Source organism: Capricornis sumatraensis, chromosome 14 (genome assembly GCF_032405125.1).
Source record: "Capricornis sumatraensis isolate serow.1 chromosome 14, serow.2, whole genome shotgun sequence".
Classification (NCBI taxonomy): domain Eukaryota; kingdom Metazoa; phylum Chordata; class Mammalia; order Artiodactyla; family Bovidae; genus Capricornis; species Capricornis sumatraensis.
The window spans coordinates 57,735,377-57,860,262 of record NC_091082.1 but is presented as its reverse complement, the minus strand read 5'-3'; the positions used below and the strand labels follow the sequence as shown (position 1 = coordinate 57,860,262).

General features: G+C 57.8%; 2 protein-coding genes across 2 annotated transcripts; one reads left to right on the top strand and one right to left on the bottom strand.

Annotated features, from left to right (window-relative positions):
• Window positions 1–9,139: 9,139 nt before the first annotated feature.
• On the bottom strand, window positions 9,140–10,501 carry LOC138090248 (basic proline-rich protein-like). Its single transcript, XM_068985752.1, has one exon. It carries the CDS (start codon window positions 10,499–10,501, stop codon window positions 9,140–9,142), a length of 1,362 nt encoding a protein of 453 aa, XP_068841853.1.
• Window positions 10,500–64,745, top strand: SKI (SKI proto-oncogene). Its single transcript, XM_068985872.1, has 7 exons — window positions 10,500–11,474; window positions 59,181–59,300; window positions 59,379–59,494; window positions 59,887–60,149; window positions 60,258–60,559; window positions 61,111–61,341; window positions 61,758–64,745. The coding sequence occupies exons 1-7, from the start codon at window positions 10,500–10,502 to the stop codon at window positions 61,944–61,946; spliced, it is 2,196 nt and encodes a 731-aa protein (XP_068841973.1). The 3' UTR covers window positions 61,947–64,745.
• Window positions 64,746–124,886: the final 60,141 nt, after the last annotated feature.

The window sequence follows — 124,886 nt, the reverse complement described above, 5'->3', positions numbered from 1 at the left end:
AGGGGACCCTGATTGCTGCTCCTTCTAAGAACAGAGTCCTGGCTGAAATGCTGGGCTCAGGGCCCACAGATGAACCAAGTGTTCTCAGAGGGGCCAAGAGCACCAGGCAGGGGTGCTGAAAGCACAGCAGTGGGCCACTCCCAGGCCCAGAGGGAAGGCAGTCCATCCCATTCGCCCTGCCCTGGGGAAGTACCTTCCTTCTCCCCCTCCCACCTAGGCTGGTGGTGGGGCTGCATCTCTGCCCACAGCCTCTCAACAAATCTGAAAGAACCTGTAGTCTCTTCTCTTCCACCCTTGTTCTGCAGGGTTGGGGGAGCCCTCTCCCTACATGGGAGGGGACCCTGGGAGTGCAGGGGTCTTGTCTCTGGTGCCCAGATGCCCTTGGCTGGTGGCGGTTGATGGCTGCAGAAATGAGGGGGGAATGGAGCCCCGTGCAGGGGGAGCTCGTTCCCCCAAGAAATAGCTCAGATGCCTTATGTAAGGGTGAGCTCACTGCAGAGTCTGCCAGGAATGACGGCAGGAGGGCGGGGGGGCTGCTTAGGCCGGAGTGTGGCTCCGATTTATGAGGAGAGAGGGGCCCAGGGCCTGCCGGCAGGAGGGGCCTGCTGGCTGGCCTGGGGTGCAGAGCCGGGGCACAGGTCCTCCTGGGGCTGGAGGGGCCAGGGAGGGACCAGGTCCAGGTGCTGTTGATGGGCCTGGGGTTCTTAGATCGAGATCCACCCTGCTCCACTCCCCCAACTGGGCACCAGTAGGAGTGTGGTCAGAGCAGGGGCCCCTAAGTGCCCAAGATTCTCTGGGAGCAGCCTGGGGGGCCTTGGATGGGGGTGGGCACTAGCTGCCTTCTGTCTTTCAGCCCCTTCCCAGGATGCTTAGCCAGGGGGACGTGGCCTCCCTGTTCTTTCTTCCCTGCTGGAGGCTGGTCCACCACCCCTTGGTGTCCCCTCCCCTCTGGGGTGTGCAGCATCCCTCACCCACTGTGGGACAGGCCCAAACCTCAGAGCCAGCCCAGCAGCCCTCTCTCCTGGAGAGGCAACCTCAGGCCCAGACGGGAGGGGCTCAGAGCAGCCGCAGAGGGCATGCCCAGGGCCCCGGAGCAATCCACCCCCTCCTCCCCAGTAAGAACCAGCTCCCAAAGCACCCAGCCTGTGGACCTCTGACCCCCTGGTTGCCTGGACTGGAGGAAGGTCCCTTGTCCCATGAGACCGCCATCAGATGTCCACTAGCAGGTACCCAGAGTGCTTGCTCCTCATTGGAAAGGGCTAGGTCACAAGCTAGAAGAGACGACCCCAGGGCCTGGGGGTGGCGGTGATACACAGAGGACACAGGAGAGGGCTGGGAGCTCGGGGTGGGCAGACCCTGCTCCCAGGAAGTGTGGCTAGGAAGGACAGTGAGAAGGAGGCAGCTGGAGGGGCCATGGGCCCAGGAGACAGGAGGTATGGCCTATTCTAGTGCTGGGGGGCATGGGGGTGAAGGTGGGAGAGGCCAGGGGTCCCTCTGGATCTCAGGCTTTACCTGGCTGCTGGGAGGTCAACGGGGTATGTCCTAAAGGTAGGGGCTCCTTGTTGCTCCATGCTTCACTAGGGTCACTGGGGTCTCTGAGTGGCCCTCAGAGAAGCCCCCTGCCTGGACTGCTCATCAGAGCCCCCATCCAACACCTGCTGCAGATGGCTGGGCCTCACCTGGGTGCCCATGTCCTCACTACACAGTGCCCTGGGCAGGTCCCAGGCCTCCAGAGCCTCAGTGTGCCCTGCCATGACCCAGGAAGTGACATCATGCCCTCAGAGCTGCGTGTGTAGGTGTGTGTATCACAGTGGCCCTTGCGACTGGTCTGGAGAAGCCATCCTGACCACCGGGCTCTTCTATCGATATCAGTGTCAGGCAGCTCAGTCCCGGAGTCTTTGGAGTGTCTGGTGGGAAACTTCCTGCAGGCAAGGAGCTGCCTTTCCACCCATCATGTCCCTGGTGCCCACCTGGCACCACTGAGCAGTGTCTTCTTGGTGAAGGGGACATAAGGGGGTCCTTGAAGGGCTTGGCTCCCCGCTCCTTGCAGTTCAGCACCCTGGCCCCTCATCCTGGGGCCCAGGGCTGCAGGCCATAGGCGGCCACCCTGTGATTGGTGGGGCATGGCCAGCAAGGGGCACGTTCCGCTTGGAGCAGTGCAGGATGCTTCAGGGGACAGGGTCCTGTTGGGCGGGAGTTAGGTCGCAGGGCAGGTGCCCACAGAGCACCCTGCAGCCTGAGGCCATGTGCCCAGAGGCTGGGGCCAGGCCTGCTAGAGTGAGGGGGGTGGATAGGGCCTGAGGGCCATGGGGTGGGCATTTGGGTGACTGTGTCTGACATGGGAAAGGGGCCCACTCGTCCCTCCCCACTCCAGGAAGACGGTGACAGCTCCTGGGTGGGGGAAGGGTTTGGGGCTGCTGCCTGCAGTGGGGGTGGGCAGGACCTGGGGCTCCAGGGGAGGCAGCCCCCACCCTCTGCCAATCTCTGAGGTGGTGTGCCGGGCTCACCCTCATGGCCATTGGTGTTTCCCATGCCCTGTGGCCAGGTGCTCAGCTCAGCTTCCCAAGCACCACTCCAGCTGAGCACCATGAAGCAGGTCTGGACTGAGTACTGGGTGCCAGACCCATGTGGGACCCCAGCCCAGGCCTTGGCCCCCGAGTACCCAGGGGAGGCACACACACCCTCAGCCCCTGGGTGAGTAGTTCTTACACAGGCCAGGAGGCTGACCCTACAGAAGGTTTCATGGGGGAGGGGAGAATCCTTCCCAGACAGAATGATTTAAAAGAAACAAGAGGGAAGGTCAACAAGACTGAAGCAGCTTATTTGGAAAACCAGAAAACGCAGGTCATCACGAAGAAGAAATTTAAAATATCTGTGGTTCCCTCACTTGGGAAAAACTACTTTCTTGTTTCCGACATAGAAACTGAGGACCATAAACGTCTGAGCACTACGTCAGCTGCGCCCATGATTGAAAGTGTTCCATTGACTTTCAGTTGAAAACTTGTGATTTCCACTTTGATTCCTTCTTTAATTGATGACTTATTCAAAGTGTATTCTTTAATGTCCCAAACTGCGTCATTTTGAGGGAGGGAATGTGAGGATGAGATGGTTGGATGGCATGACTGACTCAATGGACATGAATCTGAGCAAACTCCAAGAGATGGTGAAGGACAGGGAAGCCTGTTGTGCTGCAGTCCATGTGGTTGCAAAGAGTCGAACACGACCGAGCATATGAACAGCAATAATAACACGTGACTACGTCTTTTTGTTGTTGCTTATTTTTAGTTTAGAGTTCCACTCTGTTTGCTTGGTTCTTACCAAAGAAAGACGCGCAGATGAAAGGAACAAAAGGAACCAAGAGGTTAGGACACTGTGGACAAGTCTGTAGTGGTCACTGAGCCACCTCCCCCTGACCCTGGGTCCAGTGGCCTGGGCTCAGCCTCTCTCAATTCTTTCAGCTGTTGCTTCTCTGATTTTTCTGTTTTTCTGAATTATGTGCTTCTGCTATTCCTTTCTTCAAGTTTTGGACTCTGTGACACGTCACTGCAGCAGCTCTGATCCAACACCCCCTGCCCGTGCCTGACTTTCTCTTCCTTTCTCCCCGCAAATGCGCTAAATTGTTGTTTACACTGTTATAACTATGCCAATACATTCACTGCTTAAGCCAAGTGGTGAACTCTACTTAGATTTTCCCTTTGTTTTTCCTGGAGTTAATATTTGCCTTGCTTTCTTTTTCAACTGCTGAGCTAGTGCCTAGAGATAATATCTTCCACCTCACCCAGGAGGCCCTCCATACAGTTGCTTGCTTGCTTGCTGGGTCACTTTAGTCATGTCCAACTCTTTGTGCGACCCCCATGGATGGTAGTCCACCAGGCTCCTCTGTCCATGAGATTCTCCAGGTAAGAGTACTGAAGTGGGTTGCCACGTCCTTCTCTAGGGCATCTTCCCGACCTGTGTCTCTTACACCTCCTGCATTGGCAGGCAGGTTCTTTACCACTAGTGCCACCTGGAAAGCCCTCCATACAGTTTGGAGCTAGTCAAATGCATCCTATAGTCCATCACATCCTGGCACCCTCTGTTCTCTTGTCCTGCTCTGGGCTGGTTGCTCTCTGGGCTCCTCCTCTAGGGTGCTGGGAAGAATCTCTACATCCCATTCAGGGACCAGACAGCCTCTTCTGAGCCTGTGTGGTCATGCTGGAAGCCTGGTTCCAGCTCCCATTTGAGAAGTGGCTTGTGGCCTCAACTGCATCCCATAGTGTGCTTAAGCCCCTGTCCTTGGGGGCGTGAGGCCAGCTCCAAGCCCAAGGTAGGCTGCTCAGTCTCCACCTTGCTCCACCATGGGGCTTCCCTTCTGTCCTTGTCTCCAGGCCTGCAAAGCACCTTCTTTCTGCCTTTTCACAGAACATTTAAAGAGCAGACCTATGTTCCCTGGCACATGTTCATGCTGGGCCAGGAAGGGGTCCAGCTCGTCTGCCATCTCAGGTGGAGTTGCAGGAGACACTCGTGGAGTCTCACCTGCCTTGCCTGACTGGAGGGCTTTCAGTGGCCCTAGGCTGGTGCTCCCTCCACTGGGCAGCTCAGGCTCACAAGACCCAACAGAGAACCCATGCCTTCTCCCTGTAACATTCTTAGAAATAAACTGGGTGTTTTCTAACAATCTCAGGTTAACAGAGAAGTTAGCAGTTGCAAGAATAGTACAGGAACACATCCTCCCCACACCCCATGTGCCATGTGAGAGTGAACTGCTGGCACGGGACTCCATCACACCCTGCAGCGCCACGTCCTGGGCAGGGCTGCTGCCCTCTGCTCCCCAGACATATTTTAGGCTGCTCTGATAAGATCATTGGCAGTAACCATGTCCAGCCAGGGACCACACATTGCTCTGAGCCTTTATATCTTTCGTCTGCATCAGTCCAGAATATTCTTCGGCCTTTCTCTGTCAGGCCCTGATGCCTTTGAAGGTTCCAGGCCCGCCTTTCTGTACAAAGTCCTTCTGTGTGGGTGCTAGAGGTTCGGCATGGTCAGATGCAGGCTATGCCTCTTTGGCAGGAAGAGGGAAGTGACTCTCCGCTCCCCCCTCGCCCCGCAGTCAGGTGGTGCAGGGTCACGATTAATATGATGATCGCTGGCGTCCACTTGGATGACTGGGTTTGGGTGGTGCCTGCCAGTGTCCCCCGCCTCCGGGAACTCACTCATCTTCCCTTAGCAGTTGATGGGAGCCTTGTGGGGAAGAACTGTAAAACGAGGCAAATAGACCATTTCTCACCAAACTTTCAAGTTACAAATATTATTATTTTAATACATATTTAAATACACTGGCTATGCACAGCCCTCTGGTTTTCTGTTTTGTTTTGTGGTTATGATCCCCTACCATTGTGAGCATCTCTGACTTGCCAGTGGGTGCCCATCCTCTTGAAGCGGCTACACCGTCTCTCTTGACCAGTCCCTGTTATCCTCTGGACTTCCCTACTTCCCGACACGGTAAGATGTTTCAGACTCTTTCTACCCTCTCTCTGCCCAAGCCCTATGACCAACTGTTTTTCCAAAGGACCCTGCTTCCTTTTAGTGGAGGATGGCACTTAGAAGCCAAGACACAGCTTCTCAGGGTGCTTGCTGCTGTTGGGGGTGTCTTTCCTCTTAAGGCCTTTCCCTGGGGAGAGCTCGGGGTTATATGGACGCCTGTACAAACATGCATCCACGTTTACAGTCTCATGCGTACACATGGATAAGTCCAATCCAATGCCTTGCACTTATTTATTCCTTTCCATTTTAAAATTCCCATCTGACTTGTCACCAATAATTCATTTCCTTATTGGCTCAATCCCATAAGTAATCAAGCTGCCTGGCCAGCAGATGTCTTTTTCCTCCTCAGGCTCTGACATCAATCAGGACAGCCCCATGGCATCGCTCTGGGCCCCACAGTCCAGTTCCAGAAGCCTGAAGTGGCAGGCTGGTGACACACATGCCTTCCCTCTGCCCACCTTCCTCCCACCTGGAAACATCTCCCAGACACGCTGTTTGGACCCAAATCTTTGTCTCAGGATCTGCTTCAGTGGAACCCAAACTAAGGTAAAAGGTTTAAGTTTTTATCAAACTTGTGTTACTTAAGTGATTTTTTTTTTTCAAATTTAAAGTTTTGAAATAGTATCTTAGGGACTTCCCCAGTGGCGTAGTGGATAAGAATCTGCCTGCCAAAGCAGGGGACATAGGTTCAGTCCCTGGCCCAGGAAGAGTCCACATGCCACAGAGCAGCAAAGCCTGTGTGCCACGAACCACTGGGCCACGCTCTAGAGCCTTCAGCAAAAGAAGCCACTGCAAGGAGAAGCCAAGCAGTGAAGGGCAGCCCCTGCTTGCGGCTAAGCAACGAAGACTCAGCACAGCCAAAAATCAAACAAACCACTAAACAAAATAAAGATAAACAGGATCTTAGCCCTTTCCTGACAATGGCAGTCTGTGCTTGTTTGAGGCCAAGTGTTTTCTTCCCAGGGAGCAGGGATAAGGGAGCAGGTGGGACCAAGGAGGGCAAGGCTGGTCCTCCAGGAAAGCTGTCTGTGGGCGTCTCTGTAAGGACTTGCTGACTTGAGTCTCCTGGTCCATTCCCCCAGCTGGGCGTCTGAGCTGTTCCCCGTGGCAATGGATACCACATCACTGCCAGCATGCTCATCTCCTGGGTCCTGGGGCACTGCCAGTTCCAAAGCCAGCACCCAGCTGCTGGAGGCCTCTGAGGGGCCTGAATGACCTTGCTCCCTTACAAGCAGGTTTGTCCATCCTTGGCCTCCTTGGCTGCAGGAGACGGATGCCACACAGGGCAGGATTTGGTCTCCTTCCCCACTGGTCCCAGAACTTGGCTCATGCCCATGGGGGTATGCATTCCATAAGTGCATGCTTATCTCTTGAGCAAACGTGCACGACCAGCTGCCCATACCCATCAGCGCAGCAAGGGCTGGGGAGTGAGCTGGGTGGCCTGGTGCACTGGGTTCCTCCTCTGCCCCAAGACATAGCTGTGCCTGTGGCCTGGCCCCTCCACCCGCTAGTGAGGTGAGTGGCCTGTAGCAGGGGTCAGTGGGCGGAGTAGGCCACTTGCCAGGACAGCTGCGGTGATGAGTTGATGGGAGGAAGGTCAACAGGTGGGGCCCCAGCTGGGCTTGTGGAGAAGACAGGACCGGACTGACTCTCTAGGCACAGCAGCCCTGGCCCATGGTGGTTGCGGTGGGCTCAGCTGCTCTAGAAACTCCAACATTTTGGGGGGAAGGAAACCTCAAAGTCCACTGAAGCAGTGAAGTTTTACAAACCAGTCCAAGCCGTTTCCTGAATCTCAGGGCCCTTCACCCCTCACCTATACACAGTCACTTTGGCTTCAACCTGGGTTCTCTAGCTCTGGGAGTGTTGTCTCCTCCACTTGGTCCCCTCTTAAGACCCCTTCCTGAAGCCCGGCAAAGCCAGAAGGCAGAAGGGAGTGGGCCCCCTGGAGTCAGGCACTGCCCATCCAGGGGCCCTCAGGCTCTTGGCCCTCCTGAGAATGATGGCTTGGCTGAAGGAGCGGGAGGAATCGAGCGTTTGGCTGAAAACCCTCCCTGTCCAGCCTTCCAACCACCTTCTTTCAATTACAAGTCACCTGATTGTATGGGAGTCAAAGCCATGTAGAAGGAACAGACTCAGGTACAACAGAAAGTTTTTGGTCCAGATGTTGTTGTTTACTTGCAAAGTCATGTCTGACTCTGCGACCCCATGGACAGCAGCATGCCAGGCTTCCCTGTCCTCCTTCACCATCTCCCAGAGTTTGCTCAAACTCATGTCCATTGAATCGGTGCTGACATCCAACTGTCTCATCCTCTGTTGCTCCCTTCTCTTCCTGCTGTCAATCTTTCCCAGCATCAGGGTCTTTCCCAGTGAGTCAGTTCTTCACAACAGGTGGCCGAAGTATTGGATCTTCAGCTTCAGGTTCAGTCCTTCCAATGAATATTCAGAGTTGATTTCCTTTAGGACTGACTGGTTTGATTTCCTTGCAGTCCAAGGGACACTCAAGAATCTTCTCCAGCACCATGGAGTCTGCAAAAGCAAAGACATCTCTTTTCTTGTTTTGTATGGACCCCTTTCCTAGTTTTCCTGTGTTGGCAGCCATAGGAAAACCTGGTGTTCAGTGGACATGTGGGTAGGAGAGGGTTCACGCTCATGGTAGGGAGCTGTCAGTTCTTCAGATGTGGAGCAATGCACCCTGAACCACAAGATCCCCCCATGAGATTCTGCAGCCATACAGGTGTGGGGTCTCTGCCCATTCTTGCTGCCTCTCTGGACACTTGTCCATGCCTGCAGAGACACCCATTCAGCTCCCTGGGGCAGGAATGCTGGTTTGGGGCCAGTTTCCGTCTCCAATGGGGAGTCAGGAGCAGTAAGGTCCAAGCTGAAGGCCACACAGGCTGAAGTGGGTGGGCCCCCCATGTGTCCTCCAGTGTCTGGGCCAGCTTGGGTGCCCTGGTCCTTTGGAAGAAAAGACGCCACTGCCTAGCTGGGCTGGACTGTCCCTCTGCCCTTGAGTTAAGCACAACCAGAACTGTCTTCTAGATCTCAAGTCCCCAGCTCCCAGGACTCTGCTAGACACTGTTTCCTCTGGGGGCCACCCGGTCAGCCTGTCCAACCTCAGGCCCTTGTCTTGTCCCACCCAGCGCTTTCTGGTCTGTCTGTCCTTCGTGATAGAGCCAGGGTGCAGAAGGATGGACAGTGTGACCTCACACTGGCCCTGCCCTGGGTGCCCTGCAGATGTAAAATGGCTCTTTGAGCCTGGGGGCTGTCGGGTAAGGGTAGGGCCAGCATGCTCGGGGCACGCAGGCAGGAGCCAGGTTCCTGAGAAGCCCGGGGCTCACGGTAACCTGGACGCAAGCCCTGCCCTGGAACTGGCGGTGGGCGCACAAAGTGGCTGTGTGGGTGACCATCGAGCAGGGTCGTGGGGTGGTCGGCCCTGCGGCCAGTCATCCTTTGGGGGTTGCTGTGTCGCGCCTGCATTGCTCGGGGGGACCCCCAGAACAGTCTGCACGGTGCCTGTCTCCCGTGTGGGGTCTCTGGGGTGTTGCCATCCTGTAGTAACCCACGTCGTCTGGCTCGGTGTCCTCGTACTGCGTGGGACTTGGGTCATATTGCCCCGTCACGTGCGTGGGGACCCCGGGGGCTGGGCCAGGAGGCGTGCGGTAGAAGGTGCGCCGGCCCCATCCGTCCGCCCCTCAGCTGGTTTGCGGTTGTGGTGGGGGGCCCTGTGTGGGTTTCTGGGCTCTGGCGGCGACACGGCGGCTGGACGGGCGCCTTCGCAGCCGCGCAGGAAACAGCCTCCACCGGATGGGGGGCCCGGGGCGCAGCCACCGCCCCCGCCGAGCGGCCTTCCGGCGGGAGGGCCCGAACGGAGCCGAACGGAGCTGAGTCCCGGACGGGCGGGGCCGAGAGCAGCCGAGCGAAGCCGAGTCGCGGGCGGGCAGGCCCGAGACCAGCCGAGCGGATCCGAGTCCCGGGCCGGAGGGCGGGCCCGAATGCGGCCGAGTGAGGCGGAGCGCCGAGCGCGGGCGGGGGGAGCGCGCGTTCCTGGAAGAGCCTGGCCGGGGGGGCGGCGGGCGCATTCCTGGCTGGCGCTCGGCTGAGGCCGACGCGCGGCCCCAGACGACGCTCGGGGCGGGGCGGTGGCGCGGGGCGGGGCGGGACGCGGGGCGGGGCGGCGGCGTGAGCTCAGCGCCGGGCGCTCAGTCCGAGCTGGAGCGAGCCGCCGGGAGGATGTGCGCCGAGCCCCGCGCCGCCGCCGCCGCCGCGGTCTGAGGCCGCCCCACAGGCGCTCCGCCGCCCCGGAAGCCGCGTGCGCGGGCGGGCGGGCGGGTGGGCAGGCCGCGGAGCCGGGCGCGGGCGGCGGGGTGGGTGCGGGCCGGGCCGGGAGGCCGGCGGCGGGCGCAACGCGGCCGGCCAGCGCCGCCGGGACGAGCCGGGCGGGCGCCGCGCGGTGGGAGGAGCGGGGCGGCGGCGGCGCGCCGCGCGAGGACGGCCCGGCGGGCCCCGCGCCCGCGCCCCCGCTCCTCCCGGGCCCCTCGGCCTCGGCCGCCGCGGCGATTCGCGCCTCGCGGCGCCGGCACCTGCCCGCGCGCCCCCCGCGAGCCCCGGGCCCGCGAGCGTTGGCGTTGGCGTTGGCGGCGCGCGCTGGGGCATGCCCCGCGCCTAGGGCCCGGGGGGCGCGCGGGGGGCGCGCGGGGGGCCCGGGCGGCGGCGGGCGCGGCGCGGGGCGCGTGGATGTGGCGCCGGGCCCGGGCGGCGGCGGCGGGCTCCAGCGGCGGGACCCCTTCGCCCCGCCCGCCTTCCCCTTCGGGCCCCCGGGCGAGGCCGAGGCCGCGGCCGTGATCGGCCGGGAGCCGGCGGCGGGGGGCGGCCGGGGCCGGGGCCGGGGGCGCCGCCGGGGCGCGCGGGGCGGCGGCGGGGGCCGCGGGGGCCTGGGCACGCGGGAGCGGGAGCGGCCTGGGGAGCCGGAGCGCACCATGGAGGCGGCGGCGGGCGGCCGCGGCGGCTTCCAACCGCACCCGGGGCTGCAGAAGACGCTGGAGCAGTTCCACCTCAGCTCCATGAGCTCGCTGGGCGGCCCGGCCGCCTTCTCGGCGCGCTGGGCGCAGGAGGCCTACAAGAAGGAGAGCGCCAAGGAGGCGGGCGCGGCCGCGGTGCCGGCGCCGGTGCCCGCGGCCGCCGAACCCCCGCCGGTGCTGCACCTGCCCGCCATCCAGCCGCCGCCGCCCGTGCTACCCGGGCCCTTCTTTATGCCGTCCGACCGCTCCACGGAGCGCTGCGAGACCGTGCTGGAGGGCGAGACCATCTCGTGCTTCGTGGTGGGCGGCGAGAAGCGGCTGTGTCTGCCGCAGATCCTCAACTCCGTGCTGCGCGACTTCTCGCTGCAACAGATCAACTCGGTGTGCGACGAGCTTCACATCTACTGCTCGCGCTGCACGGCCGACCAGCTGGAGATCCTCAAAGTCATGGGCATCCTGCCCTTCTCGGCGCCCTCGTGCGGGCTCATCACCAAGACGGACGCCGAGCGCCTGTGCAACGCGCTGCTGTACGGCGGCGCCTACCCGCCGCCCTGCAAGAAGGAGCTGGCGGCCAGCCTGGCGCTGGGCCTGGAGCTCAGCGAGCGCAGTGTGCGTGTGTACCACGAGTGCTTCGGCAAGTGCAAGGGGCTGCTTGTGCCCGAGCTCTACAGCAGCCCGAGCGCCGCCTGCATCCAGTGCCTCGACTGCCGCCTCATGTACCCGCCGCACAAGTTCGTGGTGCACTCGCACAAGGCCCTGGAAAACCGGACCTGCCACTGGGGCTTCGACTCGGCCAACTGGCGGGCCTACATCCTGCTCAGTCAGGACTACACGGGCAAGGAGGAGCAGGCGCGTCTCGGCCGCTGTCTGGACGACGTCAAGGAGAAGTTTGACTATGGCAACAAGTACAAGCGGCGGGTGCCCCGGGTGAGTGTCCCGTGGCAGCCGTGCCTGGGGAGTGGGAGTGGGGCCTGGAGAGGGCGGGGTGCCCTTCTGGGTCGGGGGGCTCAGCCTCCCCCACACGTTTCAGGGCTAGGTTTTGTTTTGTGGAAACTTGGGGGTGTTGTTGGTGTCCCCATAGACTGCTCCGTATCGGGAGGAAGGTCCTTTGGTCTGACTCCTAGGACTAGCTCCTTGCCTGGTTGGGAACCTGGGAGGCAGGCCTGTTGGGGGGGTGAAGCCCTCCTGAGGCCCACAGCTGTTGCCCAGCTGGGTCGGGAGGGGCAGGCCTCTTTTGCCCTTAGTCCCAGGAAGTTTGATCCTGGCCGGTTCCAGTCTGGAGCCTCCAGCCCAGGCCTTCCTGGGGACCAGGGGGGTGTCCAGGCTAAGTGGGGGGCAGGGAACCGCCCTGGCCTTCCCACTCCTGGGCTGGCACACAGAGGGGCGCCTGCCCATGTCCCCAGCAGGCGGAACTTGGCTGGGCAGGGCCTGTTTGTGCCTTGAAGTCTTGGGAGACAGACTCCAAAGCGAAGCCAGGTGTCTGGGCTGTGGTGGCCGGGGGCCGAGACTCGGCGACTCCAGCTTTGTGTGTGTGCCCGGCCTGCCAGAGAGTGAGTCTCAGAGTCCCCCGTGTGGGGGCGAGGGCCACTTGGCACCGGGCTCGGGGACTGGTCAGCGGGCGCCTGAGGCTCTGAGCGTCAGGGGAGCCACTGGCCTGCGGTTTGTTTTGGATGTGCACGTTTTCTTCTGTCCTTTCCTCTGAGATGCAAAGGGCAAGGTGGGGAGGGCTGCTGGCCTGGGGTCTGTTGTTTGTTCGCTAGACGGTGGATCCGTGTGATCCAGCCTGGCAGCTCCTGGCCACTCACTGGGGTCCACACCAGCTTTGCATGGCACCTCCCCCCTCCCCAAGTATTTGTAACTTTTCTTTTGAGTATCCAGGCTTATTAAATTGCACACACAGAATGCTGCACTGGCTCTGCTATTCTTGGGAGGCCTAATTAATTCAGCTATTGCATCAAACTTTTTTTTCCAAATCTGTGAATAGATGTTCCCGCCCGGTTTTCTCTGGGCGCCCCTCCAGCGGAGTGTCAGAGTCTCCGGGAGCGGAGGAGGGGAGGGGAAGCTAGGCCTGTCGCCTGCGCTCGGGAGGCCCGTGTGCGCTCGTGGATGTGCTGGTGTACCTGCCCTCGGCTCGGCTGGCGCCCAGGTGGCAGCTGTCTGCAGACCAGGGCTGGGATTGGGTGGGAGGAACGGTCGGTCTGAGTGGGCATTGTGGGTGGGGGAGGGTGCCGGCGGCAGGTCCCAGCAGGCTGATCGGGCCCCTCGTTTCAGACTGGGAGCTGGCCGTGCGTGGCATGAGGGGTGTTCCCAGTGAACTGGGGGCCTCTCTGTTTGGGGTGCCTGCTCCCTCGATAGCCATCATGGCCCGAGGGCATCCCGTGTGCAGGATTGTGGTGGGTTCTGGCCGCCTGGATAAGCCTGTGGTTGAAAGGCTGTGGCAGGTCACTTAATGCAGCGTGGACAGGAGACGGTCTTGTCTGCAGGGTGTGTCTGTGTTTGTGTCCGAATCTGGGTCATGTGTGTTTGTGGTTGTCTTCCTGGGGTTGGCTGTGGCAGCTGCAGGCCCAGGCCTTGGCTCCCTTGTAGAAGGCCCTGCTGTTCTGAACATGAGTGTCCGTAGGCTCAGGGAAGGCCTGGCCTCAGCTTGTGGGCCCAGACACTGCCAGGTGAGTGGGCAAGACGGCCCCCTGAGCTGCGGCCTCAGAGAGGGGGCCAGAGCGAGCTTTGGTGTCTGGTGATTCCCCAGATGGTCAGCGCCACCCTTTCCTTTTGTGCCCCCCCAGCGCTGCTTAGAGCTCTCATTGGTTCAGAAAGCTCCCCCGGGGATGCTGATGGTGATGTGATCATCCTGAGAGGTTGGGGTCTCCAGGCTGTGTGTCAGTACCACGTGCCGTCACAGTGGAGTCTGGGCCGGTGGTCCCGTGTGCCCCCGTCCAGGCCTCGGCTGTGCCACGATCCATGCTGGCTCCTGTGCTCTCCTGTCGCCCCAGCTCAGTTATCCTGTTCTCTGGCCTCTGCCCATGGCTTTGGCTCTGTGACCGTGCACTTGGGAGTCCTGGGCTGTGTGGTCCTTTTCAGGTCTCCCCAGCACAGCCTGTCGGTGCGCCAGGGACACCCGACCCCAAGAGTGGGAAGGGGATTTCGGCCTCACGGTGGGGGGCTCATGGGGAGTTGGGGGGAAAAGCTGCAGGGAAGACCCCCTCTCCAGGCTGCGGGCCTCTGTTTGCTCCACCCGCTCCTGACAGAGTATTCACAGGATACATTTTGATATCTCCACTTCTTTCTGTAGTTCATTTTAATATTGTTGATCTCCTGAGGCCCAGGACAAAAAGCAACAGAGAACGTGCTGGATCTGCTCTTTGTGGGGGCCTCAGATTCTGGTGAGATGAAGTGAGCTGATGTTTGTCCCAGGCACTGAGGGCTGCGGGGGTCACCTGGCTCTCTTGCCGCCAGCACTGGGGGGGCTGCAAGGGGGCCTCCTGGGGTCCTGGGCACAGTCACCTTCCCCTGCCCTGCGGTGCCTACAGCCTGAGCACAGCAGGGTGGCGGTTCCTGTGGTCGCTCCAACATGGGGACAGGGCTCCAGCCTGAGCCTGGAAACCCTTGAAGGTGGTGTGTCTGCGCATGCTGGCCCGGGAGCTGCTCCTCAGTGATGCCCCTCACACCATGGGCTCCCTCAAGATGTGCCTCTGGTCATCCAGCCACTGTCAGGGCTGGCGGGTCTGGCCATGAGCTCCTCGGGGCTGCTCCTGTGTCCTGGCTCTGTCCCTCCTTGCTGCCTGACTGAGCAAACATGCACCTCAGTTTCTGCGTGTTGAGACGGGGACAGTATGCATAGCAGTTGTTGGCGGTGTGTTGGGGGTGTGTTTGGGTGATGAATGTTGGAGGTTGGCAAGGATACGTCTTCTCGCTGCTGGACCGTGTAGCCGTGAGGTGGGAGTCTCAGCCTCTGCACGCCCCCTTCCCTTGTCTTCTGCCTGGTCGACTCCATCCCTCATCTGATGGCCCCTGGACTAAGCTGGATCTGTCAGTCATGAAAGGGACATTGGTATGTGTCCCTCATTTTGAGGGATGGCTGCTCGTGGGCCAGGTGGGCGGCGGGGGTGTGCTGCCCCCCTGGGGCTGGAACTGGGCCAGCCCCTGCATGGTTGAGAAACAGGCTGTTGGGAACTGCTTCGCCTTCCGAAGGTCCTGCTTCCCAGGCTGGAGACCGGGGATGCTGTTTGCTCGTGGGGCCTCTTCCTTCAGTGCTGAGTCCCTGCAGGAGTGTTTCCACAGAATTGCCTGCCTGGCAGGGGCTCGTGGACTGAGGGTCCTCGTGCTGTGTGAGTGTCCAGAGTGGAGTCTGTGTGAACTGCCAGCAGTAGAGCGGTTTCCCCCATCACCTGGGGATGGCCAGGCCATCAGTGTGGAGGAGCGTGGACTCTCAAAGTCCCTGGTGGGCAGTGACTGAGGCTTTGGTGAGGGAGATAGGCCATAGGGATTCCACTAAGTGGGCACGTGTCGTATGGTCAAGCTCAAGTGGCCGTGGGAGAGATGGTGTCAAGAACGTCCATCGGGCTGGAAGGGACTCTGGCCAGCCTGCCTCTCTCAGCACCTCCTCTTTATTGTGGGGCTAGGTTCACAAATGCTCTCATTCTGGGCACAGGTGTAGAGGCTTGGCTGTCCCTTCGTCCACTGGCTTTGCTCGAGGTTTTTGTGGGCCCCATTGTGATTTCCTGGCTCCTGACGCTTTGCTGAGGAGGTGGGGTGCTGTTGGGTGATGCTCTGTAGCCAGGCTCCTGGATGGGCCCAGCCCCGCGTGCAGGAGGATGGAATCAGCATGTTGGGCTGGTCCTTGGTGAAGTCCCCAAAGCGAAGGCCTGGGACTCATCAAACGGGAAACAGCAGCCTCTGGTCAGCCGAGTGTGAGTGAGGGAGGTTGTGGGGGGCCAGCCGAGTGCCCTCGTCTGCGTGTGGTGAGCAGGGCTGCATTGAGGTGGTCCTCCAGGTCGGGGCCGTCTGCCCATCAGCCCGTCTTCAGCCATCCTGCTGGTTTCTAGCACTTCTCTTTGAAATTGGGCGGGGCCGTTGGCTTGCTGGGGGCAGCAAGGTCCCTGAGTGGCCCTTGCCTCTGTCCCTGCTGCCTGTCTGGGGACCCTCAACCAATGCAGGGCTTTGAGAGTAGAGCTGTTGGCTCCCAACCTTGCTCACAGACCGTCCGAGTACTGTCTGAGATGCCAAGCGAGGCCCACGAGGAAGTCTGGGGAGGTGACCGCCGGGCGCCGGGAGGGCCTGGGGGAGGCGGTGCTTCCGGGCCCTGCACCCTGGCCGTCTGGCGGGAGATGTCGGTGGCCGGCGGCCGGACTCTCTGTGGCCCAGAGACTGTTACACAAGCAGCAATAATGTGTCTCTTTCTAAGGATTGCGAAAGTTGGGGAGGATTTCTCCACTGGAAGAATTATGCAAGTTTCAACTGAAATGTTTTTAAAAAGTTTCTTTGTTTTGAGTCAAAATACAGAGGCTGAATTATTTCCTTAAGATCTGTGAGAGCTGCGGGAGAGGGAAAAGCCTCCATTCTTCCCAGGGCCCTGCTTGCTTCCTTCTTTCCTTCCCTCTGGCTGCCCATCACAGGGGGTGGGGCGTGTTTGGGGGAGGTTGGGCCCCGAGGTCACGGGTGGGAGCTCCTGGCCACACGCGTCCGTGGATTAACAGGGGCCTGTCAGAGCCCCAAGAAGGGATGGGAAGTCATTTCTGGGAATGTGAAGCTGTCGTACTGGGGTCTGAGGTGGGTTCCTGTTAGAGCTGTGACTGGTCTCTGTGTGTCCGCGTGAGTGGAGTGGGGCGGGTGGGGACCCAGGCTTTGTGTCCACAGTTGGCTGGCATGGCTCGGGCTCTGCGGGGTCCCAGGACGGGCGGAGGAGCCCGCACTGTGGCCAAGCTCTGTGTGCACAGGGCCGGCTTCTCTGGTGGCCTGGGAGCAGCCGGGGTGCTATAGGGTTTACAGAGTTTGTCTCCTCTGATTTTACGTTTTTCACTTAGAAAGACTCAAAGAATGCTGCGACTTCTTGATTTTGCAGCTACAGATAATAATTCAGGAAGTCTCGGCGTGGCTCTGTGGCCGCGCAGCCCGCAGCGGTCGGGCCTGCCCCGCGGTCTGGGCTCTCCGGGGAGACCTTTTTGCGGCCGACCTGGGGGTTGTGTGTTTGTGGTTGTGTTGTTGGCTTCGTGTGGGCCCCCAGTTCCGGGCCCGGAATAAATACTTGTCAAATGACTCATGGAGACATGAAATCACTAACGTCAAGGTTTATTGGCAGCTTGGCGCTCGCTGGCTAGAAAAGGAAGGAGCGGGTGCTTTCCCTGGAGTGCATGGAGCCGTCCTGTGGGGCCCCGGCTCCGGGCTGCTGGGGGTTCAGAGAGGGCTCCACCTGGACAGGCCCTGACGTGGCTTCCGCTTGGATGTTGGTTGGTTACTCTGAAAGGAATGTCCCTTGTTGAAAACAGGCTTCTCAGGGGCTACCATGCTGCCTGTCACAGAAAACGCGGTGACGGGTGGTGAGGGGGCTTTGTGGTTGTGGGGGAAGGAAGCTGGAAGCCACTGGGCCTGAGGGTTGGCAGGACCGTGGGTGGTTGGAGCAGAGGGGGTCTGAGGGCCCCGGGCAGCCATGAGACCTCACTCAACCCCTGAGCCCCTGTGAGGGGTGTGGCCGAGTGGAGGTGACCATCATGTGATGGGGAGGGTCTGAACCCCTGGGACAGGGCTGGCAGTGAGGAACAGGGCTGGGCTTTGGGACTGCAGGTGGGGGTCACCTGCATTTTGGGGGTCACCCATGGGGCCCCGTGTGCCTGCGCCCGCCTCGCTCTGCCTCGGGAGCTGTTGGCCACGTCCTCACAGCAGCCCGGCGGTGTGATTGGTGTCTGAGGACCTGGCTGGAGCCTGGGCCTTCTGTGCACCCCACTCTCACCTTGTGGATCTCCTGGGCCACAGAGCGTTCCGGGAGGGCTGAGGGTCCAGGTTCGTGTGCAGTACACAACCCCCAACAGCAGAGCTCCTCCATCCTTGGCGCTTGCCAGCGACAGCCAAGAGGGCCCTGAGCCCTGGGGAGCCTGGTGGCCCTGCCGGCCTGGAGGGTGGGGGGCTGTGACTGGGCCTGTGTGAGGCCGGCTTTCTCTCTGCACGCCTGTCGCCTTGGCTCTCTCGTGACCCCGTGGCACTGGTTTGCAGTTCAGGCCTGGTGGGTGGCTGCGGCATCCACGCGCCGTGCTGCGGTCCTCCGGTCCGCATGAGCTGCCTTCAGAGCCTGACCTGCTCGTGGACTGGGGTCACTGGTCTCCAGTGGTGCCGGCGGTCCTCCCATGGCTGCCATGGTTCCGCCCGCCAGCCCTCGTGGATGCGTTCCGTTGGCCTGACGGTCTCCTCTTGCTGCCCTTCAGCTGTTGGAACAAGAGGGGCCCTCGGTCCTGGGGACGCCCTCGCCCTGTGTGGGGCTGGGGCTTCTCTTGCAGGGACCCACAGGTCCGGCCGTGGACAGAGAGCTGCAGAGTCTTCACAGAGAGCTGTGGGGCCTGGCTGGCCTCCCCGGCGCCTCCCAGCCCAGCTGCTCTGGTTGTCTGGGTCTGACTGTTGCCCCCAGTGGGGCGAGCATGTCTCAGGTGTTCTCTGAGTCCCTGGAGGAGGTGGGGCGTGGGGCGGGGGCTGTGGTGCCGCCCTGGGGGGAGGGCAGGTGCATGTGTCCATGGGTGGTTCTGGAAGCTCCTGCCCAGCCCCTTCTCCAGGTCAAGGCAGGGGGGAGCCTCTGCTGGCCTGGCTTCTACCTCCACCTGGGATGGGGACCCCGGGCCTGGCATAGTCCCTGGGGTGCAGTCTTTGCACATCCAGGGGAGGCAAGCTGGCCGTGCAGAGGCTGCTGGCTCCCCCCACCTGCCGCCTCCCACTTTCTGGTGTTAGAACCACGTTGCCCAAACCATTAAAAAAATTATACTCCCATGTTGAATGATATGCAAATGTAGTCAATTAAGCGAGGGGATTTTAATTAGCAGTTTAAGTTCATGTGTGAAGTGCCTAGCCTTAATTACTTGACAGTTTTGTTGTAAATTTGCTAAGTTTTTTTTTGCAGAACTATCAAAACTGTGATTTTTTTTTAACATCCTTGTATGTAATAAGTGTCGCCCAGCTTGCCTGACCCTAGTGGGTCTTGTCTGCATTTACAAAGCTCCTTAAACTGTGAAAACAAGGTAGGCCCTGGGCTGGCTCCTCATGGCTCCGATAGTTAAACTGTGTTCTGAGTGGCCCGGGTGTGGGTGGCCGAGGGGTTCTGGGCTCCTGGGTGGTGGACCCGGGGACCCTCCTCCCAGCTGGGGTGGCTGCCTGCAATGGAGCTGGGGCCCGGCAGTGTACCGACAGGCGGGACCAGAGGACTGAGGCTGCAGCCTCTGCCCAGCAGACCCGGAATTCCCAAATTCCCAATCTTGCTGCTTCCCCACCTCCAGGAAGGAGGCCCGCCTCCTGCTGCTGTGCACACCCGGCCCCCCCCCCCCCCCCGACTCAGTTCTTCTGACGATGTGGCCCACCCAGCCTGGTGTCCAGTTTCTACTGCAGGAGGGGAGACATGTGCTCTGTTTGTTGGATTCGGATTCGTGTTGGACTCGCCTTCCGTCTGGGGAGGATCTGCTTTAATTTTCCTGTTGCTGTCGTTGAGGTGGTCTCAAGTCATCCGAGGTCTTCTGTGGTTTTTAGTGTCCCTCCCAGTTTTATTATCTGAGCTCCAGGTGTTTCACATGCGCAGTTAGAATTGAAATGTTCTCTTGAACTACCTTGCGATTTCTCTCAGGAGTCCATGTGACTGAGGCTCTGGCCGGGACCCTGCAGAGCAGGCGGCTGTGACTGAGGGAGGGATGGCGTGCAAGCCTTTGAAGGGGCTTGAGGGAGAGCCACCTGGGCCTCTGCCTTTGCTTGCTTAAGTTTTGAGGGGTGAGCAGAGTGAGCCCAAAGGGTGATCCCAGGGCAGGTTCCTGCCCAGCGGTGAGCACCCACCGCCCAAAGGGCCAGCATGTGTGTGGACTTACAGTGGGTGGTAGTGTGGGGGCAGATTCAGGTGCCCGCGAGTGGGAAAGTGGTTCATGCAGACACATTCCTGGTTCCACACTGCTTTCATCTCACTCATTTCCCCTAATGCCTTCTCGCTAAAGCAGACCCCAGGCATCATTTCACACGTGAGTGTTTCAGTATCCGTCTAACAGATAAGGAATCGTGGAAAATCATTACCTTGGGACTGTTAGCATCCCTGGCAAAGTTGGCAAAAAACAGTGTCTGAATGCCTGCGGGTCCCCAGCCTGTGTTCAGATCCCACGTCTCAGACATGGCTCTGCAGGCCTCCCTCATCCGTGCCCCTGTGTACACGTGTGTTTTGTGCACGGCTGTGCCTGTGGGCAGCCACGGAGCACTTTGGTGAGCAGTCTGTGGTGTTGAGGGTCCTGGAATGTCCTTCACGTCCAGGGCCAGGCTGTGTTTTTGTTATTATGCGAGAAGCTTCAGAGAGCGTCTTAACGTGGACTCCTCCCAGGAGCCTCAGTGCAGCAGTGTGGAAGGCCATGTACACCTGCTGCCAGCTTCCAGCCCCGCCACTCCACCATCCTGAGCATCCCTGTGTTGGCCTGTGTCCAGTGTGACTGGCTCTCACCTCTGCCTCGTAGCTGGGGCTGGTCCCTCTTCTTGTGTGATGGGCATCGGGCCTCCAGTGCGGGCACCCACGGATGGGACTGTGGTGCATCCTTGCTGCAGGCGTGTGCATGTGTGTCTGGGTCTGAGGTCATGCTCAATTGTTTTGTTCAGGGAGGGTGGGGCCTGTGTCCCGAGGAGCCTCAGGTCAGTGGTCACCGCAGGCACATCGCCTCTGATGCCCCAGACTTGAGCTGAGGCTCTCATAGGAGACTTGGCGGCTCAGAGCGAGCTCCCAGCCTTGTCGGTTGCGCTTCCGTTTGTCCCATTTGGTTGCTCACACACAGGGTGCCTGTACTTCTCTGGGTATTCCCTTGGGAGACTCTGACCCAGAGAGGCAGGTCGTCTTCATGGATTCTTGATTTTGTTGCCAAGAGTCTCCCTCTTAACAGCATCAGGTACCTGCCTACGTTCCTCCATCCTTACAGCCTTAGTCACTGTCATTCAGAATAGCCTTGTTGAAGGGGAGTATCTTATTGGTTCATTTTTTCCTAAAGGAGTTGGCTATTTTATTATTTTTAGTATTTTTTTTCCCTATAATTTTCCTTGTGTGTGTTGTTCTTTATTGTGGTAAAATGACAGTTACCATAAAAACCACCTTCCTCCTTTTTTTAAGTGCACAGCTCAGTGGCACTGGGCACATTATCGTTGTTGCGCAGCCATCCCCACCATCATCGCCAGGACTTTCTCCTCTTCCCAAACTGAAGCTCCGCCCCCACCCCCTCCCCCAGCCCCCACCCTCCTACTTTGTGTCTCTGTGACTCTAACTCCTCCAGGGGCCCCAGAGAAGTGGGATCACATAGGATGGCTCCTCTTACGTCTGGTTTGTTTCACTCCGCGTCGTGTCCTAAGGGTGTCGGTGTCGGGACTGCCTCCCTGTTTAAGGCTGGATCCTGTTCTGTTGTGTGGACGGGCCACATTCTGTTTGTCCGTCATCTGACGCCAGGCACCTGGGTTGCTTCTGTGTTTCGGTTGCTGTGCGTGGGGCACGTCCCTGCTCTCGGTTCTGCTGGGCACGTCCTCTGGCGGAATTGCTGGGTCACACGGTGGGTCTGTGTCTGCTCCTTGAGCAGCCTCTGTACTGGCTTCCTCGGCAGAGGCGCGCCGCGTCCCAGGTTCCCCATATCCTCACCAGCACTGGTTTCTGGGTTTTGACAGTATTTGTCCTGAGGGGTGTGAGGCTGTCTCGCTGTGCTGTTGATTTGTGTCCCCTGATGATCAGTGATGTTGAGCATCTTGTCATGGGCTTGTTGGTTGTGTGAGTACGTTGGCCTCTGAGGTTTAGCCGGTGAGCTTGACGTGAGTCTGTCCTCTCTAGAGTCTTATGTCCTGCCCCTGTTTCTTGAGAAAGTTTTTCAGAGAGGAAGTGGTGGTCTTCTCATGCTTTTCCCCACACAAAGACCAGAGTCTCTGCCTTTTAAGCTTGTCACCACACGGGGGTTGCGTGTTGGGCCCAGAGCAGGGGGACACCCACCTGTGTTCTGGATAGCTTGAGGGCAGCTCTGGGCAGGAGAGCCTGCCGCTGGATGTGGACTTTCCCTCTGGCTCCGGGACAGCCAGGAGCCCACGCCCAGGACCACCGGCCACTTGGCGTTCTCCCTCCGCCTTGGACATAGTTTCCTGAATGACTGGTGCCTGCGCCCCTCTCATGGGCTTTGGGTCCAGCCCAGCTTCCAACCATGATTTCTACTAGTTTGTCTCCGTTGGTTTCAGGAGGCCACGGGGACAGGTGGTCCAGGAGACACTGGTTGTCTAGGCAGACCAGGCTGCTCCAGGCCCTGACTGATGGCCCTGGCCAGGGTGGGCTGTGCCCCCACTGCTCACATCCCAGCCCTGGGGCTGCATAGCCAGAGCAGTTGAGTGGCCTCTGAACCAACCCAGATGTTTGGTTTCCAGACACCCCCATCTTGGCCTCTTGCAGGAGCAGGAGTGGGCGTGGACCCGAAGGCCAGGGACCGGGAGAAGTGACCCTCTGCTTCTTTGTCCACTTTGTCTTAGCTGTTGAATATTGATGAGAGGCTGGGGTGTGAGGGCACCCTGCTGCGTAGCTCTTGAAAGGAGGGTCCTTGATTTTTGTTTTGCAAATACTGCCAGGTTTGCCTGCTGGGTAAGGGTGAAGCCACTGGTTGGATTCAAAAAGAAGGCCTGGTGGTGGGAACCTGGGCAGGGCCTGCAGGGGCCTCAGTGAGGGTGGCTCTTTGTGCTCTAGTTGAAGAAAGAAAGAGGAGTTGGAAACCGCTTGGGGTGGGAGGGCCCCCCTCTGCCCCACCTGCTGCCCACAGTGAGTAGAAAGCACTGTCTTTGGATCTAATTTTAACCTCTTTCTTACCCCATTTTCTTTGTGCAGATGTTAGCAAGTATAATTTTTTGGTATTTCTGGTGAAGTACAAGTTTCTAGAAGTCTAGAGAGGCAGCATTGCTTGATGGTTAGGGGCAGGGATCCTTAAACTTGATTGCTGGGAATTCCCTGGTGGTCCAGTGGATAGGATGTAGCCTTTTCACTGCTGAGGGCATGGGTTTGATCCCTGGTCAGGTGAACTAAGATGCTTCAAGACACGTAGTGTGGCAAAAACAAAAAGAAAAGAGAAAAACATTGGCCTTTTTTTTTTTGATTAAAAAGACAGATATAGCCCACTTGATTCCTGGGGCCAGATCCTGGCTCGGCCAACTTCTCACTTGTATTAGAGCCTTTGTCAGTTCCCTAGGCCCTGGTGTCCCTGTCTGTAAAGTGGGTGGGGGAGTGGGGTGCCCCCTCTCACCCATCATTACGAAGGCCCAGCACTGCGCCCGGCCCTCTCTCTCTCTTCCTAAGCCGGGGCATTTGACAGGAGGCAGTGGGCCGGACAGGCCATCCCAGGAGCCCGGCCGGGCCCATGTGTGGGCATACGCAGGCTGGCACAGTGGCCTTCTTGCAGCCAAGCGGGCCAGCGGATGGGCGCCAGCAGGTGCTCTGAGCGGAGCACACAGTGTGCCGGGTGGCCAGGCTCCCTGTGCCAACAGTAGCCCTGCGTAGCCTGGGGCCTGTGCAGTGTGTGGTCAGTGTGCCCCATGCTGGCTGCCCTGATGGACTTGTAGAGTCTCAGCTGACTTCCACGCTGGGTCCCAGATGAGGCTGGTGCTGGTGCGTTTGACCCCTGTGTGGGGTCCTTTTGTAATGCTGGGAGCCATCTGTCCTGGGTCCCCTGGGCTCTGTATGCAGCCAGGCGTGTGTTTGCGGACCCAGGTGTCCACTGCAGCATGGCGCTTGGTGACAGGCTGGGGAAGTCCCTTCTCTGTCAGGTGCAGCCTCCAGGTGGCCCTTGGACAGAGGGAGGACCCGCATCCTGTTTGAGCAGGGCAGGTGGTTTGGGTTTTCAGATGGGAAGATGGGAAGACTGGGGGTAACTCTTCACATGGGGACTTGGGTAAACGGCCAGCAGTGGTCAGTGCCTCATCCACAGCCTTGGTCTCAGTGGAGCAGCACTGATCCCAGAGCTGTTCTTACCCATAAAGATGAGGTTTTCTGGAAAGCAGAAACAAGGCAGTGTGTCAAGAACCCTCTTAGGGAGGCTTGCTCTTTCCTCTCTTGGGGCAGAGCCTTGGGAGGGAGGAGCCCAGGGGCAGCAGCCAGGGTCCGGGGTCTTGGCTGGGGGTTGGCGAGGGGGGTCCCATCCACCTGCTCTTGTCGCTACAGGTCTTCACATGCTGGATTGTGCATCACCCTTGCAGAGAGTTGAACAGAGTCGGAGATCTGTTTTTCAAACTAGGGTTTGTTACTGTTTAGGAAATTTGGAATTTTGAGAGGTTTTTCATGCTATTGTTCCATTTCTGATGCTTTTGGGTCTGATTTAGAGAAACCACCCAGTGTCATTTGCAAGATGTTGCAAGATGTCATTGCCCTGCTCAAGCTGGGCATTCCCAGAGCGCTGCTGTCCCTTCTTGGCACGTGTTCTTGTGTCCTTACGCCAGGGGGTGGCTTCCACGCCCCTGTGGACAGAGGAGCAGCCAGCCACCCGTTGGTGAATCTGCCGCCTCTCCTTGGTTCAGGGCTTTTTATTTTTTATTTGTTGTGTACTTGGCTGTGCCAGGTCTTTGTTGTGGCACACAAGATCTTTTAGCTGTGGTGTGTGGGATCTATCCTTGATGAGGGATCGAACCCAGGTCCCCTGCGCTGGGAGCACAGAGTCTTACGCACTGGATCACCAGGGAAGTCCCTGGGGCTTTTTTATTATAAGAAATTTTCAAACCTGCAGTGAAGCTTTGAGGCAGGTTCCCCAGGGTTCACTGCCATTGTCCTGCTGCACTGGAGGGAGAGTGTCCGACGCTGTGGTCCTTGGTGGGTGATCGTGGGGGCCCGGCTGCAGTACTGTCATGCTTCTCGTCCACTCAGCCCTCCCGCAGCAGTTTGCTTCTGCCCAGGACCCACTAGGATGGGCCCTGCGATCTGGCGTCTCTGTCTGAGCCTGTCCGCTGGGATCCCCCAACCTGTGGTCCTGCCTGACGCGGTGTCTGAAGGGCGCGGGGCTGTCCTGTGGGCACGTGCCTTGTGTGTCTCCTGGCTGGTGTCGGTGGCAGGCTCGGAGCCCCCCTCCCCTCGGGGATGGCAGCTTCGCTCACACTCGTGGTGAGTCTGCTTCTTCCCTCTGTGGTTAATAAATAATCTGTGGGCAGACTTTAGACCCTGGCGGTGTCCAGTCCCCGTGAACTTGCTCCTGGTGGGTTGGCTGTCCCTGCAGGGTGCTGCCTGACCTGCTGCCTGCTGCTCCTCTCTCTCCTCCCGCCCCCCTTCCCCCTTCCCCCTCCCCTCCCCTCCCTCCTCCTCCGGCCGGTTGGTGTCACCAGATTAGCCCCAGACAGTGTTGCGGTCATTCCTGCCATTATTTGATGCCTCAGTCATCCTCTTTGGGCCACCTGCTAGGGACTCAGTCTCTCCCAATGGCTTTTCTCTGACCCCTGACCCCTGCCCGACACCCCCACACCTCCCTGCAGTGTGTGGCCCATCCCCTCCTGACTGTAAGGCAGCTGGTCACTGGGGGTTTAGACACAGATGCAGCCCCTTGATGTGGTCACACCTGCCCCCCAGCTGGAGCCCCCGGGGGTGGGTGGGTTCCAGTCTCAGGGTTGTGTCACGGCGGAGCAGCAGTGGGTGGCTGCTGACAGTAGAGGGTCTCACTGCCCTTGAAAGTTGGGCTATTTTCCGCGTCTTGTTGTAGGTCATGGATGAGACCCGAGCCACTTCCCCGATTTCTGTCCTGGGCCTCCCACAGGGCTGCACCTGTCACCGGTTCACTCTGAGCCCAGAGGCTGTGTCTGTGCCTGTGTTCCCTCCGCCCTGGATGTGCCCCGCCCTGGGGTCACTCACGCTTTTCCTGCCTGGCATGCTCCCAGGTTCCCGTGTGACACATGGGGTCAGGAGGGGAGGGCGCCTGGCGGGCTGCACGCCCTCCAGATGCCTGTTACTTCAGTTTGAGGTGGAATGGAGAGGATTGAAAACCGTCCCTTTTCCCCCATTTAAAAAACCCCATCTTTATTCTACCTCAAATCTCTGAAAGCTCTGTAAAGTTAAAAAAAAAATAATAATAAGGGTTGATTCATTTTAGCTGCTCTAATAAGAAAGATGTTGTTCAGTCACTAAGTTGTGTCCGACTCTTTGTGACTCCGAGGACTGCAGCACGCCAGGCTTCCTTGCCTTTCACCATCTCCCGGAGTTTGCTTAGACTCGTGTCCATTGAGTCACTGATGCCATCTAACCATCTCATCCTGTCACCCCTTCTCCTCCTGCCTTCAGTCTTTCCCAACATCAGGGTCTTTTTCAATGAGTCAGCTCTTCACATCAAGTGACCGAAGTATTGGAGCTTCAACATGAGTCCTTCCAATGAATATTCAGGGTTGATTGCCTTTAGGATTGACTGGTTTGATCTCCTTGCTGCCTGGATTGAGACTCTCAATCTTCCCCAGCGCCACAGTTTGAAAGAAGCATCAATTCATGGTGCTTAGCCTTCTTTATGGTCTACTCTCACATCCATACATGACTACTGGGAAAACCAGAGCTTTGAATGTGAGTGTTTTGAGAGCAGTAGTCACTGTTCCAGGATGAGGTCCTGCCTTTGGTGTGACCTGATGGTCGGAAGGTCCTCTGGGTCATGGTGGTGGGGATGTTGGGGGTCACAATCCCAACAGGTGGCCCAAGGCCTCTTGTGGCTGAGAAGGTGACCCCAAGTTCTGGGCCCTGTGCTGGGGACACAGCCTCCCATACCTGCTGAGAGCTTCTGTCTCTTTCAGCTGCTGACCACAGAGTGACGCGAGAGCCTGAATGCAAGGACAGGCACCTAGGAGAAGACAAACCTTGAAGACACACTGGGCCACAGCCACCTTGCCCTCCAGTCTTCCCACATAGTCCATGGCCCTCTGGAGAGGACCAAGCCTGTATCCCCACAGCCCCTCCCAGCTTGAGGCTGGTTCCTTGGTGAGGCCAGTGTTGGGCCAGTGCCAGGCTCTGCCAGGAGTACCTGTGGGTCTAGCTATTGGCAGAAGGTTCTAACAGGAACATAAGGATGGTCTGATTGGAATGAATATTTAGGATCTGATTTGAATAAAGTTGCTTTGGGTAATCTGTGGGGTATTGTGCACCATGGGTCACAGCCTCATCCATCCCGATCTGCAGCCAAGCACCTCGCCAGCACCCCCTGCCCCACGGTCAGTGAGCATGGGCATCGTGGGGCTGGGGGCCTCAGGTCCTCCCCGACAAGGCTCCCAAAGCAGCACTTGTGCTTATTTTCGATGTACCCTGTGTGTATCCCTGTGTCCAGGTCCCAGGGAGGGGAGAGGGACATTGTTGTGTGTGGGTCTGTCTTTAGACGGGCGCTTCGAGGAGACAGCATGTGAAGCTCTGAATTCTCTCAAACCTTCCTGCTCATGTGCCTGGTGACCAAGGCTGCTGCCGCCACCAGGGGCCTTGCTCTTATTCCCGAGTACTTGTTCCAGCGTGCGTGTGTGCACGCTTAGTCGCTCAGTTGTGACCCCATGTGACTCTCTGTGACCCCATGGGCTGTAGCCCGCCAGGCTCCTCTGTCCATGGGATCATGCATTTGTTAGTAAGTGCCTGGGAGTGAGGCGGAGGCTGAGACAGGCCCCTTGGGGATGAGGAGGAGTTGGCCCTGGCTGTGCTTCCAGCTGGGTACCATGTGCAGGCCTGGCCTGCCTGCCGCTTGCAGGGCCTGAGGGGGTAGGGGGGCGGCATGTGTGAGCAGCAGGCAGAGCAGGGCCTCCCTGTGGCACTTTCTGTCAACTGGGGCCCCAGAGCCATTAGTTGAGGGCCTTGCCTCCACCTTGTCTGGGCGTCAGGTTTTGTGTGGCTCATGTGGAACTGAGGGACCTTCATTCAGAAGCTGGAGGATATGTGGCCCTGGGAAGCCCAGCATGAGTGGGAAGAAGCCTCACAGCTGCCTGGTGGCGTGAGGGGTACAGAGGAGTAGGGGTGACCTGTCAGCCAAGGCCTTGGCCAGGCCCGGCACTGATGGCCCCTGTCTGTCGTGGGCTGAAGTGGACCCCAGGGATTGCTGCAGGGTGGCATTGCCTTCTGGACGCCTCACACCTGCCCTACTCATCCCCTGCGAGGCCTGCTCTGATGGGGAGCCACCGCAGGCCCCACGCACACCCAGCATGCCTGCCACCTTTGCGGTGCCACATAGCCCTTGCCACGGGAGGGGACTGTGGACGGTGCTCACTGGATCTCCTCTGCCCCCTGCCCCTGCAGTCAACAGAAGGGCTGGAGGTACCAGACCTCCCTGGGCCCTGGGGGACCCTGACAGTGGCAGGGGAGGTCGAGGGCCGTGTGAGCACCCTTTGGGCTGCAGTCCTGCAGGTCTGAGCGCCTGTGGCCAGGAGCTGTCCTGAACTGTGCTGTGGTGTTTCAGGTGCCCCAGGCATGTTCCTTGGTGGGTCCAGGGGAACTTCTCTGTGTCTCCGAGACTTTCTGAGACTCGTGGGAGCGTCTCGTCCATCTCTAGATGCTGATTCTGTAGAGTCGGGAAGGCCTGCCGTGTTGACTGGGCTGTCATTCTGCGAGGTGCACCTTCTTGGAGTGCTAGCCGGCCTCTTGCCGACCCCTCTACCCTTAGATGAAGCACCATCCAGCCGTGATGGACTTGTTTCCAGTTTTGGCACTGATGGGAGGGCTGACCCAGGCTCTCCTGCCCATCAGGGAAATAGCAGGGTGCAAGAACCCCTTGCAAGGACCACTGCTGTCTCGTTGTTCTGTCCCTTGAGTCACCCTGCAGTGGAGCTGCCTTCTCTCAGGAATGGCCAGACCAAAAGGTCAGGATCCTTGTCGGCTGCTGTCCATTTTGGTTTACTTGGTGCTCAGTCTGGACATGCTGACGTACACCCTCTGGCTGTCAGACAGCCCTTGTGTGCGCTCCTGCTCGTCACCGTAGCCTCTGGGCGGGAGCAGAGTTAGGACCTTCTGTTTGTTTCTGATGTCCTCAGGGTCTAGGCCAGCCGACTCTGGCTGTGACTCAGCCTTTGCAGGTGGGATTGTGATGTCCTGGATGGGCACGGCCATGGCGGCTCTTCTTCCTCCAGATGCCCTGTCCCCCTGTGGGGCACAGGTGGGATATTTAGCCCCACGCTGCCCAGTAAGGCCCGCTTTGTGAAGTGGTAGGAGGTGTAGGCTTGTACCCTCACTGCCCAGGCACACAGACATCATTTCTTCATCTGTCTGGGGTTTGAGGGTGTGATATTTGTTTTTATCATTACACAGGTGTCCTCTTACACCTGAAGGGCAGAAGGCCCAAACTCAGTGTCCCCGTCCCGTCTTCCCCACTTGCCATTGGGCAGGGGCTTCCTGTGGTTCACAGCTTATCCTCTGTTGACTCCATGTTTCTCAGTCACCTCCACGCCTGCCCAAGCTGGTGTGTCTCAGGTCTGGATAAATCTACCCTTCGTGCTGACCACTGTGACTGTGGGACTGTTTATCCTGAGCTGGTGGACAAGTTCTGACCTCACTTCCTGTCTGCTCTGGGTCCTGCATGCTGACAGGTCCCACGTTCTGACCTCACTTGCTGTCTGCTCTGGGTCCTGCATGCTGACAGGTCCCACGTTCTGACCTCACTTGCTGTCTGCTCTGGGTCCCGTGTTCTGACCTGCCTTCTTGTCTGCTGTGCGTCCTCCATCCTGGCAGGTCCCTTGGTTCTGACCTGTCTGCTCTAGGTCCTGCGTGTTGACCTCACTTCCAGTCTGCTCTGTTTCCCACATCCTGACGTCGCTTCCTGTCTGTCTGTCGTGTGTCTCGGGTTGGTCAGTCACTGTTTCCTGCTCCCCTGTGTGGTGCTGTCCCCTCTCGGAGGCCGAGGGGCCAGACCTGGCGTGTGCCCTGCCTCTTCCTTCTGATCCCAGGATCCGACAGGCGGCTGTGCAGGCCTGGTGCGGGTGCCTGCCCCTTTCGGGGTGCCTGGTGGTATGTCCCAGCTGTTGGTCCACTGCTCTCTGGTGACCTGGAGAGCCTTCTGGCTGGACGTCGGCCTCTCTGTCTCTCAGTGTCACTTTCTGGATATTTCCTCCAGTTTATTGTCATGTTCATTTTTATTTTACTTTTAAGTTTATTTTTTGGCTGTGCTGGGTCTTCATTGCTGTGCAGGGGCTTTCTAGTTGCGGTAAGTAGTGGCTACTCTCTAGTTGCTCTGCGAGGGCTTCTCATGGTGAGAGTTCTCATTGCAGAGCCCAGGTTCATTGTGGCACGTGGGCTTAGTTGCTTCATAGCATGTGGGATATCCCCTGATTAGGGATCAAACCCGTGTCCCCTGCGTTGGCAGGCGGATTCTTATCCGCTGGACTACCAGGGAAGTCCTGTGGTGTTCATGTGTAATACTTCTCTTGTTATTGTTTCTTCTGTGAAAGTGCTCACCTGTTCTGTTCCATGGCTTGTCTCCTAGCCCCAGGGGTATTGGCTGTGGTTTCCTCTGAAGTCAGCTTTCAGGGGCTGCTTTTCCCTCGATGGTGGTTCTTGACCATATGGTTTTATCATGGCGAAGCATAGTGGGCACCAGGGCGGGGCAGGGCCGGTCACTTGGAGTCCACTGAACTGTTTCTCGGGCTCGCTTGCAGATGAGCCCCTGATGATGTCCTTGAGAAACGTCCCCCTGTGGTCGCTGGCGCGTGCATCCTCTGCCTGTCCGTGTGGTCCCTGGACCTTCTCTCTGCTGCCCGCCCAGCCCCCTCCCGCCCCCACGTGTGCGCCTTTGCTGGAAAGCGGGGGCTTTGGCAGTTTCTGAGAGGAGAGCAGGGTTGAAGTATCTTTGTTCTTCCATCTTGAAACGGATTTTCTTTCGTTAGCATTTTAATTATTCTATCTTGATGTGTTTCTCTGAATTTGTAGAAGGTTTTGGCATTTTAAGCATTCAGGAAGGAAGGGCATAAAGAGCTGCTTTAAAAAGGAGGATGCGTTGTTGCCAGTTATTTGTGATCTTAACCAGAAGTAACCTTCAAATAACCAAGATCTATTTTCTCAAAGTGTTTTATTTCTTGCTAGTATGTGTGTGCACGTGTGTGCACGCGTGTCCACACAGGGTTCACTGCCATTGAAGGTCTCACACTCAGCGTCTCTGGCTGAGTGTGGTCTTGACTGATGTTTGGACAAATGACTCAGACCCCTTATTCTAAGACTTAATCATCCCTGAAGGATGACTAAGTTCCAGATCCTGCCGAGCAGAGTGCAGTCAAGGGAGAATGTGAACCAGGACAATTTTAGAACTGCTTTTTAAAAATGGGTTGAAAACTCTTTGTCAAGAAGCGAAAAGAACCAGCAGGAGCTGTTTAGTAATAGAGGTTTGTCAGGACGAATCTCGTTTTCTTTTCTCTTTTTTTTGAAATTTTCTCCCATGGTTATTCTAAATCAGCACACGTGTTTTATCACAGACTGCCCCAGACCTCGGCTCTCCTCTGTGGACCGTGGTATGCAGCTGTAACGTGCTCATTCTTGGCTCTGGATCAGTCCCTCAGTCTTGCTGGTTTTCTAGGGCAGAGGTTCTAAAGCTTGAGCTTCAGAATTCTTCAATGATGAGCCTGTGGGTTCCACCCTGGAGTTTCAGATTCCTGAGTCTGGGGTGGGTGCTGAGACTTTGCATTTCTAACAAGTTCCCAGGTGAGGCTGCCGCTCGCTGGGCCCCCACCGGAAGAAGCCCTGGGCCGAGGCCAGCCCTCACCCTCTGTGTAGATAAAGCTGTATCAGCTCTCGCCTCGCCCCTGGTGTCCACTTGGGCTGTGGCTGCTTTTTTGGGAGCCTGGAGCACCTGGAGTAAGAATGCACACCCTGAAAAGCCAAAAAGAAAAGAAAAAAAAGCCAAAAAGACAGTTCGTCATTTGCAGGGAGTACATGCTGGTTCTGATCTGGACAAAGAAATGACTTGAATGCATGGCGACGGCATTTTTGTGAATCTTTCTGGGACAAAAAAGGACGTGTTTGGGATCGACCTCAGAAGAAATGGTGGCCTGTGCTGCTCGTGTACACATGTCACTGACCTGTGGGGGTTGTTTCAAACCGTGGAACAAACGAGTCCTGGAATATAAAGGCTCCGGTTGGGATAATTGCTGTATAGTTATTTTAAAGGCAGCTTTTTAAAGGTATAATTAACATAATAAGCTGTGCACATTTAAAACATACAGTTTGATAACGTTGACGAATGTGTACACACGTGAAGCCATTGCTGCAGTCAAGGAGGAGGAGCTGCCCCTCACCCGCAGGGCGTCCCCTGCCCCTCGGTCCCTCCCCACCCCCACCCCAAACAGCTGCCAAGCCAGCTTCCTTCACTCTAGATGGGTTTCCTTGGCTAGAGCTGTATGGGAAGGAAATCTTTTTTTCTGGTCTCATTTCTTCCACTCAGCGCAATTATCTCGAGATTCTTCTGTATGGTTGTGTCAGTGCTTGGTTCGTTTCGTTTTTGCCCCACTGTAGGAATTGCCATGGTTTCTTTTCTTCATTCACCTGTGGACCGATGGGATCCTTGCCGGTTCTTGGCTGTTACTCACAAAGCTGCTGTGAATGCTCCTTGCGAGTTTTGTTGGGACACACACATCTCACCCCCTTGGTAGACACCTCGGTGTGAATGGCTGGGTCCTGTGTGTGCAGGTTGGCCTTTCTGGAAACGCTGAGCTGGCCTAGGCATCCCCACCGGCTCCTGCGTCCTCACCAGCACTGCTGCTCTCTTTGGGTTCAGTCCTTCTAACAGGTGTGGAGGGATATCTCTCCTTGTGGTTTTAGGTTGCATTTCCCTAATGACTAATGGCTTTGGACATCTTTTCGTGGGCATATTTGCCGTCATCTATGTATGTTCTGTGGTGAAGTGTCTCTTGAAGTTTTGTCTTTTATTTGAGTGGAGTTGTTATTGGTGAATTTTGAGAATTCTATATGTATTCCGAGTACAAGTCCCTTTTCACATTTATGCTTTGCAAAGCTTTCTCCCTGTCTGTGGCTTTCTTTTTTTTCTCTTTTGAAGAGTAGAGTTTTAATGTTTTCATCAACTCCAGTGTATCGATTGGTTCTTTTAGATTGGAGTTTTGATGGTCTAGATGAGAAATCTTCTCTGATGCAAGGTCACAAAGGTGTTTCTCTTCTGTTTTCTTCTAGAAATTTTGTGGCTTTAAGATTTATATTTGATGCAAGGTCCGCATCCAAGTTCACATTTTTGCACGTGGATGACTGATTGTTCCAGTCCTGTTTGTCATAGAGACTGTACTTTCCTTACTGTGTTATCTTTGCACTTTTGTCAAAAATCAGTTGTCTGTGTGAGTTTATTTCTGGACTGTATTATGTTCATTTGTAGTCGATGTATCTGTATCAATGCTGTACTGTTTTTGCTTATTATAGCTTTATAGTTCTTGAAATCAAGTGACATTAGCTCTCCAGCTCTATTCCTTTTCAGAGTTGTTCTGGCTATTTTAGGTCCTCTGCATTTCTATGTGAGTTTTAGAATCAGTTTGTCAATTTCTATGAAAAACATCTTGCTGAAATTTTGATTGGGATTGAATTGAGTTACAGATAACTTGGGAAGAACTGACATTTTAACACTTTTTTGTCTCCATCTCCTAGTCAAGTTATATTGCTGCGTTTATTTAAGTTCTTTGTTTCTGTCAGTAGTATTTTGTAGTTTTCAGTGCATAGGTCTTTGATGCCTTTGATCAGATTCATTGACTTATCTCTAAGCTTTTTCTTTTTTGGTGTTATTGTGATTATTTTTGGTGTTTTGAAATGAACCTACTTGACCATATTAAAGGAGAAATATCATATGATCATTTCAGTTGATCCAAGAGTATGTGATAAAACTGTTCATCAAATTGGGCTTCCCAGGTGGTGCTAGTGGTAAAGAACCCATCTGCCAATGCAGGAGATATAAGAGACCCTGGTTTGATCCCTAGGTTGGGAAGATTCCTTGGAGGGGGCCATGGCCACCCTCTCCAGTTTTCTGGAAAATCTCATGGACAGAGGAGCCTGGTGGGCTACAGTCCATAGGGTCGCAAAGAGTCAGACATGAGTGAAGCGACTTAGCACACACTTATCATCAAATTAATGGTGAAAACTCTTGTCAAATTAGAACTAGAATTTTATTTCCTAATAAAGGGGTTTGCCAAATAACCTATAGCAAACAGTTGCCATGATTAATACTGAAATGTTAAAATCATCCTTTTTTTTTTAAAAGTCTTTTTATTTGTGTTGGAATATGGCCGATTAACAATGTTGTGAATTTCAGGTGCACAGCAGAGGGACTCAGCCGGGCATATGCATGTATTGATTGTCCCCCAAACTCCCCTCCCATCCAGGCTGCCACATAACACGGAGCAGAGTTCCCTATGCTGTACAGTAGGTCCTTGTTAGTTATCCATTTTAAATAGAGCAGTGTGGACATGTACCTTGTTTTTTTTTTTAAATTCATTTCCTGATTATAAGTTGCTGGTACAATTGATTTTTGTATATTGATTTTGCATCTTGCAACTCCTTCTAGTAGCCTTTTTATAGATCCCTCAGGGTTTCCATCTGTGAGTAAAGACAGTGTTGCTTCCTCTCTGACTTGGACGCCTTCTCTTTGTCTTGCCTGATTGCACTGGCTGGAGCCTCCAGTGTCCTGAGAGCAGACAGCCCTGCTGCTGGCCTGGAGGGAGGTGCAGTGTGTCACTGTCAGGCATGCTGTTAATAGGTTGCTGGGTTTTGTAGATGCTCTTCAGGTGACTGGAGAAGTTCATGCAGTTCTGTCCTTTACTTTGGCCAGGAATGGGTGTTGGGTTTTGTCCAGTGCTTTTTTTTTTTTTTGCATTCATTGATATTATTAACATGGTGAATATCTTTTTTTAGTTTATTAACATGGCAAGTTGCACTGGCTAATTCTTAAATCCAGTGAACCTTTCGTTCCCAGGTTAAACCTCCCTGGTTGTGGTGTCTCATAATTTAAAAATGTTGTTGAGTTTGACTTGATAAAATTTCATTTATAGTTTTTCCAATTGTATTCATTATGAACATTGGGCTGTAGTTCTGTTTTTTTTGTTTTTGTAATAGTCTGGTTTTTGTATCAGAGTATTGTTGGATTCACATAATTATTTGGGAAGTATTCCCTCCATAAACTTTCTGAAAGAACTAGTAATTCTTTTAGAAATACCTGGTAGCACGTATTTTTGAAGCCTATTTGGGTTTGGAGGATTTTTTTTGTGGGAAGTTTTTTAACTATTCAGATTATCTATTCTTGGTTGAGAGGTTGTTTGTTTGTCTTTTAATGAGTAATTGCCCAGTTCATTTGAGTTGTCAAATTTATTGGCATGGGCTGTTGACAGTGTTTTCCTGTTACCCTTTCATAGCTGTAGAATTCAGGGCGATGGCACCTCTCCTATTCCTGATGCTGATCAATTTTCTTTTTTTATTTTCCTGATCAGTCTGCGTAGAGGTTTATCAGTTTTACTGGTCTTCTCAAAGAACCAGTTTGGGTTCACTGTTTCTTCTGTTATTTTCCTGCTGTTTGTATTGATTTATGTTTTAGTCTTTATACTTCCCTTTCTTTGACTTGCTTTGTATTGAGTTTGTCGTTTTATTAGTTTCATATGTTGGATGTGGAGCCATTTGTTTGTGACCTTTCTTTTCTCTTTTTTTTGTGATCTAAATGTTTGGTTTTCTCCTGAGTCCTGGATTAAGGGAATTGCACATATTCTGATGCGTTGTTTTCATTTTCATTCAGTTTAAAGCTCTTCTAATTACTTTTTGAAGTCATCTAAATAATGAGAGGAATCAATATATTTATGTATGTAGTAATCGTTTCTTGCTCTGCTCTTCCTTTGTGTAGACACAGGTTTCCATCCGGGGGTGTTTTTCCTCTGCTAGAAGGATGTCCTTCCACATTCTTTGTTGGTATAGGACAGCTGGTGATGAGTTTCTGTATGTATAAAGCATATTTACTTCTGCCTCTTTTTTGAAAGATATTTGCAGTGGGTGTAGAATTCTAGGTTGATAGTTTTTTCCAAGAAGAGGTGGCAAGAATACATAGAAGAACTGTACAAAAAAGATCTTAATGACCCAGATAATCATGATGTGATCACTCAACCTAGAGCCAGACATCCTGGAGTGCAAAGTCAAGTGGGCCTTAGGAAGCATCACTACAAACAAAGCTAGTGGAGGTGATGGAATTCCAGCTGAGCTGTTTCAAATCCTAAAAAATGATGCTGTGAAAGTGCTGCACTCAATATGCCAGCAAATTTGGAAAACTCAGCAGTGGCCCCAGGACTGGAAAAGGTCAGTTTTCATTCCAAGCCCAAAGAAAGGCAATGCCAAAAAATGTTCAAACTACTGCACAGTTTGCACTTATCTCACATACTAGCAAAGTAATGCTCAAAATTTTCCAAGCGAGGCTTCAACAGTTTGTGAACCAAGAACTTCCAGACAAATTTTAAGGTGGATTTAGAAAAGGCAGAGGAACCAGCGGTCAAATTGCCAACATCTGCTGGATCATAGAAAAAGCAAGAGAATTCCAGAAAAACATCTACTTCTGCTTCATTGACTACGCTAAAGCCTTTGACTCTGGATCACAACAAGTTGTGGAAAATTCTTGAAGAGATGGGAATACCAGACCACTTGACCTGCCTCCTGAGAAATCTGTATGCAAGTCAAGAAGCAACAGTTAGAACTGGACATGGAACAACAGACTGGTTCCAAATTGGGAAAGGAGTATGTCAAGGCTATATAATTTCACCCTTGCTTATATAACTTATATGCAGAGTACATCATGTGAAATACCAGGCTGGATGAAGCATAAGGTGGAATCAAGATTGCCGGGAGAAATATCAATAACCTCAGATATGCAGATGATACCATCCATATGGCAGAAAGTGAAGAGGAACCAAAGAGCCTCTTGATGAAAGAGGAGAGTGAAAAAGCTGGCTTAAAACTCAGCATTCAGAAAACAAGGATCAGGGCATCCGGTCCCATCACTTCATGGCAAATAGATGTGGAAACAGTGACAGACTTATAAAGAAGGCTGAGCACTGAAGAACTGATGTTTTTGAACTGTGGTGTTGGAGAAGACTCTTGAGAGCCCCTTGGACAGTGAGGAGATCAAACCAGTCAACCCTAAAGGAAATCCTGAATATTCATTGGAAGGACTGATGCTGAAGCACCAATACTTTGGCCACCTGATTTGAAGAGCTGACTCATTAGAAAAGACTGCTATTGAGAAAGATTGAAGGCAGGTATTGAGGGTGCAGTAGAAGACAAGATGGTTGGATGGCATCACCGACTCAATGGACATGAGTTTGAGCAAGCTCTGGGAGATGGTGAAGGACAGGGAAGCCTGGCGTGCTGTAGTCCATGGGGTCACAAAGAATCATACACAGCTGAGCGACTGAACAACAACAACTTTGAAAATACTGATCAGCTGGGGTTCTTCATTTCTCTTTCTGGAATATCTTTATGATTTTCATTTTTACTACCCACTTCCCAGGTAGTGCTAGTGATAAAGAACTCACATGCCAGTGCAGGTAGATTTAAGAGATGTGGATTCGATCCCTGGGTTGGGAAGATCCCCTGGAGGAGGGCACAGCAACCCATTCCAGTATTCTTGCTTGGAGAATGCCATGGACAGGGGAGCCTGACAGGCTGTAGTCCATAGGGTTGCAGAGTCAGACTTGACGGAAGCGACTTAGGACACATGCACACATGCATTGCTTTTGAGCATCTTGATTTTGATGTACTTTGCTATAGCTTTCTTTAGATTCCATGTGTTTGGGGTTTATTGAGCTTTTGGGGCTCATAGTTTTGAAGTTTGGAGGATTTCTGGCCAGTGTTTCTGAAGACTTTTTCTGCGCCCCCGCCCTGCGGGAACTCCAGGCCCCTGTTGAGTCACTGTTTGAAGGAGCCCAGCCCAGGGCTGCTCTTCCCCTCCCTCGTCCTTGCGGTCTGTTCTGTTCTGAGCAGTTTGTCACCAGCCCCTCAGGCTCACCTGTGTCCCCTCGTCACGTCCGCTCTGCCAGACCATCCAGTGTAGTCTTCACCTCGTGGATGCTTGGCCTCCCAGACCTTCTGCATCTCTGTTTAACTCCTTGCATGTGTGGAGTTTGGCCTCAGCAGTGGTTCTGACCTCCTCTGTGGATTCTGGCATCTGTGTCAGCTCCAGTCTGCCTTGGAGGATTCATGAGTCTCCTTGTGGTGGCTCATGTTTTCCCGCTTCCTTAGCTGTAGATGTGCTGATGCGAAATGTCCTGAATTCCTGGGAATCTCCTCCGGCTTTGTCCTGAGTCACTTACTCTGAAACAGTTTAATCCTTACAGGTCTTGCGTCTATGTTTTGGTAGGTTGCTTCGCCCTGTCCCCTCAGCACTTCTGGTGGGTGTTTCCCAGCCCCAGGTAGTCCTCACACACTCGTGCCCACCTGTGCTCCGCTACCCAGCCTGCCCCCCGGGGCTCCTTCAGGTCCCCCTGGACCGTCAGCTCTGCCTCTTTGATTCTGGGGCCTTGGGCCCCACCTGGATCCCTCCCTGCACTGCTGCCTGGGGGCTCAAGTCAGTGGGCTGGCTGGCCGGGAGCTCCCCACCAGAGCCTCTGCATCTGGGGTTATTGGCCTCGGTCGCGGGATGTTCAGTGCCTCGAGGGCGACTGTCTCCTGGATCTTGTCTGGGTTTTAGCTGGATGTTGGAGGGGGTGATTAGTCCCTTTGATGCCATTTGGGCCACAGGTGTGTCCTCTCCCCATGGTGTGGTTACTGCTCCCAAGTTGGTTTCCAGCTTGTCTAATCAGGCTCTCTTTTCATAAACAGCATTAGAAAAATGAGATCAAAAGTTTAAAATTGCCATCATCTCACCTCATGCTGGGATCGGCACCCGGGAGGCTTGCCTGCCCCGGGGAGCCCTGGTGAGGGACAGCCTGGAGCCCCCAGGATCCACGAAAAGCAAACACGACTGGAGGAGCAGAGCCCTGAGTGGCTTCGACTACAGGAAGGAGGGGAGCATGTCCAGCTCTGAGGTAGAAGCTTTTGAAAGCTCTCTGAATTGTGCTGACTGGCATGTCCATTGTGAGCAGATATGTTTTTGCAGTAATTTTGGCTACATTAGATTCGTTTTTGTTAACATCTTCATTACTGCCTTTTCAATTTTAGTCAGAATTGATTATGAACAAAGTGCCGTGATTTTGACTATTCAGAGTAGCAGCTGTGTGGAGCCAGCGCTTAACCAGCCTAGTGATAGACTTGTGTCCACACACTTCCCTGGTGGCTGTGTGAACGGGCTCGTGTCCACATGCTCCCGTAGCGCCTAGAGAAGGGGGTGGTGTCCATGCACTCCCCTGGCGGCTGTGCGAATGGCCTTGTGTCCACGGGTTCTCATGGCGCCTACCAGAAGGGGCTCGTGTCCATGTGCTCCTGTGGCGCTTGTGAGGAGGAGGGGGCCTCCTGACCCGTGCTCTCCTGGAGGCTGTGCAAACAGGCTTGTGTCCACGGGTTCTCATGACGCCTACCAGAAGGGGCTCGTGTCCACGTGCTCCCGTAGCGCCTATGAGGAGGAGGGGGGCTCCTGACCCGCGCTCTGCTGGTGGCTGCGCAAATGGGCTCCTGTCCGAGTGTTTTTTTATGGCGCCTGCCAGAAGGGGCTTGTGTCCGCAAGCCCCTCTGGCAGCCCCCACCCCACCCCCCAGAAGGGGCAGCACTCATAGTGAGGCCCTGGGTGTTGGGGAACGGGGTTACCAGCTGCCACTCACTTAAGCTTGAGCAGAGGCAGAGTTGAACGTTCTGAATTTCAGACACTCCCAGGCGGTGTGGTCCCTTTCAGAGGAGGAGGTGTACGCTTGTGATCGTCTGGATGGAGCAGGGCTGTGGACAGTGCCTCTGTGCCCTTGTGTCCTCACCCTAGAATGCCACATCTGCCTAGACCCTTCCTTTAGGTCTAGGGGCACAGTCAGTAGTTTTGGGGTCCAGCCAGGCCACAGGGGAGCTGTGTTCTCCTGAGACGCTGTGGGGGAGGGGCTCAGGCCAGCAGGTCAGCACTGCACTGTGGTCATGCTGGGAGAGGGGCAGCACCTCTGTGCCCCCGGTGGTCCCTGGGGATCCAGGCACAGTGGGAGAGGGTCGTGGGCCTCCTGCATCCAGTGCCCCCTATCCTGTGTCTGCCCAGAGGTGCATTGAAGAGGCTTCACCAAGCAGCTTGAGCTCTGGGGTCAAGGGGTCCTGGCTGCTGTGGTGGCCTGGGCGCCAGATGGCGAGCCCCTGGCAGGTGTCACTCACCCTGGAAGCCCATCCCCTGGTGCCTGGCTCCAGCCAAGGGCTCCAGCTCAGTGTGTTGCACAGCAGGACCTCAGCCCTGCTGGGGTCAGGGTGGGCTGAGGCCCCGGGGCACCTGATGAATGGAGGGACTCTGAGGGGTGGAGGTGGGGGGAGGTGCTGCCACAGCTTGGTTGCCAGGGGTGTTTTGCTTCCTGAGTCGGGAAGGCCCATCGAGGGCACATGACTGCCTGGAAAGTTGTGTACAGGGCACAGGGCCCAATGTGTTGAGCTGACCACAGGGCAGCTGTGGAACAGGAGGCTGTGAATGCTGGTGGTGACAAGGAAGGAGGGAAGGAGGCAGGGCCAACTGAGACCCTAGCCCTGCACACACTTCCCGTAGCTGCTGCAAGTCCCGAGTGACTGGAGGGTCATCCTGAGCCGTACTTAACGTGGTTTCCAGGGGTTGAAAAGAAAATTTGAGTGCTGAAGAATTGATGCTTTTGAACTGTGGTGTTGGAGAAGATTCTTGAAGAGTCCCTTGGACTGCAAGGAGATCCAACCAGTCCATCCTAAAAGAAATCAGTCCTGAATATTCATTGGAAGGACTGATGTTGAAGCCGAAACTCCAATACTTTGGCCACTTGATGCAAAGAACTGACTTATTTGAAAAGACTCTGATGCTGGGAAAGATTGAGGGCAGGAGGAGAAGTGGACGACAGAGAATGAGATGGTTAGATGGCATCACTGACTCAATGGACATGAGTTTGAGTAAATACTCCGGGAGTTGGTGATGGACAGAGAGGCCTGGTGCGCTGAAGTCCATGGGGTCGCAAAGAGTTGGACATAACTGAGTGACTGAACTCAACTGAACCAGGGGTGGGAGTGAGGTTCCCTGCCCAGTTTTAGACCCTGGTCCTGGGGCATTGAACCTAATTTAATTTGCTCATGGAGGCTTCAGAGCAGAAGGGTTGAGGGGTGGTGGGTGAACACCTGGAGGGGAGGCCTGGGAAGCTGTACTCACCCACTTGGGACCCTCTCAGTTCTGGCTCAGGGGTCCCTTCATGCTGGGCCCTCAGTGTGGCTGTGCTGTTGGGGATTCTGGATGAGTGTGATCCATTTGGGACCTGCTGTGATGTCCGGCACGTCCTTCTGGACAGCAGGTCCCCAAGAGCCATTGCCTGCAAGTCCTCCGCAGGCCACAGGCCTGTTTAGGACGATGTCAGGTCTCACAGGGGTGGACGATGACCTGGAGGAGGAGCAGCAGTGAGTGCTCGGGCTCCCAGCCTTGTCCCTGGGAGAGGACCAGGCTCCAGGGGTATCTGGTCTCTGGGATGACGATGTGATGCTTGTCCTCAACCCCGAGGAGAGGGGGTCACTGTGCCGATGGTGCCTGGCTTTCTCCTGGCCTGGCCTGTGGTTGTGCCGTATGCACTAGGCTGAGGGAGCCACTGTGTCGGGGTCGGGGTCAGTCTGCACACGGAGCCCTGGGTGTCCCGCCATGTCCACTCACATGGCCATGCCAGGAGAGGTGGCCTGGCCATGGAAGTGCCGTCGGGCAGGCTCTGAGCAGTGGGGCCTGTGCCCTGTCCTGCCCTGTTCCCGCTGGCGGGCTGGCTTCTTTTCGGTTCTCACACAGCAGGTCTGGGAGACACTGGCTCATCACCCTGAGGCCAGGGCTGGAGGGAGCCCTGGTGACCTTTGCTGGCCTCTCCCGGGTGGGGGTGTAGCCACAGGTCCTTGCTGAGGTCAGGCAGTCACAGCGACTGAGGAGGCCTGCGGGCCCCGGGCCGCCATCTGGCGATTGTAAAACGGGCCCTCTGAGGTTCTGGAGTGGGGATGGCGGTGTCGCCCCTCCCTTCCCCCCCACTGTGGGCAGACACCTCTGAGCCCTGCTCTCTGGTGTCTGTGCTGAGGGTGAAAAGTTCAGGCCACCAGCCCTAGGGATGGGGGTGGGGCAGCCCCACGCCTGCTCTCCTTCTGGGCCCTGGACTCCTAGCGGGCGGGGCAGTTTCAGGATCCACAGAGGTGTCCCACCTGCTCTCCAACCCCCACCCCCCACCGCGCCCCCCAGGACCAGCCAGGTCCAGAGTGGGTGACAGGAGCTTGGGCACCAGGGATGTGCCTTCCTATGTGGTCAGGCCCTCTAGCTGCCCCTGTGACTCTGGGTGGAAGGCACCCACCCCCTGTAGGGGCTTTTAGGAGGCCCCTATCCTATGTTCTGTCTCCTAGTTCTCTGGGAATGAGGGGCCGGTCTGGGCACTTGGAGCCGTGGGACCCTCAGCACAAGGGCCTGGTGCTGCCGGCTCCGACCTAGATGCTGCTCTGTGCCGAGTGCATCCTGCCCACGGGAACCTTTGTTCCTCCCACAGGACCTCTGGGCTGAGATTCAGACCTTGTCCTCGAGGCTCCTGGTGGCTGCCTGAACCATGGGGTCTTGGGGGACCCTGGGGTGCCCTTCCTCCTGTCTAGACCATTGCTGAAGGGTCAGGAGGCGCTGATGACCCTTGTGCAGATGGCCTGAGAGGACGATGCCGGGGGAAGGTCTACCCAGCTTACAGAAGTGTCTTCTGGGAAAGGGGACCTGGTCTCCCACACAGTCAGCATCCTGGGGACAAGGTGCTGTGGGGTGGGTGTGCCAGCCCCCTGGGCTTGTGTCTTCTCCCCAGGGGCACAGGCCCCCATGGGCAGGTGCAGGGCCAGCCGGCCCTTCTGGGGAGAGGCGCCCCACCCCCAGCGCTCTCTAGCAGCCCAGCGCTGTGGAGAGGCCAGGTCGAAAGGTCACTGCCCTGATTCTTACGCCATGTCATGTGTTCTCACGACCCCTCGCCCTCTGCATAGACAGCTTTTCAGGGGCTGAAAGGCCTGGATTGTAGCTCCCGAAGTGAAACGTTTCAGTAGCTGCAAAATGGGGTTAAAACTGAGAAAACACACACACACACACATCTCCGTTTAGAACAAAGAGAAGGCAGGATAGCTCGAGACGACGCCACCTGCTAAAGTAGAATGAGGTGGGAAGGCCAAGTGGGAGGCTGCACCAGGAGCTCGTCCAGATGTGCAGAGTGAGAGGGCCCGGCTCGAGGAAGGCCTCTGGGACATGCCCGAAACCAGGGCGAGTGGGCGACCTGGTGTTTCTGCGTGGTAGCCTCTCCGCTGCTGTGTCCTGTTGGTGTCGCCCTTGACGTAGCTCCGTGTTGTGCCAAGCCCGGACTCCCTGCTTCTCTGGCTTCTGTCCATGCGTGTCTCCACAGTGTGGGACCCTCACCTCCCTGGAGCGGGTGAGGGGTTCTGCTCCCAGGATGACCCTGGTTCCTTTCTGAACCAAGTCATCACTCTGCTTGCGGCCAAGGTGGCAGGGGCCTGGGTCTCAGGTCTGGGGAGTGCCCACGGGCTTCTCCTCTGAGGGGAGTTGGGTTACATGGCCGAGAGTGCGCCAGGCCTGGGCATCAGGGCAAGTGGCCTTGGAGATGGGCGCAGTAGGTGGCCTTCATGGGATGAGGTGCTGAGGGTCCTGGGAGGGCAGGGTGGATGGGGCCCTCCCCTCCTGCCCTGCCCAGTCCCCAGCTCTGTCCCTCATTCTCCCTGTCACTGGGGGCAGGGAAGTGGTTCCAGGCTGGAAAGGCTCATGCGTCTGGGGAGGCCTCTCTCTCACATCTGTTCTGGTCTCTCCTGTGGCTTTCCAGGCATTTGTGCAGTGAAACCTGCACGCCCTCCCTGATCTTGCACCTTTCACATCCACCCGGGGCTCTGCATCCACATCCTGGCCACATACTCCGTGTTTCTAGAGGTGGGAGTCCAGTTGGGACCCAGGGTGTGAGGGACGGCAAGGTGAGCACACTGGGCCAGTTCCAGGAGGATGCGGTAACGACAGGAGTTTCATTCCCGTCCCCTCTCCGCATCCATCCATCATCACTCTCTGACCATTGCAGGGCGGCGTCCGCGGCCTCTAGGCTGTTTTGGGGACATTTGCTTTCTGGTTTTTCAGGGTCCCTCCCGCCCAGGGGACCCTGCCAGGGGTCTGGTTGCACCTGCCAGGTCTTTGGTTTTTTCTTGCACACCCTACTGCATCTGTTCTTAAACATTTGCTGGAAGCTGTGGCGGGGCTTGAGGGGCCCTGGCTCTGTAGGAGAGTCCTGAGCACGCCTTGGAGATGGGCTCGTGCGCACCTTTGCTCTCTGGCCTTTGCCCTTGGGCCAGGGGGTGGTTGCTCAGAGCTGGCTTCGGCTTAGCTGTGGCTCAGTCCTCCTTCGCCCACTGTGCCCACGGCCTGGTTTCGAGTTTCAGCCCACACTGCCAGCGTGCTGGAGGGAGTGGTCCGTCCTGGCACTTGCCCCCCAGGAGGCGGTGGGCCGGACACACCCCAGGGGCACCGAGCCCCTTCTCTGTGCTCTCAGGAATTGTATTCGTGGTGCCCAGTATTTCACTCCAAAAGGACGAGGCCCCAAGGTGAAAAGAGAGGTCTGGGCGGCTGGGCCCTTGGGGAGGTTGGACCCTGGCTCTGCTGCTCCCTGGTAGAAAGGGCCTCCCGGCAGGGCCTGCACTCCTGAGGTCCTCCTGGTCCCAGCCCTGGATGCTGCAACCTCGTCTGGTCTGTTGGAGGACTGGTGCTCTTGTCAGCTCTGTGGATTCTCTATGGAAAAGGTGGAAAGCCTCCCAGGAGCCTCAGGGTCCCTAGCCTTGAGGTGTTTCTCTCTTGTTCTGAGATTCGGGAGGTTCTCGGGCCATAAGTCCACGCGTTCATTTGCAGTGGGCATCACGTGTGTGCTTGGCCTCTGACTGCTCCCCCAGCAAGGATGGGCGTGGGCCGTGGATGCCGCTAGGCTTCCCCAGAGGTGAGGAGGTGGGTGCCCACGACCACAAAGCCATGCGCTGGGGGAAGGGTTTCCAGCTGGCCATGGAGAAAACAATTCTGTTTAAAATGAAGAGCTTTTTAAAGCCTTCCACACTTAGAAAACTGAGACCTTTCAAACTGAAATCCGTCGGCGCGTGCATAACACACACAGTGTGCGTACCCCTCTGGCGAGTGCAGCCCGGAGGCAGGAACCCCTGTCCTCACCAGTGGCATCGTGCTTGCTGCCTCTTGGCCCAAAGAGGCTGTTCAGGCCACCCTTCACACCCATGCACAGGAGAGGCTGCCACCCAGGGCAGGATGGAGTCATCTGGCCTTGGGTCATTGCAGGGAGTCCTTTCAGCTGAGCAGGCTGTGCTGGCTGCAAGTCCAGCCATGCTAGCTCCTGTCTGGCCTCCTTTGTCCTTGCCGGGAGGCCTTGCAGGGTGGCAGCTAAGATGGGCCCCAGGGGCAGACTAGTGGCTTTTATGGAGCCATTCTCACAACCTGCAGATTCCTAAACTTGCTTTGAAGATGATTCCCAGTGAGGTCCCCACGTGGTCACTCTCTACCTGGTCAGTCCCCAAGCAGAGTCACGTTGTCCTCACATGTCCTTCTGCTTTCACCCCGCCCTTCTCAGAGCAGGGGCCTGACCTTCCTGTTCTAAAGACAGAGGCCTTTCCATGGGTCCTGGCAGGTTAGGGGGAGACGGAGGTGCTCTGAGGCTGAATAGAAATAGGGTGCTAGTCAGAGCCATTCATGGTCAGCGGAGGCAGGGCCTTAAGTGGCCACTGTGAGGTTTTGGTTTTTGACAGGTAAACAATGGAGGTTCCATGTTGGCCTCCGGGGCTTTGGTCTTTTCTCTGCCTGCTGCTCTGGGCAGTGGGTGGAAGCCCTGATGGTCCCCAGGATGGCTGTGGAGATCAGCCCGGCCTTGGGTGGGGACCCTGATCATCTAAGCCGATCTAAGCTGGGCTTCCTGTCAAAGGAAGAGACCATCCGGTCTCATTCTGGCTCCAGCGCCCGCCAGAGGGCCAGCCTGGAGACAGGGCTCCCAGTACATGGGGCTGTGGCCTGGGGTTTTTCACAGCCATCAACCTCGACCACCAGGAAGCTCAGACAGTCTTGTGTCCCCAGGACACCTAGGGCCTTGAGATGGTGTAGCCTGGCTGCATGGGACAGATGGACGTGTCCATGGATCCCTGGGACTGGTGGCCTGTGTGGACCCCAGGGTGGCCCAGCAAGGTTCTTATGACCTCCTAGGGGCATTGCAGCCCTAGCTGGGCTCCTCTCTCCATGAGCCGGGTAGGAATCTCGTCCTGCCCTTGACTACACAGTTAGACTTGGATATCCAAGTCCTGCCTGGCCCGCAGGGGTTGGGGGTGTTGGTCATCACAGCCTGTGGGAGGAGTGGCCACCCGCCCCCAGGGCTCCAGTCATTCTGGGCCCTTCATGCAGCACAGGTGTTCCTGGGGCATTTGTCACAGACCTGGTGTCCAGAGGCCCTGGGCTGCCCCCATGAGCAGCACAGAGCTGCCCTGGGGCGACTCTCCAGTCTAGCTGGGGCGGCCAAGATGCTGGGTCTGGTGGCAGAGCCCTGCTGACTGGACAGTCACCCACCTCCTGGCCCCCTGGCATCTCTGTGTTCCTGAGGGTCTCCCACAGCCCTAGTGCCAGGACCCTCATTCAACTGCCTCTAGTCCTGGCCTCCTGTGTCAGTGGGTGCCATGGGCCTGGCGGATTCCCCAGGTGGGAAGACCCCAACACAGAGCCCCTCCCACCTCGTCAGCCTTCTTGGAGCCGAGTCTTCCTGTCCCCCGCTTCCAAGCCCCTTCCCATCCGTGCAGCCTCCTGTCCTTGGGGGTTGGCATGGAGATTGGAGGGGGACACAGGAAATGCCTCCTTCCTTCCAAGGACTGCTCCAGCTGCAAGTGCAGGGGCTGGGAGAGGGGCGCGAGTGCGGAGAGCTGTCTTCCCTGCATCCCCTGTCCCCTCGCTGAGGCCACCCCGCACCCTCACCCTGCACACATGGGATGCCCTGCCAGGAGGGCTGACGCTGGAGAATAGCGGGCTCCTCCTGTCCTCCTAGGAGCTGTATCTCCTCGTCCTGTGTTGGGGGGGGGTTGATTCAGTGGTGATGCTCCCGTGGCCTTGCTGTTGAAGAGACACATTAGCGGCCAGGGTGGAGCCCGCTCCTGTGTGGGCGCACGTCCCTTCTCCAGGAGGCCCTCAGATCACCGTCACCGAGGCAGGGCTGGTGTCCCAGTGTGGCAGCAGGAGCCTGGCTGCTGTGCCCACATGTGTCTGAGCCCCAGAACAGCCCTGGCCTGCAGACAGGAAATTGTGTTCCCTGACAGCAGACGGCGCACCTTTGGTGACGGTGAACCCACCTACAGACAGCAGTGAACACAGGCCGCAGCGTGGCGGTTGGAAACTCAGACAGGAGGCCCTAGTCTTCCTAATTAGATAATGTGAACTCAGGTCTCAGGTCAGTGAGGGTCAGAGACAGGTTGGGTTGGGGGCTGGGCCATGGGCTCCGGTTTCTCTGCTGCAGTGAGCAGACCAGGCCCGGGCGAGGGGCAACTCACCAGCTCTAAAGGTGGCTCCAGCCCTCCGCCCTTAAGGGTCAGATCGGGCCTGCAAAGGACTTCGGGTCCTCTCTCCTCCCCCTACTCACACACCCAGGAGAAGGCGCCAGAAGGCCCTGTCCTTGCTCCCCACCCAGGCTTCAGGCACACCCCTCCTTCCCCATGGGTTCTGTGGCTTCACACAGCGAGGGGAGGGGGCCCGGCAGGGCGTGTGGCAGTGAGGAGACATTGCTGGGTGTGGCGGGGGTCAGGGCCCCCGGTGCAGCTGTGTCGCCCGGCCGCTGGCCTGGTAGCGCTAGGAGAACCTTGCGCCTGGGCCCTGGCCTCCTCCACCTGCCAGGCCCTGTCCCCCTCCATTTGCTGGGATGATCCACAGGAAGGGGGATTGTCAGGGGTTTCTGGCCTTTGACCAGCTCACCAGTGGCAGGGGTCCTGCTGCTGAGGGTCAGCTGTGGATGGCGTGGTTCCTGCTGTGGATGGACGTGTGTGGTTAGTGACCCCAGTGCTCTCTGCTCTGAGGCAGCAGAACCTGTGTCCCCCGCTTCTCAGATGAAAAATAGGTGTGTGTTCTGCAGCCTTGTCCCATACTCACCTTGTTGACTTGTCCTGGCTCTCCTGGGCCCGGCGTGGCCCACGCAGCCCCTTCCCCACCCCAGCCTATCTCCCAGGCAGTGATGAACCTTGGACAGGAAGGGTCAGGTCCCCTCGGAGACCCTCATCCAAATGTGAAAGTGACATGGTGTGCTTCACGCGATGTGTCCTGCACTTTCCTCGGGACTAACTCTGGTGGCCCTGCCTTCCTGGGAGCTGGTCGGCGCCAACCACAGGCCTGTGGATTCTCAGCTCTGTCTCCACGTGAGCTGTCTTCCAGCAGGCACTCTGGGAATGTGCCAGGGACACACCTGTGGTGACTTCCCCGGTCCCTCGCCAGCCTCAGTGCCTCAGCCCGGAAGCAGAGGCAGCCACTGCGCCAGCTCTGAGCTGCTCCCGAGGCCGGGCAGCGCCAGTGTCCACCACGCTGGCTCGGGTGCTGGGCTCAGTGTTGTGTCGGTTTCTATGGAGAGAAAACAACCAGGGCTGCCGCCACTGTGAGAGGGAGGGGTGGGGACCGAGGAAGCAAAACAGACCCAGCTGGGTGGGCGGGGCTGCCTGCATGGGCGGGGCCTCCTGGTCACTTCCTGGCCGGGAAGCTGGCGAGAAAGTGTTCTGTCCCTTGAGCTGGCCGCTGAGGCCAGGACGCTCTCAAGATCCAGGCTGGGCCTTGTCAGCTTTCTCTGCACATGCGATGCCCAGAGAAGGAGGACCTGCCTCTGGGGGCCCTTCAGGCTGCTGCAGAGTCGGGGACAGCTCCCCCGGGACCCCTCCCGCTGGCAGGAAGGGCCACAAAGGCTCTGGCCCTGTTGTGGATGACCGCCAGGTCCAGCGTGTCTTCCCTTCTGCCCACGCCATCTGCTGGCCCCACCGCCCACACCTGCCCTTCCGTACCTTCCTCAGCACCGGGTCCCCTGCTTTTCTCTGTGCTGCTTGCAGGCGTGGTTGAGGGGCCAAGCTGCACATCCCCCACCTTGCTGTGTGTCTCCTGCTGGGTCAAGTTCCCCTCCCTTCCCCCAGGAGGCCTGCGACCAGAGGAGGAGAGGTGGGGGCAGACACCTGCCTGACAGGCCACACCCACCCAGGGGCTATGGTCACTGTGGCCGAAAGTGGGGTGGGTGCTCCACATGGGTCCTCTGACTCCATCTCTGTCTGTGGTCAGCGTGGACTGGGGATTTGAGGGCCCATGTGTGTGTGCTTTCCTGGACAAAAGCATCCCCAACAGTAAAAAGGAGGGACTTGTTTTGTTGTTTGAACTGGTGGTACAGAAGGCCCTTTGGCTCTGTGTTGTGTTTGGGCCGCGGTGGGCGGCCTGCATGGTGTGTCGTGTGTCGTGGTTCAGACGCCTGGGGTTTCTGCCGGCTTGAGCCACCTCCACCATGAGTTTCCACCTCCTCACCGTCACCAGCCCTCTGCTTGCACTTGGGGTACGTTAACAGATGGGCTTTTAAAACTCTTCTTTTGGAGGATCATTCTTCTTACCAGGTTAGAAAGCAGTTTCCAAGTTCCCTCGCAAGGCTGTGCTCCACAGCTGGGGGAGCCCTTGACCCTGGGTCCCTGAGGACCGTGAGCAGCCGTTGCTGGGTCTCTGCAGTCACACACTTGGCAGGTCCAGGTGACCATGTGTCTTGCGGATTCTGGCTGGCTATGTAACTCGGCTTTTGTCTGGGAAGCAGAAAGAAGGGCTAAAATCTCTGACAGACTTGTCTTGGGGGTTTTGGGGGCTAATTAACACCATTTCAAATAAAGGAAAATAAGATGTTTTAAGTTCTGCCGCTCCTTAGAGCCGTAGAACGCTCGAAATCCTGCCGTTCCTCTTTGCTCTGTGCAGTGCAGATGGGCGCATCTGAGGTGTGCGTGGGGAGCTGCAGCGGGCTCTTGAGTTCTATCCTTGCTTTGCGGGCGCGGGGCCTCCACAGCTCCTTCTGCCACCCTCTGAGGAGCGGAGGGCGGGACAATGAGAACGTGGGAGCCTGGCTTTCCTCCAGGCCGGTCTCCTTCCCCCAGCGTGAGTGTGAGAGGCTAGGACGCCTTGCTCGGCCGGGGTGGGGGGCGAGTGGCCCTCTGTCTGAAGGAAAGCCCAGCCCCTTGGGATCTCATGCTGTCTCACTCTCTGCCCGCGCTCTCTTCCTGTTGGGCTTCATCTACCGAGAATCTGTTCAGAGTTGACCCCAGCCGGGTGTTGGCCGTCGTGTGACCTGGGATCCAGCCCCAGTGTCCATCCTCAGGTTAGAAAGGGTCTTGGGAGGGCCTCCTTATCCACCCGCCTCCTGCCCAGGGGCGCTATGGGAGTCTGGCGTCAGGCTCCAGTGGGCCAGGCAGAGCCCCGTTCTATGTGGAGATGGGCCTCGTGCGGCCTTTGGGTAGACACCACATATAGGTGTTTTTGCTTAGACTCTGAAGATGGGGAGCGTGTTCCCTGGACAGGAGAAATCCTGATGTGGAGAGAAACAGGGATCTCCCGACATGGGCGGTTCGGACGCTGAGAACATTGTTAGCGGGCTGTCCGCCTGAGGATGGCGCAGGCTCTGTGACCTGTGAGGTAGACAGGTCTGCCCCCATGGACTTGAGGTGCTGGAAAGTGGGGCCTGAGCGAGGGCTCCCCTCAGTGGGTTGGGGTGTGGGGTGGTGGACCTTGTCCACACGGGGCCTCCTGGGGCACAGGGAGCCTGGCTAGCTGGAGTGAGGGGGTCGTTGGAGAGCAAGGTTCCCCATCTCTCGCTCCTACTGTGTCTTTGAGGCCCCCGCCAGCTCCTGCATGGTCAGAAGGTCTGGTCAGCAGATCTGTTTCCCTCTGGCCTCTCAGGATGCACTGAGCTGGGGGCTCAGGGTTCATTGAGTGCCCTCTCCCAGCACCAGGTCTCCTTTCTGGAGTAGTGCTTGTGCGACAGTAAACAACGCGGGAGTCACACCTGCCAGCTCAAAGGTCAGGGCATGCTTGACCAGTAGGGGTCATGTCAGTGTCCCCAGGACACAGATGGTGGCCGGGATCTGGATGGAGCTCTTGGTCCTCCAACCTCCGCCACAGAACCGACCAGCCCCTGCACTGTGTCACCTCCTCCCGATGCCAAGCTTCCTGATCCTCCTCCCATCACACAGTAACGGACTTGGTGCTGCCCACCCTGCCCATGCCACCCTGGCAGCCCCTCCTGGAGGAATGGGTCATGGGTGAGATGCTCGAGGCGCCTCTTGGACACAACCCTTGCTGCTTGCTCTGGTCGCGTGTGCTCCCTGGCAGGATTCTGAGCAGTCCTCAGCCTTGTCCTCCCTGGGCCCACAGGTGCTCGGCAGCCCCCCTCCTGCTCTGCTCTCAGCCGAGGCTCAGGAGCCAGTCAAGTCCGAGGGCCTCAGTGGGCATGAGGCTGTCGTTTGGAGGAGCAGGAAGACCCCTTACTAGAAGGAGGCGGGCTGCTGGGTCCCAGTGGCCTCTCATCACATGTGGCTCCCATTTCCATTGACGCTGTGGCTTAGCGGTGGCCCCCTGCCCCTAGTCAGCATCTGGGTCAGTGTCTGACTGACAAGACCAGTTGCAGGGGGCTCTCTTCCACCAAAGACCTATCTTGGGGCCACCCGGACACTGCCCACCCCCCCAGCCTGCTGGGTTTAGGGCTCTGCTCTGGGAAAGGCCTGTTGGGCCTCGCCTGTCCCCCTCCTGACACTGTCCCGTCAGCTGACTCCCACCTGCCCCCTACCTGGGGTTCTCTCTAGTCTCACCTGGGGCAGCTGACTGATTACACATGAGAATGTGCAGGCTACATGTATGCCCTAGGTGCCCACACATACGTATACACATGCTCCCCCACACGTGCCCCGACCTTGTCCTGACGGCCAGTGCCCCTGTGAGTCCAGGAGCATTTGAGCGTGCTCTGTAGGTGTAGGGAACAGAGGGTGGCCCAGAGCCACCGCTGGGCAGAGCTTGCAGCTCTGAGGAGGAGGAGGCCGGCTAGTGAAAGCGGAGAGGGGCGGGGACCACACCCCCAGGAGCCTCGAGGGAGATGCCTTGGGTGCAGTGAGGCGCCATGGCACCCCTGGTGGCAGATGCTGGTGTGAGAGGAGCGGCTGGGGGGCGGGTCCGGGTCAGGAGGTGTCGGAGGAGTGACCCTGCAGAGCAGCCGCCTGGCCTTCATCCGGACGGCACCCACGCATCCGTCCTGGTTCCTGTGTCAGAGGCCTGCTGGGGGTCAACAGAGTGGTTGAGCCTCTTGAGGGCCTGGTGGGGCCAGGGCTGCCCACGTGGACCATGGTGCATCCAGCCCCCCTCCTGCCCTGTGAACTGTTCTCTTCTGGTGAGGCCGGTGCTCAGTCACTCCAGGAAGGGCGGCCGCTTTTCCTTTCTTGTTCTGGGTAGACAGGCTTGTTTGTCCCCCTCCCTCTCCCGGGGCCAGAGGCCTGCGTCCACTCCACGCTCGCCAGTCACGGTGCTCACCACCATTTAAAACCAAGAACAGTGTTGTAGGAGTAAAATAAGCCTCAAAACAAGAACCGTGGAGTTTCAGAACAGCTTCATTGTTCTTGGGTTCTGGTTGTTTGGGGTTTTTTGAAAGTCTTTTTACGGTTACTTTCCAGTGACTTCGAAGAAAAAGAAAGGTTCCATTCCCCCTGCCCAGTCTGGCGGGACTTTCCCTGACGTTCTGATTCTCAGGGGCGGTGGGTGTGGGTGGCCTGGTACGGGGCTGGTGGCAGGGCTGTGGCGTGTGGGGACAAGGGCACCAGAGGCCTCTTGTGGTCAGGACAGACGTCCAGGGTGTTCAAGGACACACACCCCCCGAGCCCATCCCCACCCCCTACAGTCTCCATGTAGGGGCGCCACCCGCAGCTGAGTGGCCCTCTCAGGGGCTGCCGGACTGTGCACCTGCCCAGGGTTCCTTCTGAGTGGTGTCGAGGGCTCCGTGGGGAGGGAAGGCCCCACCCCTGCCCCCACCCTTGCCAGCCGAGAGCTGCTGAGGTTTGGTTTGTCAGGGAGGGGCAGTGACTTTCATTAGAAAAGTCTTAACTTATTCTCATCAACGATGTGGAAGTAACAGAAAAGATGACCTACTTAAATTTTAAAAAAAAGTGAATCTGTAAAATTGCTATTTTCACTTCATTTTGGGGTTTGGGGTTGTCTTGCAAATTTAATCTGCTTCCTCTGTACCACAATAATCAGAAAATAGGTTAATTTAAGCGTAATATGAAACATGAATGATCACGTGGAAAATATTAATGGTACTTACAAAAATAGCTCGGCAGTTTCTGGAACTGTAAAATCTCCCGGACTGTCCACGACGCAGCCCTGGGCTGGACGTGGAGATGGTGGTCCAGAGCGCCGGGCCGAGAGCTCCCCTCAGGAGACCTGGGTGCTGTTGGCAGGACTTACTCTCGAAGCCTGGGTGGGATGTGGTAGCTCAGAGCCCCGCATCCGCCCAGGAGCCACACTCTGTCCTCTGTAGCTGCCCTCCCTTGGGGTGGGCAAGGGAAGGAGCAGGAAGGAGCCTGTGGTTCCCTGTTGTGCCCACCCTGGATGGGGGCATTCTGGGCACGGCAGGGCTGGATGTGGTCTTGAGTGAGGGAGGTTGTCCACCTGCTGGAGCAGGGGGGCCCTTGGCCACCCTGGGCGGGAGAGTCCAGCAAAGTAGGGCCTCGTGCCTGCCCAGAGCTGGGGCCAGTCCACGAGAGGTTTCCCTGTGTCCGCTCCTCTCAGGCTGCGTCTGTTTGGGTGTTTCTGCCCCGTTTTCTTGTGGGCTCTGGCCATCTGCGTGGTGCTGCCCCTCACCCCGTTCCTCCCAGGGGTCTCTGCAGGCCTGAGGTTATGAGTTCTTGAGAGACTTTCCCTTGTATGGTGGGCATGGGTCCTGGGGTGCCCACTGCCCACCACAGGGTTTAGGAGGTGGGGATCTGGGGGTCCTCGGAAATTAGGGGCCACCCCTTGTGCCTGGCCTCTGCATTTGTGTGCAGCCCACCACCCCCACCTCAGAACCCTGACCAGGTCCATGCTGTTGTTCTGGACATGCCCTGACTGCCCAGCCAGGTGCCAAGTGGATGCCAGCCCCAGTGAGACCTTCCCTGACCTCTGACGCCCTCTGGGCCCTGTGGGTCAGAGTGGTCCTGTGGGCGTGGGGCCATTACCTCTTCCAGGGCCAGCCACAAGTGGCTCCTCAGGCGTCCTGCTCCGTCCTTTGCTGGAAGGACGGTGAGTCAGGAACCGTTGATCCTCGGTGGTTTGGCTTTTCAACCAACAGTTTACTTCATTTTTCTAATAAGTAGTTTTAATAATAGCTTTATGGAGATGTAATTCACGTGCCATAAAGTCCACCCTTTCTGAGAGCATGACTCCATGCTCAGTCACCAGTGTCTAGTCTCGGCACATCTGCATCACCCGGAAGGAAACCGTGCCCCGTGGGCCCCCTGGGCCCACTGGTGCACTTCCTGTCTGCGGATCTGCCTGTTCTGGACAGTCCATGAGAATGGGGCTGAAACAGTGTGGCCTCTTGGGTCTGCTCCTCTTGCTGGGCTCTGTGGTGTCACGTGTTAGAGCCTTGCACCGCATTGGGACCAAGGGGTGCTCTGCGGTGTAGATGGATGGACCGTGTTTTGTTTACTCCTTCGCCCACTGATGGACATGTGGGACTTTCCACTCCTTGGCTGTTAGGAACAATGCTGCTATGAACACATGTCCCATTTTTTTGTGGATGTGTTTTCAGTGATCTTGAGCGTGTCCATCCAGAAGTGGCATTGCTGCATCGTGGGCTATTCTGTGCTTTTGAGGAATTGCTGGGCTGTCCCATGACCGTTCCCCTCCAGTAGCATGGGGTTCCGGTTTCTCCACGTCCTCCCCAATGATGCCGCGTATCGTCCATCCTTGAAACAGCTCCAGCCGTCCTCGTGAGTGTGAGGGGCACTCGGCAGGTTATTTAAATTCTCCTTATTGAGATGATTGTGAATTCACATGTGGGTGTAGCAGACATTCTTGTGCTTTGTCTGGATTCCTGTAGGTTCTGGTCCCAGGCTGAGCCCCTCTCTGCAGTCCTCTGCGTGTTAACTGTGCTCACGGGGTGGTTCTACATTCAGCTGTGCCGCAGCTGCCTGGGTCACGTCCCCGCCAGCAACACACAAGTTGCCAGTTTCTCTGCCGCCTCCCAACACATGCTTTCTGGTTGTGATTGCAGTCATCCTGGTGGCTGTGAGGTGCATCGCCCTACTGTGAGACACTGAGAGTCTTCACATGCTTGATGGCCGTGTGTCCTCCTTGGAGACACACCTGTTCGAGTCCTTCTCCCTGGACTTGGGTTGTTTTCGGTCTTTCTTCCATTCTGTGGGTTGTCTTCACCTCCTTGGTGGTGTCCTTTCAGGCACAAATGTTCTGATTTTGCTGGATTCCCCCTTTGCTGTTTCACCTTTGGTTCCTTGTGCTTTTGCGTCATTAGGGAGTTCGTGGGGGTGGGGCTCACCCCTTTAGAGCCTTGGTTTCTCCAGACGGCTCACCTTCAGGTTTTCTCTGAGCTGGTGTAAGGTTCTCCGTGTTAGCTGCCGCCTGGTGAAAGAGGGTGCAGAAGCAGGTGGTGGAGACGGTGCAGGCAGGTGGGTTGTACCGCAGAGCCGGTGTGTCTGGAAGGCACGCCCAGCTTCATGTCAGCTTCATGTGGGGTTTCCTGCTCACCTGGAGGCTGTGTGCACACACCAGCCATGTTGGGACGTGGCCCTCAGCTGAGCTGTGGTGCTTGCTCTGGGTGTCTGTGTGTCTAGAAGTGAAGCTGCCTCTGGGGAGAGGCTGACAGTCCTCCAGTGTCTGATGGTGGGAGGCACCTGTGTCGCTGGGGCTCTGCCAGGGTGGCCGCACAGGCATTGAGTCTGGGAGGGGTCAGGTGGTTGACAGCAAGCCTGACCTTATCCTTCAAATCAGTTCACGACCAGCGGTCCAGTTGATGACGTCCGGCGGCTGGACAGTGCGTTTCACTCCCTGGTTGAGCGCAGCGCCTAGCTAGACCCTCGTCTGGGCCTGGTCCCCAGATGGCAGAACTCCTAGCAAGGAGTCCAGGGAGCTGAGTGTCATTTTCTCTGTGGGGCGGGTCTTCCATCCGGGTCGTGCTCCTCATCCCTAGTGTAGGTCTCATCAGAGGCTCTCCCGCCCGGTTCCCCAGCCACATCACCCAGTGCTGCTGGACCAGAGGGCGTGTGGCTGCTGGCTGCCCTCAGCCCTGAAGAGCGCCCAGGCCAGCGTGCATCCTGCCCTTAGGCCCCAAGGCCAGAGGGGACACCTTTGTGCTGAAGAGAGCAGACCCACGAGGCTCGGGGGTAGGGATGGGGGCCACTGCTCTTTTCTGGGTGCCTGTGGCCTCCCCGTTGAGCTCTGCATGTGCACGACTGTGAACAGGGGCATGTGCCCCTTGGGAGGGTGCAAGGAGTCTCTACATCCTGACCACCCAGGGTGCCCTGGGCAGGCACCCTGGACAGATGCCCAGCTGTACTCGGTGGCATTTCTCAGGGCAGCACAGTGCCTGCCTGGGTAGGTGGAGCCCGGTCACCTCATGTTCCGGGGCCTCAGCCCAAAGCCCACACATCCCACGAGGGCTTGGGGATGAAATTGTGGACCTGGGCGGGGAGGTGACCTCAAGTGGCCACCCTCCCACCAGGCAGCCACCTGGGTGGTCTCTGGATGCTGCACGCAGTGCTACGCAGTACTCGGGCGATGTCTCCCTCCACCCTGCCTTGTGTCCATGTACCGGCTGAGAGTCCGCTCTTCCTCCCAGAGCCTGGGGCCATTCAGGCCTGGTCCTGCCTTGTGCTGGGCTTCTCTCACTCTGGCCTGTCCAGGTTGGCGGTGGGCAGCTCTGTGCCCAGCTGGGCCCTGGCTCCGCCTTTTGGTCAGAGAGCCTCTCTTCTGCAATGCCTGGTCACCCCAGAGCCAGGGGCCTGGGGGATGGGCCAGTCAGCGCTCCTGTATGCAGAGCTCACACTGGGTGCTCTGGCCCGAGTCCAGTGCCACCGGCTGGTGTTGGGAATGTTCTCTTCCTTCCTCCCCCAGGTACTCATTCTCTTTCTGTTTAAGGTGGACAGGGTGGGGCCTAGAAAGTAGAGCGTGGAGCTGGGGCTCACAGTGCAGAACCCAGGGAGGAAAACCTGAGACAGCTTCGTTCTCGGTAGTCCGAAGCCCTCCTTTCCCCCAGGAGCCCCCTGCCTGCAGAGAGGACCCCGGGTTTGCCTGGCTGAGCTGGCCTGCAGGACCTCTGGGGCTCAGACACTGAGTACAGCCCTTGTGAGCACAAGGGAGTTTGCCAGGAGCTACCCCTGCTCTGCCTATTGCCCCCTGTGCTGCCCTCTGGGGTGGCCACAGCCTCAGCAGCCGTGCACACCCTGCTCCACCCAAATGCGGCGGCTCCATGGTTTGGGGCCTCTGACCTGGGAGGACAGGAAGGTCATGAGGGTGACATCACCCCCAGTTTTACCCCAGATCCTACACACACATGCAGGTCCCTGGCTGATGCACAGGCTCCACAGTGACAGACAGGCGTGGCCACTGAGCAGTCCCGGGTCGGGGCTGCCTGTGGCACCAGGGGCGTTCTCCTGGAACCCACGTCTCTGCACTGTCCCCGCAGGCTTCTGTCAGGCAGGAAGTGTATCTTGAAGTGTGGGGAAGCTGCTCGAATGCATCCTGGATTCCAGGGCCCAGCAGTGTCAGGAGCCGGAGGCCACAGGCTCGCCCCCTCGCAGAGGTGGCCACGCGGCTATCACTGCACACATGGCTGTGTCGCTGATCCTCTGCCATCTCCATGGCCCATCCTTCCTGGGCTTTAAAGAGGGGTCACTCCCTCGGGCCCTGGTGGCCATGCCTCCTCCTCTGATGCTTCCTCATTCCCGTAACCAGCCACCTGGACTTTGTGGAGAGCACACCGGGCTTCCTTGGACCAAGTCCCCAAGGTTGCTCAGCTCCTGCATCCTGGGTGGACCAGGGCTCAGGCAGTTTGGAGGGGGCAGGAGGCTCCAGCCTTTCTCCCTAGCAGGAAGCCGCCCCCGCCGTGTGGTGGGGCTTGCTGGCCGTGTGGGGGTGGCCTGCGGCCCCTGTCGTCTGACACCTCCCACGAGGGCTCCCTGAGGTTTCTCGGAATTGGAGGAGCCGGCAGGGCGCTGTGGCTTCTCTCCTGTGAGAATTCGGCTCAGACAGGAAGCCCCACCCTTGCGGGTGGCGCCCGGTCCAGCACTATGCACCAAGCTCGGGAGGCCCCCAGGCATTGCCTAGCTCCTTTCCCCTTCACCGCCCCCCCGCCCCGCCCCAGCAAGAGCACCAGGTGTGTTCAGATCTGAGTTGTCTGTCCACGCTGTCTGAAGGACCCTCAACCAGTCTCCCAGGGGCTGGGTGGGCAGGCTGAGGGCGCAGCCACCCTGTGCTGGGACCAAGGCCAGAGCATGCCGCCCAGCCCCACAGGTCTGGGCCCGAGGGTTCCAGGTTTCCTGGAGTGGAGTTAGGGAGCTTTGGCTGTGGGGTTGGGAGTGGCCCCTGCACACACCCAGAAATGTGGGCTCTGTTGCCCTGGTGGTCTTGCACCCAGTTGGCTCCATCCCTTGAGTTTTGTTGTGATGACCCTGCTGAGCACGGCAGCTGACCGACCACTTCCTCCCCCACAGCCCTGGAAGCACAGGCCCCTCAGGGCCAGTTCTGGGGTTTGGTATTCTCTCCAGCTGTTCCCTGGGGGCAGCAGGCAGGGGGCAGTTTGACACCAGCCCTGGAGGCCGCTCCTGCTACAGTATCCAGCAGACACAAGACTCGTGTGTCCCGAGCTTCCTTCCCCTACACGAGACTTGGGGACGTCCAGGGGCTTTCTCAGCGGGCTGAGTGCACTCAGTTCATGTTGGGGCTGTTCCTTCCAGCAGGGACGGGACATGGCCCGAGCTTTCTGCTCACCCGTCATGCAGCTGGCCCAGCCCCACAAGAAGTTTCTAAAATTAGTACCATGTGGTGAAACCCAGAGCTCTGGGGGCGCTACGTGAGACGCCCCTGGAAAGCTCTAGGCAACCCCAACAGGGCCCTGTGCTCAGCCCGCGAGCCTGCCTGCCGCTGCCCCTTCCAGACCTGTCAGCCCGAGTGGGGGTGGGCAGGGGTCCCTTCTGAGCCGACGTGCTGTGGGTCCTTGGCCTCTGCCAGCTGTCAGGCCCGCGTTGGACCAGGCGCACCATGCGATGTGTGCCTGCGGGGTCTGCGTGTCCCTGGGCATGCCTCATGTGTGGCTGCGTCCTACCCAGCGTGTCAGCGGGAACTTCTGTGTCACTCACAGGTCTCTGATCCCCCGGCCTCTGTAAGAAAAGCAGATGACACCCCCTCCCAGCACCCCACGTCCTCCGAGAAGGACAAGCAGCCAGGCTGGCTGCGGACCCTGGCCAGCTCCTCCAGCAAGGTGTGGCGCGCGGCCCTGGCAGCTGGGGCGGGGGCGGGGTGGCCTGGGGCCCCCCTCTGACAGCCCCTGTTCCCACAGAGCCTGGGCTGCGTCCACCCTCGCCAGCGCCTCTCCGCCTTCCGACCCTGGTCCCCTGCGGTTTCCGCGAGTGACAAAGAGCTCTCCCCGCACCTCCCAGCCCTGATTCGAGACAGGTGAGTGACCCTCCCGCCGTGACCACCAGCCATGACCCACGGGGCTTGCAGACCAGCCAGAGAAGCAGGTTCCTGCTTTAATCAGGTTCCCACTTTAATCGTCCCTAAGCTTGGCGGGCAGGCGGTCTGGAGGCCTCGTGTCAGGCCCCAGCTCTCCAGGTAAGGCAGTCGCAGAAGTGCTGGTCCTTTGGTGGTATGGGGGAGGGTGTCTAGGTTTTCTGTGCTCTTAAGTTGGTGGCACACAATGCATGGTGGCTGGGAGCCGTGTTCCAGCTGCCCTAGGCTGAAGTGTCTGCTCCCTCACACTCTCTGTGGGAGCAGGGCCTGCTATGGGGGGCGTGCAGGGGCCGGGGCAGCTGTCGAGGACCCAGCACCTGCTGTGTCTCTCACAGCTTCTACTCCTACAAGAGCTTTGAGACGGGCGTGGCCCCCAACGTGGCCCTGGCCCCGCCAGCCCAGCACAAGGCAGTGAGCAGCCCGCCCTGCGCCACGGTCGTCTCCCGGGCCCCTGAGCCCCTCCCCGCCTGCATCCAGCCCCGGAAGCGGAAGCTACCTGCAGACACCCCTGGAGCCCCGGAGACACCAGCACCCGGGCCTGCCCCCGAGGAGGACAAGGACTCGGAGGCCGAGGTGGAGGTGGAGAGCCGAGAGGAGTGTGAGTGCCCACGCCCGTCTGTTCTTAGGGGGTCGGTCCTCCTGGGAGGGTCCCATCCCAGGAGAGGATGCTCTGCTAACTTGCATCTCTGTCTGTCTGTCTCTGCAGTCACCTCCTCCCTGTCCTCGCTGTCCTCTCCATCCTTTACCTCATCCAGCTCCGCCAAGGACCTGAGCTCCCCAGGCCTGCTTGCCCCGCCTGCGGCCCCTGCCGCCCCTGATGCCATGGCCCCCACCGACACCCCGAGCAGCGGGCTGGAGGCGGAGCTGGAGCACTTGCGGCAGGCCCTGGAGGGTGGCCTGGACACCAAGGAAGCCAAAGAGAAGTTCCTGCACGAGGTGGTGAAGATGCGTGTGAAGCAGGAGGAGAAGCTGAGTGCTGCCCTGCAGGCCAAGCGCAGTCTGCACCAGGTGAGTGGCTGCACACCAGGCCCCAGGCCACTCCCCCGGGGCACTTACTTCCTTTCCAAGAGGCTTCTGCTGGCCTCCCCTGCCCACCTGACTTGATTAAGGAGTCCTCAGCACCCGGGAGGGCGGGGCTGTCACCCAGGGCTCTGCGGCCTGGGCCCCCTGGTCTCTCTGCTCTCACACCTCAGCCAGTGTCTGGCATGTGGGCTCACTCAGCACAGCCCTGCCAGCCCCAGAGCCAGCTTGCAACCGCTTGCTCACTCAGCACCCTTCCGTCTCCCTAGTTCTGGTTGGAGGTGTGATTTCCCACATGCATATTCATGAGCATGTTTGCAGGGGTGGGGCTGAGTCCCCAGAAGGGCCACCTCCTCTCCATCTGGCCATGGGGCCTCTGGGGCCCTCAGATGGTGCGGTGCCCGGGTGAGCCCCTCCCTGATACTGAGGATACACCCAGGGGCTGTGGGCAGTACTCGGAGGGGACAGGGACCTATGGGGCAGGCGGGTGCTGGGGAAGCCTGGCGTGGGGGCACCCCTGAGCTGGTCCCTCACCTCAGGAGCTGGAGTTTCTGCGCGTGGCCAAGAAGGAGAAGCTGCGGGAGGCCACGGAGGCCAAGCGCAGCCTGCGGAAGGAGATCGAGCGGCTCCGTGCGGAGAACGAGAAGAAGATGAAGGAGGCCAACGAGGCGCGGCTGCGCCTGAAGCGGGAGCTGGAGCAGGCACGGCAAGCCCGCGTGTGTGACAAGGGCTGCGAGGCTGGCCGCCTGCGGGCCAAGTACTCGGCCCAGGTGCGCAGGGAGCCACGGGAGGCAGAGGTGGCGGGTGCGCCCTTGGCATCTCAGGGTCCCTCCCCTCCTTGCCTGGATGTGGGGAGCTGCTCGGCTTCGGGCCCGTCCTCCGTGGGGTGATGTTGTGGCCCCAGGCTCTCCTCTCTTGTCCTGGAGGAGGGCTGAGCTCACCCTCACATGCCCGTGAATGTCTCAGCTGGTCCCCATGGCCATGCTGAGCAGCAGGCTCCCAGGGATGGGGGTTGGGTGTCCCGTCTTAGGGTCTCTGGAGACGGTGCTGGTCCTCCTACTGAGCTCACCAGCAGGTCCAGTGGGTGGCGTGGGAGGTGAGTGTGTGATGGCCGGAGGGTCAGCCCGGGGCCAGGCAGCGACAGGGTGGGTGGGGAGCAGCTGGCTAATGCAGGCATCTCTTTCAGATCGAGGACCTGCAGGTGAAGCTGCAGCACGCAGAGGCCGATCGTGAGCAGCTGCGGGCCGACCTGCTGCGAGAGCGGGAGGCCCGGGAGCACCTGGAGAAGGTGGTGAAGGGGCTGCAGGAGCAGCTGTGGCCGCGGCCCCACTCTGAGGCTGCAGGTGGCGAGAGCACGGCCGAGCTGGAGCCCTAGCTGAACCCACTGTCTGCTGTACAGGGCGGATGCCACAAGACGGGCGGGCGGCGGGGTTGGGGCTCCATGCCAGCAGGACGCCCCCCTCCAGTCCTTATAGCACAACGTCTTACTGTGCCTAGAACCAAGCAAGTGTTTGGAACCACATACTTTTGGAATCCACTGCAAAATTTTCTACTGGCCAAGTTCAAGCGTGCAAGCCGGTTCCCAACTGCCCCAGAGACGAGGCCAGCTCGGTGGTTGTGGCTGGCCCTCTGCTTGCCGGAACGTTCTAACATTTACACTTTTGTTATAAGCTATTTAAAACCAATAAGGAGACTTGATATTCAGAAAAATCAACACGTTTTTTAATGACTAACTTTTAAAAGCCCCACCCACACGTGATGCCCCCCGAGGACCCACATGGGAGCCGGGGTGGCCCCCGTCCTGCCCCTCGAAGCCATCGCAGCTTGTCTGCACCTGCGGCCGCGTGACCACACGAAGGGTTTTTCTCCAGAGTCTATTTTTTCAGCGACAAGGACCTGTCTCCCGCACTGTCGGGGGAGGACCCGGGGAGTGCCGCGTGCACGTGAGCTGGAACACTGCCGCCTTACCCACCTACCGTCCCCCGCCACCCACAGGGTCGTCTGCAGGGGCGTCCGCAGGGGTGCTCGGGCGGGTGGTGGGGGTGGGTCCGCGCTGGCCGGGCACGCGCCCTCCTCCTCGCGCCCCTCCATCTGGCCGGCGGCACGCCTTCTGTTTGGGCCGAGGCTGCAGCATTGCAACAAACACAGCATTATTTCAGTTTTTCTTTTTCCTTTTGTTTGTTCGTTCATTTAAACGTATACTTAGAACTGCACTTTGTCAAAAACCTTCCCCTTCTCTTTTTAGTCCCCAGTTAACTGAGGTTTTTACTTTCAGATACTGCAAACCGATTTCTAGAGCATCCACATCCTAAGTGCTCGAGTGTCTAGAAACCCCTCTGGTGCTTGGTTGAACAAGGGAATCACACGAAACGAAAACGCAAAAACTGAACTTCGGGGGGTGGTTCTGTGCCTTCCAGCGTCTTGTACAGCAAACCCTGACTCGTCTTCTTCCCCCAGAATACGTCTCCAGTAGCTGTTGGATCTGCCATGATCACAATGAGTTACCTGCATTTATTCCAAATAATCGCGTTTACTCTCAACTGTATGCGAATTGTATAAGGTTTCTTATGCCCAAGCTTGAAAAATGATTTCCCAGTAGACCAGGTGGCTCCCTGACCTAAATCATGGTATTTATTTACGTGGAGAGACCTGACCGGAACCCTCTGCCCGCATCCGTCCCAGCACCCGGCAGCTGTGGCCATGGGAGGTAGTGCCATGGCCGCCGAGTAGAGCAGAGTTCGGGTGGCCACGTTGGTGGAGGGGTTCTGCCCTTGGTTTGCTGGGTCAGGGCTGGGTGCTGCCAGCCCCCCTTCTAAAGTGCAATGCAAAAGGGACACCGTGTATATGCAGCGTGCGTTTGGTTGTTTTTCTTTTTTAAAAATTTTTTTGCTTCTGTTTTTCTTTGCAGTTATTAAATCTGTATGCATGGACTTTTAAACCTCTGCCATACGTATATCCACCGATGGGCATTATTACCGTGTCATGTAGAGGGTCGGTTGTGTCACGCAACACTCAGAATGCTGTGTTTACCCTTGTTTTTCCAGAGTTGTGTTTTCCAGCCATTTCTTCAAGGGAAACTAAATGATTTAGTTGGAGCAAAGCTTTGAGTGTGTCAGTGTGCTTCTGTGCGGCTGTGCTCTGTCGCCGTCTGAACCTGCAGTGAGGTCGCAGGGCGCCCGGGACCTGCCACCCGAGGCCACCGGGTTTGCTCCGTTCACTTTCTGAGTTTTTAGACTCCAGAGGGAGACACATTTTTCCAAGTTGCACATGGGAGCAATGTGTCCCCTCACCTCCCTTCTGCTCACCTGCACATCTGACCATCAGCTCGGTCTGCCCCGCCACTATCCAGCTTGGTCCCTGATACCGGGAAGAGCTGAGGTACAGCGGTGGGGTTGGGCAGCCTCATCCCACCCCCCCTGCCCCTAGGCCCACTGTGAGGGTCCCATGACCTGCCAGAGCCAGTGGCAGCTGTGGGCGAGGCCGGCGAGGGGCTGTCTTGTCCCCATCCCCGTCCTTGGGGGCAGGGTCCCCGGGCTCCTGCCTCGCAGCTGCAGTTGCATTTCTTTCAGAAGAGGCATCTCTCCGTAGGCTGTTGACTCTCCCCGTGTGTAATACCCATTACCAGAATGACCGTGTACTCAGTTTAATCACTCATTATTTCTATGCTGAAAGAAGATTTTTAACGAAGGGAAAAAACAACAGCAATAACATTCATATCTATGGAGCAGCTAACTCACTCACATAGTGTCCTGCTTTTCGTACAGAACTCGCCAGTGTACAAAGCGACCGTGTAAATACTCTCTCCTCTTACACTCGTGTATCATACGTGTACATGGTGGGTCCTCCCCCGGGACTCTCTCCTTACTGGTAGCTGTCCTCTTTTCTGGGTTGTTTCTAACAGAGGAAGAACACGCCCACCGGCTTCCTGGGCAACCCCACCTGTCCTTCATGCCTGCTCACCGGGCTTGGGGGCTGTCTTGTTCTTGCTTTAAGTCAGGAGTCACAAATGACACTTTTTTTTTTTTCAATTAAGGAAAAAAAACCACAGCTCCACCCTGGTGCCCACCAGGAGCGTCCGCATCGCCGTCCCCTTCTCTCCTTTGCTGCTGCTAATGACAATATGACGACTTACTCTACTATTCGAAAACTATTTTTATGTAATTAATGTATGCTTTCTTGTTTATAAATGCCTGATTTAAAAAGAAAAAAGAAAGAGCTTGGCATATTTCTCTATTTCTCTGTGTACCCGTCAGTCCTTCGACGCCCCTCCCCCAAACAGATGACATGACACAATCAAGTTCAGGGTTGGCCCTGCCCCTCCCTGGGCTACCACCAGGCCTGCGCCCAGGAAGAGTAAGGGGGTGCCTGTCTTCCCATCAGACCCTGGGGTCCTTCAGTCTCCATTGACTCCATTGACAAGTGGGCAGGTCCTGGCTGGGGCCCTCTGCCTCTCCCTCTTGGTCACGCTGAACTGTGGCTCCTCCCTGTACTGTGGGCATCCATGGGGACACCTCATCTGCCTGCTGGAGTAGGTGGCCAGTCCCCTGCAGAGCTGTCTCATGTCTTAATGGGGAGGGAGCCAGCGGCCTCAGAACTGCAGACCCCAACGTGCTGCCCTAAAAGATAAGCAAAGCCCCCACCCCTACCTGTGTGACTCCCTGGGGGCTTCTCCAGACCCCCCTGCCCCTTGATGCTGGACCTCACCTCTCTAGGCTGCCTTTCACCACCCAGGCCCAGCCTCCCAGCCCAGATCCCAGGGCCTCATAGGTCACCTGGAGGAACGGACCCCAGCCTAGGAGACCCCTGGGTCCCTACCTCCTCCCCCATCCTTAGTAAGCCCCCCAGAGCTGGGCCCAGTGGTGTTCCCCTGGAGCTCCTGGGGGGAAGCAGGATAGGCTGTGGTGTGGACAAGGAAGCAGGCTCCACCCCACCCAGGGGCGGGTCTCCACCCAGGCCAGATGGGGGGGCAGCGGGGCCAGGGTTGCCGGGTGTCACCTTGGGTCTGAAAGGTCAGGCTGCAGACGGGACGGAAGCAGGGGCCCCAAGGTGTGGGTGACAGACCCCCCTCATGGGGCATGACCGAGGCCCCCACACCCTCTGCCCCCTAGATGGAAATGTCACCTGGGTCTGACTCCCAGAGGTCCCCCTTCCCCCAGCAGGGCTGGACCTTTAGGCACTGCCCTACATGAGCTGAGGTGAGCATGGCCCCTGGGCACTCCTGGCCCCGTGTGCCCAGGGTGGGAGGGGAGGGCAGAAAGGTCAGTGACCAGACACTGCATGTCCCTGTTGCTGGGCTGGGCAGCCCTTCTGTCCTGACCACTGCCTCATGCCCGGACATCCAGTGTGCCACTCAGTACTGTCTTCTCAGGTTTCCTGAGTGGACAGCCACCCACTGTGGCCTGTTGAGGGTCCCAGGGGCTCCCCTGCAAGTGTGGACGAGAGTCAAGAGCAGCCGAAACCTTGTTCACTTGTGATGCCAGATACGCACGCCTTCCTCAAGACCTGCACAGAGCCCAGCAGGGTGGGCAGTGTGATGGGGGTGGCAATTGTCCGTGTCCAGACCACCCCCATCCCCGAAGGGCCTCATCCCCGTGTGGACACCATGCGCTTCGCATCCTGAGCTTGTCCCGAGATGGGTGCGAGGGCCTCTCCTCATCTGCACCCAGCACCCGGGGCCTCCTGGCTCCACCTGTCCGTGTCCAGACTCCCCCATCCCCACAGGGCCTCATCCCCACTGTGGACACCGTGCCCTCCGCAGCCTGAGCTTGTCCCCAGAGATGGGTGCGAGGGCCACTCCTCATCTGCGCCCAGCACCTGGGGCCTCCTGGCTCACCGCTCTGATGGTCCACATCTCACCTGAAGTCTCGGCCACAAGGAGGTGTGGGTGGGGTGGAGGTATCCCCAAGGGAGGCTGGGGAGCCTGCTGGAGGGGGCCGTGTGTGTGTGTGTGTGTCTGTGTGTGTGTCTGTGTGTGCATGGGCACATGTGTGCAGTCAGGGTCCTCACACCCAGCGCGCTGCTCATCCTGTCATGAGGGGCCTTGGAGGTGGGCTGAGCACAGCCCCTGGGGCTCCAGGCTCATCACCTTCCGGCACCGCTCTGGCCTTCATCTCTGGATGTGACCTGCCAGCATAAAGGGCCCTGAGCACCCCAGCCCAGAGAAGACAGGGTGGGGGCCATCTGACCTCAGAACTCCCCAAGCCCTCGCTGAAGGTCAGAGAGCCTCAGGGAGAGAAGGGCCCCTCTTTGGGGATTCCTGGCAGCCCCCCACCCCTACTTCTGGTCCCCAGGCTCAGGACTGCCACACCAGCCAGGGCCTCTGTAGGGACCCCCTAGGCCGGTCCCCTAGACTGGCCTGTGTCCCTGCCCACACTGGTGCTGGTTCCCAGGCTTAGGGTGAAGTGAGCCTGGGGCAGGGGTGCTCCTGGGAACCTACTCAGCTCCCCAGCTTCTGTCCCTGCCCTGTGGCCCCCACCCCCAGCTTTCACTTCTCCTCGGTCACAGGCAGCCGGGGCCCCACCCCAGCCCCCTGGGCTCTCAGCTGTGCCTGCCTGTCTCTGTCCTGGGGTCCCCACCCCTCCCCTAGGCTGCCAGCCCCAGAGCCTCAGTTTGGCCCGCCCACCCCCGCCCAGCGTCCTGTGGTCAAGGGGGCTGACCGCAGGCTGAGAGCTGGGCCCTTGTCTGTGGAGGCGGGTGCCAGGCGCGCCGTGTGGAAAGAGGAAGCCGCCTGCCCTTTATAGGAACAGCTGGCACAGCCTGTCCTCCCTCCTCTGACCCCTGGCCCTCAGTGTGGCCCCCAGCTTCCACCCCACCCACCCTCCTGCACAGCCCAGCTCTGGCCAGCAGCCCCTCCCTGGCCCACCTGGCCCCAGAACCCAGCCTGCCCTTAACCCCCACTATCCGCTCCCTGGTTTCTGGTTGTCTTGTCCCAGAGTCACTCCTTGTTGGCCAGGAAGAGAATGACTGGAACATGCTACAAGCGGGTCCAGGTCAGATCAGGCTGCTTCACGACGTCCCAAGGCCTCTCTCCATACCATGCTCACCAGGGAGGGGGTGACCCGCTGCAGGGAAGTGGAATCCCGCAGGGAAAAAGCCAGGCTGGTCTGTGCTCTGGCCTGGCCCCCAGGCCAGTCTGGACCCTCAGGAAACGGTGTGGCTGTCAGCGGGATGTGAAACCAGGGCATGGAGGGGATCCTGTGTCCTCCCCACAGAAACCCTTGTGCTCAGGGGACAGCAGCCCCGCACCCTCCTGTGTCTGTCCTGCCCGCTGACAGGCGACCCTGGGAGGGGCGGGGGCAGAACTTTGGGGACCTGGGTGTCTGCTGTTCCCTGCCCCCAAGGGTTGGAGACGTGGGCACTGCAGGCAGCCCCCCACATGGGGCCATCTGCGCCCAGGCCTGTGCCAGGTCTGGGGCCACTGGGCGGGACTCCCAGCTCTGGAGCAGGTGGCCCCACAGCAGGGGGTGGGCAGGCAGGTGGACCTGGCTTGTCTTGGAGCATCCTGTACCAGTCAGGTGTCTGGCTGGGCTGGGGTCGGGCCTTCCTGCTCTGCACCCGGCCTGGCAGGCGCCCTGCTGGCAGGAAGCTTGGCCGAGGCTCTCGCGTGGGTCACTCCTGCTGCCATGGAGGCCTGTTCCGGAACCCTCCAGGGATAAGGCATCTTGTGCTGGAAGGACTTTGAGGTCACCTTCTCTGTAAGGCCCCATTGAGCATGTGTGTCCAGGGCCACTTGGGTCCAGCAGAGAGGGCAAGCAGGTACGTGGCTGAGCCCCCGTCATGGTGTGGCTCTGCAGCCCCAGGGAGGCGGGTGGTGTCAGATCCCCCCACCCTTCACCGGGCACCCAGGCAGGCTGTGGGTGTTGCCGTGGGGCCCACACCCTGGCAGCTGAGTGTCAGGGTGCCTGCCCTTCCCCTCCTTGTCCCCACATCTGCTCCTCAGGTTCCCTCCCCCGATCTTCCTCTCTCACACCAAGTCAGAAGGTGCCAGGTGCCGTGTCAGCTGGAAATCAAGTGTGCACGGACTCAGGGCAGGGCCCACCCCACAAGCCCTCCTAGGCTCCACCCTCTGTCACCCTGGGGCCCCCAGGTCCACAGTGAGGGCTGGGGTGGGGGCCTGCCTGAAAGCCTCCAAAACAAACCTCCCTGTTCTGGCCAGAAGGGTGGGGGTGGGCAGCTGCTGACCCTGGCTGGGCCTGGAGCATGTCTAGGCCAGGTGGGCAGATGTGGCTAGGAGGACTGGGTTGGGCATCCAGGGCAGTGTCCACAGTATCCCTCCACGGGGCGCCCACCACAGTGGCTGGCAGGGGAACTGCCAGGACAGGTGCCCTGGGAACACAAGGTGTCAGACAAGGGCAGACCCCTACCCTGTCCAGTGAAACCTCTGGGGCTCCCCTGGAGGAGAGGCAGGGCTGGGCCCCCAGAGGCTGGATGGGAGACCCAGGTCCTCAGGCCCAGGACGGGCGCCGCCCCTTGTCTGGAGCTGGTGGTCTCCTGGCCTTGCGGGCAGGCTCTGCTCCAGTGAGTATGCACACTTGCTCACGTTTAAGGACAGGCTTGGTGGCAGGGCCGGGGCCGGAAGGAGAGCACCAGTACCCCTGCTCCACACGCCTGGGGCTGCCCTCGTGGAGGTGGCACCGACAGGCTGAGTGACCCAGAGGTGGGGCTACAGCCCAGTGGGCAGCAGAGCCGGGCGGCCAAGCCCTGCTTCTCCTGTTCCCCTCCCCTCTTCTCCCACCGTCCACCCTTGGGCTTCCATCGGGCGCCGAGACTTGCAGGAGTTAGGCAGGGTGGCGCATTCCCATGGGTCCAAACCTCCACCATGCTCTGCCGATGGCGGGGCCTTGACCTGCGGGACGGTGTGGCCCACACCCCAACTTCCTGTTTCTAAGAAAAAACAGTCCCAGAAAAGGCTCTGGTGGTGTGTGGAGGAGGCTCCCTGCCAAGGTCGGGCCGGCGGGGAGGGGAGTTGCTGCGCGCAGAGGGCAGTAGCCGGCGCGCCAGGCAGGTGTCACCGGCCCGTCACCGGGCGCGTCTGCCTGCCCCACGGCCGCTTCCCCGGCGGGAAAACAGCGGCCGCTTGGACACGGCCAGCGCCGGGAGGCCCAGCTGGTCCGGGCTCCTCCGCCCAGTGCGGCCTCCCTGCCAGGACGCGGGGCGCACCCCTACCCTGCTGTGCCCTCGGGCTTGAGGGAGGCGGTGGGCCGGGAGCCCGGGACGGAAGGCAGCGCCGTGGGGCGCCCGGGTCTCCCTCGACCTGGGTTTACCCCAGAACCCGTGAGATCGCGACCCGGCCAGACGCCAGGGTTGCCCCCAGCCCTGGAGTACCACCCCCTCCTCGGAGGCAGACTAGGCCCCGCCCCTGCCCCGCCCCCTCGGGGGGAGGCGGGCGGGGGCGGAGAAGCCTCGGGAGAGTTATAACTCCGGTTCCAAACATTCCAAATTCCTGCTTCTTCCGGCCTGGCCGGAAGCCGGGCTGAGGAGGGTGCGCAGGCCCGGGTTGGGGGGGCATGGTTGCAGGCCGTTTTGGGGTGAATCTGAGCCCCTTTGCCACCTGCCTTGCGCGCGGCTCCAGGTTCCCGGTGCCGAGCCTAGGGCGGCGGGTACAGAGGCCACGCCCTACTGGGCAGAGGCTGGACACACCACAAGGCTGCAAGGCACCCCAGAAGTCACGCGGGTCTCAGATGCCCCGCAAACGCACCGATGGGGGTGCATAACGTGAACCCGAGATGCACGTATGGGGCACGGCGCCCAGTGAGTCAGGCAGAGTGGGTGTCACCGCCGGAGTGAGTCACCAAGAGGTTGTGCGCCCCCCGTGGGCGGTGCCAGGAGCCTGGGGGGCGGGCTGCGCCCGCCCCAGGAAGGCCACGCCCCAGTTGGGGACTAGGCAGATTCCCCCCACTTCCTTCCGCGAAGCTTCCTTCTGCGATCCAGAGAGGCTGTTGCGGGCCGGGGAGGGGCGCGTGATGCGCCCAAGTCCGCAGCCGAGGGGCTTCCCGGGAAGGGCGGGGGCACCGGGAACGCTGGCGGCCGGGTCCGGAAGGGCCGCGCGGCTGCCGCGCCCCCGCCCCGCGGCCTCAGTTTCCGATGACGCGCCTGCAGAAACCCCGACGCGTCCCCCAGGCTCCGCTGCCCGGTTTCACTTCCCCTCCCCCTGCCCGGCGTGGGGCGCGGGGCTCAGTCCGCCTCGGATTCCGACGGGGGTGGGCACGGGGGCGCTTCCGGCCGTGGGGCGGGGTGGGCGAAGGGGTTACGACGGGGCGGCCCGCCCCCGCCCAGCCCCCTCCTCTCCACGCCTGCGCCGGCATCGGGGGTGGGGCCGCGCGGTACCCGGCCGCCCCGAGATCGACCCCCTCCCCCGCGAAGGGCGGGATCAGGTTCGGGCCGGGGTTGGGGCCGCGCGGGCCGCGACAACCCCCACTCCGCAGCCTGGGCGTGCCGTCCGGGGGCCCGGAGGCGGCGCTAGCTGGGGAAGGAGAGGGGCGGGCGGCAGGAAGTGCGCTCTCCCACCGCGTCCTGAGCACAGTGACCCCCTCCCGTCCGAGGCGCGGGGGAGAATTGGGATGGCGAGAGAGAGAGAGGGGTACCCTGGGGAGGAGGCGCCTCGCGGGCACGTTGCGCTGGAGCGAGCCCTCGTTCAGGGGTAGGGTGGGGGCTCCCCGTTCTCTGAGCGTCTTCCTTGCGGGGGCGGACGGGCGCTGACGTGTCCACGCGTCTGAGTGCAGCTAGGTTTGGTGGGTCCGGCGTGGGGGCGGGGGGGGCAGCGCGACCTCCAGCGGCGGAGGTGGGAACTGCAGCTCCCCACCTAGCGCGGGGAGGGGTCCGCATTCGAATCGAGGTTTCAGCTGTTTGGGTGCTGTTTTTCTATGGGGGGGTCGCTTGCCTAGTATGCCAGATTCGAAGGAAAACCCGATCCTTTTAAATCCCTTGAATTCTGGGAGCGCGATCCACTGGTATGGAAAAGTGTCCCTGTGCCAACAACCGAGCCCCACTCAGTACATGCCCTGGGCCCCATTTCTCTGCGGTGTTCCCCATCCTGGTCCCTCATCCAGGCCGGACTTTATCCTAGTCACTGCTAGGCGGCTAAGCGCTTCTTCTGGAGGGGCAACCCCAGCCGCCAGCGCCAGCGTGGGTGGGAGGTGGAATAGGCCTTGAAGGATGCGAAGAAAGAAGGCCACAGTGACCTGCTCCCCCTGCGTTACACTCCCTCCCTGTTTCCTCTAGGCCATTCTCTGTCCCCAAGCTTCTGGGTCATCAGGATGGTAACCCCCTAGTCCACACGGCTTACCTCTCTCTGGCACTGTCCAATGCATGGACCCCTCACCCCACTGGCTTCCTGCCCTTCACCAGCTCACTGCAGCCGGCCAGCTCTTTCCCCAGCCCTCCAGTGCGCCAGTGGCCAGCAGGTTCTCTAATCAGTATCTGGGTGGTGCCCAGGTGCACCCCAGCCCTGACCCTGGCATCTGCCTGATGGTTGCCCTTGGTGTCTACGCTGTCTTTTCTAGCGCAGTCCTCAAGAGGAGCTCACCAAGGATGAGCCCACAGGATGAGAAACTCCTGGAGGGCCAGGGAGCACTGAGGGGTTGGGGGCTGGGCAGCGCTCCTCCAGGCTGACCCTGGAGGCAGGACTCCCATCTGGTCCACCCTGCTGGGCTCTGCAGCCCCATCCGTGGGAGGGCTTCTCCTGGTGTCGGGGTAGGGGGGAGCAGGATGAAGGGGATGACACCCCTGCGGGCAGTGACCAGGAGGACGGTGGGAGGACTGGCCTGCTTGCTCAGTCCTGTACATCTGGCGCACGGTCAGGCTGCCTCCGACTGATGACAGTCCTATTTATAGCCTCCACCAGAGAACGTCCCTGGCCGTGGCAGTGGGCACCCGCCTGCGCCTCGAGACCTCGGGCCTCCCGCCAAGAGGAGCCTGGGCGGGGGCTGCTGTGGCCAGTGCGGGTCACCGCCTGGCTTGCTGCCTGCCCCGGCCGCTCCGCAGGCCTACTGAGGGGCCGAGGCAGTTTCCAGTCTGAGGAGAGGGCCTACTGGAGCCACGACCCACCCACCTCCCGAGGTCCCCTGTGCCCGACCCATCCTGGCTCTTCCATCGAAGAGGCCCCAGGCTGTCCTCAGTGGCTGGCTGTGCCCTGTAGGGATGGGACAGGAAGGAAGAAGCCTTGGGCAGCTGGCGTGTGCCCCAGTGATCTGGCTGAGATAGGCCCAGAGACCCCTGCTGATGCCCCGAGGACTGAGGTTCCCAGGGTGCCTCGAGTCTGCAGTGAGCTGGCCACACTGCACAGGAGCCAGACTGGGGGGCTGGTCCCCCTGCACCCTCCAGGAAGCCCTGCTTGGGGTGGCGGGAGGTTGTTGTGGACAGCTGGCCTCGCCACCTGCCTGGCACCAAGACTAGGAAGCCTGTCCAGGATGCAGAGACAGGAGGCCTCCCCCGGCAGCATCCCGGGTGACCCACAGACCAGTAGGAGGGGAGGCCAGGAGGCGCTGCCTGTGCCAGGCTCTGTCCTGTGCTGACTGCTAGGCTGCTGCTGATGGTCTGAGGGGCCGTGCCTGCCAAGGCTCTGCAGGGAAGTGGGCTGGACAGAGGGCAGGTGCCCCCACCTTTGTCATCTCTTTGTCTGTGCGTCTCTTGTCTGTGGCTCTAGACTTCAGTCGAGGAAGGAAGGTGTTTTCTGTTTCTGGTGGTTCCTGACTCAGGGCTCAGGCTCGTGCTTGTCACTCAGTAAATGTCCATTACATGAGTGGACCATCTGGAGCTGATGTTGCCACCCTTTTAGAAGTCAGAGGGCAGGAGGAGGGCCCACGGGGGACACTGAAGCCCCAGGGGGAAAGGTGCCCTCCTTGGGGTGTGGGGCACGTGGGGGCAGCCTCTTGGTACCTCTACACCCACCTCTGTCTGCCTGCACCCCACCCTGGCATGGAGGTGGGTGGGTTGGGGGCCCACCTGGCCTGTGGTAGACCCCAGGAGACCTGATTCCTCTGAGAAGGTGGCCCCGGGGTCTTCAGGCCAGGGCAGAAGCAGAGCCATCCAAGGGAGGCAGGCCTGATGGAGTCTGGCCGTTCATGGTCCAAGCTGGACGCCACCCTCTCAGGACCATCCCTCTCCCTACCCAGCTCCTCCTCCAGCTGACATGATGGTCAGGCCAGCACCTCTGGTCGCTGCTGACTCTCTATTTTTTGGTGTTTTTTTTGAGAATTCAGGTTTTGTATAGATTTGTCTGTGGGACACAGTGTTAGGATTGGGGGGTCCTGTCAGGGTAGGGGCAGTACCTCTGTGAACCTCCAGCTCCCCCACACCTTTAACCAAAGTCCAGCGGGTTTCTGAGGCCGTGGCCCCTAAAGGACCTGCTGATCATCAACTCAGGTGCATTGGCCAGGAGCGGTGCCCATGCCCCACCTAGGACTCCTGCCAGGGGGTGGGCACAGGGTGGGGCAGGAGGGTGGTGCCTTCACCTGGGACCAGAACTGCCGCGGCTCCCCCTCCTCCCAGACTCCAAGCCGCCTCTGCTCTCAGGCTTTGGAAAGTATAGAGGTTTCACTGGTCTGCATTTGGAGAGGCTGCCGACTGAAAAGTCAGCTTTGCTCCAAGTCTGCAGGGGCCCCACGTGGGGAGCCCCCACCCTGCGTCCGAGTAGGCCTGTGTCCTAGTGAGACAGTGGCCCTGAGCTTGTGGCCCTGGGCTTGGTGACTGGAAACCATGATGCCGGCTTGGAGTTCAACCCGAGAAGATGCCTCCTGACCTGGGCATGCGGGAAACAGCAGCTGCTTCTGTTTCCAGCGTTTTTGTTTTCTAAATTGAAACATCATTTTCATTGTTTTCCTTTTGACAGAAATGTGGTTTCATCTTGAGGAGCAGGAAGAGCTGCAGAGAATTCGCTGTCTCGGGCGGGCCAGGTGGACTGCGGTGCCTGGAGGAAGTGGTCTCGGGGCTTTTAGGGGCATGTGGCCCTTTGGCTCCTGGCCCCACACTTGGGGGTCCTGCGGGGGACCTGGCCCCACGTTCATGCAGCCAAGTGTGGACACTGCAACCCCCCCTACCCTGCACCTCACCTGCACCCCCTTCTGGAGGGGACTCCATCCTGCAGGCCCTCCAGCTACCTCTATGCATTTTGAGCAGGACAGAGACTCCTGGGGCCCAGGCACGACGCAGGAGTCAGAGCTGCCTGAGGACAGGTCCCTCTGGGGACCTGTTGTCCCCAGAGGGGACATGATGTCCTCATCACTGGGACATCATGGCCTATCCTCTCCTAACAGATGTTCAGAGGCCGAGGCCCGGCTGGACCAGGCTGGCATCATCAGTTGCTGCTTGAGCTCCTGAAACAGAAAGAGGCTGGCAGGTACGGCTTGCTCCGGGTGCCCGGTAGCCCCCCTGCATTTCTCAGCCTCAGAACTAGGTCAGCCCCCCTTTTCCTGGACCCCCTTCTTCTCCCTGGCTGTCACACAGCTAGCCCTTTGGGGGCTCAGTGCCCAGCTGCCCCACCTGTTCTGGGAGCTGGGGCCCAGCAGAGGCGGAGGTCACCTGGTCCTGCAGGGGGACCAGCTCCACCCCAGCTGCTCCCTACTGCTAGCTGTGACTGTGCTGAGGCAGGTGTGTTGAGGGAAATTGTGTGGGAACCTACTAAGAGACAAGCAGGAATGGTGAAGGGATGGGTGGGTCCAAGGACATGACTGGATTGGTTCCGGTCATCAGACTCGTCTGGCCTTTCATGTGAGAACATAATTATCCCACGGTAGCGTAGTAGTGGTTTTAGTCTTCAGTTGAGTCCAATTGTTTGCAACCCCATGGACTACTGTAGCCCTCCAGGCTCTTCTGTGGGACTCTCCAGGCAGGAATACTGGAGTGGGTTGCCATACCCTCCTCCAGACCTGCCTCCCGCATCCATCCGTCCATAATTACACCCATCCCCACCCACCATCCCTCCATCCGTCTGCCTTCTGCCTGTCCTTCCAGCTGTCCTCTGCCTCCCGCCCTGTCCTGCACACCTCTCTGCCTGTTTGTCTTCAGTGCCTCTGGACACATCACAGAGTGGCTGCTGCACCAGCCGCGTGTTCCATGTCCACCCTTTGGTTACAGGTACCTTCCGGGCACCTCTTGTAGGCCATACACTTCGCCAGGTGCCGAGCTGTGCTGGTGAACAGAACTGAAGAAGTGCTGGCCTTTGGGAGATTCCTGTGTGAGATGCATGGGGTGCTGGCCCGTAACATGTGCAGCGGGGGAGAGAGGTGGGGGCGGGGGGCGGTGTTGCTGGATGTGGGGTAAGGCTTTGGAGCAGGTGACCTAGGAAGGTCTTGTGAGCAGGTGAAGAAAAGAAAGTGTTAGTTGCTCAGTTGTGCTCTTTGTGACCTCATGGCTCCATGGGATTCTCCCAGGCTTCATCTCAGGCTCCATGGGATTCTCCAGGCAAGAATACTGGAGTGGGTTGCCATTTCTTTCTCCAGGGGATCTTCCCGACCCAGGGATGGCACTGGGGTCTCCTGCACTGCAGGTGGGTTCTTCACCCGCCAAGCAGGTGAAGGGCACATGCAGAGGCCATGAGGCAGAGCGTGCCTGGCTCAGCTGAAGGGCTGCAGGGAGCAGGGGCTGTGGGGGGCCAGGGCAGTGAGCTGTGGGTGCCAGCTCTGGTTGGGCCTGCAGTCTTGGTCACAATGTGGCCCAGTGGCCCCTTGTGTTGGGGAGGGGTGTCGGGGTGAGATGGATCGTGCTGCTGATGCATCTTGAGCGCCCACAGGGTCGTTGTGGGGAGGGGCAGGGATGTGACCCACAGAGCCAGAGAACAGAGTCGGGTGCTGATGGTTTGGGCTTTGACAACAAAAGGTTGTGGTGTTCTCCATGAAGCAGGAGGAGCTGGTATGGGGCAGGGCAGGTCTGAAGGGCCCTGGACCCCCGCCCAAGGGGGCTGCCCCACCATTTCTACTGGCCATGTGTCTGGGAGAGATCAGGAACCTGGAGGAGGGACCGGGCTCTGGGCCCCAAGGCTGAGGCGGTGGGTGGGGGTCAGTGTGGGGTGGGGCATACCAGGGCCAAGAGTGATATCTGGAGCCCCATGGGGCCTGCTGGGTAGAGAGGAGCCAGGGGTCCTGCTGGGAGTACTCACAGGTCGGGTAGAGCGCTCACGGGGGAGAAGGAGGGCGTCGACCATAGGTGTGGGAGGGCAGTGGGTGCTGGATGGAGGGTGATGGGCAGGAAGGCCTTTAAGATGGGAGACGGCAGCTGGAGCTTCAGTGGCCAGTCCACCCTGGCCTGGAGGTGACTGCCGGCCAGGACCAGAGGGCTCTGGGTGTCCCTTCCGCCATTCAATGAAGGAAGCAGATGGTCAGGTGAGAGGATGGGGGTGAGCTCATCCTTTCTGGATGCAGGGAGATGGGGGCCTTGGGTCTGAGGCTGGGGTGTGGTCAGCCCCAAGTAGGGGGTTGGCTGCTCCCAGGCTTCCCGGTGTGCTAGGCCTCTATCCCTGACCTGAGGCCTGGCTTATCCGCCGGGGGTGCATTTCAGAGGCCCTCTGTCCCCAACCCTGAGGCCTGGCTTATCCCCGGGGTGCATTTCAGAGGCTGCTGTAACATCTGAAAAGTGGTTCCTGCAGACAAGGCCTCTCAGTTCAGTGTGTGACCCAGTCACCAGCCCGTGGCCTCTTGATCTCCCATTTGGGAGCGGTCGTGGCCCCCAGCTTTGGGAAGGCCCCTGAGCCGCCCTCCAGGGCAGGGATGGTGGGAAGCAGGCGCTGGCTGGCTCGGGCTCCCCCCGGGGAAAGCATGGATAGTGAAGCTGAGACAGTGGAGAAGGGCACTGGTCACACCCGCCCAGCCTTGGGAGGCCCAGATGAGCCGGCCTGGTTCTGGGTGTTCAGGCAGGGGCCGCGCCCTCTGGTTAGCACTCAGAAGTGGTTGTTGAGCCTTTTATTAAAGGCTCAACCAGTGGCGGGAGTCTTGGGCACCCCTCCAGCTCAGGGCTTCCGGGTCTTCACTGGGGACATGGGGCTGTTGGCCTGCCCCCCTCGCCAAGACCCGAAGGTGTTTGAAGGCCATGGACAGCGTGTGGCCCAGGAATGGAGGGGTGGTCACATCGCGAATCATGATGACATACTCGCCTGCAAGAGACGGGCACTTGGACTCAGTTCCTGCCACCCTCAGATCCTCGGCTCCCACCCTCAGGGCCCCCGGCTCAGTGCCTGGTCTAGGGCGGCAGGCCTTTCTCTTCCTGGGGTGCTGGGGGTACAATCTAAGTAAGTGCATTGGGGGTGAGTGAAGCCACCTCCCACCTCAGGACACAGGCCCAGTGATGGCTCCATGTCCTAGGGCGGGAGTGGGGGCCACACCAGGGACGCAGACCAGCTCAAGGACTCCCCTCCCCGCCAGTGGGGCCGTGTAGCTTCGGGCAGGGGTTCTTTCGAAAATACTTCCCTATCTTTTTAGGAGAAAAATAATTAACTTCCTCTAGAATGTTTTTAAAAATAATTAGCCTCTGAAGACATGGCTGTCTGGCTTGTTTTGTGGGAAGGGGCGGCTCTGGGGGTGGGGTGGGGGGCCGCCTGATGGGGGACGTGGGGAGAGAAGGAAGTACTTTTCCTCCATAGTCTGTAAACTGTCTGGAGAGCTTCAAAGTTGGAGAAACCATAAAAAAGAAAATAAGAAATAACAGAAAGTGAGGTTGCCGTGGAAACCGTCCTCTCCCGCCCGAGCCCGCGGGGGCTGGCACCGGAGCGCGGAAAAAGCTCGCCGGGCTGGCCGGGGCTCCCACCAGGAATGCAGCCGCAGCCGAAGGGGGCGCGGGAGTCCGCTCCCACCGTCAGGGAACATTCCAGCACCCGGGCCTGGAAAACAGGCTGCTTCCCTGGCTGTGCAGCTGCCCTCCGACTCAGGCCAGCCTGGGGGCCCGTGGCTGCCCCGTGTTTCCTGGGGCGGACAAGAAAGGGCCTCTGGGGCTGGCAGGAATTTGCTCAGCCTTGAGTCAGTTCCTTCAGAAGAAATCACGATTCTGGGGGGCCGGGGGCCCGGGGGGCCGGGAGGGGGCCCACATTCCGCAGCCGGGGCACCGGGCCTCCCTGGCGGGCCTGGAGGAACGCTGCGCATGGCAACGCAGAGTGTTTCCAAGCAGCCGGTTTCTAGGTGTTCCCGGGAACATGCAGCCACTCCAGCCGAGGCTGAGGGCGCCGACCGGTGGGGGAGCGGCCTCAGAGCCGAGTCCTAGCCCTCAGCTGACCTTGTTCCTGAGGCCGCCCTTCTCCCAGCAGATGGGAAAGGCCTGGCCGGGGGCCCCCTTGCCTGCCTCAGAAACCACCCGAGGCCTGGCCCCAACCGCCACGTGGTCCTGCCGTGGGCCCGGCGCCCAGCCTGGCCTGGCCCGGCCTGACCCACGTTACAGAGCCGTCCACCTGGCTTCGCCCCTCACAGCCTGGACGTCCAGCCTGTCCCTGCCAGCCTCTCCCAGGTGGTGCACAGGGTGGGGGTGGGAGGGCAACCTCTCCACCACCTCCTCGGCATGTGGGGGTCCTAGGGTTCTGCTGGGGGTGACCTCGGTGCTGACCCTACTGGCTGGTTGGTAGGTGTGTGTGGCTGTTGGGACAGTGAGGACCAGCCCAAAGGAAAGATGGGGGCACTGCCTGGACCCCCGGCCCTGCCCCGCACAAGGGCCTTTCCAGCTGCAGTCAGCCAGCAGGGCTTGCCAGCACTCACCGCTGCACAAGGGGTTGGGGGGGCCCACACCTGGAGGCCTACTGGCCTCCTGATCAGGATCCTAGAGACAGGAGCCAGGGTTTTTTGCATTGGCCGAGGGGACGGGAGGTACCCTGGCCTGGCATATGCAGTCCTTTGAGGGGATCAAGGCTTGGGAAGACCCTAAGCCTGTTGGCACACCCTCCTGCCCAGGCCCTCTTGGAGCTCCTTCGGAGGGCCCGGAGAGCATGGTTGGGGGCAGCTTCATGTGCCTTGGGGCCCACACGGAGCCCCGGAGCTGCCCTTTATGATGATGTGCTCAGGGGTGGACACAAAGGTTCTGCTGGGATGGTGGAGTGACAGCTGGGGATGCTCCACCTGACCGTGTTTGCGAGCTGCCTGCCTACCTGGGAAGGCCTCTGCTGCCGGCTCCGCCTTGGCCGCCCCATCAAGCCTGTGGGGAGAGAAGAGGAAGCTTTGAATGCACAGCCTGGCCCCTGAGTCTGGGCCTCTGGCATCTAGGCCTGAGGATGGTAGTGGCCGCAGGCCAGCCCTCATGTGACCATCCTGTCCTCCTCAACTTCTCTTTGCTCTGCCTGCACCTGGGTGGGGGGTGTCCCTGTGAGGCTTGGGACCCCCTGGGCCCTCAGCCCCTGAACCCCACCGTCTAATCCCAGACATGCCCATGGACGGATGGAGGTGGAGACAGACAAACCCGGTCCTGTCCACCCCACGGGCGCTGCGCATGCAGAATCCAGGAGCAGCTCTGAGAAGTGGGCGCCAGAGCTGCAGGCCTCGAGGACACGCAGCGTCTGTGTGGAGGGGATGTGAGAGCTGTGCTTATTTTCCAGCAAGAAGTGACAAGCGGCAGCCAGGACTCAGCGGGCGTGGGGCCCTGGGGCACTGGCGCCCCCACGTGAGGCGGGAGAGGAGAGGCAGCAGGTGAAGACAGGAGGGGCTGGGCCCACACCTCTGAGGGCTGGAGCCCCTCACCGGTGGCCACAGCTGCTGCAGCTGTTCCCCGTGAGGCCCAGTCTCAGCGTGTCTGTCTCAACCGCTCCAGCTTCTGCTCTGCTGTGTGACAGGCTCACCCTGCCTGCCCGCAGGGGAGGATCACCTGCCCAGGAGGACCCGGCTGTGTCCCTGGCAAGGACCAGCTGGCATCGTCTCCAGGAGAATGCAGATTGCCCACACGGGGCCCTGCGCCCAGTTGACTCCTGGCTGCCTCCTCCGTTTCTCCTCCAGGTCAGACCCTCAGGGCCCCCAAGCATCCTCGGGGGACAAGGGAGCCGGTGACGCGTGGATGGCCACCCCGGATCCTCTCTGGGAGGCAGAGTCCGAGGTGTGAATTATCCTGAATTATTTGCCCCAAATTATCCTCCAAAGGGACCTGGGGGAACCAGGCAACGCCCACCCGTCCTCCCTGGCCAGCGGTTTCCTGTTCTCAGAGCCCGGGGGGGCCTCCTTGCACAGGCTTGGTGACCCACCAGGTTCTGACCCCGTGCCAAGCTTCGATACCACATACATGGTTTGGGTGATAAAAAATTAAAGACAAAAGATTTCAAAATTATTTCATTTCGAGTAGGGGAAAATGGGCCTTGGCTTGGACCCAGGAGCCACGTTAAAGATTTTGAAGTGCGGGTAAGGAGGGGAGGCAGATAAATAATTCAGCTCTAAGAATAACCAGAGCCTGTCAGGCTGCCAGCTTTAAGAGAAATAAACCGGGTTACAAGAATCCTGAGAGTTTTTACAGAACCCCCAGGGCTTCAAGAAAACAGGCAGAGTCAGGAAGGAGCTGCCGGAGGTGCAGGTTAACTGACGGTTCTCGTGGACCCGCGGGCACAGCTGCAGCCCGGGCGATGTGTGAGGTGGTGGTTCTGTCTGGGCCCAGAAGTGCCGACTGGACCCCCCTGGTGTACACAGCACTGGAATCAGGAGGGCTTGGAGCTGGGATACTTGACGGGCTGCCTCTCAGACTCCACCTGGACCCCAGGTCGGGGGGAAAGCACATGGGGGAGACCCGTGACTCAGGTTTGGGTGGGGTGGGGAGGGATGCGGGAGGGGCTGGGTGTACCCCGAGGTCCTGCAATCCCCTGCCCTGTGGTTAGAATCTTTGTGCTCCTGTTTCTTGTGCTTGGGACTCTTCATTGTCTGGTACCTGTGGGTTCATAGTTGTCATCAAATTTGAAAAACTTCTGGCCATTATTTCTTCAAATATTTTTTCCATTTTCTCCTCACCACATCACTTTGGAAGCTCTGATTTTTGTGTCTATTTGGCTTTTTGAAGTCTCAGGGTTCAGTAAGCAGGATTGGCTTACTGGGTCTGGTCATGTCTTTCTGGGTTTCACTTTGGATCCACTTGCCCTCTTTACAGCTGTTACCCCTCCCTCGGACACTGCAGTTTCAACCTCCGGACGTTTGATTCCGTCTTTTCGTACCTTCCATGTCCTGTCCAGTTATCACCTGTCCAGAGTCTTTGTCTACAGATTCTTTCAGCTCTTGTCATTCAGGCTCAGTTTTGATTGATGGTTTTACTCTCATTATGGGGCCTGCCTTCCTGCATTCCCTGCATGCCTGGTGATCTTTGAAAAGATGCCAGACACTGGGGTTACCCTCTTGCAGGCTGGATACTTTGTATTCTTGTACATATCCTCAATGCTGTTACACTGCTTAAAAAGTTTGATTCTTGTAAGGTAGGACCCTTGTGAGTATTATGCCGACACTCCGTAAATTCAGCCGGGCTGTCAGAATGAGCCCCCACTTTTCACATCTTGCTTGAGTTCTGGGCATGACTCCCTTTGACCCTCTTGGTGGGCCTTTCCTGGCCTCCGGCACAACTGATCTCTCATGCATGGGTTGATCTGTGCTCTGCAGACCCTAGGGCTCCCTCCTCTCCAGGGCTCCCATCCAGCAAACTCACTGCCTTGGCTTTCCAGGCCTCCCACTCCATGTCTCCCCTCGGGGGTACTCCTGAATCTGCCTGAATCCCCTTCCTGCGCCACAGTTGGAGACTCTGGGGGCAGCATACTGGGGGCTCTCACTGCAATGGATCCCCGCCCTTCAACATCAAATGTGAAATGTCTCTAGCTCTGTTGTGTATCTTGTCCAGTTAATTACATGTGTCCTCATGGGAGAGCGAGTCTGGCCCCTTGTGATCCACCTTGGCTGGAAGCAGAAGCCTGAACAGACCAAACCAAGGCTGGTGCCCAGAGAGCCCCAGCTTGTCTCCCAGTGACCGGCCCTGAAGGGTGGGACTCCTTGGTGCAGGGCAGCGTCCAACTCCTGCCCCCTCACCCTGCACCTGCTGTGTGGACTTGTCCTTCCAGGCCCCCCAGTGGCATCTCGATCTGACAGATGTGTCCCTGTGAGACGATGCTTGTAGTGAAGCCCCTGGTGGCCCCCCATGAGGCCCAGGGGCCTTGCCCTCTGCCAGTCCACTGGCTGTCCCCTGGCCATGCCTTTCCCTTCTGGAGGCCCAGAGAGCATCCTTCTGGAGCGGGCGCTACACAGGACTGCAAGGGGGTCACAGAGGCCCCAGGAGTCTGCCCTGGGTCCTGTCCATGAAAATGACCACGAGCACATCTGTCCTCCAGGAGAGCCGTTGCCAAGGCGACGCCCACTGATCCTGGGCACAGTGTGGGTGCCACAGCCAAGCTCCATGTTCTGTGGCTTCTCAGTGCCTTTCCTCATGTCTCAGGTCGGGAGAGCCAATGGGTAGAGGTGAGAAAAGGGCCCTGATGGGATAAGAAGCTTGAGGCTGGCTGGCCAGACTCTGGCGAGTGGGGCACCTACACGCACCCCATTCTTTGGCTGGAGCAGCTGAGTGGAAGCAGGAGGTGGGGGAGCAGGCAGTGGGGTCCCTGGCCAGGTGCACCGAGGGCAGTGGCGAAGTGGTTCACATTCTGGGAAGACTGGTTCCCTAGTGGGTCAGGAGTTCCCAGCGGCCCTATCTACCACAGACCCACAGGCCAGGGGGCTCAGGGCATGGGTTCTGGCCCTGACCCTTGTGGCTGTCAGTTTTCCAAGCTTTGAAATGAACACATAGGCAGCGCATGGGGTGTGGATCCCCAGACCTGATCTGGCCATGGCAACCAGTCTATGAGGCTGACTGGCTGGGAGAGGGCGGGGGCCCTTTTCTGCAGCCTGGTCAGGGGACAGCCCTGGGCAGTCTGGGTTGAGTCCAGACTCTGGCAGTGGTGGTGGGGGTGCGGGGGAAGGATCAAACTGGCGCTCATGGGAGCCCAGTCAGGACATGAATCAGGGAAATTGTTGCCCTGAGGGTCTGCAGCTCACGGGGGCCGTGGACCCAGGGCTGCTGTGGCCCCCACTGAGAGCTTATAAGAAACTTCCAAAATTGGAAGTCAGCTAATTGCAGCATTGCAGCTGACCCTGATTTGGGGCCAAGCTGGAAACTGTCACCACCTCCCGAGGGCCCCCGAGAAACAGGAGCTGCAGGCCACGAGCTCTGAGCCCTGGCCGAGGCACAGGCCTGGTGTCTGGCCTAGCTCTGCTCCCAGGGAGCTCGGCCTCATCTGGAGAGGCTCTTCTGTCCCACGGGGTGCCTACTGGTGCTCAGCTCTGGGGCCTGGACAGTCTGCAGGGTGCTTTCTGTTTGGGGGTGCCTGCTTGCCTGCTGCAGGGGTCCTCACCCGGGGGAACTGTGGGTTGTACCTGGCAGGAGGAGTGTGAAGGGTTAAGGGTGCTCCCCGGCCTCCAGCTTCTCCATCTGCCGTGGGAGTGATTCTTTCAGGCCTGCGTCAGGCGGGAAACATCCTGCCCTGCTGGGCAGGGGGCGGTCAGGGCGCCAGAGCCGCACAGCCTGGCCAGCTGTTCTCACCCGCCCCCCACACCTGCTCTGGTTTGTTATTCCCGCTCAGACAAGGCTCACTTCTCAGTCTTTGAAAGTCTCTAATGGTGGTGCTAAGAGTCGGACACGACTGAAGCGACTTAGCAGCAGCAGCAGCGATGGCGGTGCAGCAGTAAAGAACCTGCCTGCCCGTGCAGGAGACGCGGGTTCGATCCCTAGATCAGGAAGACCCCCCGAAGAAGGAAATGGCAACCCACTCCAGTATTGTTGCTTGAGAAATCCCATGGACAGAGGAGCCTGGCACGCTACAATCCATGGGTTCGCAAAGAGTCAGACGACTGAGCAACTAAACAACAGAAAGAATTTCCTGTTTCTCTCGCGTTCCATGAACACCCACTCGGGGGCTCTCCTAACTGGGGTGGGGCGGGGCTGGGGAAGAGGGCCTGTGGACTTTGCCCTGGTCCTCATGTGGGGATTCTTAGGCTCATCCGAGATTCCGTTCTAGAGCATTTGCCTGCACACCCAGGGCTGAGCTCTGGGTAGGACAGAGTGGGCAGTCTGTTGTTCAGTAATTAAGTCGTGTCCAACTCTTTGTGACCCTATGGGCTGCAGCACGCCAGGTTCCCTGTCCTTCACTATTACCCAGGGTTTGCTCAAACTCGTGTCCATTGAGTTGACGATGACATTCAACCTCTGTTGCCCCCTCAACTCCTGCCCTCAATCTTTCCCAGCATCAGGGTCTTTTCCAATAAGTTGGCTCTTTGCATCAGGTGGCTAAAGTACCAGAGCTTCAGCTTCATCATTAGTCCTTTCAATGAATATTCAGGGTTGATTTCCTTTAGGATTGACTGGTTTGATTTCCTTGCTGTTCAAGGGACTCTCAAGTCTTTTTCAGCACCACAGTTCAAAAGCCTCAATTCTTTGGCGCTCAACCTTCTTTATGGTCCAACTCTCACATCTGTACATGACTCCTGGAAAAACCATAGTTTTGACTACAGGGACTTTTGTCGGCAAAGTGATGTCTCTGCTTTTTAATACGCTGTGTAGGCTGGTCAGGGTGCCCAGAATTGGCTCCCAGAAGCAGAGGGTGCAAGGAGAGGCCTGGGGGCTGAGGGAGGCAGGCAGCCCCTGGCCTGTGGCCATGGGGGGAGTTGCCTGTTTACTCAGTCATGGGGGGCTGAGGTGGGCCCCATTCCTACCCCATGCCTCGGGGTGCACCTCTCTCATGTCTGCCTGCCAGGCCTCATCAGGCCTGCACCACTGGGCCCAGCACACTGGGGAGGGGGTGCTGATGCTAAAGACAGGACTCGTGGACCCTGGTGGTCCCAGTGCCCCCAGGGCTGTCTGGGACTTGGCAGGCAGGGGGACGGCAGGCAAGACACAGGCTCAGGGTGAGTAGCCTTTCAGGGGGACGAGAGCCTGTCCTAGGTGGTTGGCGGTCACAGCGACCCTGTGTGGAGGTGGGGCTCCTGGGCCTCGGGCATCAACTATCTGTTCAAGTAAAAAATTGTCTCCATCTGTGTTGGCTAATGACTGATTAAATGACTAATCACGGAAGTCTTAATTAAACCCATTTTCCTCCGAGCGAGCGGGGGAGGGGCCCTGTTCCCGGCGTGTGTTAGGCTTTGGCTGGTTCTCTGCGGAGCAGTTACGGGCAAGGTCAGTGCAGTCACTGCGCTGACGGGGCTGCAGGCGTGTCTTCCTGTGGCAGAGCCGGTGTTCAGGATTTCGGGGAGGATGAGGTTGGAGCCACGCGCTGTGCGTTTTGACGAGAGTCCCCTGTGTGGCCAGGCAGGCTTAAGGCCACGGTTCTGAAATGGAGTCGGTCTTGTGCAGCGAGCGGACACAATCACGTCAGTCAGGAACTGCCAGGGCTCTGTGTCATGCTGTGAAATTCCGTAACATGCCAGGAATGTCTCCACAGGAATGCGGCGGGGCCGGCGGCGGGGCCCGGGCTCGCCTCGGGAGCAGCGCCGTGGCGGGCTGCCTGCCGGCCTCCCTGGTCCCGGAGCCGCCCTGTGTGCACACCGTCTCTCCCAACCTGGAGCTCAGAGCTAGGCGACCCGGGCAGGCTCCCCTGATCGTGCGGAGCCAGCCACTCAGGAACCAGACTTGAGATATGACAAAGCCACGAGTGTGATGGCCAGCACAAGGCCATTCCCAGGGGAGGAGGAGGTCAGGGCAGCCACACCTGTCTGTGAACCCCAGGCTCAGGCCCTCCTGGGTCGTGCACGCGAAAGGCCCCTTCCAGGCCTTGACTCTCTGAGGGTGGGGTCTGTGTGGTGAGGGGTCCCAGTGGGCTGGGGCCTGGGAGCCCCAGGACTTGGCATTACCTGGGCACCCCTTCTCCAAAACTGGGCCACTCACCCCAAGACCAAACATTCTGTCTTTGGAGGGGCAGGAGTCTGGTGGGCCACCGGCTGGGCTCTGGGAAGACCAAGACCCTTAGGCCAAGGGTGCCAGTCTGCCCAGTGGACCCCTTCCTCCACTGTGTTTAGGGAGCACGCTGCTGCTGCTAAGTCACTTCAGTCATGCATGAAGGTAGTTTAATTAGACCCAAACATTGTGACAAAAGGCCAGAAGTTCGTCCTGAAGGCGCCCCCTTGTCGCATGAAATAAAGACACACTTGGCCCTGAAGTTGGGGGCCCGTGTCTTGCCAAACCGTGTGGGGATGAAGAGACACTGTTTCAACCCTTCTTGTTCTTGGGACCCCTTGATGATGACGATGGGCGAAGCTAACACGTGACCATGTGAGATGTCCTGTGGCTGTGGGGGGGTCACCAGGTGAGGACACATGGGGACCCAGGGGGCAGCAGGGCAGGGAAGGCGGTGAATGAATGTGGGGCCATGCAGGCTGTGGGCCGCTGGAGCCTGCTCCGAGAGTTAGGTGGCCCTGGGGCCTCAAGGTTGGCCTGTCCTGGACCCAGCCTTACAGTTGGCCACCTGGGGCCCTTCCTCGGTCACCAGAAGCTGAGGAACAGCTGGCTTGCCCTTGATCTCCCCTTGGGCCACCTGGGGGTTGGGGGGCACCACCTGAATTCAGCAGCTTCTTCCACCCTTCCTGAACCTTGGGATCTGACACTGAGAGGCCAAAACCACAGGCCAGCCTGGAGGCTCCAGGGTCATGGCCAAACTCGGGCCCGTGGATGGAGTACAGACAAACTCAGGCCCGCGGACAGGGCATGGCCAGACTCGGGCCCCGTGGGAGGGATTCTGGGGAAAACGGAAGGGTTTTAAGTGCCAGCTGCTGCATGCTCGCTGACCAGACATGAGGTAGGGCTGTGCCCTACCGGGCACTTCATGCTCCTGTCTCCTTGCAGGTGGTCAGGAGGACTGTCCCTTTGCCCTGTCAGGTCATGGGGGAGATCTGTGCAAACATCCTGCCCCCGGTGGGGGTGGGCATTGGTGTGGGCTAAGTTGCTTCAGTCGTGTCCGACTCTTTACGACCCCCATGGACTATAACCTACCAGGCTCCTCTGTCCATGGGATCCTCCAGGCGAGAATACTGGAGTGGGTTGCCATTTCCTTCTCCAGGGGATCTTCCTGATCCAGGGATCGAACCCATGTCTCCTGCATCTCTGGCACTGCAAACGGATTCTTTACCACTGAGCCACTGGGGAAGTCCCAGCAGGCCCAGATGAAACGAAGTGTCCACAACCTCACAAGGATTCTCAGGGCAAACCAGGTGCTTTTCATTTGCCTGAGCCAGTTGCTGGAAAGGATGGATTTCTTAGAAAACCTAAAGGTGGGCTTTTAGGGTCTAGAGCCAGGTTTGGGTGCTGGCGCGAGGCGCTGGTGCCTGAACACACGTGAGGAAGTAGTGGTGGGGATGGTGGATCAGGAGGCCCTGGGGGCCTCGGGCAGGCTCCCCACCTCTTTTCTGAGACACCCATCGGGGTGGGGGCTCAGGGGCACAGAGCTGGGCCTGGGTTCAGGAGGTCTAGAGACCAGCGCCCGCAGGAAGGAAAGGTGCTTATGGCTGCAAAAGCCTGGCCTGGGGCCTCGGAGGCAGGCTAAGGCCAGGTAGGAGGGCTCGGGCCGGGGCGCTGTGGCCAGGCCAGGGTTGCCTGACCACGCTGGCTTGTGTCTTTAACCAAGGTAACTCCAGGCCCATGGGGAGCTCTGTACACGGACACCTGTCTGTCCACAGCCAGCATGGCCGGGGTGGGGGTGGGGGTGACCTGGGAGCTTTGGGAGAATATCTCCCCGGGGTTTCTGTATTTGGAGAACAAGTTCAGAGGGGCTCCCTGGGGAGAACGGGCCAGCCTGCCCCTCGGGCCGAGATGAGGGAATGCAGCAGAGCACAGGGACCCTCTGCAATGGTCCCAGCCTGGTGAGGACACTGCATTTCAAGAGCTTGGAGAGCCCTTGGCAGAGCGGACGGCGGGAGGAGGAGCTGGCTGCTCCTGTCTTCTCGGAAGAGGACAACAGTGAAAGGCTCCTTTTTTGCTGAAATCAGACGTTTCCACATCAGCCTCAGCTGCCGAGTTGCCACAGTTACTGAATCCAGCACACGCTTCGCTGTGAGCATCTGGGCCTGGGCTGTGTTGTGAGTTAGTCCTGGGGGTGTTTCAGCCTTTGGCCGGCACGCACGTCCCTGAGACTGAAACACTGGGCAATGTGGGGTCTCCGTGTCTCGTAGGAGCCTTTTGTTTTTTGGAGCCTGTGCTTCTCTGAACTTCTGAAATATGAAGTGAGCTTCATATTTAGTTCACATACCATGACTCAGAATGATGCAGAAGGGTGGCCCCTTCCTCTGGAAATGGCACATCCCCACTCAGCCTGCGACCCCGTGCCAGCCTCCGAGTGTCCCGGCCAGCCCACGCCCGCTGGCGTCATCGCCACTGATGAGCAAGCTAATTGCAGAGTGTTGGTGGATGCAGTGGCTCAAGGCCGCTCGCCCCCTGCCCGTTTGTCCTGCGTTTCTCATTTTCCTAGAGTTTTGTGGCCGCGTCTCTGCCTGCTGGCCTCTGCTCTCTTGCATGGCTGTTTCCATGTGTGCCCTAGGCTGGTGGCAAGAGGTGTCCATGGCACCCCAACCATGACTCCCAAAGGCTGACGAGCCTCACGCTGGGGTTGGAGGCCAGACCTTGGTGGGAGGTGGGAGTCTCGGAGGGCCACATCCTCCCCTGGGCCTGGGTCTCTTTTCCAGACGGAAGGTTCCTGTCTTCGGGGTTCCATGGCTGAATTGCCAGCCCAGGTCTGCTTTGCCTGACCACACCTCACAGGTTCCACTCCAGGAGGAGACCTCAGACGGGGGTGCGCTGGTGGCTCCTTGGGGGCTGCCCGGTGCTCAGGGCTTTCAGGTGGGTGAGCATCAGTCCCACCCGAACCTCTGGAGCTGTGGGGCTTGGCGGGGAGGTGGAGGGCAAGAGGCTCCCAGGAATTTCTCTGGAATCCAGCCTTCCTCCTGAGAAGGAACAGCTGAGGCATGTCCCCTCACCTCCCACCAGACCCCCACGCAGCCCTAACTACTTCTTCAGACAGAAACCTGAACTCAGCCTGGGTGAGCTCTGGTCTCCTTACCTGCAGGCCAGGTGGCTGTGGCCCCAGGTATGTGATGGCCTGCACAGACAGATAGGGAGGCACACAGACAAAGATCCAGGCCACGGTGCCGGCGCGTGAGGGCCTGCTGCCTGCCCGGGAGCCCTGGCCTCTGTCCATGTGCCAGAGCGTCTGCAGGCCCCTTGAGAGAAGGGACCCCTGTGACCACTCTGCTCCCCTGGCCTCAGGCCTGCCCGGGCGAATCCCCACATGGACAACCGCAGGACGTGGGTGGGCTCCACCCAGCTGTCCACTCCCAGGCAAGGCCCTCGGTACAGGAAGATCGCCATCCTAGACCAGGCCCCGGGCTCCATGGCGTCCAAGTCATCTCAGGCCCCGGGGATACCGGGCAGGCGGGTGGAGAAGGGCGCCATCCTGAGATGCACACACCTGGGAGGCCTGGCTGTGGCCCAGCTGATGGGGAGGTCAGAGCAATCCCAGCGCTGATGAGTGCTCCTACCTGCTTCCTCCTGGCGGGCCTTGTGCTATGGGCGTTGTCCCCCTGTGATCCTGGCCTCTGGGCCTGCTGCCCACCTTTTAGAAGCAGCGGGTGGGGGCAGAGTTCAGCTCCCAGCTCCCCCGTGCATGGCCTCGGTGTCAGGCTGAGCCTGTCATGGGTGTCCCATCCCTACCTCGCAGAGGCCCTCCACAAACAGGATGGCGTGGTACCCTGGTGGTGGGGGCCCAAGGCGGACGTCGGAGAACTGGACGCAGCCTCGCTCTGCTCGCCGACGGCTCCCGGGACAGCTGGGCTCGTGTTTCCTGGCTGAGGGGAGAGGATTCCAGAAAAACAAAGGAAAAGGCCCTTTAAGTATCACAAAACAAAAGTCAGAAAGGACATTTCCTGTGGCCTCTCTGAAGTGGGACTTGTGTGGCTGAGGTTGTTGGGCCATGGAAGGCCACATGGGCCCTGGGGGGCCTGGCGCTACTGCCCAGAGTGCCGGCCACAGCCATCTCCAGGGGAGTGGCTGGGCTGGTGTAGACACAGGGCCCCATGGGGTGTGGTTTTGGGTCCCCCGCCCTTCGATGCCCCTTTGTCTGCGGTCCACCACGAGGCCTGGCAGGTGGTGCTTTGGGGCTGAGGGGGTCTCCTGTCACAACACCTGTGCCACCGAGGCCCTGGGTGTCCTGGACAGGACAGGACAGGCCCCGGGTCAGAGGCCTTGTGCTCAGCCAGGCAGAGCCTGGGAGGACATGCCTCCTCAATGAGGTCTACCCCATGTGGTGACGTCAGACCTCATCTGTGGCAAGCATAGAGCATGGAAGGGCCCACAGCTACCAGCCCCACAAGGGAGGCTGCCCCCCAAGGGGACCTGAAACCCTCTAGTGCTGGAGAACATCAGAGGGTTGGGTTTAATCTGCCTGTCCTGCGACAGGGACCCCACTGGGTCCCCTGCCCACCCTGGCTTCCTCCAGCCCCTCCCCCAGGAGTCCTAAGGCGTGACGGCCACAGGGAGTGCTTCTACCGCTCCCCTTCCCCGTGTCTCTTCTGCCTGCGGGGGACCCTGCGGTGTGGTGCTGTGCAGGGCCACCCCACGACCGTCCCAAACAGACGTACATCAGGCTTGCTCTCATATGGGGATGGACTCAGGGCTCTTCTGACCATCCTTTGCCCCAAGGGCCCTGCCCACGTGTACACAAGTGGGGAGGGGCCAAGGGGAGTTGGCTGGACACTCCTGCCAGCCGACTCTGCAGGGTGAACCCTTCATTGACCCCCTTGGTGGGGGTCTGAGTGAGTGGAGGGGTGTTTCTTCATCGGCCCCCTAGGGGGGTCTGGGCGAGTGGAGGGGTCTCTCCTCCATACTCTGGATGGGGCCCTGGGGTGCAGGCATTAACACCCCTTCCCTGGAGCCCAGCTTCTGCAGGGAGAGGTGGAGACAGACCCCTAGAAGTATTTCCAAATTACAGGTGGGGAATTATTTCTCTCAGCGGGGTCTTAATCTCATTGTTACAGCACATTATAAAAGCAGAATCTTTGCTCCCCCAAGGACGTCCTCTGTGCACGCCGTTTCCCTGTCAGCTCAGCTGCCCGGGCACTGTGGATGTCCTGGGCAGCGACAGGAACGCGCTGCTGACGGAATTGTTTCCAGCTCTTAACGCACCGCGGCTTCCGTGCGGCTTCGCGTGAGCTAACGTCTCCCACCTCTGGACGGTAAAGACCCGTGCTGTGTCCTCTGCCAAGGTGACCGACTAGTGGGCCCCAGACAGAGCTGGGCTTGCTGAGGCCATGGTTCCTCCTGGGCAGCAACCAGACCTAGGCCCACAAAGCACCGTATCGGGGTGCTGGGGACTAGGGGCCCGTGTGGAAACAAGCTGGTGTGCAAGTCCATGCATATCCACACTAAGCCTGAGCTGCCGCCCCCTGGCTCTGGGCACCAACGGGGCTGCTGGAAGAGGCCGGTCAGTCCTCCCGACCCTGTAGGCCGCTCGGAGCACGGGTGCTCCTGTGTCCTCCCCACGAGTGAGGAGGGACTGAGGAAGTGGGGCTGGACCGTGGAGTGAGACTCCAGTGCTCTGGGTGCACACACGACTCTGAAACCAAGTGGGCGGATGTGGCGAGGAGGGGACGCCGAGACCCTGACAGCGGCTCAGGACGCCTCCGCCTGAGCCACGAGGGTGGGGACCCTGACCCCCAGGACGCCTGCTTACCATTCAGGGACAGAAGAGGAAGGGCTCCAAGACCCTTTCGTTGAGTGACAGAACCTGGCGCTGTCCAGCTGAAACCCCATAGGTAGCTCTACCTGCAGTCCTAGGAGGGAAACTTCTAGATTCGGGGACATGTGGACCCTGGCCTGGGGCTGGGGGCTGGGGTGGTCCCACCAAGGGTTGGGGGGGGTCTGCCTTTGGAATTGGGATCCTGGACACAGGAGATGGGGGAGGGGTGTCCATCCGCACAGACACGAACTGCCCGTGCTGGACGCCTGGCTACTCCTTGACACCTCCGCTCACCAGTCTCATACCTCTCGGGGGACCCCCCAGCTGCCCACTGCCCTCCCTGGTGATTCTTGCCCTGCCGAACCTTTCAGTTCCAGGCTCTGGATGTTCAGTCCACCCCTCATGCTCCAGCACATGGATCCATCTCTGCCTGTACCTCGAGCACGAGCTGGTCCTATCCTCACTCATGGCTGAGCTGTGCTGAGCCCTCTGGTCCTTGGTGCTGCTGGCCTCTGCTCATGCCTCCCCATCAGGTCCTTGCTATGGGCGTGATGACCCCTCCTGACCCTGTCTGCCCTGTGTCCAACCTGGTCCCGAGAGTTTGAACCACCCATAGGAGAGGTGGGTGCCCCACGGGAGGGAAGACCCCACTTCTGACAACAGACTTGGCCACAGAGACCCCTCCAGGCCCCTGGTTGCCCACTGCCTTCCCTGCTGGGGACAGCCTAGCCGTTCTCCTGGCTGAGTGTGTGTGGGCCAAGTGGCCACTTCAAGTGTACCCGAGTCCTGAGGATGCTGCAGGAGAGGGAGAGAGCCCCTACCCTTCATGTCCTGAAAGGGTCATCACTCCTGGGCGAGGGTCCTGCCTGGGCCTCCGAGGCCCTTGGGGCAGCTCCTGGTGCGTTTCAGTAGCCTCCCCAGCCAGGCGGCCCCGCGAGCAGGTTCGCGACTCCAGCTCTCTGGAGTGACTTCCGAACCTTTCTGTCGATTTTAATTACATCAATTAAGGCTTTATCAGCAAAATAAAGGTCACTGTGCTGCCTCCAGGGAGCAGGAGGCTGAGCTGGCCAGGGAGAGCGGGCAGCTTGACCTCTCCGGGAGGGAAATGCCAATTAATTATCTTTTTACAGCCGACTCAATTAGACTCCCTAATCACCTGTGTAGGACACAGAGGAGGCACAGAGACCTCGGGAATAAGCGCCGCTACTGAGGGCCCGGTGTCTCTGGGATAGCTGGCTCCAGGCAGGACGTTTGCTCTCTCACAAGACTTGTGCCCCTAGGAGGTTATCAGCCTGAAGAGGACCAGCTGGCCCATCTGTTGGTGACCAGACACACCAAGCCAGTCTCAGGGTAGACTCCATCAGCAAGGGGCTGGCTGGTTACAGAGACGGACACGCAGGTAGCCGGCAGCCGGCAGCCGGGAAAGCAGGGAGGTCCATGCAGGAAGGACACCTGGGGCCCTGGGTCTTGATGGCCAAGGGCAGGGGAGGCAGCCTGAGGGCTGGGGGGGTCTCCCTGCCGTTCTCCAGCTGCCCAGGACCTGGGCGACAGCTCCCTCTGAGTTGTGTGCCAGCCCTCTGGGCCCTATTTGTCCCTGGGCACACATAACTCTGCTGGGGCCTGGGGTCTGGCCTGGAGGGTCTGCCTTCAGCCGGTCAGCTGCCTCCCCACCTGGCACAGGTGTGCACACACGCACATGCGCACACACAAGTCCCGACTCTCACACTCCCTTGCCCAAGAGGCCTCCAGCCTCGGGGCCACTACCCTGTGACCCTCTCCAAGGGCTGCCTGATGGCAACCTGTGGATGTGGTCGAGGGTGCCAACCTCACCCCCGAACAACGGAGCTGCCCCCACAGACCAGGCCTCGGTCCTGTCAGTGGTGTTTGCCTGGGAGGGCTTCCTAACGTCTGTCAAAAACCTCTTGAGCGACCCTTCCCCACAGGGCTCCTCCTCAGCCCTGCCATGGCTCCTGGGGGAAGGGGAGGTGGAGGAAAGAGGAAGTGCCACCCCCCCCCCCCCCACAGTCACTGGAAGCTGTCCAGGCTCCTCCATGTACATTCAGTGAACCAGCCGAAGGGAGCAACCTGGACGTCTTGGTGAGCTCCCCCAACACCCGTCCTGGCGGCCACATCCTGCAGAGCCGTCTGGACTTCACTTCCCAGGCAGTAGGCCTGAGGGCTGGGGCTCCCCCTGCAGTGGACCCATGCTCCTGTCCAGGGAGACGACAGGACAGAAATACTGGAGTCAGGGATGAGCAGCTCCGAGCCGCTGACATCTGACAGGTCAGTCTGTCCTGTTGGCTGATGGGGTGAGTGGTGTAGCTGGGAAAGCCGAGTGCACCCTGAGCCCCCCAGGTGATCAGAGGTGGAGCAGGGACCCTTAGCCCCTCTCAGTCCTGCCCTCCTGACCTTGGAACCAGGAGTCAATTCTGGTGCCCATGAACCACTTGATACCAGATGGTTCAGGAGGGGAGGAGGTAAGAAAGGCCATGGGTCTTGGTTGTTTGAGGCCACAACTGCCTCAAAACCCTGCAGGTGGGTCCATGTGGCAGGGACCAGAGTGGATGGGCTACTGTGCCCCAAGCATGGCTGACATCCACCCAGAGTCCTGCTTTCTGACCCACCTGGCACCCCCTGGACAACATATCCTCTCTAAGGTTACGCTGTGAGCATCCTTCACCAAGTGGGGATTGTTTCTGTACAGAAAACAAAGCCAGAGCCTCATCCATTTCCTCCTGGCTCCTCCCCATCTCCCAGGGTCCCCGTCTACCTGGGCCTTTCTCCAGCTTCTCTTTGCTCACCTCCGCTGGCTCCTCCAACCCCAAACACGTTCCTCCCTAGACCTCCTTCCACAGCTTGTTTGGATGCTGATACCCCGAGGAGTGAAGCCTGCTTCTCCTGGACAGTCCCTCCTGGCTCTATGGCCTCAGTTCTTAGGCGTCCTTAGGACCAGCTCTGCCTGCTGCATTGTCCTCACCACCCTGACTACCACCATCATCCCATCACCATCATCACCGTCTTCATCAACACCATCATCATCCTCATCACCACTACTCCACCATCTTCATCACCATCACCACCATCATATCACCTCCATCACCAGCATCATCATCACCGTCATCACCACCACGACTGTTCTCACCTCCCCAGTAGGGTCACTCTGCACTCTCCAGGGGCCAGGTCCTTTGCTAAGCTCTTCCCAGGTGGTTTACACACATGGAACCCTCACCTCAGCCTAGAAGAGTCACCATCATCTCCTTGTTTAGAGAGGAGGAAACTGAGGACAGCCAGCTCTGGTCAAGGTGCCTGGTGCTCTGCTGGTGCCGCCGTGGAGGCAGGTGCCCAGTTTGTCTTTGAAGAGCCCCAGGCTGGGCCTGCAGTTCCCTCAGGAGCCCCTGCAAGGGCGCCCGCCTCCATCCTGGTTGTACTTGTCCAGGCTGCCAGCACCTGGGATGGAGACATGGGCCTAAGATCAGCCCTAGAAATAAATTCTCCGTGTGGGGAACACAGAGCCTTATCTGTAACTGGGCCCTCTTCCCAGCTGGGGGACTCAGCTTATTTTTTTAATAAGAGATTTTCAAACTCAAGAATTTCCAGGCCAGCCAGGGGACTGTAACCTGGCCTGGACTGGCCTGGCCTAGCCTGGGAGGGGTGGGCATGTGGAACCTCCAGTTCCCCTGGTGGGTGGCTGCAGATCATATACAGCCTTGACATACCCCTTTCCCAATTTTGAACCAGTCTGTTCCATGCCTGGTTATAACTGTTGCTTCTTGACCCACATACAGGTTTCTCAGGAAACAGGTAAGGTGGTCTGGTACTCCCATCTCTTTAAGAATTTTTCAGTTTGCTGTGATCCACACAATCAAAGGCTTTAATGTAGTCAATGAAGCAGATGTTTTGCTGGAACTCCCTTGCTTTCTCCATAATCCAGTGAATGTTGGCAATTTGATCTCTGGTTCCTCTGCCTTTTCTTAATCTAGGTTGAACATCTGGGAATTCTTGGTTCATGTACTGTTGAAGCCTAGCTTGAAGGATTTTGAACATAACCTTGCTAGGGTGTGAAATGAGTGCAATTGTATGGTAGTTTGAACATTCTTTGGCATTGCCCTTCTTTGGGATTGGAATGAAAACCGACCTTTTCCAGTCTTGTGGCCACTGCTGAGTTTTCCAAATTTGCTGGCCTATCAAGTGCAGCACTGCAGCAGCTCCTGGAGGTGCCCACTAGCCCACAGGTTCCCATCCATCCCCCAGTTCTTGGCCAGAGACTGGAAAGCAGCCAATGGCCCCTGGGTGTTCCCTGTAAGTCCACTTTGTCTCGTGGAGGTGGTTCGCTAAGCAGTAGCCTCGTCCTGGGTGGAGGAGTAGACCCTCCTGGGTGGACCCCAGGAGTGGCCCAAGGACGCTTGCCCAAGGTCTCTCCTATAGAGATGTGTCCTTTTACATGCTGGGAACTTGCTGTTTCTGAAGCTACCACTTTGATGACAATCGTCCTGGAGGTCTCAGATGGCCCTGTTCAGAGGCCTCAGGGGCCATGAAGCAGCCTGAAGCAGGACAAGTAGCAACTGCTTTCCACCATGAGGGTCACTGCGGGGAGCAGTCAGCAGGCAGGGAGGCTGGATGGCTGCGGGGGAGGCCTGGGGTCTCCAGGGGCAGAAGCTTGTCTTTTGGAGTGATTGAGTCAGCCTTGGACTGGGCAGGGCTTGTACTTCTTCACAAGAGGGAACTCGCGTGCTTCTGTTCTTCCAGAAAAGAGTGGAGGGATGTTTGTCACTCTCTCTAGGAGACCATCAGGCCAGGGAGCTTGTGGCTGGCATGTGGGGCCTGGTCATGCTGTCTCTGCCTCCAGACCCCTCCTGCACAGGGCAGGGCTGGCACAAGACCCTAGCTCCGAGGAAGGAAGGAACGGAGTCAGCAAACTGCCTTTAAAGAGAAAAAGTGGGGCTTCCCTGGTGGCCCAGCGGTTAAGAATCTGCCTTCCAACGCAGGGGACACAGGTTTGATCCTTCGTCAGGGAACTAAGATTTACATGCCATGGGACAAGCAAGCATGTGGGCCACGACTGCTGACCCCACACTCTAAAACCTATACACCACAACTAGAGAGACAGTTGTGTTCCACAGGAAAGACCTAGCACGGCCAAAAACAGGTGCTGATTCCGAGGCTTCGAGAAAAGGCTTGTAGGGGCTCCAGCTACCAGGCGCCTGGGAGCAGCTGGCGGTGGGGGGAAGTTGGGAGGGTGGGGGGTTTTGGGGGGTGAGGGGGTTGGGGGCAGGACCCAAGAAGGCCACAAGACTCACCCTCTTCCCCGCACTGCTCTGGGAACCGTGCCCTGACTGAGGGGCGAGAGTACAGTCACACGCACACACAAGAGCGTGCACACACTCACACACACATGAGACTGTCACAGGGAAAACTCTCCCCAGTGCAAGGCCCCCAGACTCCAATGCACACACACACATACACGTGTACAGAGACTTACGTGTGCACACACACCCCCACAAGTGCAGCCCCTCACCTGGCCCAGGCCCCTCCTCCTAGTCACCCAGTCTTGACTCTGCCCCCATTCCTGGGGCCCAGCTCAGGCCTGCCCTGCTGCCCCTGAGACCACAGTAACCCCCCAAGTAGACCCCTTCCTCCATCCCGGGTGCCTTTGGCATGCGCTTCCTGACAGAGGCCGGCTCCTGGCCTCTCGTGGGGAGCCCTGGACAAGTTAGGGCACCCACCTTGCCTCCCACCCTCCATAGTCTCCTGGTTGAAGCTGCTACTGGACCCCAGGGGCCAAACTGTGTACCATGAGCCCCCGTGCCTCCCCTCCAGGCCGTGGACCCATTGACCAGTTGCGGCATCTCATTCAATCAGTGCAGGAGCCTGACCCAGCGCGGCATTATGGGTGTTCCCTGTGGACAGGGGCCCACAGGCAGCATTTTGGCCAACGGAGGAAGGGGTTCGGTGACTTCCCTGTGGGGTAATGGGGGGGGGCAGAAACTGTTCCTATGGGAACCCCTGGGGTGAGGGTGCAGACAGGCAGGGGCTCTGACCACAGAAGATGGGCAGCCCCACGGGGGGTGCCCAGGTGGGAGGCAGAAGGGCTGATGGAGGGGGAGGGCCACCCCATCTGATCCTGGAAGCTGCCAGCAACCACTGGCTAGTTAGTTGGCTTCTTGGCCAGAATCTGAACGTGAGGGAGACCAGGAAGCAAATAAGTGACCACCCTGGCTGGTCTGGTGGTTCTAAGTGGTCTGGGCCCCCATGACTCCCAAGGTCATGAAGAGAGCCCACTGGACGATCCCAGCAGTGGGGTCCTTGTCTCAGAGGCTGTGACCTGGGGCTGAGATGGGGGCCAGGCGCCATGTTGCCAGGAGGCTCATTCAGGTCACCCACGTTTCAGTCCTTTCTAAGGACACAGGGGCACCCAGGGTGAGCATCCACATGGGTGCACAGGTTTGTGGCCATACCAGACCTTGGCTGCACAGGGAGCCTGGGTGCACATTCACCTCACTTTTTCTCTCCACCTCGTGCGGCCCACTGGACAGATGCCAGAGACCCACCGTCAGGGGCCAAAGGGCATAGGGTATCCAAGGCAGCACCAGAGTCCTTCTGCTGCCCATGCCCACGGGGCTGCAAAACACATGGAGGGGTTGGTGCCCCGTAGCTCCTGGCCGGCCCCAGACCAGGCATCAAGTTGTGGGAAGGAGGAGCTGGAGGGGGCTCCCATTGGATGCTGGAGGTCAGGTCCCCACTGCCCTGCAGACGGACCCCTCTTCCTCCCTGGGCTCCCAGACCGCAGGATTGCCGCAGGGCCAGAGGGCTGTGTCCAGGAGAGCTGCCAGGGAGGGCACCCTCTGAGGCCCCGGCTCCCAGAAGCTGTGGTCTTGGGGACCTGCAGCCCCTACCCCTCTGATGCGGGTCCCAGGCAGGCAGCTCCCGCCCATCTGAGTTCACTTCCCTTGTCCTCCACGGCCCTGGAAGCAGCGCGGAATCTTTTTATATTTCCCTGGGACGTTCCTTCTAGCTGGGACAATTCCTAGACAAGAAATTTATAGCACAAATTTTCCTTTAAAAATATGGATCTTTCATGCTAATTCTGCCATAATTAACCATAGACAATTAATATTAAAATGCGTTATCACCCCAAGAGGCAATGAAATTTCCAGAAGATCTCTGCTATGCATTCCGTCACTTTTATTGGCAAGACTGGATTAGCGGCAAAGGGCACCTTGATTTTTAAAATCGTCTCACAGATCCCCTCTGATGGACACTCAAAACCATGTTCAACAGTGAAAATGAGGGCCACTCAGATCCACTGGAAACACTTCCTGGTAGGGTTTTGTGCATTTAAATAAAAAAAAAACAAAAACACAAAACAGCAATCTGAGGTTCTCCCTCCCTGCTTTGGCGTTTTTTAGGTTCCCAAATCCAATTTACAGGGGATTGTCTGAGCCACCCGGGCTCTGCTAGCCTCACAATGTCCCTCTAGCAATTAGCAGCACCTGCATTAGGATTCAATGGACTTAAATTACTGGGGGGTGAGGCAGACACCCCACTGACAACAATTAACACAAAAGGGCTGCACCATTTAAAGCTGTGGGTGGGAATTACAAAAGGTTAAGAGACTAAATATAAAAAAATTTTTGAATATAAAATCAATGTGCTTTGTTACAAAAATCTGGGTGCTATAATTTAAGCAAATTAGGGTTTAGAATATCTGGCAATAGTCCACGTCTATGACATCGTCTTTTATTCTCAACAGAAAGCAACTTGTCTATTCAAAAGTTAAAAACAATTAAACAACTGAAATATTTCATGTCAACAAAATAATAAAACACAGAGTTTTGAATTACGTACTACTGACATTAGGCCTTTGGAAAGAGAAAGCATTTTCTCTCCTCGTTTCACTTATTTGTATAATTGGAAGCCAAGTTCTCAGAGGTTCGTTTTCCTAATTGCCTGCGGATGCGGGAGTAGAGTGCTGACCCGCCATCTGTGAGAGCCTGGCGCTGCTGGGGCTGGAGCAGGTGAGGGCTGAGCCCCCAGGGCAGGGGGCCTGCGGGAGGCTGGAGTGGGGGGTGAGACCCTGAGTGGGGGTGCTTCCCAGTGGCCCCTCCTTTGTAAACAGGCATTGGCCCTGTGCATCCACAGTTCTGAACCACTGACCAGGAGGCTACATTTTCTTCTGCCCAGAGAAGTTTGGGGTGCAGGTGGGGGCACAGGGGTGCTGAGCCCCTGTAGCTGCACCTGCCGGCTGGGGTCTGTGCTCATGCATGTCTGGGCTGTCAGAACAAGTTGAAACAGGAAAGCTGCTTTTAAATGTAAGACGACGCGGGTTCCGTTCTAACTTGTGTTCAGCCTCAGCTTCGAGGCTTCTGCTCAGGGCTGTCTTTCCTCCCTCCTTTCCTGGGGCAGCCGACCTCTGGGAGACCCCTAACCACTCCAGGGTTTGAACCTGACCTTGTGCTCCAGGGTGGGAAGGGGGGTGGGCAGGAGGCCATAGCAGCTCCCCGCATCTGCTCACTGAATGCAGGGCTTCCTCTAGAAGCAGGGTCGCAGGTGCCCCTGCCAGGGTCTGCTGGACACGCCCAAGGGGCCTCGGCTCAGGGCAGGGCCCGGGGTTGGTGGCTCCTGATCTCCAGCATTCAGCCCTGGCTGGCCTGCCCCACTGAGTAGGCCCAGGGGGCCCTTGTCAGCTCCCGAGGCTGCGACATCCCCATGGCACAACCACACCATCTCCCTCGGTACCTGCTGCTGCTAAGTCACTTGAGTTGTGTCTGACTCTGTGTGACCCCATAGACGGGAGCCCACGAGGCTCCCCCGTCCCTGGGATTCTCCAGGCAAGAACACTGGAGTGGGTTGCCATTTCCTTTTCCAATGCATGAAAGTGAAAAGTGAAAAGTGAAAGGGAAGTCGCTCAGTCGTGTCTGATGCTTTGCGACCCCATGGACTGCAGCCTACCAGGCTCCTCTGTCCATGGGATTTTCCAGGCAAGAGTACTGGAGTAGGGTGTTAATGGGTTTGGTAAAATGGGCTGGTGGTGAAGACGCTGATTCTGTTAGACCAGCAGGTACTGATGGAGAAGGCGATGGCACCCCAGCCTACAGTTCTGTCATGGGGCTGGAGGGTAAGGTTGGGGACAGGCAGGGGTCACAAATGGGCCTGCTTTCTACAAGGAGATGTGGGAGGAGGTGGGGGGTACCTGCACGGAGGTGGCAGGAGGCCCAGGTCCTTGCCCACAGGCTGTGTCCTGTCCAGCTCTGTGCCCTCCAGGGCCTGGTGGTACAGCAAGATGATGGGGCTTCTGATTTGGGCTTCAAACCACTTGGCAGATGACGAGAAATATCCAGCCTCTGCTTCTTCTCTGGTAGTAGAACCTGGTCCAAGCTGGCAAACTGTTTCTTGTCTCCGCATGGCCTAGCAGGGTCCTGTGGCCAAGTTCTGGCCAGTGAGGTGTAAGCAGCAGTGGGAATAACCCCAGGAAGCTTTTTAGAAGGGAAGGGCTTCCGACTCCTCATGCTTCCCTCTTCCTGCTAGCTGGAATATGGCAGTGATGGTTGGCACTTGTGCAACCCTCAAGGGCCACGAGCCGGCACACAGAGTAGCAGAATAGGAAACAGAGGCAGGAGTCCTTGGTCACTGAGAGACGGGTGACCACAATGGGGCTGCCGATGAGCACAAGGGGCCGGGTGACTAGGCTTTGGTGAGAGCTGCCCCATATCAGGCTGTGCTGGTCACAACAGGCAATCAGTAGTGCTCACAACTCTGGGGGGGGAAGCTGGATGTTTCACTGGACTCTTCTGGTTGGGGGGGTGGTCCCTGTAAGTCGCTTCAGTAGGAACAGTCACCTCAGAGGTTCTATTGGCTCAAGTTTCTTCCAGGACTTGTGCTGGGTTATCTTTGATCTGAAACCCACCGGGCTGTTCTTGAGACCTCTGTGCAGGGATCCTGGCTGCGGCTGGCAACCTGAAGAGACATTCTCCAGGCTGGGCCCATGGCAATGCCCCCGGCCTGAGACTCAGCAGGGGCCGCCCTCCGTGCTGTGTTCTGCCCCTGACAGACCTCACCCAGGGGAGCACGCAGGCAGAGACAGCCACCTGAGACCCCTGGGGCCCTCAACAGGCTGGAGAAAGGGCTCGGGTCCCTAGTGAAGGTCTGGGTCTAAGAACCAAGCAAGAAAGGGTCATGGCTGTGTTGGGGTGAGTGTGAGGGGGAAAGGGCTGTTTTCCTGGTTCTGAGATACAGACATTCACCTGTATGTGGAAAGGACTCCTGGTTTGTGCTGCTCTTATGGTGGAGCTGTCCCAGAACACTGCGCTCTCTGGTTTCCTTCAGGACGAGGGAGGGATAAAGAAAACTTTAAAGTTAAAGATATCTATCCTCACATAGCTGGGCTTCCCAGGTGGTGCAATGGTAAAGAATCCACCTGCAATATGGGAGACCCAGGAGATGTGGGTTTGATCCCTGAGTGAGGAAGGTACCCTGGAGGAGGGAATGGCTACCCACTCCAGTATTCTTGCCTGGGAATTCCTGTGGATGGAGGAGCCTGGCGGGCTATATCGTCCATGTGTTCGGACACGACTGAGACTGAGCCCATATACACACATCCCTGTATAGTCACAAAAGGAGGCTTTATCAGAACTAGGGAAGGCTTGGGCACTCCTCTGGCCATTTCAGGGCTTTGCTCCACCCACCAGGGCCCTAGGTCCGACTGTGTGTCCCCCAGACCCCCTGAACCCTGGGCCCTCCTTCCTGCTGACCGTGTACATGACTCACAAGTTTTAACCGTCGTTGTTGTTGTTGTTCAGTCGCTCAGTTGTGTCTCTTTGTGACTCCATGGACTACAGGACACCAGGCTTCCCTGTCCTTCACCATCTCCCAGAGCTTACTCAAACTCATATCCATTGAGTCAGTGATGCCATCCAACCATCTCATCCTCTGTCATTCCCTTCTCCTCTTGCCTTCAATCTTTCCCAGCATCAGGGTCTTTTCTAATGAGTCGGCTCTTTGCATCAGGTGGCCAACGTGTTGGAGCTTCAGCTTCAGCATCAGTCCTTCCAGTGAACATTCAGGATGGGTGTTCTGTTACTCTCTTAGAGTTTCTCTCACTGGAGGCTGACTGCTCACCTCCTTGCAGCAGAGTTGGAGTGTGCACCACAGGACAGACAGATGCAGAGTGTTCACCACCCTGGGCTGACCCAGGCTCCCTAGCAACAGGCCCGAGGGGCTGGGGTATGGGGGGGTGGTGGGTGTCATCGTGGGGGGTGGAGACTTTCACCTGGAAAGGTCCCACATGAACCCACTCCCATGAGGGGCAGACTGAGTCCTAACAGGGGCAGAAACAGGAGGAGTGTCCTCCGTGCCCTCTAGATGGGGGCCTGCTCCCTCCTCAGGGCACTGTCCGGGGCCAGACCTGGTGGTAGGGCAGAGGGCGCGGGGGGGCTCAGTCCATCGTCCTGCAGGCAGATGCTGAGAGCACCTCATTTTGTAGAAGCGGAGCTGAGCCCCAGGGAGGTTCAGGCGGAAAGGGACGGAGTCGCTCCTGCTGAGCACCTGGGGCCTGCGACTCAGCCGCGAGCGCCGAAGGGGCTGGAGCTGAGTGGGTGCGGACCCCTTGGCTTCCCCACAGGCAGTTTTCTATGGCTTGACACCCACACGCTGGGTCCAGTCCAGGGGCCTGCACATGGTCACTGACGCGGGGCTCGCACTTGGGCTGGCAGAGGGCCTGCTGCCCAGTGAGCACCTTCATGTAGAAACACCAGCACATTCTCGGATGATGGCAATGACAACGACAATGCAGCTAAATTTGCTTCCGTAAACAGAAGGGGACGCAGAGACAGGGTCCTGGGCCAGGTCGCCAAGGGTCCCCTGAACCAGCCAGCCCTGCCCACCCTGGGAGGGAGGGACCCAGGCCTTGGTCTGGACGCTGCTCCATCTGACTCGGGCCCTGGACGTGGCAAGTCTGTGCCCCTACCCACCTGGGGCGTCACCAAGGTGAAGGAGAATGTGAGGCCCTAAATTGAAGAGTATGCATCTGCCCTGTGAGGACCCCAGCTCCAATTACCCAGAGGCCCTCCCAGAAGGGTCGAGAACCTGGGGTACCAGGCGGGACCCCCACAGCTGGGACACTGCCCTCCCTTAACTAAAACACACCCTCTCCCGACTAAGAGCCCCAGGTTTGCAAGAGGATTCGATCCTTAGCTGTAACTACAGAGGTTAAAAACAGAAGGCCTCACTCTGCGTTCACGGCCACAAGGGACATGCTTGTGGAGTGCACAGGACAGTGGTGCGGCAGCCTGGACCACTCACCTCCCACCCCTCCCCGTCCAGGGCTCTGGATCTGCATCGTGAGCTCGTCCAGCAGCCTAGACCCAGGTCGGCCGCCCCTAGTCCGCCTTCAAACCCCCGGCCACAGTGACTGCCCTCAGAACCGTCTGGCCCAGGCCTGAGTGTGTCCTCCTGGGACATCCCAGGTCTCCCAGGTCCACTGTTCTCAGGGGTCAACTTCATTTCCTTCTACCCAGGTTTGGGGGACACTGCTGTCAGCTGTGCCTCCCTGAGCTCATGGTGCCCACTGCAGACCCATCAGTTAGCCCCACTCACCAGGCAGGCCACTGGGGTCCCTCTCAGGGAGTGGTGAGTGGGCACTGGCACTTTTCAGGGCAGCTCTGGGCTCCGGGCCCTCGGACTCAGGGCTGGACAGAGGGTAGGAGATGCACTGAAATCCACTGTGGAGGGAAGGACAGCATCACGCAGCTGCAAAGATATGGAGTCCAGGGAGGCGAAAGGGCTGGGGTGGCTCCTCAGAGGCCAGAGGGTAGGAAGGAGGGAAGGGACAGTGTCTCACTCGGCCTCCCTGCCTCGCTGCCCTCGGCCCAGGACCCCTTCCTTGCTCTGCCACCACTGTCAGAAGGGGCCTCGGTTTCCCTTTCGCCAGATCAGAGTGTGGTGACCCCGCACGTCTTGGTGTGAGGCGTGGACAGGGACAGTCCCAGCCAACCCTCCACAGAGTAAAGGAGGGACCGCTCCTGCCATGCCTGCCCAGGTGCTGTCCAGGGCCACCCTTACTCACAAAGGGGTCTGGATGGGCGTCTGCCTGAGGCCGTCGTCCACTCTGAAAAAGCTGACCTCCGAGTAGGCTGGGAGCTGCACGTACCGGACGCCCGCAGAGATCTCCAACTCCCGGCCATCCTCACCTTCCAGAAGGAGAGAGAGGCTGCTGAGGGCTGTGAGGGCAGAGCAGCAGGACCTGGACCCCTGTCTCCCTGGGCCTTTGTGAGGACCAGGGCACCGGATGGGGCCGCAACCATGCTCACCTTGCCCTACCCTTGCATTCCTGGACCCTCAGCTCCACTCCACCCTCAGCCAAGCTGCCCACGGCCCAGAGGAAAAGGATGTTTGCATAGAGACATGAAGGCAGGCTTCTCGGGGAAAGCAGCGCAGAGAGGCAACCCCACGTGGCAGTGGAAGATGAGCCGAGATCTTTGACGTGGCAACAAAACCATGATGCAGGAGAGCCGAGAGAACTTATCACTAGCAGACGTACATGACAAGAAACGTTAAAAGTTAAGTCCTTTGGGCAGAAGGGAAATGGTGGCAATGGAAACCTGTCTACAGGAAGCAGTGAGAGCCAGAAATGGCATCTAGAGACAGATGAAACTTCCTTTTCTGTTTGTCAGCTACTCCCCAAAAGATAAACAACTGTTGAAACAAAAATGACCTACGTGTTTTAAAGCTTATTAGACACATGAATGTAAAATTTACTGAAACAAGAGCATAAAGACTGTATTGTAGACAGGAAGTATAAACTGTAAAGCCTTATACTATCCATGAAGGAGTATGATACCACTTGGAGTTAGACTGATAATGTAAAGATATATATTTACATCTTTAAGTAAACCTTAAAGTATCCTCTAAAACAACACAGAAAAGAGTTACAATTGATAATCCAGAAGAGGAGATAAAATGGAATTTAAAAAAAAACCCTCAATTAATTCAAAAAAGAAAGGGATAGAATATAAGGGGAAAAAACCGTCAGGGAAAATAAGGAAGAAATTGTAAAATGATAAGTTTGAACCTACCGTATCAAAAATTATATTAAATGTGAATGGTGTAAACCATTTAGTTAAAAGAGAGATGGATAAAAAAACAAGACCTAGGTATATGCTGCCTTCAAAATAATATATTTAAACTATAAGGACGTGACTAGGTTAAAGGTAAAAGCACGGATGAGGATGCTGCTGCTGCTGCTAAGTCGCTTCAGTCGTGTTCGACTCTGTGCGACCCCATAGACGGCAGCCCACCAGGCTCCGCCACCCCTGGGATTCTCCAGGCAAGAACACTGGAGTGGGTTGCCATTTCCTTCTCCAATGCATGAAAGTGAAAAGTGAAAGTGAAGTCACTCAGTCGTGTCCAACTCTTTGCAACCCCATGGATAGCAGCCCACCAGGCTCCTCCGTCCATGGGATTTGCCAGGCAAGAGTACTGGAGTGGGGTGCCATTGCCTTCTCCCCCGATACCAGTTAAAAGAAAACTGAGTGACTGCATTAATATCAATGAAAGTGGGTGTCAGAGCATAGACTATTAGCAGGCATAAAGAAGACAATGATATGGTCAATTAATTAAATGACATAAAAAATACTAAATGTTTATGCCCCTAATAACAGAGTTTCAAAATACATGAAGCTAAAATTGATAGAAATGAAAGCAGAAATAAACAGAAACACAAGCATAATCAGAGATTTCAATATACCACTGGCAATGACTTAGGGAACAAACAGACATAAAATCAGTAAGGATATAGCGAACTCACCGAAAATATCAACACTTGATTGACGTTTACAGAATATCCTATCCAATTCCACTCAAGAACAGAATCTACACTCTTCTCAAAGTGCACTCCAAACATTTCCCCAAAACAAGACCATATTTTGAGCCATAATACAAGTCTCAAAAATTTAAGCGAATTTAAGATACAAGGTATGACTCTAACCACATGGAATTAAGTTAGAATCAGTAACAGAAAGATCTCTGGAAAATCTTCAAATATTTGGAAGTGAAACAACACACTTCTAAATAACTCTTGGGTCTAAAAGGAAATCAAAAGGGAAATGAGAAAGTATTTCAAACTGAATGAAAATGAAAGCATACCACATCAAAATTTGCAGGATGCAGTTAAAGTAGTACTAAGGGGGAAATTTATAGCAACAAACTTCTATATCAGAAAAGAAAGTATGAAATAACCTTGGAAACAATTCCACCTTAACAAGTAACAAAAGAAAATAAAATTCAACCCAAACTAAACGGAGGCAAGGAAGTAATAAGATCGAAATAGGAATTAATGAAATAAAAAGCAGACAGTAGAGAAATGAATGAAACCAAAAGTAGGCTGTTTATCAATGAAACTGACAACGTCTCACTACACTATTCAGGAAAAGAAAAAAGAGAGAAGACACCCGTAATCCATATTAGGAACAAGAGAGGTGATATCAGTTCATTAAGCAGGGAGCAAGGGAATGTCATGAACATTCAAGAAATCGGACAACTTAGAAGACACAAAACACCAAAGCTCACTCGAGAACAAACAGATAACCTAAATAGGCTTATATGCAAGGGAAATGGGATTAGTAGTTAAAAATCTTCCCCCAGAGAAATCTCCAGGCCCACGTGGGCTTCATATTAAATTCTACAAACATTTAAGAAACAGTACTAATTCGACACAAACTCTTCCAGCAAATTAAAGAGGAGGGAATTTCCCCAACTTACGTTATGAGGTTGGCAATATCCTGATACCAAAACCAGACAAAGACAACACAACGAAAAAAAAAATCAAGACCAATTTCCTTATGAACAGACATGCAAATATTTGAAACAAAATGTAGCAAACTGAATGCCCAGGTAATTCAAGGGGGGAAGAGAGGAAAGAATAGTCTTTTAACAAACGAAGCTGGGACAACTGGACATCCACTTGCAAAAGAGGATGAAGCTGGACCCCTGCCTCACACCAGATACAAAGGTTAACTCCAAATAGACATTAGGCTAAATGTAAGAGCTAAAAATATAAAATTCTTAGAAGAAAACGGAGGAATAAAACTTCATGACTCGGTTAGGCAGTCTTCTTAGATATGACACCAAAAGTACAAGCAACAAGGGAAATAAAAATAAACTGAACTTCACCAAAATTTAAACTTTTGTGTTCAAAGGAAACAGTCAAGAAACTGCATGACAAACCACAAAACAGGAAAAAATATCTGCAAATCAGATATCTGATATGGCGCTTGTATCCAGAATTCTGGAATTCTGGATTACTCAGAATAAAAAGACAAGTTGCCCAGAGTTTTAATGGGCAAAGGATCTGAATGGATTTTTATCCAGAGAAGATCTACAGATGGCCAGCAAGTGCATAAAAAGATGCTGCACACATCATTACTTGTTAGGGAAACGCAAGTCAAAACCACAGTGAGACACCAGGACAACTACAAGCAGAAAAACAGAGTAACTGGTGCTGGTGAGGAGGTGGAGCAGCTGAAGCCCTCAGCCATTGCTGGTGGGAATGAAAAGGAAGAAAAGCAAATCGTATTTATTTGTAGACAACATGATCCTTTGTACAGAAAATCCTAAGAAATCCTCAGAAAAAGTTAGAACAAACAAGCTCAGCAAGGTTATAAAACATTCATAAATCAGCTGTAGTCTTGAGATTTCTGAAGTGAAGATAACAAAACAATTCCATTTGTAATAACACAACAGGAAATAACAAATGTATCAATAAACTATAATAGAATAATGATGAATTTTGTTGTTGCTCAGTTGCTAAGTCATATCTGACTCTTTGAAACTGCACGGACTGCAGCATGCTAGGCTTCCCTTTCACCATCTCCTGGGTTTGCTCAAACTTGATTTTTGCTGACTACAGAGCTTCTCCATCTTCAGCTGCAAAGAACATAATCAATCTGATTTTGGTATTTATCATCTGGTGATATCCATGTGTAGAGCTGTCTCTTATACTGGTGGAAAAGACTGCTATGACCAGTATGTTTTCTTGACAAAATTCTGTTAGCCTTTGCCCTGATTCATTTTGTACTCCAAGGCCAAACATGCCTGCTACTCTAGGTATCTCTTGACTTCCTACTTTTTCATTCCAGTCCCCTATGATGAAAAGGACATCTTTTTCTTGGTGTTAGTTCTAGAAGGTCTTGTAGGTCATCACAGAACCGTTCAACTTCAGCTTCTTCAGCATTAGTGGTTGGAGCATAGACTTGGATTACTGTGATGTTGAATGGTTTGCCTTGGAAATGAACCAAGATCATTCTGTTGTTTTGGGGGTTGTATCCACTGCATTTCAGACTCTTTTGTTGACTATGAGTGCTACTCCATTTCTTCCAAGGGATTCTTGCTCACAGTAGTAGTAGATGTAACGGTCATCTGAATTAAATTCCCACCCATTTTAGTTCATGGATTCCTAAGATGCTGACCACTTGATTTACCACTCCAATTTACCTTGATTCATGGACCAAACAATCCAGGTTCCTATGCAAATTATTAATCATTTATTAGTAAGTTTAACAAAAGAGCGAGACTTGCACACTGAAAAATACTAACATTGATGAGCCTGAAGATAAATAGATGAAGAGATGTTTCAAGGTCAATCAGAAGAGTCAGCTTCTCTCAGCTTGTTCAACCCAACCCTGACAGAATCCCAAAGAAGGCAGGCTTGTTTTTTTCCCTTTTTTGGGGCAAAAATTGACAATTTCATACAGCTATTCATACAGGAATATGAAGGTCCCAGGATAGCCAAAACAATTCTGAAACAGAAGTAAAGGCTGGAGGAATCTCCAATTTCAAAGCACGTGCTGTGTGCTCACTCAGATGCTCAGGCGTGTCTGACTCTGCGACCTTATGGACTGTGGCCCACCAGGCTTCTCTGTCCATGGGATTTCCCAGGCTAGAATACTGGAGTGGGTAGCCATTCCCTTCTCCAGGGGATCTTCCTGACCCAGGGATCGATCTTGTGTCTCCTGCATCGGCAGGCAGATTTTTTTTTAACCACTGAGCCTCTGGGAAAGCCCTTCAAAGCTAACTGGAAGGCTATGGTATAAGGACAGACATATTGATCAATGGAGTAGAACTGACATCCATCCATGTGTAAACCTTTACACTTACAGTCAAGTCACTTCTGACCAAGGTGCTCAGGCAATTCTGTGGAGAAAGGACAGTCTTTTCAACACATGGCACTGGGATAGCTGGAATCCTCGTGAGAAAAGATGAATTTAGACTTTTATCTGATCCATGAAAATTAACTCGAACCAAAGTTGTAAAAGAAAAGAGAAGAAAAATCTCTGTAAACTTGGGTTAAGAATCCTCAGATGCATGACTAAGACCATAGTCAATAAAAGAAGAAATTAACAAACTGGGCTTCATCAGAATTTTCAAACTTTGGTGACTTCTCTGGCAGTACAGTGGTTAGGACTCTGCGCTTCCACTCTAAGGGGGATGGGTTTGATCCCTGGTTGGGGAACTAAGTAAGATCCCACAGACTGTATGGCAATAAAAAAAAAAAGAACTTTAAAAACTTTGAACATTAAAAGACAACATTAACCAAAGAAGAAGAGGGCAGCAGAGGATGAGATGGTTGGATGGCATCACCGACTCAATGGATGTGAATTTGAGCAAACTCCGGGAGATAGTGGAGGACGGGGGAGCCTGGTGTGCTGCAGTCCATGGGGTCACAAAGAGTGGGACACGACTGAGCAACTCAACAACAACAACAACAACGTCACACTGAAAGAAAATATCTGCAAAGATACATGTGACAAAGGACTCATATCCAGAACACATATAGAACTTGTATACAAGTAAAAAGACGAACCACTTAATTTTTTTAAAAACTGGGTGAAATACATGAATAAACATTTCTCTGTGAAGATGTACAAATGGCCAATATGCACACGAAGAGCTGCTCAACATCATTAGTTTTGGGTTAACACAGATCAAAACTGTGAGGAGGTGCCTCTGGACACCCTGAGGATGGCCACTCCCTGGTGAGGATGTGGAGAAATCAGAATCTCATATGTTGCTGACGGGATTGTAAAATGGTACCGCCACTTCAGAAAACCATTTGGCTGTTTCCTTAGAAATGCAAATGCCAACCTGCCACATGACCCAACAAGTCCACTTATGAATGTGTGCCTGAGAGAAATGAAACATGTTTACACCAGGCCCTGCACACAAATGTCCACCGCAGCCAAGCACCCAGGACAGGACCGGCCCCTGGGGACGCAGGATCAGAGGTATGCAGCCCATGGAGGGGGGCGAGCAGGGCTGCATGGGTGGGCTGAGGGGCAGAGCGTGGCCACAGGCAGGATCCCATCCACGAGCAGCTTCTGGGAACGGACATTGGTGGTGCCCAGGGTGGAGGGTAGGCATGGGGCGGGAGCCAGGGGTCTCTCTGGGCAGAAGGAAATGCTCTAAAGCAGAATGGCTGTGGTGACGGTTGCCCAACTCTGCAAGTTTACTACAAATCGTTGGCTCACCGAATATAGATGAGTTTTATGGTATGTAAGTGACACTGTGATGAAGTTGTTAAAATAAACCAATTGTGACTAAATATACTTGATTTATGCTACACACCAAGTTTCCTCACAGAGCTGCAGAGCCGAGGTGAACCAGTAGTGATTATCCCTGGTGGTCCTGCCCTGTCCCTCTGCCCTCTGGGGTCTGCTCTGCTCATGGGGTGAGAAGCTTGGTGGTCCCTTTGCTTGGCCACAGGGCTGACCAAGCATCTAAACACAGCCTGCATAGATGGGCGTCTGTCCACCTTGGTTACCCCAGGAAGAGCAAGATAAGCCCTCCTCTTGGCAGGCTGAAGGGCTGGCCCTGCCCTCTTGCAACCTCCTCATCCGCTGACTCTGAGTGAGCGCCAGGGAGGGCTGCCCATGTGCACACACACAGGCATACACACGTGCATATGCTCACACACATATGCACACGTGCTCACACAGAGCACACAGAGTCCACATGCTCACATACCTGCACGTGGAGGCACACAGAGAGCCCAGGCACTCACACACACAAAGCCCACGTGCTCACACACACACAGAGGCATGCATGGAGCCTATGTACTCATACACACATGGGCATGCACAGAGCCCATGTGCTCACATGGAGGCACGCATGGAGCCCTCGTGCTCATATGCACACGCAGGCCTCATATGGCTGGCTGCTTCCCGCCAGCTGGAGGCTCGCACCCTGCCACCCTTTCTGCCAGGGCCCCAGCAGCAAGAACTCAAAAATGGGGGCAGCTTGGCAGAGCTCCGATGCTAGGAGACACCTGCGGCATCTCGTCTCCCAAGCCGACAGCTGCTCGTCTTTCTGAAGAGCTCGCTGTCTTCCTAGAGACACTTACTTGTGGCCACTTCCCCGCTGTCCTGCTGCAGCTGAATGGTCAACGTGAGGGAAGACCCTTGGACTATGTCCATCACCTCTGGACCCAAAATTGCGATCCTTGTGGCTTGTGCTGCAGAGAACAGAGCACACATGTGTGTGGGGGGGGCAGGGTGGGGACTCTGGGTCTGCATCAGCACCCCACGTGCCCTAAGCAGGTGCTCAGCCCCATCCCTGGGGCACCCGGGTGAGGGGGGTGTGGATGGCACGGCCGTCAGGGCTGGGGTTTGTCATGGATGCCATGAATCCTATCCTGAGGGTCAGCTCTGAACCCACCTGATGGCGTTGGGGAAGGGCAGGGCAGAAGGGACCACTGAGTGCAGGTGACCACCCAGCGGTGTCCGGTGCTCATGGCCTCCTGCCCACCGTTCTGACCGGGCTCTGCCTTCATTGTGTCTGGGTCCATGACCTGACATGTGCTGGACGAGGCTGCGACCACCTGCTTGGAAGCTGGCCTGGCCAGAGGCCTGCCTGCAGCTCCGAGTCAGCAGCTGCACTCATGGATCTGGTACCAAGGTTCTGATCAGGGACTTCAGTCCCCAGCCAGACTGACCCCTAGGGTGGTGCCCTAGCTCTGGAGGCTAACAGAAGGTCCTCACACATGCCCGGGAGGCAATTCAGGGTGAGGGGAGGCCCCAGCAGAGGACCTGGCAGGCCACAGGCCACCTGAGGTCACATGCAGTGCAGAGAACACAGGGTAGGGGCAGGATAGAGACCAGGTAGGGGGCCAGGCAGCCAGAGCCCTGAGGCTGGGAGAGTCTAAGACTGGCAGACCCTGTGACTGGGACGCCTGCTCGCAGGACCACGTGGCTCCAGAGTCCAGGGGCCTCTGTGTGTCTTGAGCCCAGTGAGACCACACAGAGCATGAATTTCTCAAAAGGGGATTGTAGATCCCTCTTCATCCCAGCCCCCTGGTCCATCCCTCCCATGAAGCTGTCCAGCGCCAACCAGGAGAGGACATGGCCTGACCCAGATGTGACCCCTGGGAGGACCCCGTGAGGCCAGCAGCAAAGCCAGGGCACCTACCCATGGGGTGACCGTTGATCCATATCCCTCGGTAGATGACCCCGGAGCAGTGGGCCATGCTGCCCTGTCCACTGAACACGCCACTGTGCCACTGTCCCTGTGGAGAGAACTGTGGGCTCGGGTGGGCTGGGCCCTGGGGACACTGCCCTCCAGGTTTCAGGGGCCCCTGGGGACACAGGCTGAGGGGGACCCAATTTGCTCCTCACAGTGCACTCCCTTGTGAATTGGGAGTTTAGGGACAATGGCCTGAATGCAAAATGCAAACAAAATATGGATCCAAATACTTTACAGCACAAAACGCTTTTAGTCCAAAGACACTGCATTTGTGCAGAGGATCACGGGAGGCCTGTGGTGTGGTGGAGCCAAGCGCTCTGGCTGATTCCTTGATGATGAAAGGGCCAATTAAAAGCTCAGCGTGAACCCGCACAGTCCACCTGGGCAATGCCGGCTCAAGCATACCGCAGCCCTGCTGCCCCCATAACAAGCCTGCTTTGTAACCAATATACACGACAGAGTGGAAGAAGGATGGAAAAGAGCAGGAAGATTATTTTTATGGAAAGTCGAGATCTTAATGGTGTTTTACTGACTATGAATTGCTCTTGTTAGAAGAAGGCATGTTTGGTGCAGAAGCTGACTAGGCTCCCACTTTCGTGGTCTGCCCTCTGAGGCCACCCAGCAGCTGGGCCCTGCAGCAGGCACTCTTGGCCCTAGGGAGGGACTAGTAGGTGGGAATGGCCCCTGAAGGCTGCAGCCCAAAAGAGCTCAGATGCCCCCAGACCTGGGGGAGGAGGTTCCAAGGCTGTTTTGAACACACGGCCACTGCGATCTCATTGTGAGTTGATGGGAAGGGCATGGCCATGGCTCGCCCTCCAGCCGGGGCATCGGGCAACTGTGGCACCCAGTAGGTCAGCCCATGGCTTCAGGAGCCAGGCAGCCAGCTGGGTGGAAGATGGGCAGAGGCCTGGCTCTCCTGGAGCTGAGGGGCAGCCTCGTCCCTTCAGCCTCCACACCCAGAGGGCGAAGCCAGCCAGATAGTGACTGGGGTCTTCCCAAGACTGCTGTGGGCCACGTTCCCAGAAAGCTCAGGGCCGGCTTGATGACCTGACAGTCATTGTATTGCGTCCCTTAAGACGCAGCTCACATCTGCAGGCAGCCGGCCAGGCTAAAGTGGGGGCGATGCCTCAGGTATCATAGCAGGTGGGGACCTGCTGCCAACCAGGCTAGGGGTAGGGAGCCCCAGAGTTGCCTGCTGACCATCCCTGGAAATGGCATGGCCTCTGAGCAGCATCTGCTGGGCTTGACGCCTGCTCCTAGGAAGGACTCCTGTGCACACACGTGCATGCACGCAGGCTTCTATACTGTGCATCTGCGTGCATCATTGCATCATGCCATGTGCTGGCATGTGTGTGCCTGAGCTGGGCTGTTGTCCCCTAGTTGGGGTGGGGATAGCCCTGGGACTGCAGGGTGGCCCCCCAGGTATGTGGGGCAGGTTAATGTGGGCACCAGACCTTTCCCCTGCTCGAGCCCCAGCAGTCTGTTGGCTGGGGTTGGCGGTGACACTCGTGGGCGAAAAAGTCACTGGGACACTCTGCTTCCCTCGCTTAGGACACCATCCCCAGACCTGACCACCAGCTCACACTTGGGAAGCAGGACTCCTGGCCGGTCAGACACAGACCTCTCACAAGCCAAAGTGAACTTGTTGCCCTTGCCCCACCCCCTCAGCCCTTCTGCTTTGATGTCCACGCCCTCTTCTGTGGCTCCGCACTGGGGAACAGAAGCCACCCTGGCTCAGGCCCCAGGCTTGGGCATCAGCAGATGGTCTAACGGGATGCAGTCTGGTCTATGGCCCCGGGAAGGGTGGCCGCCTTCACAGACAAAGCCCTCCTGTGGGGCCACACTGCCCTTCGCCTCATTTCCATGGCAGGGGCTGCACTCACTTTGCGCCAGGGTGAGTGCTGATTGCCCAGGTGGCCGTGGGCCTCATCCTCATCCCGCGCAGTGCTGCTGGGGTCACCTCCCCTCCCCCCGCCCTGCTGGGCTGGATGCCAGGCCCCCAGAGCCAGGCCATGTGCAGAGGATGTCCAGGGGCAGGTGGGAGGCTGGGAGTCCAGTTGCAGAAAGCTGGAGGAAGGGAGCTCAGTGTGCATGGCCCTTCCCTCATGTGACCGCCCAGGCCTCCCCTCCGAGGGTCTGCATCATGTGACCCCAAACCTTACTGCCATGGGAGGCCAAGTTCTATGCCCGTTCCTTCCCTCCCCATCGTGGCCATGGCCTGTCTGTCTGGTCAGGACACGAGCTTCCTGGTGGCAGGGATCACACTTCCCTCAGAGGCCTCCTGAGGCAACCAGGGCAGGGATGCGCGCATGCTGACACTCTGACAGTGCTATGAGCCCAGGGCCACTCAGCTACTCAACTACAGGGCTGGGGGTGGGGCGGGGGTCGGGGCCTGAGATGAGATGTGGGTTTTCACAAGTATGAAGGCAGAACCTTGGGCTCAGCCAGAAGCAGATGCAGACAAATCCAGCACGCGGCACCTTGGAGGGTGGCCGGGGGCACACAGACTGCCAAGCGGACAGGCTGTGAACCTGCCCATCAGATCAGGAGCCCCCCACTGGGTGTCAGCAGGATCAGCTCCCTGTGAGGTCTCTGTCCAGTGCTTGCTATCTACTTGTCACCGGGGTCCTTCCCGACCCTTGACCAGCCATTTAATCACGCTCCTGGAATGTGGGCCCCTCTCCTTTCCCACCAGCTTAGGCTTTGACAAAGAACTCGCTACAGATAGACCCCAGCAATGAAACTAATACAACAGTGTAGAATTTAATCACTGTTATCAATCACGCCTTTGAAAATTCTGCCCCTTCTCAGTCAGCCGACATGCTCCCAAGCAGGAACAAACGTGGGTTAACCCATCTCACAGAGGCAGCCAGTCCCCCCTGCCCCCGGTCCAGGTGAGGACCCGTGCGTGCTAGCGAGGGGCAGGGAGGAAGTGAGGATGACAGGGCCATACAGGGCTCTTCCATGACAGACATAGAGCCAGAAGGGCATGGGGCCCCCGTTAGGACACAGGACGGGACAGGAGACACAGAAGGAGATGGTTGCCAGGTAAGTGAGCCACACCTTGTGGCAGATGGTTGCTGGGGGGCCCAGGGCCTCTCAGCTGCAGGATGGGGATGTACGTGTTCATAACTCCTTCCCTGGCCTTTCACTTGAGGAGCTGAGTCCCCTTCTCCTCCTGCCTTCAATCTTTCCCAGCATCAGGGTCTTTTCAAATAAGTCAGTTCTTCGTATTAGGTGGCCAAAGTATTGGGAGTTTCAGCTTAAGCATCAGTCCTTACAATGAATATTCAGGACTGATTTCCTTTAGGACGGACTGGTTTGATCTCCTTGCAGTCCAAGGGACTTCTCCAACACCACAGTTCAAGCAAGGAGAGATAAGAAAGCCTTCCATTTTCTAGTTAACCGACACTGTTTTTCCTTCCCGGGGAAAGTGCTGGTGGTTTTCCTAGAATTGCTTTCATGGCTGTGTTGTCCTCTCTTGCGTTGTCGGCACTCTCAGGCACACTCTGAATCTCTGCCCTGGTCAGAAGGCCACCCTCCTGGGTCTCTTCTTCACCTCCAGGTCTCTCCAGGGCACTGGGGTCTTGCCGACACACCAGCAGGGCCAGGGCCCAGCTCTGCAATACCTGCCTCAATGGCATCTGCAGTCTGGAGGGGGCGGCCCCCACTGTCACCAAACTCACTCCTGGAGCAGGTGGGGGCTTTCCTGAGGCCTTGGCTCCCAGACCAGGCAGGGGCATGGCCCGAGTCACCTGCCTGAGCCTGCGGCTGCAGGGGCTGGGGCCTCCAGATTTCGAGGTGACATGCTGGGGCCACAGTGACCACACAGGCCAGTGTTGGTGGCCCTGCCACCACCGTCAGTCTCAGCAGACACAAGGCCCCTCACTTTCTTAAGGCATCACCTTTGGCCACCATGATCCTGGTCAAAAGTTCCTAGGGTTTCAAAGTATGACAAGTTCTGCTGCTGCAAAAACAAGCTGCCTCTGTGGGTCCGTCTGTGTCTACCCTCCTCACCCTGGCATGCAGGGTGGTGCGGGTTCCACTCTGGCAGCCCAAGCCCCTCCGCTGGCGATGCTACAACTGGCTGATACCTCTCACGGTGCTCCTGGGGTCAGGGCCTCCATTCCTAGACTGACCTCTGGCTGGGCACTCAGGACCCTGGCATGCCTGTGGATGCACAGGTGAGAAGCAGGTGAGGATGCGCACAACGCCACCACCTGCTCTGTGCAGTGAGCAGGTGCACTGACCAGCAGGCCTCCCCCAGGAAAGCCAACACGAGAAACGCAGCCAATGCGCACGGAGGTGCCCCGGGGACAGACGGAAGCTGGTGGAACCATGTGCTACTGTTGCACAGGTAGGAATGATCCATGTGCACTGCACCCAAGGCCGGACAGCAAGCCTAGATCCCCTCTGCCTGGCATGCGCTCACCTCCGCGGCCAACGATTGTTCCCTGCGCTCCACAGAGGTGGCCCCAAGGACGCCTCTCCCCCAGGGGCTGCCTGGTGCTCCTGGGGGTCACCAGCCCATGCCACATCCTCAGGAGGAGTGATGAGCTTGCTGCTGCTGGGCATGTGTGTCCCCACCTCCCTCGGCAGGAGAGCAGCAGAGTCTAGCTCATGCCAGACACACCCTCAGGCCCCAGGATGGACCAGATGACCTGGCTGCTGCAAACTATGGCCACCCAGCCTGACTGCCTGCCTGGCCCCACTGCAAGGCAGTGGGAGTCAGTTTGGGTTTGGGATTCATTGTTCTCACTTTATAACAGATTTACTGCATCGATTTTCAGGGATAAGATTTTTCTAGAACTAATTTTTTAAAAGTTTCCCTGAGAAGCTCGGCTTCAGGAGGCCCTGGGGAGAAGGCAGCGGGGGCCCTTGTGCAGTGACGCCAGGGCTCTGGCCGCCCTTCTCCTGGGCCTTTCTGCTCTCCACACTGGATATTTTCCCACTAGATGGGCTGGGCTGCTGGAAGAGGCAGGGGCAGGGAATTTGGCAGGGGGTGGGTTGCGGCTCTGACACAAAAACACCCACAGAAGACAAACCGTCTGTCTTCTGGGAAATCAAATCACTGCAGGAGAGATAAAGAGCAGTAGACTGAGGGGGGGGCGGGGCGGGGCTGTGGTGAGGGGAGCCCAGAATGGCTTTCTGGAGCAATGGAGTGCTGGGGAGGGTGCAGTCCGAGGAGGCCCGGGGCTCACTTTGGGGCAAAGACTGTGAGGTTGGAAGTCAAAAGGTGGAGGAACCCCCACCCACCACATGAGGCATCTCATACATCCCTAGATAATGAGCACATGCTTCAAGCGGGGAACGGCTGTACCTGGGGCCGGCCTCAGGATGTACCCCAGAGAGGCGAGTGCAGGGAGTCCCCCAGGAGGGTTCGGCAGAGGCCAGACAGGCAAGCAGAGGCCACGGCTACAGTGGACGAGGCTCACCTCCTGATCACCGTATTGGTAGGGCTGATGGCCGGCACCCAGGTTGTTTAGAAAACAGAAAACACAAGCATCGAGAGGATGTGGGGGAATTGGAACACTGGTGCTGCCCGTGGGGATGGAAAATGGTGTGAGTCTCAAAGTTACAAATAGAATCACCATGTGACCCAGCAAATGCACTGTTCTCAGGGTAGTCGGGAACAGGACAGGCTCACAGCAGCGTCACTCACAGGAAGACGCCAAGGTGGGGACAGGCTGTGTGTCCATCAGTGTGCGCCAGCTCCCTGTGGCCAGTCCACCTCTGCTGGGTGACCCCCACGCCCAGAGGTCAGACAAGCAGGCAGCCCTACAGCTCAGAGGTGGGCACTGAGACCTGGAGCCCATGTCTATGCGGCCCTGTCCTCCCACCAGCCCTGACTCCGCAACCCTGAGTGAGCGGGCCTGGCCTGTGTCCATGGTGTCAGGAAGCCATTTGGCAAAGGTGGCCTGAGGGCCTGGGTGTCTGCTCCCCGTGGGGGCTGTGACCATGGTGGGGGGTGGGAGGGCAGGTGGCACTTCCTGACCATTCAGGCGGTTAGGGCCTGGGTGGAGGGCAGGTCATCAGAGCACGAGGCCCTGAGGCTGGGCACTGCTAAGCAATGGGAACACAGGTGAAGAGTTCAAATCCTGGAGAAGGACTCTTGTTCACCTGTAAAGTGCCCAGGGGTGGAGGGGTGGGGATGGGGCTGCCGCCTCCTGGTGCTCTACCTTTTCCATCTGACATCCAGCCCAGAGCCCAGCTCCACACCAGGGCAGCCCTCGAGGGGACAGCGGCCGGCAGGGCTGGGCTGCCCCCTGGTGGAGGGCGGTGGGGTGGGCAGCTGAGCTGAGACCTGGCAAGGGAGGCATAGAGGAGGAAACCAGGATAGCCCTGGAGGCACCCGCAGAGCCTCTGGGGGCAGGGCAGGTGGGGTGGAGGTGGGGGCAAAGTTTTATGGGGCTCTCTGGAAGAAGGTGGGGTCTCTGCCCGCCCCTGGTTGGGAGACCTCCTCGTGTCTGAGTCGGGTGGTGAGAGTCAGCGACGCCCTGATGACAGCGCGGGGCACTGTGGTCCCTTGGTCACCAGCCCAAGAGGTGTGGACGCCATGGGGGTTCTCCTGGGTCCCCCTGTGTTTCTTCCACAGCAGCTCTGCAGAATTCAGGCTGTGGCTGCCCAGGGGGAGCCCGAAAGGGCTCCGTGAGGATGGACAGACATCCCCCTGGGGAGAAGAGACAAAGCTGTGGCTGGGTCACAGTGGCCTCTACAAACAGGCTCCAGTGCAGACTGTCAACCGCTGCAGCCCAGGCCCCAGCCGGCAGCTGTGTGGACACAACATCCCGGGAGCAGCCAGCCGCTGGACCAGGGCCTGGGAGGTGGTGGTACTTGAGCAGAGCATTATTTTACCAGCACGTCAGGGAGCACGCTGCGGGGAGTTTTGTGGCCAGGGTAGGACTCCATGATCCCTGCCAGGCCACTCCATCTCAGGAAGGGCCCCAGTCAGTTACCAGTTTACCACCTCTCAGCCCCAGATCCACCCTTCTCGCCCAGCTCTGTGCTTTGGGAGCCAGACCCTGAAACGTGTCCCATCGCCAGCTGGGGCCATCCTAGGCAGGCACTGCAGGGACGCTGGGGGAAGGGGGCTCCCTAGGGCTCCAGCGTGCCCTCTCCTGACCCCTCAGGCTCAGGGGTTTGTGCTTGGTGAGCTCCTCTGCATCCCAGGTTTCCTGCACACACGCCTGGTGCCCTGGGCAGCACCCCAGCCCGGTGGAGTGTGGCTGCAGCCTGCCTGCGTCTCCAGAGGCGCTGGGCTTTCCCTTGTCTCCTGGGACTTCCTTTCCAAACTATGCTCTAACTTGCACATGAGAAAATTGGCAAAGAAGTGAATTCAACTCACAACCTAATCCTGCAACCCACATGATCAAATTCTATTTGAGCCCCAAGACTATGAGACAGGAGGGCCTCTTGGGGCTGCAGTGGAGCTGAACGCAGACCTGAGCTCACATTTCCCTGCGAGTGTCCAGGACACCAGGGGCCTCACGGCCACGGCCACGCATTCACAGCCGTCTTGTCACAGCCAAGAATGATGGCAGCTTGGTCACTCCTGAAGCTGCGGCCATGAGTCACTCATGTCTCCCAGGTGCTCAGCCCGGTGGTTGGGCCCAAGGATGCAGCCAAGCCAGTCCCAAAACATCACCTTCGGGGGCACCTCCTGGGCCAGTTTCACATTTGCCTTTTCCATATTCTTGCTTCCACCCCTTGCAGTATCTTCTTCCCTTTCACTCATTAACCTTTTCAATTGCTGGTGTGGCTCCTGTCCCCTGGTTCAGGTTCAGGCATCACTGTCATCTGTCCAATGTCTGGGCCATCAATGTGGGGACATCCTCACTTCTGCTCTTGTCAAACAGTCTGATGTCTTTACCTCCAAACCACTCCAAGTTTGGTTCCACACCCTACACTGGTCGTCATCATCTCTTTTCATGAGTGAGAAACAGAGGGACCTTTCAAACCCAGGGATCAGGCCACCAACTTCTTCCAGCACTTTCCATGACGCTTAGAATAAAACTCCAACCCCTTGTGGCTCCTAGGCCTACACGTAAGACTGCCCCAACCTCCTGCCTTGTTGCCCCCACCCTGCTCAGGCCATGAAGGCTTCCTCCTGCCCGGTAGCCCAGTCTCGCCCTGTTCTGCCCACAGGGCCCTTCCATGCTGTCTGCATGTGCAGCCTCTCCAATCCTTCAGGCCGGGCTCACATGACACGCTCTGACCCTGGGCATCTCTGCAGAGCCAGTGGGGCTCCTCATCTACCGCGTGGGCTGCTGGGCTGTCCCTGCCAGCCAACCACTAGACAGGACACACATCCTGGGCGCCAACATCCTGGCTCCTGGACAGACACATGGGCTGGCGCCAAGGAAGCACAAGGACGATGGATTCTGGGGACAAAGAAGGTCTTCCCATGTGTCCGCCCCTCTTGGCCTCATGGCACCTAAACCCCATCGACCTGAGAGCAGCAGCTGCCGTGATGTGGGGAGGGGGTACAGAGCCCTGTTTGTGAGGAGGGGGAGGGCCTTGCTTGCTTCCTCACGTCGTTGGCTCACTGGGACCCCCGGGCATGTCCCCTCAAAAAGGCGTCACCAGCGTTCCCACAGGCGACAGTGTTGGTCACAGGGTACATCAGGAACCAAATGGATGAAGAGGTGTGAGTGGCCAGACCTTAAGTTCCCTGAACCTCAGCTTTCTCATCAGCAAAACGGGAACGGGGGCCGTCCCTATCCCGCGGGGTCAGAAGGACAACACCTGGCTGTACCTGGGGGTGCCCAGGGCAGAGGACACTGGCTGGCTGGCCCCCAGTACCTCATAGGTGGAGCCATCCGCGAGCCGTAGCATCCCATGGCCCTGGCGCTGGTCTTGGACCCAGTTGCCCTCGTACTCGTCTCCATTCCTGGGGGCAAGCGCAGAGGCTGCTCTCAGGCCGGGAAGGCCAGGTGGCTGCACTGACGCAGACCGGCTCCCCGGCTGGGCCCCAGCGCATGTCCCCAGGACTGAGGCAAAAATAGGCCCAGAACAGATGGCGTGAGCCACGGCCTTGCCAGGATCTGGCGGAGGGGCAGGCAGCCTGGGTGCCCGGCAGGGTGCAGTGACAGGCGGCCCTGCTTGCTGGGTCCCAGGTGTGAAGACTGGGGAAGATGACGGGGAAGGAAGCGCAAGGAGGAAGGGACCCTGCAAATCCCAGGGCAGGATTTTGCATGAAAACTGCCCAGAATTTGGAAGATGTCCAGCCACAGGCCTGAAGGAGAAACCTGGGTGGGGGGGTGTGCTCTCATCCCCACTCTACGTTCCCCCAACCTCCACTTTCCTACCAGATATTTTATTCTTGGGATGGAGAAGAAAGGTGGAGATTGATATTTTTTCTACTAAGCACACATAGAACCAAGTTCAATAACAGAGAGAAATTATAGAATCCCATCCAGGCACACAGACCCTCATTTCAGGGCTAGGCACTCGAGGGGGGATGGCCCGCTGGCCAGTGAACTCACCGGAAGACCATCCGCCCTTGGCCGTGCCGCTTGTTGTTGTGAAACGACCCCCAGTACACTTGTCCATCTGCATCCACCAGACACCCGTGTCCTGGAGAAGGCCAGAGCAGAGGTCACCTTGTGCCTCCCTGAGGGGAGGGAATTGTCTGGAGGAAAGCTAGCGTTGGCACCCCCGGGGACCGAGCTGCATGGGGTCCCTTGGCCCCAAGATCTGATCTGGAACAGCTGGGCAGCCGCACGCAGCAGGAGCAGCTCTGGGTTCAGTTCTCAAGGTCCCAAGTGAGGGTGGGGGTGCCATTCAAGGGCCACAGTCCCCCAGAATAGAGACTGAAATGCTGCTGTCCTGCTCGAGTGGTGCTGCGGGGTAGTCAAGGCCAGCTTGCAGGAGTGAGTTCATGCTGCGGACACGTGGCCATCCTGGGCCTCTACCATCTACTCAAAGGACCCAGAGACCAGAGAAATTGCCAGCGTAGGCATGGTGTCTCCAGAATCTGGACACTTAGGGAGGGTTGCGCATCCACACTCCACGGGGAGGCCTTGGAGGGGGCGGGGACTTTTGCAGGGGGTGGGCTGTTGGGGGTGTAGCCGCTCCCCTCACTCCCCGGGGCCTCACTCGCACTGGCCCCCCACCAATGTGGCCTCCTGACCAGCACTGATCCTCTCCATGGTGGCCTCCTGACCAGCACTGATCCCCTCCATGTGGCCTACTGACTCACGCTGTCCACCCTCCCCAACATGTGGCCTCCTGACTGGCTCAGCCTGGCAGGATGTGGAGACGACAACTGAGTGGAGGATCAGGAGGGGCCATCAGCCTCTCACCCCAGGAGCCCCACAGGCCTGCTCAAGGGCTGCGACGCTCCATGAGGCCAGAAGACCTGCCCAGCTGAGGCCAGACCAGCCCAGGATTGAGCGCAAGGACAGAATGGGGACCTGAGTCACCAGGTCTGGGTGGCTCGCTGTAAACCCCTTACTCTGAACCTCAGTGGACCGGGGAGCATGCTGGTGCCCGGGCCGTCAGGCCCTGAGTCAGAATCCCAGCAGGGTTATGGCCAAGGCCCCACAGTGTCTGCCCCACAGCCCATACCCTGCACCTTCCTGCGGACACCCGACCTTCTCTCAGGCCGCGGAAGAGCTCCCCTTCGTAATGTCCGCCGGCTTGGTACTTCATGATGCCGTGTCCCTGGGGCTCTCCGAGAACAAACTGTCCAGTGTAGGTGTTCCCTGGATGGGAGGCAGGAAGCCGTGACTAGGGTTAGAGCCACTTCCTGAGTTCCTCAGGGTAATGACTACCCAGTTCTCACCTGACTCCTGGGCAGCTGTGGTCACAGAGCAGGGTATATGTTTATCTCAGCTCACACTGGTGGATGAGGGAGATGGGACAGAGTGGGTATGGTCCCATCACCTACTATCCTCTCCCGCTCTCTTAGGGACCTTCTTGGGGAGTGGTGGAGGGGGGGGTCTGTATGCCTGGAGCAGAGGCCCCTCCAGGCCAGAGTCTGTGGAGTGAGACTTCTTTCCACCAAAAATCCACTTCACGCTTGCCTGTGAGGGTCTGAGGTCCTGCAGGCAGCACTGGGGCCGTCCCACCCCAAGCTGGCACGAGGCCACTACAAGACACCTTTGGGGAGCCAGAGGTCCTCAGGTTTAGACACAGTGTCTTCTGCATCCA

Bases quoted from the DNA above. Each gene is read 5' to 3' on its own strand.
- LOC138090248 (XM_068985752.1), bottom strand. From the start codon at position 10,501: ATGGTGCGCTCCGGCTCCCCAGGCCGCTCCCGCTCCCGCGTGCCCAGG.
- SKI (XM_068985872.1), top strand. From the start codon at position 10,500: ATGGAGGCGGCGGCGGGCGGCCGCGGCGGCTTCCAACCGCACCCGGGG. The intron at 11,475-59,180 runs GTCCCGTGGCAG...TGTCACTCACAG, and splicing joins GGCGGGTGCCCCGGGTGAGT to GTCTCTGATCCCCCGGCCTC. The intron at 59,301-59,378 runs GTGTGGCGCGCG...CTGTTCCCACAG, and splicing joins TGGCCAGCTCCTCCAGCAAG to AGCCTGGGCTGCGTCCACCC.